General features: G+C 35.6%; 2 protein-coding genes and 1 long non-coding RNA gene across 3 annotated transcripts; 2 read left to right on the plus strand and 1 right to left on the minus strand.

Annotated features, from left to right (window-relative positions):
* The first annotated feature begins 30,303 nt into the window (after positions 1-30,303).
* On the plus strand, positions 30,304-52,367 carry LOC129277542 (uncharacterized). Its single transcript, XM_064110062.1, has 11 exons — positions 30,304-30,375; positions 32,086-32,165; positions 33,584-33,742; positions 35,009-35,072; positions 35,883-35,972; positions 36,568-36,708; positions 37,570-37,665; positions 38,391-38,500; positions 39,460-39,562; positions 48,778-48,830; positions 52,356-52,367. Exons 1-11 carry the CDS (start codon positions 30,312-30,314, stop codon positions 52,365-52,367), a joined length of 972 nt encoding a protein of 323 aa, XP_063966132.1. The 5' UTR covers positions 30,304-30,311.
* An 8,307-nt stretch (positions 52,368-60,674) lies between these two features.
* Positions 60,675-67,343, plus strand: LOC129277544 (uncharacterized). The gene is made up of 2 exons (XR_010295828.1): positions 60,675-60,804; positions 67,272-67,343. It is a non-coding gene; the product is annotated as an uncharacterized LOC129277544 (long non-coding RNA).
* LOC129278042 (ficolin-3-like) lies at positions 65,691-79,546 on the minus strand. The gene is made up of 3 exons (XM_054914245.2): positions 79,190-79,546; positions 72,487-72,758; positions 65,691-69,275 (listed from the first exon to the last, which is right to left on the minus strand). Exons 2-3 carry the CDS (start codon positions 72,752-72,754, stop codon positions 68,605-68,607), a joined length of 939 nt encoding a protein of 312 aa, XP_054770220.2. The 5' UTR covers positions 72,755-72,758; positions 79,190-79,546; the 3' UTR covers positions 65,691-68,604.
* Positions 79,547-132,976: the final 53,430 nt, after the last annotated feature.

Genomic DNA, 132,976 nt, shown 5'->3' on the forward strand with positions numbered 1-132,976 from the left:
AATGGCAAAGGTAAAAATGGCAGAGGTAATAATGGCAAAGGTAAAAATGGCAGAAATGGCAGAGGTTAAAATGGCAGAGGTAAAAAGGGCAGAGGTAAAAAGGGCAGAGGTAATAATGGCAAAGGTAAAAATGGCAGAGGTAATAATGGCAGAGGCAAAAATTACAGAGGTAAAGATCATGACACGCTAGATCAGCAAGGAAAAGATAGAGCCTTTTCCCAGTTAATATCAGTCTTAATTATTATTGACCTTGAATGGACTCCTATGACAAAATGAGTATTATGAACTGATGAAATATTATTTGGATTTTTTTCCATCATTTTAGGTCTATACTTTATCGTTGATATGATTAAACTCAAACATTTTCATGCCAAAATGATTTCAGTTAGTGAGTGATGAAAGGATTTATCTAGGCCAGTTCGTATAGTAGAACAGCACTTCATTACATACATACCAAACGAATTGTAATATAAACACCAATGTGCGCTACCATTAACACACTGAAATAGACGAGTTCATAGGATTTCTTTGAACCACTTGCATAACTTGGATAACAGAAAAATAACAAAACGTTTTGTAATAAAAGTATTTTTTCATATGTCAACATCATAATGGATCCGATTAGATATTGATATGCTACGTTATATAGTTTAATGTAAATAATATAATAATAGCAACTAGTGTTCATTTTTCAGAGTAATACCTCATTGCTAGTCCTAGCTTGTCAGCTAGTCCAAGTGGATATCAGGTTCCTTAACTATATAGTTTCCAGGGGCGGATCCAGCCTCCGTCAATAGGGGGGGGGGCGAAAACTTTTCTCACCCATATTTTCCCCGATCGGCCGCTCAAAGGTGATAACTGTTTGTTTCTTTGAAGGGGTTGTCCCAGTGGCGTAATGAGCCAACAATTTTGAGGGGGCTCGATATGGCATATCGCGTGAAATTAATAAGAAGTTTTGGGAAGTTTGTTACCAGAATCCAAGTTCGTGATAGATTTTGACATAATATTTGGAAAATAATATTATATTTTACCCTTTTCCTCAGTTTCCCTTTTCTCTTTTTTTTTCTTGATCGTGATTTTTTTTTTTTTTTTTTTTTTTTTTTTTTTGGGGGGGGGGGGGCAAAACGCCCATGTCCTAACAGGAATTTCTTAGCTTTATTCTTATAAACAATATATATGTGTAATAATTTCCTAAGCCCTATTTAGATAGTGCGAGCTAAACAATTTTGAAATTTCATGTATTTTGTCCTGAAAATTGAGCAAATACAGAAGAGAGCTTGTAAGATTAGGTCCTGGATATGATTCGTATTTACCTGCTCTTGCCTCTTTACACCTGCATTCTTTGGAAGAAATCAATTATGTTGTGTTTTTGCACTATCCTTAGTAAAAAATATTAATACCAATGATTGGTTCAAGAAAAGAAAACAAAGTAGATACATGCTGAGGAAAGAACTGAAATATGAACAAGTTAGGTGCAAAACAAAGAGATTTCAAAATAGTGCAATACCTTTTATGATTAATCTGTTAAATTCACAATAATGTTTTAATTTCATTCTCAATATGTCTGTGCAATATCTTTTACCAGTCTTTCACCTTTACTCTTACTTTGCCTCATTATTTTAATGTTATCTATGCTTTTTCCTTAAGATATTTTTTTTATGTGTTAAATTTTAAGGATTGGTAATTTTAATAAGTATCATATGCAATTTTGATTAATGAATTAATTTGATTTTTTGAAATTATAACGAAATTTATTTTTCTCATAATGTTTGTATGTATATAATGGTATCATGCTATAATTATTATCTGTATACTGTCTTTTAACTTGAAATGTAATATGTTAGACAATTATTGCATAATTTTATGTAAGCATGCTAAAATTTTAGCCATCTGGCTGCAATTGTTTGCAATTGAACTTGTCAAATAAATACCATGATTATTTATTTATTATTTATTTATTTTTGGTCAATGTTTATGAACCTGAACAAGATGCGTATGTAATTAGATAATTACTGCGAGCGCGAGCAGACATTTTTATAATGCGTTCTGGCCTCGTCGAAAAGAGACCAGGGGAGCGTTTCATGAAAGGACTTGTCAGACGTTTTATCCGACAAGTCCCATTTTATCCGACAGTTACCATAGTAACATTGCTTATCAGCCAATCAAAATCAAGGAAAGATGTCAGATCTGACAACATGTCGGACAAAAATGTTGATGAAACGCTCCCCTGTTAAGGACGTTTTGCAGTTACCCATTAAGACGATACATATTTCAATGATTAAATAATGCGTGCGCGTAGCGAGAGCTGAATTTTTTTTGACGTTCCGGCCTAAAACATTAACGTTCTACGCACTTTTTGGAATCATGAACGGGAAAGTATATAACCAAACAATTGATGCGAGCGCGAAGCGCGAGCGGAAAAAATGAGATTTCAAACGTAAAAACGGGACACTCTCTCTTCATGTTTTGTAAATGATGAAAGCATTTGGGTATAATTTGGTATCTTCCTACATTAATAATGCGAGCGCAAAGCGAGAGCAGAATTTTTTTTATATTCTGATCTGAAACTGGATATATAGGCTCATAATGATTTAAATAGAGAACAAGCTGCATATCTGAATAAACATGCGTGCGCGTGTTTTAGATTTCGACCTAGAATCTGGGCATTCTAAATACGTTTTTCATCATGAAAATCAATTTAGCGCGAAGCGCGAGCTTAAAATATTTGATATTCCGATCTGAAAAAAGGGCCAATTTCAGCTTTGTATTTTAAGCACTTTTTAGGAAAATTGTGAGGTGGATATGAATCACAGTTAAAACAAACGATCTGATATGTTTCATTATTATTACTTTGAGTTTTGACATAGGACAGGGACATTCTAAGAACATTATGTCATGATATGAAAATGATGATTTTCTTCCTATTACTCTTCCTAAGCGGGAGATGAAACTTGTCGATATTCCATTCTGAAAAAGGGACAATTTGATTATTAAATTAATGTCTTATTTATTAATATAATAAGCCTAATGAAAGCGCGAAATATGTTAATTTATTATGGCCTGAAAACTGGATATTTAAAGCACATTTGTAATTATGAATAAGATGCATGAGTTAATATATTTTCAACAATCAATGCGAGCGCAAATCGCGAGCCGAAATGTTTGATAAACTGTCATGAATTAGGGATTTTGAGTAGTTTGTTATAGCATTAATATTGAGATATACATATCAAATCACCAATCAAAATGCAGCGTTAGCTGTTACGTTTTGACAATATCACCTGAATAGGGATATTTAAGAACTTTATGGAATACAGGAAAATAATAGGTACCTGACAAATCATATTTTGCGAGCGCGCAGCGCGAGCAGAAAATGTTAATTTTCAGAAGATAAAACATAAATTTCTACAGAGCACTTTTTAAAAATCAATTTGTAAATCAAACAAAATAATGAAAGTTCGATTTCCGAGCTGAAATATGTTTTGTATATTGACTTCAAAATTTGATATTTTAAGCTCCATATTGAGCAAGATAGATATATAACTCATCTAAAAGGCAATGCGAGCGCGAAGCGCGATAATTTTTTTTATACTGTATAGTGACATGAAATATTTTTATAATTATTTTCCAAGTCTTTCCCCTCATCTTATTTTATTCACTCGTCTTCCTCCTCTTACGTTTCCCCTTCTTTATTTCTCCTCTCTTTTTCCTTCTTTTTCTTCCCCCCCCCCTTTTTTTTGCTCCGCCAATAGGGGGGAGGGGCCGGGCCCCTCGGCCCCCCTGGATCCGCCTATGAGTTTCTATTGTAACGGGTACCGCATGAATTTTGAAATGTGTAGCGAATCAGGGTTCTAAATTTATAGGTGTTTCTTATATAGGTACCATTCTATCGACCTGTTTTGAAGGGGAAATTCACCCTGACAAATGGTTTACTGTAAAAATAGCAGCAAAATATATTGGTGAAGGTTTGCGGAAAACCCATCAAAGATTAAGAAAGTTATTAGAAGTTTAAGTTTTTGATCTGTGACGTCATATACTAGTAACTACCCCGTATTTCTTGCACCAAAATGTTTACTTTCAATTGTTTCAATCAGTGGTTCATGATTGCCCAAAAAAATCTTTCAGGAGCGGATGTGAAATTATTTTTACATTTATACATAAGGTACAATTAATACCATTTTCATTTTTTTTTAGAAAATGACATTTCATTGATATATTTTTTTATTACACCATATATGGGGAAAACTGCTCGCAAATGACGTCCTCATTAACATGTAAAATTTTTGTAGTTTTTTAAATCTTTGATGGATTCCCTAAAACCCTCACCAATATCATTTTAATAAACTTTATGTCAGTGTGAATTTCCTCTGTAATGAATTAAGTGCAATATTTTGGGATCCAAAGTGTTCTTCAAATTTGAATATTAGAAGAGCGATTTGACATGAGAAGGTCGTGCATATAAGTCCAGAAAAATAAGAAATACCAACTCAAGTGTTATCATTGTTACCTCAGCCATTTTTACTACCTCAGCCATTTTTACCTTTGCCATTATTACCTTTGTCATTATTACCGCTGCTATTTATTCCTCTGCCATTTTTACCTTTGCCATTTTTACCTCTGCCATTTTCACCTCTGCCATTTTTACCTCTGCCATTTTTACCTCTGCCATAATGACACCGAGCCGGCAAACATGCCCCCACCCCTATAAACAAAATTCATCCATACAATCATTTATTTATGACTCACTTTAATACTCAACATGGTGCAGCGGATATAACCTTTGATATAAAGCCAAACGTAGGCCTCATAGGAATATGGCACGCCCTAATTCAAAGATAGGCCTACATGAAAAAAACTAAGCGCGGGAGCGAAACGATCGCGCAAGAAAATTGGGGGGGGGGGGTTTATAAAGCGAAGTTGGGAAAAGTTAAGCACTCCAACAGCATTTAAAGATGAATCTTATACCCCTTTCATAAACCCAATAAAACCCAATTATGCGGCTAATAGCAGCATAATTTGGTCGTAAAATCAAAGGAGGACAAGTAGTCTAGGAGATGGGGGGCTTTATTCAGAATTTTTGGTGGGGAAGGTTTGACAGGCTTATCTGGGGTAAAATTGTGTGCTGATTCCAAAAATGTCAGTCTTATTGACCGTACTCACGACATTTTAGCCATTTTGGCCAATTATTGACCAAAAATAACCAATTTGACCACGCTTTGGAAAATGGTCCCTTAACAGAATGCTTATGTGCCCACATCCAATTAAAAGGGTCTATCCTAAGTAAAAATTCACCCAGATTCCAGATAAAGTGGTTTCATTTGCCAAATCACAATAGAAGTGGTCATTTTGGCCATGTTTTGACCAAAATTGACAATTTTCATGAATTTTTTGTCCGAAATGTGTTACAAATATTGATCAGAACTACGATTGGATGTCTTTAGAAATCCACATTTATTTTCAAAATGTGCGCTAGATCATAACAATCAACCTCATGTAATTTATTCCGTCAGTTTTGACCTATGAGGGTCATTTTGGGTACTTTAGACATAACTGACCATTCGCTCAGTTTTGCATAATAAACTGCAAATCGGAAGGAATTTGAGGTCTTCAGCTTGTTTTATATTCTTCCCTTATAAAATGAGAATGCATTTAAAGGTCTATCTTGTGTAGAATTTTATGCTGATTCCAAATATATCAGTCTTAATGACCCTATCCAAGAGCTTATGTCATTTTGGCCACTTATGGCCCTCAAAATGACCAATAACAGTTCAAGTTATCTAAAAATGTTTCAGTATTACCAGGATCGTTACAAAGGTGTGCCGTGACACCAAATATTGGTGTATTAATTCTTTAAATTGAACATCTCAAAAGTATTTTGATCTCATGTAACTAATTCCATCAGTTTTAACATTTGAGGGTCATTTTGGGTACTTTAGACATTACTGACCATTCGTTCAGTTTTGCGTAATAAACTGTTCAAATAGGCAAAGATTTGAAGTCTTCAGCGTGTATTATTTTCTTCCTTTATAAGATGGGAATGCATTTAAGGTCTATCTTGTGTAAAATGTTATGCTGATTCCAAATATGTCAATCCTAATTACCCTATTCAACAGCTTATGGTCATTTTGGCCACTTATGGCCCTCAAAATGACCAATAACATAAGTTCAATTAATCAAAAAATACTTTGAATGTTACCAGAATCGTTACAAGGGTGTGCTGTGACACCAAATATTGGTGTATTAATTCTTTAAATTGAACATCTCAAAAATATTTTGACCTCATGTAAATTATTCCATCAGTTTTGACATATGGGTTCATTTTGGGTACTTTAGACATTACTGACCATTCGCGCAGTTTTGCGTAATAAACTGTTCAAATAGGCAAGAATTTGAGGTCTTCAGCGTGTATTATATTCTTCTCTTATAAGATGGGAATGCATTTAAGGTTCTAACCTTTGTAAAATTTTATGCTGATTCCAAATATGTCAATCCTAATTACCCTATTCAACAGCTTATGGTCATTTTGGCCACTTATTGCCCTCAAAATGACCAATGACATCAGTTCATTTTATCAAAAAATACTTCGGATGTTACCAGAATCGTAACAAGGGTGTGCTGTAGGATCTAACATTTGTGTAAGAAACCTTGAAATTGAACATCCCCAAAGTATTTTGACTACCTTGGTCATTTTGGCCACCTTGACCCCTGGGCTTGACCCCTGTCCAATGTGAATGTTAATTCAGCCTGTAGCGAACATGGTGAGGAGACAATCAGGACTGCGTTAATATTAGCTTCAATTATTGTTAAATGGGGAAAGTTTGAAAGCTTTTAGGTGAAAATCAGTACAATCATTCCACATAATCCAGTGTTATTGGCCTAACTATTGGACCCTGTGGTAATTTTGACCACTTTATCCTCACCAGAGACCATTCATGCTTTGATGATTAAAAAAGGGCTCAAATGTTGGTTAGTATCATTATCAGCAAGAACTACCAATAATCAGTGAAGAGTGTTGATAAATGTGATAAAATCCTTTACATCGAGCATATAAGGTGTTTGACTATGCACTGTGGTCATTTTCATGATTTTAGCCACCTTGACCATATAGTAAATGTAAATAGAAACTTCACATATATGGGACAGCAAATTCAGGAATGAGACATTTTAGCATCATTCAGTGTTAGGACATAACCCTAAACTTTCTGAATTAGATTAATTTAATGATTCCATATATATATATCAGTCTTAATGACCATTTATGAGCTAGTGGTCATTTTGGTCCCGACAATGACCAATGACATCTAAATGTATCAAAAAAGATTCAAATGTTGTTGTTGCTCTGTGTTGTTAATAAGATGTTTTATATCAATTATAATAAGTGACGAATTACTTATTGATTTCAATATAATATTACTAACAGTACGTAATCAAAATGTTGTGACCATTTTGGTCATTTGGGCCACTTTGACCATTTTATATAATGTACACTGCAAAAACTCCGGTGTTGATTTAACACCAGCCCGGAATTTATATATGTCCACACCAGAGAAGTGTTAAACAGCACCAGTTACGTTTTGGTCTAACACCAGAAAGGTGTTTATACAACACCAATTAGTATTAAAACAGCATCGGCTTGATTCAAAACTGGTGTTGTTTCAATACTTATCTGGTGTGGACATATATAAATTCCGGGCTAATGATAAATCAACACCATGCAGAGTTTTTGCAGTGTATAACTTTAGCAGTAAATAAACATGACTGTGGAGCAATTATGCAAATGCGTTCAATCCCTTTCGATTAGAAATATTACAAGCTCACATTGAGTAACTTTTTTTCCAAATACCTATCTACGGTCTATTGTGGCCCAATTGGTCACTGCCTGGTCCTTCAACAGCCAGAACATAATTCCATATGTTCTGGATGAAGGCACTAATCCTCAATTCAAAGGTGCGTCATTACAAAGCAATTGGTCAAAGTGAATTTCATGAATAGATTTAACTATCATGCATTCTACCACCTTTGCCATATGTATAATGTTTCACAAACCTCACATTGGCATGATTGGTGAAGTTGAAAGTGGAAAACTTGCCCTAAATTGTTAGAGTGGCCAAAAATCGGCACAGAGAATAATTTCATATAGAATGTGTTTTATTACCAAGCATTTCTTCAAAAGAATTCAGGGTAAATATGAGGTTTTTGAAGCGTTGTACAAAAAACTCCAAGATGGTCAAAACTCTTAATGAAGTCCACTGTGACCAATATTGCTTTGTAAAGATTCTCAGTATAATTTGACTTTAAAGAAGGTAAATATTGCTGGCTTTTTAGGACCATACAGTGACCAAAGGGGCCACGGTAAACAGTCGCAAGATATTTGGTACAATTCTTACTCAAGGTGAGCCTTTAAATATTTCCAATAAAAGGGATTGAACGCACTTTCATAGACCTACAATTGCTGCTCAATCATGTTTATTTCAAAATTCACACATTGGATAAATGGTCAAAGTAGCCAAAATGACCAAAATTGTCAAATTTTGATTATGTACCATTGATCATACCATATTGAATTAAACGATTTGTCACTGATTCAAAAATACACAACAAAATTTGATTTTTTTTATTCATGCAATTGTAATTGGTAATTGCAGGGACCAAAAGCGACCAAAATGACCACTAGTTTGTAAATAGTCATTAAGACTGATATATTTGGAATCATTGTATTAATCTACTTCAGAAAGTTTGGTTATATGTCCTATCTAGCATTAAATTATGTAAAAATATCTAATTCCTGAATTTGCTACCCGCTATAATTGAAGTTTCCATTAATATTTACGAAGAGGTCAGTGAGCCTAAAATCATGAAAATGACCAAAGTGCATGGTCAAACAACCTTATGTATAGGTACTCGATTTGAAGGTTTTATCATATTTTTCAACACTTTTGATTATTGTTGTCGTAGCTCACGCTGATAATGATATTAAGCAACATTTGAGCCCTTTTCAAACCAAAGAATGTGTGGTTACTAGTCATATTGAGGAAAAAATGATCAAAATGACCACAGGGTCCAATAGTAATAGGCCAATAACACTGGCTTATATGGAATCATTGCATTGATTTACACCCCGTAACTTTCAAACTATTCACATTTAACAATAATTGATGCTAATTTTAACGCAATCCTGAATGTCTCCTCGCCATGTTCGATATAGGCTTAATTAGTATACACATTGGGTAGTGGTCAATGTGGCCAAAATGACCAAGGTGTTCAAAATACTTTTTGGATGCTCAATTTAAAGGATTCATAAACACCAGTGATAGGTGTCACGGCACTTCCTTGTAACGATTGTAGTAACATTCAATTTTTTTGGGGGATAAATTTCAGTATTGAACTGATGGAATTGGTCATTTTGAGGGACAAAAAGTGGCCAAAATGACCATAAGCTATTTAATAGGCTTGTTAAGACTGATATATTTGGAGTCAGCATAACATTCTACACAAGATTGACCTTTAAATGCATTTCCATAGAAGAAAAGATACGCTGAAGGCCTTAAAATCCCCACCTATTTGCACAGTTTATTATGCAAAACTGCGCGAATGGTCAGATACATATATGTCTATAGTATCCAAAATGACCCTAGGTCACTTACATGAGGTCAAAATACTTTTGAGATGTTCAATTCAAAGGATTAATACACCAATGTTAGGTGCCACAGCACACACTTTGTTACGATTCTGGTAACATTTAAAGTATTTTTGGATAAACTGAACTGATGTCATTGGTCATTTTGAGGGCAAGAAGTGGTCAAAATGACCACACGCTGTTGAATAGGGTCATAAGACTGATATATTTGGAATCAGCATAAAATTCTACACAAGAAGGACTTTTTAATGCATTTAATTTTATAAGGGAAGAAGAAAAACATGCTAAAGACCTAAATTTCCTGCCTATTTGAACAGTTTATATTGCAAAACTGAGCGAATGGTCAGTAATGTCTAAAATACCCAAAATGACCCTCACAATTATGTCAAAACTGATGGAATAAGTTACATGAGATCAAAATACTTTTTGAGATGTTCAATTTAAAGAATTAACACATCAATATTTGGTGTCACATCACAGGCTTGTTACGATTCTGGTAACATTGAAAATATTTTTAAATAAATTGAACTGATGTCATTGGTCATTTTGAGGGCCATAAGTGGCCAAAATGACATAAGCTCTTGGATAAGGTCATTAAGACTGATATATTTGGAATCAACATAGAATTCTACACAAGATAGATCTTTAAGTGCATTCCCATTTTACAAGGGAAGAATATAAAACAAGCTGAAGACCTCAAATTCCTTCCGATTTGCACAGTTTATTATGCAAAACTGAGCGAATGGTCAGTTATGTCTAAAGTACCCAAAATGACCCTCATATGTCAAAACTGACGGAATAAATTACATGAGGTTGATTGTTATGATCTAGCGCACATTTTAAAAATAAATGTGGATTTCTAAAGACATCCAATCGTAATTCTGATTAATATGTGTAACACATTTCGGACAAAAAATTCAGGAAAATTGTCATTTTTGGTCAAAACGTGGCCAAAATGACCACTTCTATTGTGATTTGGCAAATGAAACCACTTTATCTCAAATCTGGGTGAATTTTTACTTAGGATAGACCCTTTTAATTGGATGTGGGCACATAAGCATTCTGTTAAGGGACCATTTTCCAAAGCATGGTCAAATTGGTCATTTTTGGTCAATAATTGGCCAAAATGGCTAAAATGTCGTGAGTACGGTCAATAAGACTTACATTTTTGGAATCAGCACACAATTTTACCCCGGATAAGCCTGTCAAACCTTCCCCACCAAAAATTCTGAATAAAGCCCCCCATCTCCTAGACTAAAGAGTTATCCGCATTATTCTGATGCTGCTATTATCCGCATAATAGCGGCATCTGGACAAGATTTTGAGTTTATTAATGCGGATAATTGCCATGGTGCGGTCACAAGGTCACCCTTTTCCAACACAACCGCATCGGAGGGGGCGTGTCCAGTTGTCATGACGATTATCCGCCTTTTTCAGGACGGGCGCTCGTAAAAATAATGCGGATAATTTTCGGAGTTTGTGAACGCAATTTTTATTGAATTATCCGCATTACTCTTAGGCGGCTAATTGGAGGATAGGTTTTATTGGGTTTATGAAAGGGGTATTAATGATTAAAAAAGTATTATTTCTGTCTCGGAATGGGGGGGGGGGGGTGATTGTACAGGCCATATCACCTTCTCCTTTAAGTGGGGAGGGGAAGAGGCCTATATATCCAACCCTCCCCCGGTATTTCCGCCTCATTAAAAGCGTCAATTATCTCTGAAGACCCGGCCCCATTTCATATCAAATCCCAGTTCCCATGTGCAGGGAACCATCTAATTCTTAAGCCCATCGAGCAACTTATAAAATGGTTCCAGGGGCAACACACCCCTACCGTTTCCGAATCCGAGACCCCCCACCGCGGTTCAAGTGTCGCTCGATCCGCCATTCGAACGTGTCTTTGATTCCGGGTTTTGAAATCGTTCCAGTCACACCAACGAACCCATCTCTTAACCCGACCGATGGTATGTTATTGGTTATAATCACTGGCGGATCCGGGGGGGGGGGGGGGCAAAGCCGACCCGTGCCCCCCCCCCCTTGAGAGGCATGCACAATTAAAATGTTTAATGTAAAAATGCTCTCGAAATAGAAGTGTGCCCCCCCCCCCCTTTGAAAGTGAAGACCTTTTTTTCTTCTTTTTTGCTTGTCGAATTTTTTCCTCGGAAAATGTGCCCCCCCCCGCCCTTTTGGAAAATCCTGGATCCGCCCATAGTTATAACATAAAACAGTGGTTGGTCTGTTCGCTTGATTTTACACTGTTAAAAATAATTTAAACAACGCTGTTTACTATGTGAATCGCACAGTAGTTGTTTAAAGTGTTTGAAATCTTAAACAACAAAGTATTAATTCAAATATTTAATTATAAATGATTTAAACATGGTCGTTTAAGATTTTAAACACTTGTTTATTAGATAATTGGAGAAAAAGAAAGCTTACTATTTTTGGAAGAGTAACCATTTTCAAAACTCTAGGTTTAAGTCAGTTAGTACATATTCTCATGGTTGATATTATTCCTGAGAAAATATTAAAAAGACTGAATTCTCTAATATATACTTTTATTTGGCATACAAAGATTGACAAAGTAAAAAGACCTATAATGACCAACAAACTAGACAATGGAGGGGTCAACATGATTGATCTATATACCCAAAATTGAGCTTTCGACTAAGATGGCTAGGGCGCATTCTTGCGTCAAGTAAAGGAATGTGTTGTAAATTCAGCCTTTATTGGTTTAATATTTTAGGTGGTTTGAAACTACTCCTTAATTCAGACTTTGATGCTTGGAATATAAAACATATATGCAAGCACCATCTTCCAGTCTTTTACATTGAAATATTACAGGCCTGGTTAAAAATAAAGAATAATGCTTGTTTAAAATATCACCCTAAAGTACATGGTCTACAATACGAAATTTTGTGGCACAATAAAAATGTAACCTTTCGCAACATCACCCTATTTTTTGAAGGATGGTATAAATCTGGGATAGTATTTTTGAAAGATATTCTCAGGAATGGAAATTTCTTACCTACAATGGAAATTCATTCCCTTCTTAAATCGCAGAAGAGTAAGCAAAGATTGATCTTCGACTACACATTATTACGTCAGGCTATCCCTAAAATCTGGATAAATGATAATATATTACCTTGTACCAACCGCAATAATAAACCTTCATTAGAGTTTCCCAAAATAGATGTAGGAGAAAAAAAATCAAATTAAACATATTCATGATATTTCAAGTAAACAATTCTATAGAATATTATCCTAAGATTCATCGAGCACTAACAGATGCTATTTGTATTGGGAACAGATAATTGGGTCACCATTAGAATGGACAAAAACTTTTAAAAGAAACTTGTGTCACTGTAAAGAAAATAAACTGAAAGAATTCAATTTTAAGGTCATATATAATTTATTGCCAGTAAGAAAGAATTTGTTTAAATGGAATGCTATAACAGATGGGAGATGCCCGCATTGTTACGTGGACGAAGATAATGTACATGCTTCCGTTGAGTGTAAACTAATACCTTGGTCACATTTGCTCTACGGCAGCCGTACGGCGAGTCGAAAATAGCCGTTTTATTGATTTTAAGTCAAACCACCTATATATAGTTGGACAAAAAAATGTTATAACGGCTGTTCTCGACTCGCCGTACGGCCGCCGTAGAACAAATGTGACCAAGGTATAAATAAGAGATTCTTTTCTTATTTGACAACAGTAGCTAAGTTTGAATACAATGTCGACCTTCAAATAACAGAATTGCATTTACTTAAAGCCCACGAAGAAACCGGACTAGATTCATTTCTTATATACAATTGCTTTAAAAAAAAAAACTTGTTTAAACTCTTTTAACATCTACTGTGCGATTCACATGCAGCGTTTATTGTTTCAATTATTTTTAACAGTGTACATGCCCTGTATTCAATGCAATCAATCGTAGAAAAATGTTGTACAATCATTGCTATAAGCTTTGTGTTATGGGCCCATAGAGTCGATTTCGCCAGTGTGACTGCACTACTATTGAGCTTGTGATAGTCAAGCACATCAAGAAAAGAATGGTTAATACCTCAGTCACATTTCCCCCTACGGCGGCCGTACGGCGAGTCGAAAACAGCCGTTTTAACATTTTTGGTACCAGCTACATTTAGGCCCGGCATTTAGGTTGCTTGAATAAAAATGAATAAAACGGCTGTTGATCGACTCGCCGTAGGGGAAATGTGACTGAGGTATAAGCTAACAATAATTTTGAGAGCTTTGTCGATTGGATTTAACCCCTGGGGATTTAACGAGTCCAGTGGTCAAGCTCAATGACAAGGTATCCGATCATTGTTAGAAGGTATTTCATGAAGAATCCGGTAAGTGATTTTCATTAACAACCGTGTTACAAGCTGCGAAAATCCCTGCATCCGATTGGCTGGTACCAATCTTGTCTGTGTAAATCACCGACAATGTTGTTCATGAAAAGTTACATTCAAACCGGGATTTTATTTTGAATTTGGTAGACATGTGTAGCTTCCGTATGCATCATGAATAAGTGAACGTGATCTTCTCTTCTGTCATCTGTGGATCTGCTGGTAATGTAGTCCTACACAATTACATCAAGTTTATTTTTACCTCAGCATTAACTCTCATACATTGCAAGTAGCGCCGCAAGTATTATAAGCGGTTTTTAAAAATCACCTGTTATTGTTAATAATTTTTAGAGAGAGCGAGAGAAAGGAAGAGACAGAGAATCATGCACTATTATACAAATAATGAATGTGTATGCGTGCAATGGGAAGAATATTTTCATGAGATGAAAGATGTAAAGTTCCATTCAACGAGGCGTTAGCCGAGTTGAATGGAACTTTTAATCTTTCATCGAATGTAAATATTCTTTCCATTGCACAAATATTTGCATTCATTATTTGTTTTATATAACTCATATAAGTTACAAAGTTTTTTAAAATGTAAAAAAAAGGAATAACAAGATAAAGATTAGGTTGGCCTATTTCCAGCAACTAATTTTTCTCTGATAATTGCTAGTCGGTGGATAACACCATGTATCGACAGCTCATCAGCCCTTTGCTTTCATGTTTGTGACGCGCATTGCTTCATGGATCTGAGTCGAGTGCGCACAGTCAGTTTGATCTGCGCTAACTTCATGCGCGCGAACACACACACACACACATACACAATAAGTAGACATACAAGGATTATACTGAGCGAGCGCTAGCGCGCGTACCGTGCAATGGAAAAATAAAAAATGCACGGTCACCGTGCAATGGAAAATTACAAAATGCACGCAGTAAAAAATGGACCAAATATTGAACACCTTTCAACCAATCAGATGGCAAGAATCTTCGTTTGAGTTATATAATAAAGAACATTGCATGGTGAATTACCGTTTCTAATTTTCAAAATGTCCGTCGTTATATTGCATTGTTATAGTGTAATGTAATGTACTATGTAAGCATAATATACCTCTTAGACTTTGATGAATGGAAACCATGGCCTAGGGAAGCGGGGGTGCTGATCAAGCACCCCCACAAATTCCCTGGGGGTGCTGCGTGTATTATTCTCCATAGACAGCACCCCAGGTATTCTGGAATATTGGAAGATGTGTAAGAATGGAAAAATGTAACCAAAATGAGTTCATTTTGTAGCTATGAAACCTTTTTTTTTCTTTCCAAATTTACATTAAAAAAAAATCATTCCCAGGGCCCTGATGGAAACTCTCTTTCCCAAAGCTAATCAATCCCTAACCCAGTGCCAATGCACTCATCTCCCATTTGGATGGGAGAAGAGTGGATTGGGAGTCGGCAGTGGCGTGGGAGTGGCGTATGCCTATACACTACAGATGGGAGCTTGGGGGCGCTTGCCCCCTAAATTTCTCATGGCCAAGAAAAAAAGAGAAAAGGATGATATATTATTTTATGAATATAATGTCAAAATGTATTACAAAATTTGATGTTTGCAATAAAACTGTTTTTATTTTTTGCTCGCTCGCTTTTGCCAATAGGGAGCCGGAAAAATATTAAAGTAGAAGCTGATGTCTGTTGCCTTTTATTTGGTAAACTTATAGAATAAAGTTTTAAGTACATCTCAAAACTGCATTCAGGTATCTCATAAAGCCAATAAAATAAATAATGAAAGTGTGAAGCGCGAGCTCAATTTTTCGTTATTTCATGATTTAAAACCTGAAAATTGAACATTCTAAGCAATTTATGTAATGTTAATCAAGATGTGTAGTTAACTTAACGATCAATTCGAGGGTGAAGCGCGAGCTAAGATTTTTAATATACTGACCTGAAAAGTGAAAAGTTACCTGTTTAGGAATGTTGCAGTGACTCAAGAAGAGGATAATATATCACCAATCAAGTTAAAAGCGAAGCGTGAGCTGAAAATTGTTTATATATCGACCTGAAAACTTGACATTCTATGCAGTATAGCCATCTTGTCCATAAACAGGATCGATATCTAACTAGATTATTGATGCGAGCACAAAGCGAGCTGAGAATTTATTAGAACAACCTGAAAACTGGACAGTTTAAACGGGAAGCTCACCATGACGAACAGTTCAGTATATCAACAGACATACTTTCACACCCGCTCCTGAGATGAAAATAAAATAGTAGCCATGAACCATTATGATATTGAAATATATGCAATTTATATCAAATAACCATGGGGCAACATCTCAAATATGACACAACAAGCAAAAAATCTAATATATAACTTTTTTAATCTTTGATGGTTTTTCCTAAAACCTTCAACAATATATATATTTTTGGGGGGTATTCTTACTACGAACTTTTCGTCAGGGTGCTTTACTTTCAGTTATTTTTTTATTAAGAATAAAGTAAACGGGCGAGGAGAACGAGCTGATTTTTGGGGCGACTTGAAGAGGATAGATATCTTAACAAGCAACTGATGCCAGCGCAAAGCGCGAACTGGTTTTTGTAGTTGTTGTTGTTGTTATTGTTATTCCGACCTGAAAAATTGACATTTTAAGCACGACAAAGCACAAGATACCAATAAGCAATTATTGCGAGCGCGAAGCACAAACTGAAATTGATTGAGATTTTAGACCTAAAAACGGTATTTTCTTTTCGCTTTATGAAAATAATGGGTATCTTGGGTAGCTTCCTAATTAATGAAGGGAGCGCGAAGCGCGAGCTAAAAAAATTTGAAGTTCCGATCTGTAAACTGGACATTATAAGCACGTTTTAGATACAAACAAGCCGTGTATCTCAAACTATTAATGCGAGCATGAAGTGCAAGCTGAAATTTTTGATAAAGTGACCCGTAATGAAACATGGTAAGCACTGTTTTATATGGAATATTATAAAGAGGATATTGATATCACTATAATTGATGCGAAGCGCGAGCTGAATTTAAAACGTGACGTTCTAGATACCTTTTTAATCAAGAATATGATGCGTATCTAACTTAACAATTATTGCGAATGCAAAGCAAGGAACATATTTGTTATAGGCCTCCCGACCTTAAGAGGAAACACTAATTTAAGGATTGTTTGTTGGAATCCATGAAAATGGTACGAAAGCCTACCCTCGCTAATCAAACAATGCGAACGCGTAGCGCGGGATGAAAATGTATTGTTATATTCAGCACTTTATCAAAATCATGAACATGATGAGAAGGGCCTACATGTATGTCTATCTCGCTGCAACTAAATAATTAAACGTGATCAGAATAAAATTGTTTGCATTGGAAACAGGATATTTAATGTTCCTCGAATATCTTCTTGAGCAGATTTTTTATGTTAATCAGGATGCAATGCTTTTCATGTACATGGAAAACACCCATTGGGGCATGTGCGTAGACCGGGGGGGGGGGGGTGTCAATATCATACAATTCACTCGCCTTGTGCTTATATACCTTAAATTTACTTTATGTACTTGTTAAAAATGGACATCAAGTACCAATGGTCATCTTGCATTTGTTTCAGGTCACATGATCAAGATCATTTAAGATCAATGAACTGTGACAATTTGGGGTATCAACATTGGACTCTTAAAGGTTAATATGTCGATTGTCATAACTGAATGTTTTTGGACCTATTGCATGATAAGTGGACATTAGGGTAATCATGTATCACTGAACGTCCTGCATGAGTCTTAGGTCACATGATCAAGGTCAAAGGTAATATTTTAGGGTCAATGTACTTTTGCCAGGTTAGGGGTTTCAACATTGAAATCTTTTTTACGTTTTTGAAATGTCATCACAATCTAAAATGTATTGGAAGATATTTTATGAAATTGTAAAGATAATGAAGTATATCACTGATCATATCGCATGAGTTTCAGGTTACATGATTATGATCAATGGTCGTTTAGGATCAATGAACTTAGACCATGCTGTGGTATCAAGAACTTGGTATTTGGAGCCCAGTCATATTTATTCAGGTCTAGGGCATGGTGTCCTTTAAATGATTAGTCTACTGGGATTGCCCCTTAAAGTGTAGGAGAACGGACCGCCCAGACCGATTATTTTGTTTATTCTTAATTATTTGTAAGAATTTATTTAATTTATGTCTGGGAGATGGTGTCCTGTGAATGATGAGCCTTCTGGGCTTGCCCCTTAAAGTGTAGGAGAACGGAACGCCTAGTCAGATTTTTTTTTTCAATTCCCAAGTATTTGTAAGAATGTAGTTAATTTCTGTCTGGGGTATGGTGTTCTGTGAATGATGAGCCTACTGGACTTGTCCCTTAAATTGTAGGAGAACGGAACGCCCAGACCGATTATTTTGTTTATTCTAAATCATTTGTAAGAATTTATTTAATTTCTGTCTGGGAGATGGTGTCCTGTGAATGATGAGCCTACTGGGCTTGCCCCTTAAAGTGTAGGAGAACAGAATGTCAGTCAGATTATTATTATTTTATTTTTTTTTGTATTTGTAAGAATGTAGTTAATTTCTGTCTGGGAGATGGTGTCCTGTGAATGATGAGCCTACTGGGCTTGCCCCTTAAATTGTAGGAGAACGGAACGCCCAGTCAGATTATTTTGTTTATTCTTAATTATTTGTAAGAATTTATTTAATTTCTGTCTAGGAGATGGTGTCCTGTGAATGATGAGCCTACCGGGCTTGCCCCTCAAATTGTAGGAGAACGGAACGCCTAGTCAGATTTTTTTTTTCAATTAAGTAGGGCCTATTTGTAAGAATGTATTTAATTTATGTCTGTGAGATGGCGTCCTGTGAATGATGAGCCTACTGGGCTTGTCCCTTAAACTGTAGGAGAACGGATCGCCCAGACCGATTATTTTGTTTATTCTTAATTATTTGTAAGAATTTATTAAATTTCTGTCTAGGAGATGGTGTCCTGTGAATGATGAGCCTACCGGGCTTGCCCCTCAAATTGTAGGAGAACGGAACGCCTAGTCAGATTTTTTTTTCAATTAAGTATTTGTAAGAATGTAGTTAATTTCTGTCTGGGAGATGGTGTCCTGTGAATGATGAGCCTACTGGGCTTGCCCCTTAAAGTGTAGGAGAACGGACCGCCCAGACCGATTATTTTGTTTATTCTTAATTATTTGTAAGAATTTATTTAATTTCTGTCTGGGAGATGGTGTCCTGTGAATGATGAGCCTTCTGGGCTTGCCCCTTAAAGTGTAGAAGAACGGAACGCCTAGTCAGATTTTTTTTTCAATTCCCAAGTATTTGTAAGAATGTAGTTAATTTCTGTCTGGGGTATGGTGTTCTGTGAATGATGAGCCTACTGGACTTGTCCCTTAAATTGTAGGAGAACGGAACGCCCAGACCGATTATTTTGTTTATTCTTAATCATTTGTAAGAATTTATTTAATTTCTGTCTGGGAGATGGTGTCCTGTGAATGATGAGCCTACTGGGCTTGCCCCTTAAAGTGTAGGAGAACAGAATGTCAGTCAGATTATTATTATTTTTTTTTTTTTGGTATTTGTAAGAATGTAGTTAATTTCTGTCTGGGAGATGGTGTCCTGTGAATGATGTGCCTACTGGGCTTGCCCCTTAAATTGTAGGAGAACGGAACGCCCAGTCGGATTTTTTTTTTCAATTCTCAAGTATTTGTAAGAATGTATTTAATTTATGTCTGGGAGATGGTGTCCTGTGAATGATGAGCCTACTAGGCTTGTCCCTTAAATTGTAGGAGAACGGAACGCCCAGACCGATTATTTTTTTGTTTATTCTTAATTATTTGTAAGAATTTATTTAATTTCTGTCTGGGACATGATGTCCTGTGAATGATGAGCCTACTGGGCTTGCCCCTTAAAGTGTAGGAGAACAGAATGTCAGTCAGATTATTATCATTTTTTTTTTTTTGGTATTTGTAAGAATTTATTAAATTTCTGTCTAGGAGATGGTGTCCTGTGAATGATGAGCCTACCGGGCTTGCCCCTCAAATTGTAGGAGAACGGAACGCCTAGTCAGATTTTTTTTTCAATTAAGTATTTGTAAGAATGTATTTAATTTATGTCTGGGAGATGGTGTCCTGTGAATGATGAGCCTACTAGGCTTGTCCCTTAAATTGTAGGAGAACGGAACGCCCAGACCGATTATTTTTTTGTTTATTCTTAATTATTTGTAAGAATTTATTTAATTTCTGTCTGGGACATGATGTCCTGTGAATGATGAGCCTACTGGGCTTGCCCCTTAAAGTGTAGGAGAACAGAATGTCAGTCAGATTATTATTATTTTTTTTTTGGTATTTGTAAGAATGTAGTTAATTTCTGTCTGGGAGATGGCGTCCTGTGAATGATGAGCCTACTGGGCTTGTCCCTTAAATTGTAGGAGAACAGAACGCCCAGACCGATTATTTTGTTTATTCTTAATCATTTGTAAGAATTTATTTAATTTCTGTCTAGGAGTTGGTGTCCTGTGAATGATGAGCCTACTGGGCTTGCCCTTTAAAGTGTAGGAGAACAGAATGTCAGTCAGATTATTATTATTTTTTTTTTTTGTATTTGTAAGAATGTAGTTAATTTTTGTCTGGGAGATGGTGTCCTGTGAATGATGAGCCTACTGGGCTTGCCCCTTAAATTGCAGGAGAACGGAACGCCCAGTCAGATTTTCTTTCAATTCTTAAGTATTTGTAAAAATGTATTTAATTTATGTCTGGGACATGATGTCCTGTGAATGATGAGCCTACCGGGCTTGCCCCTTAAATTGTAGGAGAACGGAACGCCCAGTCAGATTATTTTGTTTATTCTTAATTATTTGTAAGAATTTATTTAATTTCTGTCTAGGAGATGGTGTCCTGTGAATGATGAGCCTACCGGGCTTGCCCCTTAAATTGTAGGAGAACGGAACGCCTAGTCAGATTTTTTTTCAATTAAGTAGGGCCTATTTGTAAGAATGTAGTTAATTTTTGTCTGGGAGATGGTGGCCTGTGAATGATGAGCCTACTGGGCTTGTCCCTTAAATTGTAGGAGAACGGAACGCCCAGACCGATTATTTTGTTTATTCTTAATTATTTGTAAGAATTTATTTAATTTCTGTCTGGGAGATTCCTGTGAATGATGTGCCTACTGGGCTTGCCCCTTAAATTGTACGAGAACGGAACGCCCAGTCGGATTTTTTTTTTCAATTCTCAAGTATTTGTAAGAATGTATTTAATTTATGTCTGGGAGATGGTGTCCTGTGAATGATGAGCCTACTAGGCTTGTCCCTTAAATTGTAGGAGAACGGAACGCCCAGACCGATTATTTTCAGTTTTGTTTATTCTTAATCATTTGTAAGAATTTATTTAATTTCTGTCTGGGACATGATGTCCTGTGAATGATGAGCCTACTGGGCTTGCCCCTTAAAGTGTAGGAGAACAGAATGTCAGTCAGATTATTATTATTATTTTTTTTTTTTGGTATTTGTAAGAATTTATTAAATTTCTGTCTAGGAGATAGTGTCCTGTGAATGATGAGCCTACCGGGCTTGCCCCTCAAATTGTAGGAGAACGGAACGCCTAGTCAGATTTTTTTTTCAATTAAGTATTTGTAAGAATGTAGTTAATTTCTGTCTGGGAGATGGTGTCCTGTGAATGATGAGCCTACTGGGCTTGCCCCTTAAAGTGTAGGAGAACGGACCGCCCAGACCGATTATTTTGTTTATTCTTAATTATTTGTAAGAATTTATTTAATTTATGTCTGGGAGATGGTGTCCTGTGAATGATGAGCCTTCTGGGCTTGCCCCTTAAAGTGTAGGAGAACGGAACGCCTAGTCAGATTTTTTTTTTCAATTCCCAAGTATTTGTAAGAATGTAGTTAATTTCTGTCTGGGGTATGGTGTTCTGTGAATGATGAGCCTACTGGACTTGTCCCTTAAATTGTAGGAGAACGGAACGCCCAGACCGATTATTTTGTTTATTCTTAATCATTTGTAAGAATTTATTTAATTTCTGTCTGGGAGATGGTGTCCTGTGAATGATGAGCCTACTGGGCTTGCCCCTTAAAGTGTAGGAGAACAGAATGTCAGTCAGATTATTATTATTTTATTTTTTTTGGTATTTGTAAGAATGTAGTTAATTTCTGTCTGGGAGATGGTGTCCTGTGAATGATGAGCCTACTGGGCTTGCCCCTTAAATTGTAGGAGAACGGAACGCCCAGTCAGATTTTCTTTCGATTCTTAAGTATTTGTAAGAATGTATTTAATTTATGTCTGGGACATGACGTCCTGTGAATGATGAGCCTACCGGGCTTGCCCCTTAAATTGTAGGAGAACGGAACGCCCAGTCAGATTATTTTGTTTATTCTTAATTATTTGTAAGAATTTATTTAATTTCTGTCTAGGAGATGGTGTCCTGTGAATGATGAGCCTACCGGGCTTGCCCCTCAAATTGTAGGAGAACGGAACGCCTAGTCAGATTTTTTTTTTCAATTAAGTAGGGCCTATTTGTAAGAATGTAGTTAATTTTTGTCTGGGAGATGGTGTCCTGTGAATGATGAGCCTACTGGGCTTGTCCCTTAAATTGTAGGAGAACGGAACGCCCAGACCGATTATTTTGTTTATTCTTAATTATTTGTAAGAATTTATTTAATTTCTGTCTGGGAGATTCCTGTGAATGATGTGCCTACTGGGCTTGCCCCTTAAATTGTAGGAGAACGGAACGCCCAGTCGGATTTTTTTTTTCAATTCTCAAGTATTTGTAAGAATGTATTTAATTTATGTCTGGGAGATGGTGTCCTGTGAATGATGAGCCTACTAGGCTTGTCCCTTAAATTGTAGGAGAACGGAACGCCCAGACCGATTATTTTTTTGTTTATTCTTAATTATTTGTAAGAATTTATTTAATTTCTGTCTGGGACATGATGTCCTGTGAATGATGAGCCTACTGGGCTTGCCCCTTAAAGTGTAGGAGAACAGAATGTCAGTCAGATTATTATTGTTTTTTTTTTTTTGGTATTTGTAAGAATGTAGTTAATTTCTGTCTGGGAGATGGCGTCCTGTGAATGATGAGCCTACTGGGCTTGTCCCTTAAATTGTAGGAGAACAGAACGCCCAGACCGATTATTTTGTTTATTCTTAATCATTTGTAAGAATTTATTTAATTTCTGTCTAGGAGTTGGTGTCCTGTGAATGATGAGCCTACTGGGCTTGCCCTTTAAAGTGTAGGAGAACAGAATGTCAGTCAGATTATTATTATTTTTTTTTTTTGTATTTGAAAGAATGTAGTTAATTTTTGTCTGGGAGATGGTGTCCTGTGAATGATGAGCCTACTGGGCTTGCCCCTTAAATTGCAGGAGAACGGAACGCCCAGTCAGATTTTCTTTCAATTCCTAAGTATTTGTAAAAATGTATTTAATTTATGTCTGGGACATGATGTCTTGTGAATGATGAGCCTACCGGGCTTGCCCCTTAAATTGTAGGAGAACGGAACGCCCAGTCAGATTATTTTGTTTATTCTTAATTATTTGTAAGAATTTATTTAATTTCTGTCTAGGAGATGGTGTCCTGTGAATGATGAGCCTACCGGGCTTGCCCCTTAAATTGTAGGAGAACGGAACGCCTAGTCAGATTTTTTTTCAATTAAGTAGGGCCTATTTGTAAGAATGTAGTTAATTTTTGTCTGGGAGATGGTGTCCTGTGAATGATGAGCCTACTGGGCTTGTCCCTTAAATTGTAGGAGAACGGAACGCCCAGACCGATTATTTTGTTTATTCTTAATTATTTGTAAGAATTTATTTAATTTCTGTCTGGGAGATTCCTGTGAATGATGAACCTACCAGGATTGCCCCTTAAATTGTAGGAGAACGGAACGCCCAGTCGGATTTTTTTTTCTTCAATTCTCAAGTATTTGTAAGAATGTATTTAATTTATGTCTGGGAGATGGCGTCCTGTGAATGATGAGCCTACTGGGCTTGTCCCTTAAACTGTAGGAGAACGGATCGCCCAGACCGATTATTTTGTTTATTCTTAATTATTTGTAAGAATTTATTAAATTTCTGTCTAGGAGATGGTGTCCTGTGAATGATGAGCCTACCGGGCTTGCCCCTCAAATTGTAGCTAGGAGAACGGAACGCCTAGTCAGATTTTTTTTTCAATTAAGTATTTGTAAGAATGTAGTTAATTTCTTTCTGGGAGATGGTGTCCTGTGAATGATGAGCCTACTGGGCTTGTCCCTTAAATTGTAGGAGAACGGAACGCCCAGACCGATTATTTTGTTTATTCTTAATTATTTGTAAGAATTTATTTAATTTCTGTCTGGGAGATTCCTGTGAATGATGTGCCTACTGGGCTTGCCCCTTAAATTGTAGGAGAACGGAACGCCCAGTCGGATTTTTTTTAAATTCTCAAGTATTTGTAAGAATGTATTTAATTTATGTCTGGGAGATGGTGTCCTGTGAATGATGAGCCTACTAGGCTTGTCCCTTAAATTGTAGGAGACCGGAACGCCCAGACCAATTATTTTTTTGTTTATTCTTAATTATTTGTAAGAATTTATTTAATTTCTGTCTGGGACATGATATGTCCTGTGAATGATGAGCCTACCGGGCTTGCCCCTTAAATTGTACGAGAACGGAACGCCCAGTCGGATTTTTTTCTTCAATTCTTAAGTATTTGTAAGAATGTAGTTAATTTCTGTCTGGGAGATGGCGTCCTGTGAATGATGAGCCTACTGGGCTTGTCCCTTAAATTGTAGGAGAACGGAACGCCCAGACCGATTATTCTTTTTATTCTTAATCATTTGTAATAATTTATTTAATTTCTGTCTAGGAGATGGTGTCCTGTGAATGATGAGCCTACCGGGCTTGCCCCTCAAATTGTAGGAGAACGGAACGCCTAGTCAGATTTTTTTTAAATTAAGTATTTGTATGAATTTATTTAATTTCTGTCTGGGAGATTCCTGTGAATGATGAGCCTACTGGGCTTGCCCCTTAAATTGTAGGAGAACGGAACGCCCAGTCGGATTTTTTTCTTCAATTCTCAAGTATTTGTAAGAATGTATTTAATTTATGTCTGGGAGATGGTGTCCTGTGAATGATGAGCCTACTAAAACGCCCAGACCGATTATTTCGTTTATTCTTAATTATTTGTAAGAATTTATTTAATTTCTGTCTTGGAGATGGTGTCCTGTGAATGATGAGCCTACCGGGCTTGCCCCTTAAATTGTAGGATAACGGAACGCCCAGTCAGATTTTTTTTCAATTCTTAAGTATTTGTAAGAATGTAGTTAATTTCTGTCTGGGAGATGGCGTCCTGTGAATGATGAGCCTACTGGGCTTGTCCCTTAAATTGTAGGAGAACGGAACGCCCAGACCGATTATTTTGTTTATTCTTAATTATTTGTAAGAATTTAGGTAATTTTTGTCTGGGAGATAGTGTCCTGTGAATGATATGAGCCTACTGGGCTTGCCCATTAAATTGTAGGAGAACGGAATGCCCAGTCAGATTATTTTGTTTATTCTTAATTATTTGTAAGAATTTAGTTAATTTCTGTCTGGGAGATGGTGTCCTGTGAATGAGGAGCCTACTGGGCTTGCCCCTTAAATTGTAGGAGAACGGACGCCCAGTTCGATTTTTTTGTTTATTCTTAATTATTTGTAACAATTTAGTTAATTTCTGTCTGGGAGATGGTGTCCTGTGAATGAGGAGCCTACTGGGCTTGCCCCTTAGATTGTAGGAGAACGGACGCCCAGTTCGATTTTTTTTCAATTATAAAGTATTTGGAATAATGAAGTTAATTTATATTTATATCTGGGAGATGGTGTCCTGTGAATGACTAGACTTGCCCATTAATTTGTAGGAAAATGGATTTCAATATTGGAATGTGCATGCGGGCCCCACATAACCAACATGGGTCATACAAATATTACTATTTACATCCTAATCCATTATGAGCCAAGTGGGTTTCACACGGGGTAAACTGGGCATGCCCACATAATCCCTATGTAAATTCCACATATGGTCCACCTTGGACCCACTTCTGCACAATGATACCTGCAAGCGCATAACATTTTATGTACCTACCTGTTTTCTGTGAATAAAACGTGGTATTTAAGCTTAATGTATTACTTTATCAGTAATCTATGAGCACTCCACAGTAATGCAGCATGATTACCCTGGCTTTAGCAGAGCAGCTGTTATGCGTTCATGCCATAAAAGGAATAAATTCCTACCAGGTACCAATTTACCTCACCAGGTGAGTGTTTCATAAAGATGTTCGTAAGTTAAGAACGACTGGTGAACCTTTCTTACACGCTAAACAATCACCAATGAACAATTAATGGTGAATATCCTTTACCACAGATCACCAGTCGTTCTTAAAGTCGGTCTTAACTTACGAACAGCTTAATTAAACGGCCCCCTGGATTGAGTGGAGTTGGAGTGCAGCACAGTGGGTAAATTTCTTGCTGAAAGAAAACACGCCATAGCAGGGATTTGAACCCACGTCCCTCTGATTGAAGGACAAGAGTCGTAACCACTAGACCACGACGCTGCCACATCTGGGTCCCATTTCGTCCATGTTGCTTAATCTCGGTAAACCCACATTGAACCTAGGTAAACTCTACCTGGCCCATCTGGGTCCTATAATTATGAAAACAAAACTGTGTTTATATACATATGGGTCCCATGCGTGCCATCGGTGTTTCGCATGGGTTAAACTGGGTATGCCCACATAAAATCAATATAGACCCCCCCCACTGCCCTTCTTGGAGCCAATATTAAAACACTAATGTGTTTTTATCTGGGTCACATATGGATAATGTGGGTCACATATCAGCTAAATCTGGGCAAACCCACATGAAACCAATTTAAACTCACATGGAAACAATAGGGTCTATTGTGTGTTTATCTGGGTACCATGTGGACCAACCCATATGAGTCCCATATCGTTTTGCTCATACATGGACCATCCCACATGGCCCATCTGGGTTAGACATGGGGCCCATAGCTATGATGAAAGTCTAGCACACGTGAGTCCCGCCTGGTGATATTATAGGCCCAGTTATTACCCACATATGTTAACCCATCTGGTTCCAACTTTTAGCCCTTCTGGGTCCCACTTGAAAATGCCCATATCCAGCCAAGCTTATTTTCATCTGGTACATATGGGCCCATTATTGTAGCCCATCTGCATGGGTCCCACTTCAAAATGCCCATCTTCAGTCCAGATGATATTCATCTGGTACATATGGGCTAAGATGAAACTCAGATTGGTCCCACATAATTATTTTTTCCACATGGGTCCCAATTTGAAATGCCCATCTATTGCCGGGCTATTGCCCAAATGATATTCATCAGGAACATATTAATATTCCCATATAAACCGGATCGGTCCCACATATTTTAACCCATCTGGGTCCCACTTGAAAATGCCCATCTCCAGCCCAGATGATATTCCATCTGGTTCATATGGGCCCACATATTTAATGCCCATCTCCAGCCCAGATGACATTCATCTGGTATACGTATGGGCCGTGATATAACCTAGATGGTTCCCACATAATTTAGCACATCTGGGTCCCACTTGGAAATGCCCATCTTCAGCTCACATGATTTTTATCTGGGCCGAGATATAAACCACGCTGGTTCAACATATTTTAGCCCGTCTGGGTCCTACTTTGAAATGCCCATCTTCAACCCACATGATATTCATCTGGTACATAATGGGCCAAGATTTAACCCAGATTGTTCCCACATTATTTTTACCCATATGGTTCCAAATTTGAAATGCCCATGGCATCTTCAACCCAAATGACTTTTATCTGGAACATAATATGCCCAGATATAGACCAGATCGGCCCCACATGTTATAACACATTTGGGTCCCACTTGAATATGCCCATTTCCAGCCCAGAGTATATTCATCTGGTACATTTGGGCCCATACATTAGCCCGTCTGGGCCCCACTAGAAAATGTCAATTTCTAGCCCAGATAATATTCATCTGGTACATAATGGGGCCAGATATAACCCAGATGGGTCCACATAAGTAACCCATTGGGTCCTACTTGAAATTGCTCGTCTTCAGCCCACAATGATATTCATCTGGTACATAATATAGGCCCTAATTATGGGCCCAGATGTAACCCAGATTGGTCCCACATATGTTTACCCATATGGGCCTTGAAAACGCCCAACTCCATCCCAGATTATATTTATCTGGTACATACATATGGGCCCAGATATAACCCAGATTGGCCCTTAATGGACACCATATAATAGGGCCCCATGATTGTGGAGCTATCAAATACTAGCCCATGTGTGGATGTCATATGGGTCCCAACAAAGACCCATGTTAAACCCATTATGTGACCCAGATATTTTGCTATCTGGGGAACGTCAAGTCAGATTTCTTTTATTTAATTTTTGTCTGGGAAATGCTGTCCCGTGAATGTTCCATTTTCAGTTATGAATATCCACTTGGCGTTTGCATTAGGCCTATATATTTTTTGTCAGTGTTCTCTTCATCATTTCATACATGTTAAACAGTCTTTAAATGTTCCCTAATAATTTCATCAAAATCGGATGTAAAATAAGAAAGTTATGACAGTTTTAAGTTTGGCTTAATTTCACAAAACAGTTATATGCACATCCTGGTCGGTATGCAAATGAGGAGACTGATGACATCATCCACTCACTATTTCTTTTGTATTTTATTGTATGAAATATAAAACATTCTAATTTTCTCATCATTGTCAATTGAAACATCGATTAATTCCTCCCTGAACATGGGAATTAGCTATATGGTTCAGTCAAGTTGGTCCTTATTTGTCATATAATTATGTTAACAAAATGAAATATTGTGTAATTCAAACAATAAAAAAACAAAGAAATAGTGAGTGAAGGAAATTATTGACTGTCTCATTTGCATGTCACTGAATTGTGCATATCTCTGTTTTGTGAAAAATAAATTTACAATGTCATAACTTTCTTATTTTACATATACGATTTTGATGAAATTTCAGCATTATGATAGTTTGATTTTTTTCTATTTATTCAAATCATCATTTGTTCTGGGGTGGACTTGACCTTTAATAACAATTATAATAATTATCAAAAGTTTACAGCTTGCGCCTCGCGCTCTGTTATTTGGTATATGATTCCACTTCATGAATTCCTACAAACAGTCATCTCTTTTCAGGCCAGTATACCTAGCCACCGAGTGCACTTTGCGTGCTAACGACTCACAATCTTTTCGTGCCCCTACGCCACCGTGCCATTGTAATAACTGGTGCTTTATGAAATAATTATAGGCTATCACAAGCCACAAAATCCAAAAAGACATCGAGATGTATAGGCCTTCTAATAATAATATCTCTATGCAAAAAGGGGAAATAGCACAATGATGCAAAATGAAAAGGGAAAGATTGCAAAAAAAGACAGATAATGATCTCTTTAAAATCATATTTAGAGATGGTGTAACATCGAATTTCTGAATAAAATTTATTGATTAGATTTTAATGATAACAATTAAAGTAATGGGAAATATTGCAGTCCTACGTTGTTGGTTTTCCACGGCATTGATTTTTGGGTAGCCGATTTTCATCTCCACAAAGGGCTGTGACGTCCCCCCACCATTGATCTTAAAGGATGTTTTGATTGGTTTTACCATGGTTTTACCGTATTCTAAAGGCATTGGAATCATGCAATTCACAAATGGATTAATTTTTCATTCTCGTGGTGCAGCTTATAACAAGTACATTTGCAACAAAGCCAAAATTTTGTAAAATTTAGCACGGGAGCATGCAGAGCAACCGCGCGAGAAATAGAATGCAAAATTATTCCAAGCACTCCCACAAGCATTTTCACGGCAATGAGATGAATCGACCCATTGACATATTAATAATGTGATGATTTAAAAAAGTATAGTTTCTATCTCTAAAATGCGCCCTCCCCCCCCCCTACCCTAGCTGCCCCTATAGTTCGCCGCCGTTGGAAGGAATATATGACAACAATTAACAACCAAATAAACAACTTGAACATCAGGTTTTTATAACCACTCTTCGTTTGATATAAGATAGAGGGGTCTATACCGGTACATATTTCGGCAGTGACTGATATACCCCTCGATCCAGACCCCCCTCCCCCTTCCCTTGCCCCCGCCCTCGCTCAGGCCGCGCCCTGATGATCCGATTTCCCCGGCCCCGGATGCGGATCGAGCCCGGCGCGCGGCGCGCGGCGCGTGGCGCCCGCGAATTTAGATATCGATCATCAATATTGGTAGAACTAGAAGTTCATGAAGATCCTGAACGAAGTCGAAGATGGGTGGCCGACTTCTGTTTTTTCTCGTTCTCAGCTCCAACTTTGCATTTGATGTTATTTTAGGTGAATATTATAATATTTCATCATGTCGAATAATAAATGCACTTTTCGTAACCTAACATTGATCAGAAACCCTTTTTTTAAATCCAATTGAAAACTTTACAATTTTCGCTGCTTATTCATTATTGCAGCGAGTGGATATGGTACCGGAAGGTTACGGCTACGTTCGTTACCTTTGCTGTCCCCAATTGAATCTTTCCCCGGTTGTTTAACGTTAAACCGCGCGTGTTGAGGTTAATTCAATCAATAATTGTATTTGTAGCCTGGCTGGAGCTGGAGCTCAGTGACGTGACGGTAGCATCTACTGTCACTGAGTATTTAGATCTAACCAGTGAGATGAAAAAGCAAACATTGAAACAAACAAATGCAGCCTTCAGTCTGTTCAGACATCATTCAGACTCTTTGTATAGCCATAGGTGTTGGTTGTATGATGGGGGGACCAAAAGCTACGCACTTTGTTTACAAACAATAAAAACTATGTCAATTTTAATATTTGAACACATTATCTTTCACTAATTTGTGGCAAATATTCTAAAGATCATTAAGCAAGAAAAAAATATCACAAAACTCACTAATACGAAAATCCCGCTGTGTTTTCCGAACACCTTGAATATTCACCGCCCGATGGCGATGTTAGAAGTGATCAAAGCTACGCACTCAATTTATCATGCAGAAAAATAGTATTTCCTGTCCCTCAATTTCTAAAATATGTTCATATTATTATTGGATAATATGAAATTAAAGTGAATATAACTCCAAATTTCCAAACAGTTGTGGGTTTTCTCTGCATTTAGGGATTTACTGCAGCCTCTGTAGAAAAAATTGAATACGAATCGTTCGTCACTGCAGTGACAATTCCACACACAAAGTGCGCATTTGCCATTAAAAACTGCATGCGCGATGAGTGGTGCGTAGCTTTAGGACCCCCTACCATACGTGCATGATTTACACTATCGCCTTTACTTTAAAAGTTTTAGCCGGGGGGGGGGGGGGGGGAGGGACCCAATTCCAGTAGATCTAACTTAGGGCCTTTTTTTTTTTTGGGGGGGTGTATTATTATCGTAATCTCCCCCCCCCCCGACACAATTTTGAAGACGTCTTTTCACTTCTTCTTTGGTATTGCTTCAGCTTTGACCCTTTCTTGTAGATATAGTTGTCAGAAATGTTTGTAAAGAAAAGTACTTCATAAAAATCAGGAAAGGGATATCAAAGTTATTACAATCAAATGTTTTGCATTATTTCTGTGAAATAGTTGAACTATGCATGTTTTCATTGAGCTAGCTGATAATGTCATATCCCTACTTATTTATTTGTATTTTATGAAATTATATTAATTTTTGTCCTCCAAGAATAGGAAAAAGTGGATTGACTTTGATTTAACATACATGTATCATTGCTGCAACTTATTTTGTTACAATGTTTAGTCCAGGGGCCCGTTGCAGAAAGAGTTGCGATCAAACGCAACTCAAAAAATCGTGCGCAACTTGATTTTCAGATGAAGCACCCGTATTCAGGACTTGTGTTTGATATCTTTACTTGCGTTTAAAGCAACTCTTTCTGCAACAGGCCCCAGGGCTGAACAACCTAGGCATAACTTTTTTTTAGGGGAGTCAAGATTAATTTGTACTTTAGGTCTATGTAGAACTAGATCTAAATCTACCTGTGTAAATTAACGTACTAGATTTTAATATTAATTTTTGTACCCATCATCAGGTCTCAGTATAAATGTTGGAAGTCATTGGACTGCCAATAAGACTCTGAGTGGACCCCTTATCATTCAAGATCAGGAATTGGTAAGTTGATTTGCCGTATTGAGACCTGTAACACAAAACTTAGTGATTGATCATATATTTTGCGCTTGATGGCACATGACAATCAATATAATCAAGTGTAAATATCACATACATGAAAACAGAAATTAGACCAATTTTATCAGGATTATAGAAACAGTTCTGTAAAGATTTCAGAAAAAAATTACTCAAGTAACAAAAGCTAATACACGATACCCAGAGAATTTGTTTCAGTGATAATTGTTCATGGATGACTGTCACACTTATAAGACAGTAGATGAATAGAGGAAATCCATACCATGGATTTGGTTTTAGGGAAAAAAGAAGGCAATTGACTTCAAGATATATGATGATTAAATAATTTGCTACCCTGCAAAGCTATTCATTTAAAAAAAATAAATGTACTTGTCAGAAACTAATTATGCATCACTTTTCTCAAAACAAATATTGAGAGTTCAGACTCTGTCAGCATCTGGGGCCCATGTCATGTAACTTGTTAAAGTAACAAATGTGCAAAAACAGTTTAAAGCTACTGAAATCATTCACTTTGATCGGCTGGTTGTAATCTTGTCATAGATATTGTGAGTATTAATATAACAAGTCTTTGTGAAATGGAACCCTACACTGCTATCTAGAGTAGATGGTAACATACTTTAATTCAATTAGTATTTTGTAATAGTACATCTCCTGCATTTTATTCTACATTCTTTTATTGATTAAATACAAGTAACATTATCTTGATTATCATTCTACTGATTTATTTCATTATTGATTTACTTGTAGAAATTAATTTAATTCACCACATGTACAGTGTACTGTTATTGGGTTCAGTTGTCTCTTCTGTCCATTCGTTCCTCTGTTCTACTTCTGTTTTTTCTATGTTTTTTTTGTTGATGAATTGAATTCAAGCTTGGCTCTGATGTATGGGGAATGCAATCTCTTATCAGATTTTGAATCACGGGGTCAAAGGTCACAAGGATGTGTTTGCTCTTTCTATAAGCTGTAAACCATCTTCTAATGTTGCACTCGTGAACATAAAGATATTGTAATGATATAATTTGATTGAGGGATTTTATAACAAGGTCAATAATCAGATCTCTCCAATTCTTTATGAATTAGAAGACTGAAATTAATTGAAAGAGAATTAAGTGTATTATTCTTAAATTAGGTTTGTAATTCTGCCCAGTTCATTTTAGTTTTATTACTTAGCTTCATCAGTTGATATGATAGTTTTATGGGAAGACTTTGCTTTGGCTATTGTTAATCTAAAGTTGTAGAGGCAACAATTTTAAAATCCATTCATGCTTTAAAAATTGTGTATAAATGTCTTTTTGTTCTTATAAATTTATTTTGTATTACATTATAAAATTAAAACTAGGTTAACCAATCATAGTATTGATTATTCTCATCTAAAATTTCAGGTAGTTTACTATGAAATCAGTACAGATATCCCAGATGAGTCTGGATCAGAGACTAATCGAGCATTGGGTCATACGTTTGTGTCGTTAGGATTGATTCCTAGCCTTACAATCATCAATAGTACTTGGTCCAAAACATTCTCCTTTGGAACAGATTCTTGGGTAAGTATATCTGAAAAAATTGTATTAAAGTAGAAGTAATAGTTTTGTCACAAGCAAGTAGTTTTATAATTAGTTTCTTTCACTTCTATTTAATTACTGTATAGTTCAAACTTTATACATTCTCTCTCATTAATGCAAAGTAACAGTTTCTATGTAGAAGCATTTTCCTTGTATATCATTTCAAAGTTTGTATTCGATGACTCGTGTATGGGGGGGGGGCTGTCTTTTTTCAGTTTCAAGGCTACCACTAAATTCAAATATTTGGACCAATTAATATTTTCAACTGATGTACCCACATCCATGTTACATACATTTACTGACTTTAAAGGCAGACAAATGCCATTACACCCTTTTTGTGCACATATTATTATCTAGTAAATAACTAATTGGTCTACACCCACTTTTTCTTTTTCCATTTTGTCTTATCCCACATGGCCTAATCCTAGTTTGTCTACTAACCATTTGGCCTAATTTTTACTTTCTACCATTTATTCAATTTCCTGTGAGGATGAACCCATTTTGTGTAATATTCACTTGGTCTAACACCACTTAATCTTTATGATCAGATGAACCTTTTATTGAACAAAATTTACAAATGATGAAATGTATAACCAGTTAGTAGCTGAAGTGGAAATTAGACCATTCTGTTTCTGTTTCTGTTTATGGTAACTTGTAGGAACTCGGCAGGACAGCATTTTTGCTGGTAAACGCCAAGCTGGTATATAACCAATTACCTAGGAAACATTTTACGTCTAGGTTAATCAGTCATAGTGGCTGACGTTAAAGACGGCAGATATCGCTCTCGGGCCTTTTTATCAAAGTGGAGGCAATGGCAGATTTGGGATTTGAACTCACAACCTTGCGATTATGAGTCCAATGCTCTAACCACTGGACCACACGACCATCTGAGCATTCATTTGATTTTATCTTATTAATTTATATCTGTTTCACAGTTGTAAATAATATGATGAATATGACATTTATAACAAAAATTAGACTAAATGACAGTTAGCCCAAGTGAGTATTAGTTGATTATTGGACCAAGTGGCAATTGAACAAATCATTAATAGATCGAGTTGGTTGATACGATTGATGTTAGATTACCTGAGGATTAGACCATCTGCTAGTAGACCAAATGGATACAAACCTATTTTCATACATTGTATGCTTGGCGATCCCTGAAAACAAAGTAACTCTTTTCTGATTTATGTTGAAAAAAATTCAACATTCATTCATTTTGTGTCCTTTTTCTCTCTTGTATTGTAGAGGCCTGAAGAAGGTTACTGGGTGATGCATCTCCATTGTAGTGTCTTCACTTGTACAGGGTCAGGTAAGAAATCAAATCAACTTCCACTTTGTAGAAAGATGAAAAAAATGTTTTGAAACGTTATTTATACGTGTAATGTATGTTTGTTGCATACAAAGTCAATGGAATTGGAGGGTTGTCAGTTCATGTCACCAGCACTGTTGACAAAATAAATGGCAGTGAATGGACTGGTGACTTATTTCACGATAATTTCCTTTTCATTTTATTTTAGGATTCAAAGAATATCAGAGAAAATAGTTCTCTGCAGTAGATTGTTTTCTGAATATCTTTGTATTATTAGATTATGATAAAGACTGAAACTGAACTGCTGCATTGTCCCATACATTTTGTTCTGTGTGCAGGGAATATGTTAAAGATATCATTTCGGTGTTTTTAAACAATTTGAGCAAACTCCACTTTTTAGGTGCATTATGAGCAGCTTTTCATTTCATTTTGAGGAAGTTTTTTTTACACAATTCAAACACTTTACCACGGAATGTGAGAGGCAGATAATTCAAGCAAGAAAATTGAAATATGTTGCACTCATATTGTCATTCCATGATCAAATTTCCTTCATTTAAGGTTTAAAATCAAATATATCAAAAACATAGGAAAGTTTAATTGGTTTGATATTAAATATCATGTGAAATTTTCAGCACAAATATGGAAGTTTATTAGATATAAGCCAGTTTACATTTTTCATTTATATTGTAAATGGTTCTCCTGTTAATGATTGGAGCAGTTTTTTGGGGGGACCCGGTTTCCAAAAAATGACTGTCGCTTCAATTCCACACTCCTAATCTGTACATATCATGCACTCTGCCTTTTTTCCAGTGAATATCGGAGAATGGTATGGAATTGTTGAAATGGATGTGCATACCGGATTACTCAGGAAAACTGTCAGTATCGTGGACCCACAAACAGGTAATTACAAATATCAGAATAATATTACATTGGATAACTGTCTTACAAAGATTTGTGATTTATGCAATCAACCAAAAGCATGAAAATTCATCATTTTGAACCCTATTTGCATACATTATTAGTAACCATATCTGGCAAGCAACATATAAGTTTACAAGTTTTTAAGAATAAATCTTTAAAAAGTTTGCATAAAATTTTGAATGAATTAACAATACGTCTATTTCATTATTCAAATTAGTTCTACTTGAAATAACGGCACAAAAATAGGTCTATTATACTGAAAGTGATCATTGGAATTTGACCATGCAATGATCAATATTAGCACCTTTCTAGATCTAAAATTCAAGCTCCATTTATACAAACCTTAAATCTGTTACTGTTACTCTTGTTGCGATAAACACACAAGGAATATGAGCTTTGCACAAAATGTCCCTTTAGATTTTTCTGAAGGTATATTTTTATTCTTAAATTTTCATTGATGCTTACCACATAATTGACCTTTTGTTATTTCTAAATTTAATTTTTTTATTTCTCTAACAATTTTAAATTTTCTAAAGAAATTAATTCAAATTTTCATTCTGAACTGAACTTACAGAACCAATCCAGACTCTATGTGATGCTACCTCTAGTATTCCTACCACCAGTATAGCTACAGCTTCTTACAGTAGACTGGTCTCATCTCAAAGTCCTTGTTCTCCTGATGTTGTTGTCATGGCAACCATATCAGATGACTCTAGTAAGTTTGAAATATTGGGTCACTCTAAGTTTGATGGTGAAAATAGGATTTAATGCCAAGATCTGCTAGGATCAGCATTGTGCTTAAATGTTGTAATACTTAGAACAAAGTCTTTGACTACTAGCTGCTTCTATTCCTCCTCCCCTACTCTTCCCCTTCCTAGGCCTATGTGTTTTTGAATGTCCATTTTATTCCCCCCTCTCAATTACGATGGAAGGTCATGCTGGTTACCTCTCATTTAATAGATCCTGCCTGATTCCTGAATATGTAGAGCGCCATCTTTTGACGTTACTTTTTTTCCTCTAAAGAATCAGGATCTTGCCATCTATTACAATTTTAAACAATCCTTTCTGATACCTGAAAATGGTAAGTCCCAGTGAAAAATTAAAGTAGTCTTAATGTCCCATATTGTATTATCCATGGGAAGTATTTTGAAAAGGATACAAATTTTAGCTATTATACATTTAACTATATCATTCTGTAATAAATTCCAGCGTTCCTAGCAATGTTGTGGTATCCCTGTCATATTCAAAAAAAGAAAAGCGGTTTTAATTGTTACTTAAATATGGTTAAACGCATGATCTGTAGTGTTTAAATACCACTCTGGATGGCTGATATTTTTATATTCATGGAAAGTATTTTGAAATATTAAAAGTCTGAGTCACTGTAAAAATGATACCTGGCCATACCTAATGATAAGTTGCTGTGTGTATTCTGTAACATCATGTATCTTATTTGATGAATTCTAGCCATGTACGACATTTACTCATTTGTGTATTTAGAGAGTTTTTCTTCAATTCTTGCATCACTGGAAGCAACAGGATATTGAAATTTTATTTTCTCTTGATTTTATCCTCATAGGTGTACACATGGGACTATCATATAAAGGTCTGCAACCAGACAGTGTGGATTGGTTTGATCTGACTGATATTCTGTGTGGAAATTCTTCATCTCAAGGTACTCATACCAAGACTGCCATAATCGCTCATGGTGGCGGTGTCCTGCATTCCTTTAAATGATCAATCTGTTCAATAAATAAAACATTATTATTGCCGGTATTTATTTATTCATTTTCATTGCTTATATTACAACAATTGTGTTATTGATTTGTTATGTAATATCTGTATATGTATACTCATCTCTGATGTGAATGCATGTATAAAATAGATTAATCAATCAATGAATCAAATATTGTATTAATGGGTCAGGAGGGGTTCATTCATTGAGATTCATAAAATTATCTGAAATAAGGAATATTTCAATTTTTTCTTCATAATCAAAGTATGATTCCCTCCTGGAGATATGGAGTTTACCATTGTAACCTATTCTGATTCAAGTGAAAGTGTCCTTGTATCATATTTGCAAAATACTTGCACACTGTAAGTGCATGCAATCTTTCATCAGATATTATACATATACCTGCACACTGCACTTCACCAGTATGACAATGCACCAGACAGTGGTCTGTACTATAATTACCTGAAAAGGAAGAAAAATAAGACAAAGTAGATAGTGAAACTGTGACACCATCGGCTCTCTCATTTGCATATATCATCCATGTTGTGCATATAACTATTTTGTGAATTTAAAAAAAAAATTAAAGTTTTATATGACGTAAACTTTTATAATTGACCAGATTATGCTGCTGGTTGCTAATTTTTCTGTTTTATATCCACCTGTAGATTGTGATCTAGGAAGTTTGATTGATTTGAAGCTGACTTCAGAGCATCTTATTATACTGACATCGGAAGCCATCTTTACCATTCATCTTAAAGGGCAAGGCTTAAATAAGGTGTGATATAAAATGGACAGATTTGTGCTTAAAGTTAGTGAACCACACCACAAACTTTATTGACTGCAATATTATATCACCTGGCTTTACAATGAAATATATCTTGAATAATCTAAATGTATTCATTTTTCTGGTGGGGTTCACTAACTTTTGAGCACCATCTGAATCAAATGGCTCTGAGCTGGTCATGTAACATGCATTATTTCTGCTGCTGATTTGAATGAAGGGGCATGTCTTTTTATTTCTATTCTTTGTTATTGTACTCTACTATTCATGAGATAAACTGCTAGACATAAAATGAATTTAACTCCTAAAAAGCTACATGTAAACTTGTCAATCAGTAGCATGTACATTTATAGAGAGATGTACAAAGAGTTACGATTGATCCGATCAATCGTAACTCTATGGAAAATCAGTGTCATTATTCTTTCTACAAGAAATTTGCAAAATGTCCTTTGTAATTAAAGGAGAACACCCCAAATTGTCAAGAAATCAATGAATTTATGGATATGCATTCACATCTAGAATTTTTTTGAACAAACATGCATTTCATATGTTGACTTTGCTGGCTTTCCATAGTTGCGATTGATCAGATCAATCGTAACTCTTTGTACAACGGGGCCATGTCTCTAAGTTAAAGGTCAAATGTATTAAGACAAGAAATATCATTTCTCCCTTGATGTTAAGAGCAAATGACGAATACTTAGGAGATTTGGTATACAATATATTAATCAAATTAACAGAAATGTTAATGACTCATTCATGTTTGTTTGTGTGCAGAACTCGGTTAACCTCACCAGCATTGACATTATTACAAAAAGCATTCTGAAAAACAATTGATGGAGTAGAATACTCAAAATGCACAAATATGATTCAAAGTTACATATGTGGTTCTGTTTCATTTATCAGTTGCAGCTTGTTACTATTTTATCTTTTTATTTATCTTTTTGTTTTTGCAGAACTTGGTTAACACTGTCAGCGTTGATATTATTCTAGAAGACATACTGCCGAATAATACTAGACTCTCATACACTACTACATGCAATCCTGAACGTTTGGTTGGTAAGTGATCAGTAAACTTTTTAAATTGTATTGAATGAATCTTGTGAAAATTAGAAAGAGCGCTGATAAGAAAACAGTGTGGTGTTAAAGTATGATTGATTGTTTGATTGATTGACTGATTGATTGATTGATTTTATTTGTCGAGAATATCACAGGTGATTACAATGAATTTGAAAAATACCTTGACAGGATAGCCCATGAAAGCCGAAAGGCTTATTTTCAATGGGGTCCTATAGTTAGTATAAAACATTAATGTATTGTAACAACAAAAACTTCGACAAGTACTGGAATACAGTAAAAAAAAAAAGACATATCCATCAGTCAAATGATTTTCAAACACCTGAAGCAAACAATAATCTACCTAATATATGAAACAAGATTATATTTTTACGTACCCTACATTATCTACAATACAAGAAACCAACTGTACAAAATGTGTGATTTTTACTGGTAATACTGTTCTCGAGTAGATTCCAGTTTAAGGTGCTTCTTTAATGCACTCATAAAGTGAGGAAAATTTTTAACAGCTTTTACTTGATTAGGAAGAGCATCGGATGGAAAGAACACAAGTGAACTTATGGAAAGATTTGGCTTGGAAGAAACTGTTATGAAAGTGGTATAATTAAAGAAAAGTGGTTTGAGATGGATGGGCCATGTATTGAGGGAAGATATTGATTGAACCTGTGAAAAGAGCATGGGTTCTTGAAGTGAATGGGATGAGAGGAAAAAGAAGAACAAAGATTTTATGGAGAAAATAGCCAAGAAGGAAATCTGTAAGGTTGGTCTGAATGAGAAAAATGCTCATGACAGAAAGAAGGGAAAAGAGGGAGTGTAATCATGGTGCAAGAGTCAGTAAGCCTTTGTAAGAGCAGAAAAGAAAATGTCACTAGCAATTGTTGCTTACTAATTTTGTCTGGATCAACTTTTGGGTGGCATAATTAATCATTCAAATTCATTCAAGTTTACCCATAGAAAAAGTGGGTTTGAATAAATAGACAGAAGTCAATCAAGTTATAAACAGACAATTCATGACGAAAGAGCTCCGTTTGATAACACTATACCCCTCTTCTCCAAGTACGAAAACCCTACTGCCCCAGGCATGCAATGTAAGTATCAAAACACCTGTTTCTTGACCTCGGTCCGAAGATAACACAACAGCCCGAGTGCGGTCCGGGAAAACATGACGCCATTTTTTATTCACTTACTTTCCTTATTTCGAGGTTGATTTTCTTTGTTCGAAATTGAAAATGGGCTAGCATTGAATTTCTGAATACAATATGCCTTTGAAAACGTGATTAAATATCGAATACAATAATTTAATTCCGAAGGTCCTTCTACAGGCAGAGAAGACTTACGTAATAGCACAGCTGTTGTTATCATTTCGTCCTTGGCTCAACGCTCATAATCTGGCCTGTGGGGATTACCTGGCCAAGCGGGGTTGATCAGGCGGGTGTTTCATAAAGCTGTTCGTAAGTTAAGAGCGACTGGTGATCATGTCTTGCGGTAAATGGTACAATTGGCGATGATCACCAGTCGTTGTTAAAGTCGCTCTTAACTTACGAACAGCTTTATGAAACAACCCCCAGGGCTTGGAAATGATGTTTTAGATTTTCAAACGCAAAATGGGGTGAAATACCGCAGTTTGCAATCCGAACTGCGGTCCGTTCCCAAACGGGGGTAAGACGTAATGTTCTGGTAAATTGGATGTAAGATATTTTAAAGTTTCGCTTATTGACATAAAATAGTTTTATAGTCCAAATGAGAGAGCAGATCATGACACACACTATCTGTTTGTATTATATATTTTATGTTATAAAGTACGAAGAAAAAGTGGGTGACATCATTAACTCCTTCATTTGTATACTTGCCAGGATGTGCATATAACAGTCCCCTTCTTTTTCTAGTTTTTACACTTTGTCTCTTTCCAAATCTCTTTCTCTTTTTATCTCTGTGTCTTTGTTTAATCCAAGTCTAGATTCATTTTGATTGTGCATTGTATTGATGCAGTCATCCAGAAAATAACTATTTCCTTGACCTACTTGGGTCTGGCCATGTGTGGCAGAAGCAACATAAATCATTTTCAAGTTATCAAAACATATATTCTACTGCATTATGTTAATTTATTCAAGAGGCATTCTAGAAATATAACCTTGTCCTATGCCATCTTTGAACATGATATACCACCAATCTGGGAAACCACACCCACTGGCCTGTCTTCTATCAAACATTTCTAGACATCACCCACTCAATCCCCCTGGGTCTAATTACTACCCTCTCGCGCCCCTTCAGCCCAACCCTTCTTCCAAGCCCTACCCATGAAGTACGTATTGCCATTTTAATCAAACACTTCTTCACCCCTGCTTTATATACCTTACTACACCCATCCAATCTTTGGTCTCATACCAGGGACTCCCTGCTCATACCAAACCCTCACCCCTTTACCCCGTACTTTCACCCCAACCATTCTACCAAGCCACACCCACCATATACCCATGACCATCTATCACACACCTCTTCACCCCTGCACATTTACCTTTATGACACCCACCCACCCAATCTCCTCTGGGTCTCTTTAACTCTCTCTTTCTCTTTCCTACCTGTTCGGAGGGCATCAACCCTTCTTTCAAGGCATACTCTTGTAATTGAACACAGTTTGTTGACATCATAAGATCCACCGGGGTAGTACATACCCACACACACCTGCATTCTATTACACACTGGATTAGACCACAGGGTGTTCCCTAGATCTGCTCAAATTGGACTTGACTATCTCAAGCCTGTAATTCCTTGGGTTGCTTTTAGCATCCATACCCCAAGTGGGTAGTAATTGTGGTCACTTTATTGTTTCAAAATATATGAAAATGAAGAATATAATTCATTTTGCACGTCTTTCCTGGTCTTTCTTTATTCATACTGATTATTTCCCTGTTTGTTTTCATATTAATGTACAGTGTTTATTTCACTAGTTTTGAAATATTTAATTGATATGTAATTGTGTATTTAATTGTACCACTTTCATTTTTGCATTGTCAATAATCCAACTGTCATGGTTGCAATGAGTTAATAAAATAAATAAATAAATTTACATATGTTTTGAGAGATGATTGTAAAGACAGCCAGTGGCATGAATACACAATTAGATTTCAGAAAATATCCATGGAACATCCAAATTATTAACTAGTTTTTAAAAAGTATAAGATTTCATTGTCAGAATCAAAGGTATATTCATTTGTTATACCATTAGTCTTAATATATTATGTAACCACTTTCAAGATCGACTTACTTGTCACTGCCAACTTAAATGCTTCATGAATAATGATAATTCATATGATATACATGTACCTTTTTACCAAACCTTTAGATGGGCTTTATTGAATTCAGTAATTGACAAATTATTTTTCTGTCAAAGTTTTAATGAGCATACATCGGCTACTGGCATTAGTAATGAAAAATTGTTATCTGTAAGAGAAATTTAGTGTTATGGAAATATATTTGAGAAGTAGATTACCATTAGTTTTGTTTGAAATTAAAGAAGCAGGTTGTAAGACAGTAGATTAAAGAATTTTGTTATGAATGAGTTTTAAAAAATTAGGTAGGAGCTAGATTTAAAAAAATGTTTTAACATGATAAATATTTGTTCTTTTGGCATCAGATCTGAGAAGTTTATTATTAATACTTGTTCAAACCTATAAATCTCTGACAACCACACTACCTTCTTACATTTCTTAATTATTTCAGCAACAAAGATCTACATACTCTCTTCATTCTGCAGCTGCTCCTTCCTATGTCATTCCAAAATCCAGAAAACAGGCCGGTTTCAACTCCTTTAGATCTCTTGCCCCCCCCCCCCCCCCCCGTCTTTGGAACAAACTCCCTCCATCTCTTCGAAACCTCTCTACTCTTGACCTCTTCTAAAAACATCTCAAAACACACTTATATAACCATAAACCTTAACTTGTCTTATGCAATCAACAGCGCTTTGTATCCTCTGGAAAAGCGCTAGTATAAATCCAATTATTATCATTAATAAAGTTTGCCCAATAAGAAGCACTCAAGGGATACAGTGATTCACTTCAAATTACATCCACCTGATTGCAACACCTGTATCTTTTTCACCAATGATGTAAAAACATTCTTGGCATTTATAAAGGAGAGCCTGGCTACATGTAGAATGACATATTGGTGTGCACCTAATAAGTGTCACGTCTCCCTAAGGTAATCCTTCTTTCATACCTGTCATATTTTTATGAATCGTGACAAAACGACTTTTGACCTTTGACATCTGAATCACGAGGGACCATCAAGTTAGCTTGTCAACAGAGAAATAGAGACATCTGTAAGCCTTTGTAGTCCCATGTGTGTTATTTGACGTATGTTGTAGAGTGAAAACACAACACACCCACTGTCAGTGTCATATAATAGTGTGGGTTGTACTCCTGCTGATGTGGTATCTAAAGTTCCTTTTCATGAAGGTTTCCAGATGTTTAGAGAAGGAACAAGTAACTATGTACTGGGTTTTTTTTATTGGTTGTCTTTTTTTTGTTGCCAATATCTGAATAGGACCAGGCATCCTCCCACGCATACGTCACCCATAGAATGATTCACAACTTATTTGTTGCCAAGCATTTGACATGAAACCAATGTCTGCAGTGGCAATTCTGCTGTACAGAGCCCAAGTTTTTATTAAAGTTCACAAAAGGAGGTGTTGTGGCTTAGCGGATAAGCCTCCAGACTATGAACCACAAGGTCCGGGTTCAAATCCCACATTGGCACCTGCGTCCTTTGGCATGGCGTTTATCTACATTTGCCACTCTCCACCCAAGTATAGTAAATGGGTACCCGGAAGGAAGCAATTCCTTGAATGCTCGAGTGCCCAATCAGGGTAGACATTGGATTAAGCACTGTATAAATGTTGCATATTATTATTATTCAGTAGCAAGCTACAGTACAAGTACCCCACATTATCCACAGATATTTCAGATTAATTAGCTATTTTGAGTACCACAGAGATGGATGGAGGTGCTTTATATTTTCTTTTTTGTACTGTCTTGTCATCCATGCACACTCATTCACTCAATGTAAATTGTACAGAGACATGTGCCACTTTCTCGACCATCTTTTCAGCTTTTCACTGCAATTTTCAAAGACTTTGCAAATTCTTAAGCACACTGCTTCATGTAGGAGTAGGAATGTCATTCTCAAATAACATGCACTGTTAGTTGTAGACTGTTGCATTTTGCCTCCAAGCTCTAAAGCACTCATTTGTCGCATTTTAGTAATTTTATAGTTAATGATTTCTATTTTGCCTAAAACTATCGGGTACATAAAGAGATAGTATCTCTTTATCTGTAAGAACAGTTTTTTCAACTTTCAACAAAGTTAATTCATCAATGTAGGGAATAGAGGTCATGTCTCCTGCTTTAAAAAAACATCCTCTTCTCACCCAGTGGATTTATAAATGGTTTGTAAAGATAATATTTACAGCGTGGTTTTGATTATATATACATTCCCAAGTCACACTGTTGCATTTCCTTTTGTTTTCCTCTGTTTTATGTAAAAGGCCGAAAGGAATTGTCTGCATTGCCAATTCTCTGTTGGCACCATAACACTTAATCATCACAGCTGCTGCATCTTTCTATGACAAGTTGTGCCTATATTGGCAAGCAAAATACAGTGACGTAACATCTTGATTTTTCAATGGTATCTTGTTATGAATGTGCATTGTAATAATGAATTACTTTGATTACATGCCAAGCATGAACATTAAACCTTTACTGTCAAAATGTTTAATGTTCAATTATGAGTTAGTAATAGTTTAAAGTGATCATCTTTATGTATCTGTATAACTGTGTAGAAGCTGTCCACAAACGACAAAGTGTGCGCCATTACAAAAAAGTTGTGTGTAAATTGGCAAGGAAAATGAAGTGACGTAACATCTTGATTTTTCAATGATATCTTGTTATGAATGTGCATTGTAATAATGAATTGCTTTGATTACATGCCAAGCATGAACATTAAACATTTACTGTCATTAATGTTCAATAATGAGTTAGTTCAATCTGATTATCCTTTGTATCAGTATCACAGTGAGCAAACTATCCTTAGATGCCGTTTTGTTTACAAATTCATATTAAAAAAATTAGTCATTTTTTTTAACTGTTAAAAAAAGGGCTACAAAACGGTTATAAGACAAATGAGAGGGAGACTATTCAGCTACAAAACGGCTAGTCTGTAGTTTAGTTTATTTTCCCAAACTTCTCATAAAAAGAGATAAAAGAGATCGAAAAACAGCTAGTAAGCAGCGAGTTGCAGCTTACTGTGGAAGATATGAAAAGAGCGAAGTGTGGAGCTTAGTACAATTTTGTCAAGCCTTTATATCACTCCTACTCTTGTTTATAGTCTGTATGGTTATGAGCATGAGATCACATAAAACGTGACTTTGTTTGATTTTAGGGTTTCAGACCACATAGGAGGTGACAAATGAGTTCCAAACACTTCAACATAAAAAAAAGGTGCTTTCATACCCACCCGATCAAAAAATATCAGGAATTCTACCTGGATTAGAAAATACTGGTTATTTTGTCAGTGAATAAGCAGAATTCTTGTAATTTTCTCTAAAGAAAACATTGGGAAGATGGTTGGTTTTTTAAAAACTTACTAGAACTTCTACAGGGATTACTTCAAGGTAGTGGGATAATGTTAGTGTGAAAGCACTCACAGGAACTTGTTTGTGCAGAGTAATGTGCATCATTTTCTATTGGAATGCAAAATTTTTTGGAGCTTCATTATTACAAAAAGAGATAATCTGGTTTCGGCAGGTGTGAACATGGAAAATGATGACTGGGTATTTTGACGTTTTTTTATAGATATTTTGATGTTCTTTTTAATGGGTTATTTTGATGTTCTTTTTAATGGGTATTTCTTGTGATCAGACGGGTTTTAAAACCCCTAAAGTCTGCATTCATGTGGAACTCCGAAACGACCCTCAAAAGTCTGCATTTCCGGAAATTGTAGCTTGGTATGGCTGATGGCAAACGTGTCATTCCATGATTGGCCTCCCGTAGGGTACCCGCTACACCCTAACCCCTCCCCACTAGGGGGCCAGGGACCAGGAAATTGACACAAGGGAGACTCTCATCCCCCCTGTATCACTTCCACTCTTAACATTGATGAAGATAATAAGGGTTGGTCTACAGATACCCATTATGTCCCATTGTACTTTGTTTTAAAGGCTGTTTTTCATCATTATCATGATTCATTTGTCTGTGTAATGCCACACCTATTGTTAACCAGGTATCTTTACCTGATGACTTGATTAAGAGTTAGGTTCAATCACAGGACATCTTCTTTCTCTCCTAGTTCTCTCTCCCCTGTCTCTCCTATCTTCCTTTCCATATAATGTGATGATCCTCTGTCTCTATTTATTCTTTGTCTGTGTCTTCTCACTCCCCCATCTACCTTTTTCACCTGTCTCTTCTGTCTATTTTTTGTCTATCCCTCTTTGTTTATTGTCCCTCATTTTGCAGTGTTATAAATTATACTCTGCCCTTTTTTATCACCGTGTGACCCTTCAAGAAGGTGCGTCCTTGCCCTTCTCTTGATACCTTTGGATGTCTTTCTCTCTCTTCTTATGTGCCCTACTCCTATGACCCATGCTAAGGTACATCTTTGCCCTTCTTGTAATATAATCTTACTTGCTCTCAGTCTGCTTACTTTCCTCATTTAATCTTATGCCACCCCTTCTATCACCCATTCTAAGCCACTAAGGTGCGTCCTTGCCCTTCTCTTGATACCTTTGGATGTCTTTCTCTCTCTTCTTATGTGCCCTACTCCTATGACCCATGCTAAGGTACATCTTTGCCCTTCTTGTAATATAATCTTACTTGCTCTCAGTCTGCTTACTTTCCTCATTTAATCTTATGCCACCCCTTCTATCACCCATTCTAAGCCACTAAGGTGCGTCCTTGCCCTTCTCTTGATACCTTTGGATGTCTTTCTCTCTCTTCTTATGTGCCCTACTCCTATGACCCATGCTAAGGTACATCTTTGCCCTTCTTGTAATATAATCTTACCTGCTTTCATTTTGCTTACTTTCTTCATTTAATCTTATGCCACCACTTTCTTGAACCTTGAAAGAGTAATCCCTTTCAGCAGCTTCAAAACTGTCCTGGAAAGAAAATATTCTGTCACCCATTCTGTGTATGTAATATATTGCATTATCATCTATATAGAGCGTTTTAGCCATACTTTAAAGAGTATGCATATTTTGGTCTGTATCAATTGCCTGTGCAGTATCAGAGCGTGTCCCTAAAAAGGACCGAAATCCGACAAATATTCCATAGGCTCCTGTACAAAATTTACCGTTAGTATGAGACCATATTCAACAGTCTAGTAGCGAATGCGTGAAATATACAACGCGTGCAACAATGAAAGCAATGCGATGCGCAGCATAGATCACAATTACGCTCTATGATGTCATAATGAACTACATGTAAGTTGCCTGTCAATTACCAATATTGATCCTAAAGTGATGCCATAATGTGATAGGTGATATGACTTGTTAAATCAAATTTCTCCCTTTTTTTGCGGGGGGGGGGGGGGGGGGGGGTGGGTTGGATAGATGATAATTATAATGGATGGCTTTCTTTCATGAAATACCAGAAATATTCCACTCATTATGGCCAATATTCCACTTATCTGCGATTCGTGGAATATTTTCCCAAACTCTTGGAATATTTCTGGTATTCCATTCTGAGCCATCCAATATAATATAAATATCCTTACCCTTTGGACTGTTCCATTTCTCTTTGTCAATTATACATTGAAGTACAAAAATCTTTATGACAAGTGATTCCTACAATGTTTGCGCTCATGTAGTTTAACAATCATATTATTGTAACTTTAAGTACATGTATGTCTAAACAATGAATGATTCTATGCATAAGTTAAAAACTTAGTTAACTTGTGGTTTCAATTCAACAGTCAATGAAAGGGTCAAGTAAATGAATAAAGAGTAATCGTACAAGGTAGCAAGTTCTGAGTCATTAAAACTCTGATTTTTCAGACAAATTGCAATGTATAATAGAAGGAAAGCCAACCACATAAAACATAAAGGCCTTAACTATAATCTGACAATAAAAAAAATAAAAAAACCATAAGTTTGTAAATTGTGTTTATAAATATTTACTCTGTATTTTTGTTTGTCTTTATTGTAGATGAAGTGGTACTTCTGGTGAAACAGCTACCCTACCCAGATACTCTACCAAGGGTAAGTCAGTTTAGACCCAAAACCCTTGATAGGGAGAGTTGGGCCAACTATTGTAGTCGATCTAGATCAGTAATAATTATGATGATGAAAGTAAACTGGGTTTTTAATCTAATATTATTGGGAGAGATTTGTGCATAATAATCATGATCATGATGATGTTGATGATGATGATGTTGATGTTGATGGTGATGATGATGATGATTGTGGTGATGATGACAATCTTGATTGTGATGGTGGTGGTGATGATATTAATGTTGGTTATGTAAAAAAAAAGATATATGATACATGTACATGTTGAATCTTTCAGCTTCAGTAAGCTTGCATACATTAGTCTGTTGAGGCATTCAACATTTAATGAAGTAATGGGAATAATGCAAAATGGAAAGCATTCATATCCACTCTGCAGAGTGCTCAAAGCAACAATTGTCATTATCATCCCACTAACTTCCAGAAGTTACAGGTGCAAAACTATTTCAAGGAATTTATTCTTGTCAGGTACCGATTTATGATACCTACATGTACATTGAATGCAACACAAAACATTTCTAACCGAAGTTTATAACACCATAATTCGGTTTCAAACTTGCCCTCTGATTGAAATGGGAGAGTCAGAACCCACTACACTCCCACTTCTCTAAATTTCCTCTAGCAGTTGCCCATTTCAAATCTTGGTCCAGAAATATGAAAGAAGATTTTCTTGCCAAGTGACCCTAGTACTTCTGCGCCAGGATTTAAACCTTCAGCATGATCTATTCCAAGTAGTTTGGGTCACATGATTTTGTGGTCGTTGCTAGATGTGTATGATGATGATAATGACGCCATTCCCAGGGGGTTGTAATGGGGGTTGTTTTGGTTACTCATATTGTTAACAGGCAGGTGGATTATGTACTAACAGGTGCTCTTTGTCTACATGTAATGGAACTAGATTTGTATTGTATAAAGCCTATGAGAATTACAGAATGCAGGAGTTGACATGTTAATAAGATAAGTTACTTGATTCAAGGATATTTTGTGCATCTTTTCTTGATTCTTATGTCTGTATTTTGAAAATTTATGAAATGACTTCAAAATTAGGGGTAATATACATAAAATACATGTCAATGAGGGCGTTTATAAGAATCACAAACATGGAATTGCTCCATGAGTCTGACCTTGTCAGATGCTGTTCAGAAAGGTTTGGACCTATTGCACAACTATGTTTTTTTGCTGTTGGAAATTTGAAAGCTGGTTGATTTGACTCTAGGGTCTTGATAAAAGAAAGCTTTCTGTTAAACCCTAATAGAGAACCTAAAAATGTGAAATCATTTTTAAAGGTAACCTGTCCTTTAGAATTTGGTGGTTAATGGGTTATATTGTACCCTGCATTGTCACTCACTGACCTGTATTCTGAAGTCTTGTTTAACTTACACCATAGTCTATAAAGTCAGTATTAAAACTATGAAAAACCAAAAATATTAAGATTTTGTTAAAATTACATGCACATCATTCTTTTTAATATGTATATTGCATTCTTTCCACATGCCTTAATTGTAGATAAAACTATTTTAGTTTTTATTCTCGCTCAGTTGTGAATGATTGGAGTGCAGTATAAGCTGCTAAAATAATCCTATATTCTTAGTGTCATGTTTTGCTATCCATAGCTAAAATACAATTTGAGACCAAAGTTTAACTCAAACCCAAATTTAGGATACGTGTATATATACAGGCCATTATATCCATCTATTATCTGCTTGCACTAGATGGTTTCTATACAGAGTATATGGGAATCCCCGCATTCATTCGTTAATGGTTTTAAACTTTAAAGCCCATTAATCATGCCTGTTTATTCACAGTGTATTTTGCCTTTGTAATCTCGAGTAGATGTTAAAGAACTTTTAACATGTAAACAAACACTTAAGGAAATGAAACTTTGACAAATGTCCCATTTCCTTTCCACCAATGTTGAGTATATTGTCGGTTCCATCTCTGCTTCTATATATTGTGTTTTTTCTCCCCTCTCATTCCATTTTCTTTTTTTTTTATCTTTCCTTTTCTGTTTCCCTTTCTTCCTCTAAATTTGTTTATTTTTGATTATCTTCTCTCCATTTCTCATTCCATTTCCCTAGTTTTCCTTCTTGTTTTTTAAATGTTTTTTTCTTCTTGTTTTCCTCTTCCTCATGTTGTTCTTCTTCATCATCATCATCTTCTTCCTCCTCCTCTTCTTCTTCTACTTCTTCTCCTTCTTCACCTTCCTCCCTTTCCTCTTCTTTCTCTTCCTCCTCTTCTTTCTTAGTTGTTCTTCTTCATCATCATCTTCTACTTCTCCTTTGTCTTCTTCTTCTTTTCTTCTTCTTCTCCTTTGTCTTCTTTTTCTTCTTTTCTTCTTCTTCTTCTTCTTCTCCTTCTTCTCCTTCTCCTTTGTCTTCTTCTTCTTCCCTTTCCTCTTCTTTCTCTTCTTCCTTTTCCTTTTTTTCTTTTTCATCCTCTCCTTATCAGTCTTTGACTTTCTTTCTCTCTCCCTTCCTCTATCCCCTTTTATTCTTTGAAGTAAATATGTACAAATTTGTGCACAAAATTTTAACAAAGAAAATCTGTAATATTTGTTATGTCAACCTCAGTATGAAAAGCAAACTTATACAAGTAATTATGAAACTTTCATGAGATTTTTATCCATTGCAGGATTTTTTTGTGGTGATTTTGGCACTTTTTAAAAATAAATGCAACAGTAATAAGTTTGTTAACTCTTAAAAATACTGAAAAAATGATTACATATAAAGTGTGAAAAGAAACACTTATTAGATAATTTGAGAGGGAAAAAAAATTGTTTCAGAATTGATTCAGAGTGCTTGAGTCCAATTTCGATTTAGATCTAATTCATTCTCCAAAAATTTGTATCATGGCCTTGTAATTGAAAGTTTTTTACATTAAGGTGGAATTACTCTTTCTCTGAAATATCTTTTCATAACAAATTTGTCATTCAATTACTCAGAGAAATTTATTTTGACAATATCCAGATATATGACCACTATCCCGCTGACATTCACAGTAGGATGTAACAGGTTTAAGATTTCTGATCCCATTTGAACATGTTTGAGATGCCACAGGCTTTTCTTGTGTTTTCTTTCTATTTCCTTTCACATTTTCATTTGATTTATATCTTTGTTGTTATTTCCATGTTTAGAATAATATGATATTGACTGGTCTCAGTGTGATAAAGATTGACCTGTGCTTGTATTTTTCATGGAAATGGAAGATACTATAGTTCCTGAATGTGCAATTCAGACTTGATTTTACCACTTAATCAACATGGGGGAGTGTATAAATGCTATGCTTGATTCATTTATCCTCCATTCTTTTCTCTTTCTCCTTTTAGCAGTGTTACTTAAAATTTTGTTTATGGGACACTTTTTGTTAAAAAAACCCTGACTTGGCAGGGGGGGGGGGCAGTTAACATGAAGAGATGCAATCAATATATACAATCAATTGTAACATGGTTTGCCAAAGTTATGCTCAATTGTACAATTGATTGTATTATTATGTCACCAGGCCCAAGGCTGATTGCTTGAAAGTTATGATTATGGAAATTTGGGCAGTTAGTGTTTTAATATTAAGTTTTGGTGCAAACTATTATAATATAATTGATTTTTAATCATGTTACCATAGTAGTTGGCACTAATGGCAGGGTTATTATTGATTCAACATGACCAAGATCCATTGAGAAATTCATTTTTGTCTCGCCTGCATAGCAGAGCGAGACAATAGGCGCCGCTTTTGCGACGGCGGCGTCAACATCAAATCTTAACCTAAGGTTAAGTTTTTGAAATGACATCATAACTTAAAAAGTATATGGACCTAGTTCATGAAACTTGGACATAAGATTAATCAAGTATTACTGAACATTCTGCTTGAGTTTCAGGTCACATGACTAAGGTCAAAGGTCATTTAGGGTCAATGAACTTAGACCATGTTGGGAGAATTATTTTCAAAATCTTAACCAAAGGTTAAGTTTTTGAAATGACATCATAACTTAAAAAGTATATGGACCTAGTTCATGAAACTTGGGCATAAGGTTAATCAAGTATTAGTAAACATCCTGCTTGAGTTTCAGGTCACATGACTAAGGTCAAATGTCATTTATGGTCAATGAACTTTGGTCAAGTTGGGGGTATTTGTTGAATTACTATCATAACTTTGAAAATTAATGGATCTAGTTCGTGAAACTTGGACATAAGGTTAATCAAGTATTAGTGAACATCCTTCCTGAGTTTCAGGTCACATGACCAAGGTCAAAGGTCATTTAGGGTCAATGAACTTTGGCCAAGTTGGGGGTATTTGTTGAATTACCTTCATAAATTTGAAAATTTATGGATCTAGTTCATGAAACTTGGACATTAGGTTAATCAAGTACCACTGAATATCCTGTGCGAGTTTCAGGTCACATGACCATGGTCAATGGTCATTTAAGGTCAATGAACTTTTGCTGTGTTGGGGGTCTTTGTTAAATTACCATTCTAACTCTGAAGGTTTATGAATCTAGTTCATAAAACTTGGACATAAGAGTAATCGAGTATTACTGAACATCCTGTACGAGTTTCAGGTCACATGACCATGGTCAAAGGTCATTTAAGGTCAATGAACTTTGGCCGTGTTGGGGGTATTTGTTGAATTACCATCCTAACTCTGAAGTTTATGGATCTATTTTAAAAAACTTGGGATATAAGAGTAATCAAGTATCACTGAACATCTCCTGTGAGTTTCAGGTCACAAAACCAAGGTCAAAGGTCAGTTAAGGTCAATAAACTTAGGCCATGTTGGGGTAATTGTTGAATTGCCATCATAACTTTGAAAGTTTATGGATAGAGTGAATGAAATGTGGACATGGGTGTAGTTCTGTTGACAAGTCTTAAGTCACCGTTCAAATGTCATCTATGGTCAATTAACGTGGTATTATGTCATTATATGAATGGTGTTTTTGTGAATGATTATCTTATAGTAGTTTTCAAAGTTAGCACTGCTGCTATATTAAATCGCGTAATGCAGGCGAGACTGCCAGAGGCGTTCCACTTGTTATTTCATTAAATAAGGAACTTTAGATAAAGGCAGAAAAAAATTAAAGAAACATATTCACACTTTATATCAAGAGTATTTGAATTAAAGGACCATATCTATTTTGTTGACACAAGTCAAAGTTTGCACAGAGAATCAGAGATGGACCATGTTTGATGTCACTCTTTTAGTTAATTTAGGATATGAGTCAGTTAATATGGCCCCCACTACTCATCCACCACCCTCCCAGCCGGCTGGTTGGACAGAGGTAAAAAGTTCAGATATGGTTTTTAGGATACTCAAGTAGGTCGACTCTTAAGACCACCATCCATACATCATATTGCAACATAAAAAGTACTGGTTAACCTGTGCCCAATGGTACTTTGTGTTTGCTGTACAAAGTCTATGGAAATTTTGATAATATGGAGCAGTGAAAAAGCATCACATTGTTGTATCCGAGTCACTTTTAAACAAACGTAGTATTTCTTCTTTTTCAACATGTAGGCCTACATATATTTCCCCAAAACACCAAGTTTTAACAAAAGGGTGAATTTCCCTATTTTTATATTCCAAGTCGCATCCCATCATTGGGAATAATAGTCAAAAGAATGAAGGATTAGAGAGAGAATAAGAAAAGTAGAACATTATTCTTATTCTTTGAGGGGTATTTTGATGGAAACAGATGGATTGGGAGAGTGATCTGAAAGAAAAAAAAAGATATATAAAGAGGGGAGAAGAAAAAAAAGGAAGTGCAACAGATAAAAAAAGGAAAAGAGGGAAACGCCGGGGAAGTGTCGTGATGAGGGTTGTTTGCGTGGCCTTTGGCAATGAAGGCTTCTATCTTCATTTTACCATCCTCCACTCTGGTGTTACATGGGTACCTGGTAGGATGCGAAAGTCAAAGTAGTATGCATATTAATACAGTTTGGAAACTCTTGTTAGAATACTCCCCAGGGTGTGGAGACTGCATACAATGTGTATTGGCAATCCCTAATCCGATGACCAGTGTAATATAACTCATCTGTTGCTTAGAGAGATATATTAAAGCACTCTTTGAACAGTAGCATTATGATAAGTAGCAAAAGTTCTTGAGCTGAAGCAGATGAAAGGTCTTGTCTGAACTTTCAATTGATGCCCATAATCAAAGAGATGATAAATATAGTAGAGGTTGCATGTTGAGTATGCAATCTCAGAGAATTGTAAGACCTTATATTCTCTCGACTATCTCAAGGTGTTTTACATCTCTTTTCTCCTTTGTGATGATGAATAATGAATCAGTGACGGGATTGTCTATCACGAGGATTGGTTATGTCATAACTTCCTTCCAGTAGACCCATAGGCTATATCATTACTGTACTGAGAAATTATCGTTAGCTCAGATGATAGGAGGATGGCTACAGGCAGAGGACTGGAGACGGGAAGGGGGGGGGGGGACGGACGGGGTAGTCATGATAATCTTGATCAGTGCTTAGAGAGGAAAGCATATGGTACAAAACCCTCTTTTTTCCTTTCAAATAAAGACCATCACATACTTATTCTGTATATGAGTTTAGAAATTGGTATACATATTTTGCTTGTGAAATTAAGTTTTTGAGATATATTTTTTTTGCATTACTTTAGACCCAATCGTGGGACAGAATTTCGTGAAAAATTGAAGTTTGGTAACTCCCTCCCCCCCCCCCCCCCCCCATTTCCCCTCCCCCCAAAAAGTAGAAATATTAAATCTTTTAGGCACAATGTGAATTATACATGTGTAAGAAGTTTGGGCAAAATTTTTGCAAACATTAGATTTTCAGACAGATACTGGAAACAAGTTTATGAAGCACATACTGTATACAGTTCATCTGAAATAGAAGTTTTTGGCAGAGAGCAGAGAGTTGGACAGATTCAATTGAATTTGCTGTCTTTCCCTCCGGATTTCTGGCGGATAAAAAAATTTGATGAAGCAGGATAGTTCCGCTAGCATCCACATCAACTTCAAAGAAATTCAAAGGCATGAACGCTTGACAACAGATGCTCTTCTCCATGTTGGCTCGATCTCTAGTCTGGGGTATAAAAAAGATGAGCCTGTTTTCATTATATGTGAGCATGAGACGAACAAGTGTATTGTTAGATTTGTAGTTCATATGCGCCAATACCACCACAATATTCTGGAAAATATATCTTAAAACATGTCATCTTGATTGGCTAAACTTTCACTCTTGGTTCTTCTATTTCTTTGGGTTCATCAATTCTCTTTACTAATCCAAAAGTTGAACCCCAACAAGAGAAAACTTTAAAAGAAAGGAGGCTGAACTTTTTTTTAAATATAATTTACAAATGATAGGTCTGTCTTAATTCATTGTTATTGTAACACTCCTTGAGGTGGTTCTTGATATTAATAAGAACTAAACAATAAGAGCATGTAGAGTGGAAATGTAATATAATGAAAAGTGATTGTAATGGGACAGGAATCATTTCTGAGGGGAAAATGGAATGAGAGAGTAGAATGCAATTGTTGCTATGGCAGATATGCACTTGTAGAGATGGAATGAAGGATGAGATCATCACCTAGAGTTTAAACAAACAAGTAAAATGAAAACAGTAAAGTACAAAAGCAAAATGTGAAGGTTCATCTGCACTATGCTTGCAATTTTGAAGTTTATATAATTGAAATACTTTTCACTCATTTGCAAGCAAAAATTTATGTTTTTTCACACTTTTTTGCATTTGCATGAGACATGAATGTTGGTGCAAGTGTTGTATAGAAATAACATGCTCTCTTTGATCCATGATTATTATCAACAAGCCTCAGCTGGATCAGGTTTATTCCTGATCCTGAAATAACACATAATTCAGATGCCTGCTGGGATATTAATATTCCATAGAGTCATATGAGAAATGTCATGATTTCCTCCTCCAACAGCTTGGTGTTGTCTTTCTTGTAATTAGATCATTGTCATAGAGACAAGGATCATGAATCCGGGTGTGGAGGAGGGCTGATCTTCTATAAGATAAATTATTTGGTAAGGACAAGAGTAATGATCGAGTATAAAGTTCCTTTGGCTGTTAGCACTACCTTACACCTTCAATTGAAATTGCAGCAAGGGAGGGGTACTGATGTAAAGTTTTTGATGCTTTATTGCCTACATGTACAGCCCTTCTATGAATAGCACGATGGGGGGGGGGGGTGGGTAGGGGTGTTGATTTTACTCTCACTACACCCTTCCATCAATAGCATGTACAGGTGCAAAGTTTTCTCCACATCACTCCCATGAGTAGCATGGCATCAAGGGAGGGGTATGGGTGTTCAGTTCCATATGCTCATGCTTTCCATCAGTAGCGTGGCAAGTGGAGGAGGGGGGGGGGCACAGGTGCAAAGTTTTCTCCATATTCCTCACATCAGCAGAGCTGCCAAGTAGTGCGGATTTTCTATATTAAGTGCTGAAAAATGAGAAGAATACTGATGGTTCCATGCAAAATACTGTTTTCTAAAGTTTCAGTTTTATGTGTTGTCCTATGGTATTTCTTTGAAATATTGGATTTCCTCACCAAAATACTGATTTTCAGCTTTTATGATACTGTAACGTTCCTATTCAGGTTGGCAGCTCTGCATCAGTAGCATGGCAAGGGAGGGGTATGGGTGTTCAGTGATTCTATACATGCTTTCCGTAAAGGGGGAGGGGCAGATATTGGTGTAAGTTTTGATCCTCCCTACACCCCTTCCACCCACCCACCACATACTCTATCCATTGATAGACAGTGAATCTGTCTCATCACCGGGAAAAAAATCCTGGTTGCCATGACAAAGCTTCCTGTTTATTCATCGCTAACTTCCTGTACCACTGTGTATGGGGGGACACTAGGGGGCAGAATCACGTAACTTCCTCTGACCTAAGGGTCTGTCCTGTCAAGGCTAACAATCACCTCTGTGTTCACACCACAGTGTTATCCTACTTATATCTCACTTATTTATCACTTATATTGCTTTTATACCTCACATATATTTCATTTTATCACTTGTATTTCACTAACATCTCATATTCAACTTATATCTCACTTATATTCATTCCAACAAAGTTAGAGTACATTCACATTAGAAAGCTCAATGTCTAATTCCAACATTCACTTGCTCATTGTATTTCACAGTTAAAAATATCGTTGTTAAAAAATTCATCAATAAAAAAGTAAGTCCAGTCTTAATTCATTTTTATCATCAATGGCCAGTTTTCCAAATCATAGACCTCTTTGAAAACAGATTCAAATGTGAGAGCTGTTTCAAAGCAGCTGTTTGGAGTAAGAAAACTTCCTTGGAGTTTTGTGTTAACTGTTTCCTGCCGAATGAAAGTCATCCCTTGCTAGAATGTGAGAACCATGTATACATTGTTGTTTCACCGTGAGATGCATATTATGGTGAACTTCATTTATATGTTAACTGCCAATCCATGAATGTGAGCATTGATCGGATGTTTGTCTTTTAGTCTAGGCTGCACCTGGATTTGATACCTGTTTGGCAAAAATTATGACTTGATGATTTGCAAAGGAGGCTCCTACATCACACCCAAATTCAGCACCTGCTCCTGGGGGGGGGGGGTTGCTTTGAAATTGTGCTCCTTCCAATTTGTGATTCTGGTTTAAGTTCAGAGATCAAACCATCAGGTTTTTCCCCCTTCTTTATTCTACCCTTTTACCATTTTTTCTTCCTTTTCTCTCCCCTCACTTTTTGGTATTGGTGGCACTCAGAGCAAGTGTCCACTGGCCCATCTCTCTTACAGAATACTCCATCAGGTTCAGGGTAGCATTTCTTGAGATTATTCTTTATTACTGGCCCAATCTATTTATGTGAGTTTTAATTTTGTTTAAAACGTGTTTCATAACCAAGCAACATAAACTTAATTTTTTTAATAAGATTTGATAGATGCTCTAAAAGCATCTGTCTCTTTTCCAGTTTATCACCACATTAATTTTCCCAGTGAAAACAAAAATATCTGCACATTATTTGTGACCAATCACCCCAAAAACTAGCAATAAGTCGACGGGGAAGGTTCTCTGTTTAATATCCAAAATAGTGAATTGGTCTTCAAAAAGCCAAAGTTCACAACTCAGCTTGTTTGAAGCAGTATTTCTTCATCTTTATACTGTAAAAATTTTGAGTTGTAAAGTTGAATAGAAAACAAGATACAAGAGTTTCTTTGACACAAGTTTTTGCAGACTGCTTGGAAGTTTCAATTAAATTGCAGTGTGCACATCTCATGCTTGAGTGAACCCGAACTTCAAATGTTGTTTTACCCTTATTTATCTGAATCTCTCACTTTGCTTTTCTGCATTTAATCAAGTATTATCAAGTTTGACAAATCAAATATCATTTGAAAGCTTAGGATGTGCTTGTTCAAACTCAATAAAAAATCTCACAATTCATTTTGGCGACTGATTGTTGATGTTTGGGGTGGCTGGTCACATTTTCCTTGTAATATAAAACCACCTCTGAAGTATGGATTGGGCTGAAAATAGCAAGATGTATATTGTATGTAGCTTTCTAATATCTTAACACTAGATTTTTAAGATTCGGGGGTGCCACTTTTCAGGCTCTGAATCTGAATTCAGACTTATAAACACAAAGTGGTTCATTCTAGGTGATTTTCAGGCTATTGTTGAAAAGTTATAAAGACTCTAGATAAACAAAATACCAAATTCAAATTTTACAAATATTCAACAGAGGAAAATAAGACTCAATGTGAAAGAATTTTTAAAGATTGGAATGTTAGGTGAAACTCTTGTTTGATGCACATCATTGACCCTTTACCAAAGCTTTAGACAGGCTTTTATTTACTCTTTCTTCAAATTGATCTCACTAGTCTCAGACTTGAATCCTACAAGCACAAGCTTTCATTTTTTTGGTGCATCAGTCCAAAGTTAATCTAGGTCATGCCTCATCGTCCTGGTCAGCGCTATGCCAAATCAAATCTTATCAGCTTTACAAGCCAGCTAACCAATAAATCTAACAACAAGTTATGAAATTACTCCTGACAATATTTGGCAGAAATTTGTCGAATCTCTGCCATCTAAATGATAGATCGTTTGCAGCTCGGCCTACCCAAAAGACAGTCAACAACCAGACTGATCTCTACCATGGCTAAAGCTTTGGCAAGTGGTCAAGCAATGTCCAGTGTGGTCAGCTAGAAGTGTCATCCACCTGTTGATTTAAGGAATAAACTGGAAAATATGAAATTAGATTACAATGGCAACAGATAGTGTTGCCTAAACCATTCTCCATGGACAAGCAGTGTCCACTGTGGTCAGGGAATTGTCTGACCCCAATTTGTTTTAGGAATATTTCAACCATGGGAATAGAATGTGTAGACATAGTTGATTAATTACTCTCACAGTTATGCAATTTTGTTGGCAGCTTTTCAACTTTTTGACCATTTTTTCAAACAGATTGACTGTATTAGCCATTTGCTATATATATCAAACAATGTACATGTATCTAAATATACGTGCAGGAACATGCGAAACAAATTAGGATGAGACGGTTGAAGTTAAAATTAATAAATAAAGGGAAAGTCAGAAAAGAAAAAGAGTGGAAAAGAATGAGCAGAATTGTGGATATGGAGCAGAACTGCTAAGGTTTTAAATTTCAACTTACATTGTTCCATGAATGATTCTTTTTCTATTAATTGATAGATATGTAGGATGGGAAGAGCTAGAATGAAATACACATTATTCAGTTCAAAATCAGAATCTAGAATTATACCACTCAACCACTACAAGTAAAAACTTGTGACTGCAACCATTGAATCCACTGCCAATCTCGTATTTACTTTTTTTTTCTGTTGTGTAGATCCTTGGCGTGAGCCGATACCCTTTTACCTCCTGGCTCCCGCTTAACATCACTGATGCTGTTCCTCTTCTTGGACTCCATCTCCCACAGTCTTCAAGGTTTCTCATCCTAGCTCATCCTAGTCATCAGGTAAGTCTTTAAGTTTTGGTTGATATCCTCACCTCCTGGCTACTTGTTAATACCCTAACCAATGCCAGTTGCCTCCTAGAACTTCGCAATTAACATGGTTTTTAATTGTTTCTAATTATCAGGTACATGTTAGTGTGAACCAACTAACAGTGTTGGCTGAAATCCTTTTAGCTCCTTGCTAGAGATAACCTAACCTATACTGGTCCTCTCCTAGGACTCTATCTCCCACAATCTTCAAGGTTTCTCATCCTAGTTAGTCATCAGGTAAGTCTGTAAGTTTTGGTTGATATCCTTACCTCCGAGCTACTTGTTACCCTTACTGGTTGTCTCCTTACTAGGACTCAACAGTCCACAGGGTTTTCATCCTAGCTAATCATCTAGCTAAATCTATCACTCGTGGTTGATGTCCTTGTAGCTCCTTGGGGTGTTCCATGAAAGTCGTCAGCATTGACAATTTTGTTGAAATCCTTGGTTTTAGTTGGCTGAGAGGCACTGGCCTCTGACTGTTACTATTGTAACTGTCGGATAAACTCAACTTTTCAATGCCAACAACTTTCGGGAAATGGTGCCCTGGCAACTTGTTAACCTAATGGATGCTGGACTAGAACTCCATCTCCTGCTGTCTTCAAGCTTTCTCCAAGCTTATCATTTGGTAAGTCTTGTATTGTTGTTGGTAGATTTTTTAAAACCACCTGGCTTCCTGTTAACCACCGATACTGTTCCTCTCCTACGACACTATTTTCCTGCCTACAGTCTTCCAGGTTTCTATAATATGGATAGCTATAACCATCAGGTAAGATTAAACAACTTTCACTTTTGGCTGATATCCCTAAAGCTTCTGGCTGCTGGTTAACCTAACTGATGCAGTTTGTCTCTTAGGACTCCACAATCTTTATGGTTTCTTATCCTAGCTGCTAATCTAACTGATTCTATCCTTCTCCTAGAAATACATTACTGCGAACCTCCTGGTTTCTCCTAGCTTAGCCATCAGGTATTGGACTAACCACTGTTCATTTATTGAATAAAACATGTACAAAATCTTTTAAGCTTTTTCATTAAAAAATAAAGGATTGTGTCCAAAGGGCGATCTTCTTCAGTCCTCCATGTATCTTATCCTAACCAAGTGATTTGGAATATCCAAACCAATTACTTGGCCTTAACATTTACCAAGATTTCTGTGCAAGAATTCCGTATAAAATACAATAATTTTGATCTTCCTGCCCCCCTCCTTCACACATTACCCCCTTTCCTCACATTATGTTCCTATATCCAACCAGCCTTTCATATTTCGTAGGCCCCCCTCCCAGCTCTCACCCCATCACTTACATGTCACTGCTAGTTCCGGTGATAGACTCGTTAAAAAGGATGTGGTTTTGCGAAGGAACTGTTCTATTTTCACACAAAGTCCCAGATTATCGCTTCATCTGAAAATGTCACGCTGACGATATGAGACAGTAGGCAAAGGGGAAGAAAGAATGGGCGATCATTACCCCTGTTTTAGAAGGAAGATCCTTGTTTATATTGGAGCATTCATGTATTTCTTGTTGTGCTAGCATAGCTAGCGCCTCCAGCTATTTCTTCTATAGCTTCCATGAGTGATGTCTCTCTTTGAAACTTTTTCATATTCCTGTAGTTGATTGCATTGACTTCTCACAAGTTTTTTTTATAGGAATTAAAAGCTGTCTATCTGTGTTAAAGAAATACAAATAACTTGCTCAAAATCAGTCCTGTTTCCAAAGAATAGGTTTTATTTTTTAAATAAATATATTTGTAATTAAGTTATCAAGCAAAAGCTTTCAGCTCAAATTCACGAAACGTTTTGACTCCTTTATTTTTTTTATTCATTGTATTGTAATTATTTTCTGTCAATGAATAACAATAATAATGATATATATTTACAGTTACATGTACAAAGAAAAGATCATTAAAAAGATGGAGGGATCGTCCTACTCAGCATTCAAAACATAACAGTGCTGTTTTAGAGAGGGTTCTCTAGTTTAGAAATAAATACATGTAAACATATAAAGTAAGAAAGGAAAACTCATTATTATTGACTTAGGGGCATTTTCACGGTTACTGACGTTACACGGCACAATTTTACACACTTTTCATTGTGTGTATGATTATCTCTAAAACAACAAATGATGGGAGTTTGCTTTTAAGCAAACTCCCATCATTTGTTGTTTTAGAGATAAATTTCTTGGGGTATGAGTAATAAATGTTAGACATGATGTTTACCTTGTCACATGATTTAATGGCTTTTAAGCAAACTCCCATCATTTGTTGTTTTAGAGATAATCATACACACAATGAAAAGTGTGTAAACTTGTGCCGTGTTACGTCAGTTACCGTGAAAATGCCCTTAGGTTTACCTAGAATGCGATTCAATTCTTGAGTGCTTGCAAGTTTATTTATATTTATGCTTTATATACTACCAGGCCAATTTTAAAAGTTACAAATGGTTTAAACATCTATTCAACATTCATATCTTCTTGCTTGAGTAAGAATTCAAATATAGTACAAACGTAAGCGGATGAAGCTTGTGATAAATTTCTTGGGGTATGAGTAATAAATGTTAGACATGATGTTTACCTTGTCACATGATTTAATGGCTTTCACATACCTTTGTAGCTGGTAAGAATTAATGAATTCAAAACATCCTGGTAGGATGTATATTATTTAAGGGAGAATTTTTTTTTTTTTTACAACAGAATTCAATCTGCCATGTAAATGAGTTTATTTATATATGCTCTTGCTTAAACATGGAAATGCGGACATAAGGGGATACCAGTATGTTGGCTCAGTTGGTAGAGTGTCTGTCTCACAACCAGAAGGTCGGTGGTTCAAGCCCGAGACCGAATGACATAAAAAGATGGGAGTTGCTGCTACTCTTTTTGGCGTTAAACAATCTAAGGGATAGAGCAAACACTGGCGCTGCACAGTGGTTGCCGAGGCCCACAATCAATTGGGCAAAATATATTTTCGGAGTATTTCTATAATTTCAAATTTTCTAATTCAATGTAATATGGATTTTAATTTTTAATTTTCATATTTTCCCCTTTGTATACAGTGTACATATTTTTCCATTATATGTATTTCTCTCTTCCTCACTTGTCTCTCGATCCCCCTTTCTCTCTTTTTTCTGTATCTCTGTCTCACTACTCATCTTTGCCTCTCTCTCTCTTTCCCTCTATGTCTCTTTCCCTATATATACAGTGCGTATAAAAAAAAGGGGACAGTTTTGAAAAGTCTATAAAAAGTTTGTTCCATATCATTATATCTATATTTTGATGTTAATAGATGCTCTGAGATCTCATCTTTGAAATACCATTTTAAGAAATAAATTATGTTCATGCTTGAGCGAACATGGGACGTTTTTGTCGGGGGTTCAAAAAGAGGCTAATGCGCCAAAATGGCAGAAATGAGAAATTTGATGATTAGACTTTTGGCAAATCAGCAGACTTCCTCTTCATCTTTATATTATCTTTGCCATAATTTTCGAATTATTCTGTCAAATTTCAGTTACAAATTTATTTATCTGAATTATTTTGTTTTTCATTTTAACTTCTTTTACCTTGGAATTTCCTTTATAAGTAAGAAAAGAAGATTTCTTGTCAACCCAAGTACAAAGATTTGCATTATTAATTGGGAGAATTTGTAATTATGCAAATCCCTTTTATTAAGTGAAACAAATTATGTTATGGTACCTATAAAAGACATGAATCCTATTTTTAAGGTGTTATTGAATCCTTCACCAAGTTTAATTATGTGCTTGACAGGACAAACAGGAAAGGATTCATGTCTTTCAATGGCAATGGTGTATTGAGTCAATTTTGAAGGAGCAAGATATGGCAGATCTGGTAAAATGTATTAAAAAGTTGTGAAGCGAGCAAGCAAAAATTTCTACGTTTTTGAATTAAAATATCCATTTGTTTTTTTATTCAGAAAATGATATCATATTTCACTGTCTATGTTTTCTGTTATTTTCCTTTCCACTTTTTTTTTCTTGGTCATGATTTTTTTTTTTTTTTTTTTTTTGGGGGGGGGCACCCCGAGCCCCCACCCATCAGTATGCCACTGTTCAAAGGCACCATAACCTTTGTAGCACACGATGAAAGGATTTGAAGAAAAAAAAAAACACGCTCTCCCATACTTCGGTTTAAAAAAATTGTTCTTGCCTAAAGAAGGAATATTCAAAGCTAAAAGAGAACACATTAAAAAGGAACAACAAAATAACAATTCAAGCAAATAAGTAGATTTGGAAATGAATTTTAACTGCATAATTTGAAAATTATGGCAAAGATAATGAAAAGGTTAAGAGGAAGTCTGCCGATTAGCAAGAAGTCCGACCATCATATTTATCATTTTATGCCATTTTTGGCGCAAGCCTACTTTTTAACCCCAGACAAAAACATTCCATGTTCGCTCAAGCATGAACGAAACTGAATTATTTTAATGGCATTTGAAGGATAAGATTTCAGAGCACCTATTGAAACCAAAATATAGAGATCATAATTCGAAACAAAAATTTTATATACTTTTAAAATCTGTCCCGTTTTTTTTATATGCACTGTATATATCTTCTCCCTTTTTATTTCTCTTTAACTTTTGTCTCTCTCAAATCATAAAGTATTATCATGATTCTGTTTGTCCTGCTGAACAGAGTTTTACGAATTGTGTCTTCACAAAAAAGTTACCCTTTTATATATATTTTTTTGGGGGGGTCAGTTGTGTGCACACCCATACAGTTGAGTGCCCCCCCCCCCCCACCAACCTGGATCATAATCTTATTTATCTTTATTTATTAACTTCAAGTTTACTTCACACTCCTCACTGCCTTGTGCAGTCTAGTCTAACAATATGTAAAAAAAAAATGAAAACGTTAATTTTTGTCATATTTTAGCTTTATTTTTGAAACGTCACATTATAATAGATATCATACATCATTCATCACACATTATTCTCAGACAAACTTGATTTAGCTTAACAAAATGCAGTGAGTGCTCAGACACAACAGCTCCTTAAAACAATTCAAAAAAATAAATCTTTCAAGATTCAAGTATTAAAGGAGCTAATGACATTCATTGCTCCCTATTTAGATCAAAATAAAGTTAGAAAAGTCACAAGTTAAAATTTACTGTTACTTTATATATTCTTTTAATTTGATCTTATTTGATCATATTCATATTTTTAAATTAAAGCAAAATATGTCTCTCACTCATTAAATAATGATGCCATCACAATCTACCATTTACTTATTCTAGGTTTTAAGAAGTAAGGAAAAACGTTCATTTATAGAATTTAGAAAAAAATTGTTCTTGATACATAATGCATAAGGTATCACCAAAAATGGGAAATCTTTACATACACATGTACGAAAAAACCTCCCCAATATCTGGTAACCATTTACATTTATAATTAATTGACAGGATAATCCATATATATAAATTTTTTAATAATAAAGCTCCAAATTCAGTTCATTATAAAACAAAAACAGTTGAATGATGTACATACAAAAAATTGTCATCATTTTAATGTGGCATTACATAATGTATGCAACCATATTTACAGTCAAATATATAAGACAGTATACAATAAGGCCAATAGATGTGTCAAAATGGAATACTGATTATGTGGAAAGGAATACATGTTAGTATTAAATAATTACACATTTGGATTATATACATCCTAATTGAAAACAATAATTTTGAATCACCAAAACTGTTTAAAAAACTTTAATATATGATATTGTATAGGAGAAATAAAGTAGATAGCTTGGTCTTTGTGGAATTAAAATATCCATTCATTTGAATACATTTTGACATATATAGTTATGCAATGAATATAATTATATATATTTTTTTTTATTATCAACTGCTGGAAATTAAACTTAATCTAAGTATTCTTCAAGAACACATTTGAGTGTGAAATAAGAATATAATCAGGAGGATGTAATAAACTTAAAGATGCATTTTTGTAATGGTTTGCTGTAGACTTAGTTATAATCCTTGTTTCTTCATTTTTTGTGCTTCTTATTTTGTCATCATTATCATCATCCTTTTTCTTCTTCTGCTGCTGCTTCTTCTCAAAATTATGAGTGAAAAGTGTATATCATTCCCCTTTCATATTTTTCTTTTCATTTGCACTAGAACATTCAAATGTTGTACGATATATCCCAGAGCAGAGCAATGAAATGATTTTAAAAAGGCAATTTATTCATCCTAAAAACAGAGACCTACTGTGCTCTGTAAATCTTCCATACGTGTAATACTATTAATTGCAATGTTCCGCATTTATATAGATCTTGATAAATTTGAACAATTGATTAAGAGTAATAAACTAATATAATTTTAACATCTAACTTTTTATCTGTAAAACAAAATGCTTAGCCAGTTGAACCTGGGAATAAACACTTAGATGCATAAAAAATCAAATATCATTTTGTTTTCAATATCCTTTCTCTGTAGGATGAATACAGAGTAAGCCTGTACCCCATCAATCACATGTTTGCACCCCCGAGGGGTGGTATGAAGCCCATCTACACCCCTAAAGCACTCCCATCTTCCTTTACACCCTACGGGGCATGCTTAGAAACCACCGGCTACAACAGCTTCTTCTATGGAAACCAGGTAAGTTTTATATTAAATTATTTGCTGATTGACCCATTTTTGTTAGCAGATTGCCAACTGGAAGTGGGTGGTTCCTAAGCAAAGCCTTTGGATAGTACAGAATTCTGGGTCCCATCTTACAAAGAGTTGCGATTGATCCGATCAACCACAACTATGGATGGCCAGCAACATCTAAAATGCAAATTTATATGATGTATATTCATACATTCATTATTCTAATAGTGTGATTCTCTTTGTTTAGATTGTGCAAATTATGGTATGGATGGATTTCCTAACAGTTTATATTGATTGAATCAATTCTAACTCTTTTTAAGACGGGGCCCAGTAATAAAAAACAAGTTAACCCATTACCTATAGAAAGCAGGTGATAAGTGTGTCAATGAGTGTAAACACAGATTTCAATGGGCCAAGCTGTATAAAATCCTCAAGAGAGTCAAGACAACTATGTTTCACTTTTCTCCAAATTAGTGGATCTTTTCTTCCATACTTCACCGTACTTCACCAATAGTACCTCCCATCAAGGAGCCGACCTACTTCCTTTGACCCTGTGATTCCGAAAGTTGTAAAAACTTTTTTTTTCTTTTTAGGAAGTGTTTCAATAAACTATGATTTTGTGGTGTTCAGATTATGTGTATGGTGTGTTTGAGCAATATCAGGAGTTGAGTAAATGCATTCTGTAAAGTAAGGGATGTATTTCCAGAATGCCTCTTGAATATATCCTTAGAAATGTGACGATTGTTTTCTAGTAATTTTGTGTGTAATTTCATAAATATTGATGAATGAATGGAGGGAAAAGGGATGAATTGAATTTTTTCATTTCCCTCGATGTATGCACGTGAAATGATTCATTCCTATTTAGTAATAAATTTACTGAAATGATCATGATTCATTCATCTTTGTGAAGATGTGTAAACTCACAAATAGTCTCTTTCAACAAGAGTTTAGCACCAACATTACATTTATTTACAAAGTAAAACATTAAACAAATTTGTCACGTAATATAACAAGTGCTTCTGTAACGGAGCAGCTTGTTTGAAATACAGGTTATTTTGGCTAATAGCAAAGTTGAAGGTAGACAAAAATACTGTATTTACAGAATACACTCAGCATGAAATGGGAATGAAAACTTTTTGAAATAGTTTTTTTTTTAAATTGTTCCGAAATGTCCTGATTATTCCCATGGTCTTAGCATCATTTTAGTTTCCTTGTAAGAGTAAAACGGCGGTCCGTCCGTTTCTTTCCACTCTATGCCGTCGTCCCATTCACCACCATAAGTACCATCGTGATAATACAATCCATTGAGATTAGATCGATCACAAGCTTGAAACCACCATCCCCCGTGGTGTACGATAGCGCAATTTACACCATCACTATCATCATTATCTTTGTCCGTCGTCGTAAATTTGCTCCCGCTGTGGTAGGTCAGTGCGTCGGTCGCGTTGCCTCCAAGGAATTCCTCAACGGTCATTCTGAAGTCGTTTCTCTTGCTGTCCACTTCAAAACCAGCGTAATCCGCGATGTATTTCCTATTGAACCAGTCGGTGACCTCTACGCGCAGGATGTACTGATACTGCATCGTCAGGTGGTGGAGGAATTCATTGCCAAGCCAAAATTCAGCGCTCACATTGCCGAACCCTCGCGAGTAGTCGCGCCAGTTGCGGTTGAAGTCTTCGGATCCGTCCTTCCGTCTTTGGAAGACTGTCCATCCAAATCCTTCTTTGTCCATCTCACAGTAGATGGGTAATGCATCAAACTGACCTCTTGGTTTGATCATGTAGACACCGCTCTCAGCCCTTGGTTCTCTCCGTCTTACTTCATGGCAGTCTAGGGGTGGTGGACCAACTACAGAAAACAACAAAAGAAAGAATTCCACCTTATATAAAACATCAGTAGCTTGAAGATGAAGGAAGTACAAAGGAATCTACCCAAGTCCATTCTGTGGGATCACAGAAATCTGTTACATTTGAGTGAATTCTGACTCAAAAGCTTAAGCTTTGCGAAATCTGGTAGGAAAATTGCTTTAACTTTACGATTACAGAACTTAGAGGAGGTCGACTGAAATAAACCTTGTGAAAACACAGGAGGGTCAAGTCCGGGGAAAATAAAATATTTCTTTAATCTTCCTAAAAAGCAGCTTTAAGCCCTTTGACAGTGTTTGATATTGTTTACATCTGTTAATTGTCATCATGGCACATGACTCACATCCAGCATAGACACTGTCGTCAAACTTTTGCCAACAGATTTGTTTATTTCTGGGACTGAGACCTGTTACCCCCTATGGAGGAAGCTCCATTATGGTCAATCTCCTAGTTTGATTTCTTGCCCCTTATGATTACTCATAGCATGAAATATTTTAAAATGATCATCAATGTCTTGAAATTTTCTTTCATTTACATTTATGAGTATTAATTGTTTCAAATTGCCATAATATCCTGCTATCATTGCACAGATGGTAGTGGGAGGTGAATAAAGTTTGCAATAAAAAATTTAGTTCCTGTTATCAAAGAAAATGTCAGTATTAAGTACTACACTGTATGTTCTGATGAGAGAGAAATGTTCTGTGTGATACTGTCAGTCAATTATGTTATCATTACTATTATTATTATTATTGTTATTATCATTATTATCATTAGTAGTAGTAGTAGTAGTAGTATCATTATTTCTTTTCTAGAACATAATTATGACCAGAATACTTTCTTCAATTATTTTGTTAATAATATATTTCAAACTATAGGGACCTATTCTACCAAAACACATATAAGGAATAATTCCTTTCTTATACCTGCCAATAGTGATGTTAACTTCTTAGGGGCCCATTGCACAAAGATTTGCAATTAAACATATATCAAAATGATCAAACACATTTTAATCTTTTAATCAATCAGAAGTACAAATTGGTATTTGATTTTGTTGTTTGGTTTGAATGAAAGCCTTTCTGTAACGGGGCCCCAAGTTGTGTTTATAGAAAGTAGCTGTAATATGACCTAGGCTGAGCCAGACAATAGTGAGATCATCTCCCCACTGCCCCTCAACTTTTTCAGCTTAAATCTATAAAAATGTTGGCGACTCGGATGTGTTTTAATTACCAGTTTCCCGTTGATCCAGGATTGTCATTGAACTGGGAAATATTGTTCACTATCGTACTGGGAAATATTATTCACTATTGAACTCAGAAATAGTGATCATTAATCTATTGCATTCACTATGCTATGATCAAGAATGCTTATAAAATTAATACAGCATTGCATGTCTGCATGTCTGTAATACAGAGTGCAATTGTTGTATGAATTATTACTTTGTTATACTGTCCTTTGACTTCATCCCTTTATTCCTCATGAAATTGACCCCCCCCCCTAAAAAAAATGGTTTCCAGGGGCGGTATTCTGAGGTCATTTTATCTTTAAAATATTTTATTTTATCTCTTAAAATGAAATTGGTATTCTGAGATGACATTTTATCTTTCAGATAAAATTTAAAATTTCATCTTGCGTATAAATTTTATCTTGCGTATTTATGATGATACGCAACAGAGCAGTGGCTGCGTAGACATACCCATCGCGTATCTGGCCATTGCAACGCGGGTGATGTGCTTGCGCCCAAGTTACTTTGAAGAAAAAATGAAATAAACTTAAAAGAGGGTAGGGGCTATTTTATCTCCGCGACGTTCATTTCGTCAATATTTCTAAGTGAATTAACTCCAAATGTTGGCATGAAAATTAAGAAAAATGATCTTCATTGAGAACAACACCTTAAAGTTATTCCTGTACAATCAGGAAGCATTTCATAAGACTTTTCTTGACTAATATTGTCTTTGAAATGATGCTTGAAAAGATGCGATATAGACTTCGAAAAAAAGATGAGAGTATTGCCATTTTTGTTAAAAAGAAATCTCTGTAAAGACGCACAAGCGTATAGTGCAAGCGTATTGAAGTCAATAAATTGACGCAATCTCACTCCTTCGCCACACCTCCTAGCGGAATGGATTTCCATTGGTTGAGTGATATGAGAGAGCTATAAAAGCGCGTTTCTAATTGGATATTGATTAAAAAATAGGTGTGTCTTACAGAGATAAAATGACGATAAAATTGTTCTCAGAATACCAATTCGGAGAGATTTTAAGGGTATTTTATCTCACTGATTTTAACGAAGATAAAATATTTTATTTTATCTGAGATAAAATTGATCTCAGAATACCACCCCTGGTAGCTGATATTTGTTTTAATTCTGCTTTTTGAGAGAGGTTCTTCTGAAAAAGTACATCAAAATTTAAGTGAGAAAGCTGGGAACTTTTCAAGAAAAAAACTGTCGGCTTTGACATTGCAGAAACAAGTGTTTCCAATATATGTGATATATCGGACTGCTATTTTTATACACAGTTCAGAAATGTTGATGTTGAAGCACACATGTACCTCCTTTGGGTAACTCCAATATTTAACCTGGTTTTCGGAGAGGTTATGTAGGCCTAATAATCCTATTTATGCCCACAAGTCATATTTGTTATGACAATACTATCATCCTAGAAACAATAAGTGATTTGTCAATGTCTGGATTAGTAGCTGCTATAACGCAGCACTTTTGTCCCGTTACTGAGCGGATTCCTTTCAAGTTTCAACCCGGCACTCCTGGGGTTGTTGATGATTGAAAGACTGGGTAACCCAACAAAACAGTTTACTTGTTTATTACTATAGTGTGTGTCTGCTTCCCCTATTTATTTCCATTTCCAAATATTAAATGTATGATGTATTTGATGAAACTTTCACCTTGCCCTTATTAATACTGAGAGCGAAAAAATGGCCTTACAAATATCATCCAAAACAAATAAAAGTAATAAATCAAATCCTTAACGACATCACAATTCAAAATTTTCACTCTTTTTTGTTTTTTTTTATGTTTTTAATTTTATAATGTTTTACTTCTATATCTAATGTATGTTTCTTAATTTTTTTTAATTGAGAATTTAAATAAATTGAATTGAATTATTGAATAAAATTGGATTTAATTAATTATCATTTAACCTATTATTAAAAAAGAAATAGTTTTACAGTATACCTACCTATTCTTTGAATTACTGAAGAATCTGAATATGTTCCCTCTCTTGTTTCAAGCGTTATGATTTGTTGTTGTTTAAGTTGATCCATCTCTTCTTGTAATCTGTTGAGTTTGTCGACGACCAGGTCAAGAATTGTGTGATCACCTACTTGATAGACTGAGTTTGATATTGTATTGGGTGTTCTGTTGGCTGGCCTAGCTTTGCAGATAGCTGATAGTAACACCAGGAATGCTACTGATAGAATGTGTGTGTTCTTCATGATTGATGTCATCCACCTGTAGAGTTACCAAAAAATAAAATAAATAATAAGCAATTAATTTTCAAAAGGATACATATTTTGAGTCAGTAATGTGACTTGAATGATATGAAGAGCATTTATCACTTTCATTCAGGGCAGATCCAGGACTTGAAAATGGGTGGGGGCACTTTGCCTTATACAGGCAAAAATTTTATTTAAAAAAAACGGGGGAGTATTTTCTGTGAAATCCCCTACCAAAAATAGAGAAGTCCTACAGACATTTTTTGTTAACTTTTTCAAAAATGTATGCTTATGAGAGAAAAAAATAAAAAATAAATCTAGGTTGGGGCAGGAGAGGTGGAGGTCTGTACCTTTCAGTAATTTATAATTCTCAATTGCATGGTTAATGGATTGATTTTATTTATTCATGGACTCAAACCATTAAAAATACTACTTTTCAACTAGTCCATGTTACAAACATACAGTTAATTGACAGATAAATATTGTGATGGGGGAAAAGTTTGAAGTTGGACATTGGAAACTCTTTTAGTTAAGAATATCATCACTTTATAGATTGTAGATAGGAAAAGTAATAAATGAGATCAGATAAAATGATTATGGATAAGATGAAAAAAAGAAAATCAAATATAGATAAACTGTTCATGACTGAAAATTTATTATGGTTTGTATTTATTCTACATGGGTGAAAGTAAATTTGAAAAGTTAGTAAAGGTAAATTATATCATGAAGAAACATCTAGAAAGAAAAAAAAAATTTTGATAGTATTTACAATTTGCTGGATCAGTATTCTGAAAATTGGATTTGAGTGTTTGAATTGAATGAGTGGCATTGAATTAGTCTTGCATTGATTCATACTTCAATTAATTTGTTATTTGTGTTCAGTAGCTGCCAATAAATTACACACAATTCATATCTTCATAACTTATTTAAATAAAAAATTGACCAACATTATTTCAATATATAAGTTAAGATTGATAGCTTCTGTATCTTTTGGGTTCTGTGCATACCCATAATACTGCAAATTTTCACAAGATCTCTCTTTTTGTTTTGAATAAACTGCAATATTTGTAATTTTTTTTTTGGGGGGGGTGGGAATTTAGATAAATGGAGGCAAACAAACGAACATGAATAAGATTTCAATTGAATTATCTGAGGAAATCAGATTGAGGGAAAGACTTTGAAGCAAACAAAGCTGTGAGAAATTGAAAAAAATCTAAGATATCACAAAATAAAATGTCAAATGTGTTTAGTCTCCTATGTAGACAATGATGTAAATATAGTTGTAGGTGAATACAAGAAGCTAAAGATAAGACACTGTGAATAGAGAATCAGCATGGCACTTGAGAACCTCATAAGCATTGAAATAAAATTTGATGACGCTTTCAAGGAAACTGAACTTTGCGTGGTGCAACCACTAGCACACAGAGTAGCATCTTCAGCAAGAAATTGACAAAGTGATATATCTCCCTCTGAGTTTATCTTTTCATATAAAAAATAGAAATGACAACAACAACAGCAGAAAGGTTGTCTCTGTGGGTTATTACAGGTGTAAGATATATCATTGTGCATCAACAGAGATTACGGATGATTAGTAGTGTCGGGTCGGGTGATGAAAATCACAGTGCATGCTGGGATGCATATGCTGACTGTGGTTTCACCCATGTGGCTACAGCGAGGGAGCCGCACATAATTATAAAAGGAAATAATTGATAACATCCCTAGTGTATTTTAGCATACATGGAAACAATTGACGTGTTGCACCCGTGCATGTAGGTATTTATGTTCAGCTAAAATACATTGACCCGTATTCTGAACTCTTGTCTAAAGTTGTGGTCAACTATGGATATCCAAACGTGAAATAAATCTGTTATTATACAGGTTCAATTTTTCTGCTCATTTGACACTGGAATAATAACCATCTGTAAATAGTAGTTAGAACAGTTTTCTTCATCATTAAAGCATGATTAAAGAGCACAGTTATCCTTAGAAATATACATTGTAAACAAGTTTTGGACATTAATGGTTTCCCATGATTTTAGCTTAGAGTTACACTCTTAAACTAATCAGTCAAATTGACTAGACCAGTAGTCAGCTGGGTGCAACTGATATGACAATCACTGAGAGTCACATTTCTGACATATATTCTAGTCAGAAAAACTCTGTACTAGTAAAATATGACTAGAAAATAGTCAAATATGACTAGAATAACAGTTGCACCCAGCTGACCCTATTAACTAGTCATTTTTGACTGATTTGTTTTTTAGAGTGTAGACCATGGCTTACGTTAAACCAGACTTCAGAATAAGGGCCATTAAATTATTTTTTTAGTACTCATGAAAAGTATTGTACAAAACAGCCTTGCATTTAATATTAGAAAACAAATAAAAGCAACATGTATTTTAAAAAGAGGGCTTTGTATTGATATTGTGAATCAAACTTTAATGAGAAATAATGAGTTAACAAGGAAACTTTCAGTGGGAGAAAAAAACCCAGATATTGCTATGGAAAGTGAAACAAAAAATGTTCGATATCATCACATTCATAGCAAATAAATGTTTGAAAAATAATAAGAGTTTTAAGAGTAAGCATCAGTGATGACTAGCTAACAGCTGTATACCCTACCAATAAGTGGGAGGGGTATGTGCATGCTTGAAAAAATATTGAAATATCATGAGAACTCATGTTTTGGCATGATAGTATTATTCATGCTTTAGAAAACATTGCTTTCTGAACAATATGAAAAATTCAATTAATGATGACATGAAATATATGATAATTTCTCAGAAGAAATGAATTTCAATATTTTGTTGGTAAATTCTTATTTCTTTTAATTCCTATTTCTTTATGTTTTTTGCAATTGCTTTCTTGTCCAACACAACTGATGCAGTTCAAATTATTCAGAAATACTGTATTACTTTATACAGAGTTTAAGGTGAAGTTTAGAAATTTACTGAAGTTCTCAATGGAAATAATTCTGGTCACAGTACTTTATTAGATGGAGACAGCTTCATTAAATATTTGTTTACTTTGTAATTAAAACATAGGATGTCTCATACAAAAATATGGTACAAAAATATAAAATAATGTTTTTAAATATATGTGACAAAGGTTAAACATATAGTCAAAAATGATTTTTCTTTTAGAAATTTATATATTTCAGGGTTTGACATTAGCAGTGGCCCGGGACAGCCAAAAATGAGAGTCAGGCCACCAAAAAATTTAAAGCCCACACCTGGTTGCCCTGTCGGGCTACCAAATTTTTTATAAATTTTAATGTTTTCTATTGTTTAAAGGCCACCAAATTTGTTTTGAGGGCCACTAAAAATATGAAATTGATGATTTCGGTGGACTGTTCGGGCCCAACATATATGTAGTTTATGACGATTTACTGCTCTTGCAGAGTATCAATACAAATATCCTACTGAAATCTTAATGATTATATTTGGAAGTTATTCATTTGTGTCTTTGCCTTTTAACAATTTGACAGACAATGCTAGAGATTGCAACTGTAGATTGGATATCGTTTGCATTGATCAATTTAAACAGGTAATTATCAGCATGCATTACACACCAGTCTATATCCTGTTCACAGGAAGGGATAATTCCAGATCATGCAAGGAAATAATCATTAAAACAATTATTCATTATCAGAGATGGGATCAATTCATTGTGTCAGTGTAGCCCAAGGTTTATATGGAAAGAGCTGGAAGAGGAAGGGGAAATTATTGGAAAATGCTCTTTCAAACGGTGGATTGTTTCATACAGTAAAAGCTGACTCACTTTATCTGATGAAATATCAACCAATTGCCATTATTTTGTTACAATAACTAGATGAATCCAAATTCAGATCATTGTAACTTATGGTGGCCATTGTGCCAGGGGTGCCTGACATGGCACCCCTGGCACAATGGCCACCATAAGTTACAATGATCTGAATATGTCAGTAAATTGATCATAGGCACTCCATTTGTTCATAACAATCAACAACATATTTGTGTTCTATAAAAGAACAAATTATACCTACATGTACATGTATGACATTGTAGAATAAATTATAAATGAATATCTCTGTAAAATGCATATCCTTTGTTTCCTGATCATTGTTCTACTGTAAACACGCTTTGATCACTGAGATGAAAATGTTAAACTTTTCTTCTCACTTTTTCTTTGTAGATTTATTTTCTTTATGAAATGTTAAAATGACTGAATGTTTTATTTATTTGAGAGCACAGGGAGATGTTATACACTCATAAAATGTCTGCTTATTATTATCATTCAAAAAAAAGTTGTACAACTTTATAAATATTTTATGTTTGGTTGTGAATCAGTTTTGTTTTCATTCAAAACACTTGGTGCAGGGTTGCCATATTGGCAGTGATAATTGAAATATTCTGATACTAACTATTCATTGCTTTTAACCCATTGAATATGATTTGATTTCACTAAATATTCCACAGAGCCTAGCCATAGAAATCTTGGGCACTGGCTCAGTTGATCCATTTGTTATTATTGGATGCCAGCTACAGTTATTATGCTAGTTTATTCTTGCTGTTAAAAGATTATTGTGCTTTCAGTTTTTATTTGAGTTTCAGATTGATTTGATTTATTTGTCAAGTTTATGTATACAAATACATTAAGGTAGTAAATCACGAAAGCTTGTTTGATAACCCATGAAACCTCAGAGTTTATTTACAGTAGAAACAGAATTAAAGGGTGTAGTGTATGTTCACATTATCAATAATGTTTAGCATCATGATATATTTTTTGCTGTATTACACAGTAGAACATGCAAAAGGGAAATCAAATTAACATAAAGGAAGTGTTATTTTTAACTATAAACCTAATCCTATCTTCCCCTGGCCTTGTTGTCTAAAGATAGAAGAAATGGATCCACTCTTTGTCTGTTCGTTCAAAATAAGGGAACTAAGTCCGAGTACATATAAACTATATGAAGTGGGGTCATGTATGACTTTACAAAAAAATTATATTACATTAATGCTTATAAGCTTAATACAAAGTTATAAAGAAATCAATAAAATGTTTTGTTGTCCAAAATTTGTTAGCCTGTATTTTGTCACATATATACAATTGATGTGGAATAGGGACCTTTTGTTGATAAATTAGAGAAACTGTATAGCAACGCCATTTGCTTTCATATATTGCTTTTGCATTTTTTGTTGCATCTTTTGCATATTTTACCATTTGTGTATCATATGCCTTTATAACTAGTTATCCTATATGTAGATTGTCATGTAAACACCATGAAAAATGAAGTGATTTCAGCATGAAGTCTGTCAATATTTCATGTCTCAATTTGTGTTATGTCTAATAGGGCAGTATATAGATATTCATCATAAAAGTTTGATATTGACAATGTTTGCTCTGTACATGAATGATAAATGAATAGTGTAGATAGATGAATAACAAAAAACATATTGGTAGATAAAAAGTTTCATAGATAGATAAATAGACAACATACGATAGATAAGATTAAAGATATGAAGATAGATGTATGTATGTGACATACAGAGAGAACAATAAATAATTTAGGTAGATCTCAAGGTAGCAAGCTAGCTACCTAGCTAGATTGAGAGATTCATACAACATTTTTTTTATCATAATGAACACATCTTTCTGAGGATGCTCTGATTGATTTGATACCACTTTTCTTCTGCTGTTTTATTATTGTGTTGAGCCAGTGGTGAAGGCAAAGTTATAAGATGCTCATGACATTTCAATAAATTGAATACGCAACCATTCAGACACAACAGTCCATTATGCAATAATTGTATGGGAGCATTCAGACACACCAAACTGTTGATGTAAGTCCTATATTGAATTTGAAACAATGTATCAATTAGAGCTTTCAGACTAAAAGAAATAAGTAGTTTTTACTCCATACACTAATTTTAGAAATCTCTCGTCTGAAAGAGGGGTAAAATAAATAAATGAATATTAAAGTACATGAAAGCACCTAAAAAGCGGTTACAGAAGGGGAGGGTTGGCTTCAGCCTCCCACTATTTTCACTAACCATGTAGAAATTCCTTAAAATGACCATATTGTGATGTCATATATGTTCACCCCCCCCCTCCCATGCATTACAACCGAGGTTAAATTATAAATGTCAAATTGATAGATGGAAATCATATATTATTACATCATTGACAATCACACTCCAGATAAATAGCTGTTGGTTAATTGTATCAGATCCTCTATTATACATATGACACATATCACTTTTGTCAACTGACTAAAAAAGAACACATTAAATTGAAAATCATCTAAAAATTATCAAAAGAGAATTAAACACAGGCTTGATCAATCCAGAACACAAGATACTTCAAATGCTAAAAAGATGTACTACTTTTTTAGATGAGAAGTTTGAAATATCCTTAAATAATTCCAGTAATGGTAGGCTGCTAATAGCAAATGCTCTAACCACTTGCCTGTATTATCCAGGGGAGAAAGCTTTCAAATTCAACTGAAAAATCTCAAATAATCCTCAGATATTTCTCCAAAAATCCAAGCACTAAGACATGAAAGTCAGTCTGAATATCCAAGCAAAGTACAAAGATTTGAATATATTCCTGCCTTGCCCAGGAAGGCAGTAGTGGTAGTTGAAATGATTAAAAATAATACAAAGTGCCCAGATTAGCACAAACTATGTAAGAATCCAAGGGGATGAGAGAGCAAGCTGAAGATCTATTGGTAGTCACCAGTGAGCATTTTAATAACTCATCCTAACCAGGCACATCCAAAATTATACATGAACCATTTCTGAATTGACAATTCAAGTCACTTCCATGGAGAGAGTGGGTGTAAGTGACTTTGGAAAGTTTATGTCCCACCCACTTTTAGCTCACCATTCAAAACCCCCACTTCCTCCACTAGAGCTCCGCCTCTTTACCTACTCTCACTAAGCCTTGCCCCTTCTGGGACAGCATACTTGCGGTTGATTGGTCAATACTTTATACTAAGGGAACATGCATATTCATGAATGCCAAACTATTTTACTTCTGCACAGTAGTGGGCTGTGCTGGCTCTGTGTGTGTTGCACTGCGGTGTTAGTGGGTGTTTATGTGTATTAGTGAGATGGATCCAGCCAATGGTCAATTGGTTTGAGGATATGAGCTTTGGTGATTCACTAGTTGGTTTTTCTAGGAGTACATCCATGGATATTTTATGGTGGCATTTCAGTAGATGTTGAATTTACCAGGAAGTGATCATCCAAATTCTTTCATATATAATTCATAGATGCTCCTGTACATGTATATTCATGAGTGAAAGTTTTTGTATTGGTCCTAGTGAATTTAAATAATTTTGGGTGTAACAGAAAAACTGCAGTATTACATCATTAGTTTACATATGGGTACATCTCTTGGCTTTTTCTCAAATTTAGTGTAAATATAACCCCTCATTGTCTTTACATGCAGAAGACAGGAATACTGTTTGACTTAAGTTAGGCAGATTGTTATGTTTCTCAAAATCAGAATTACATTGCAGAAAGAATCTTCCAGAATCCTCTAAAAGATGGCTACTTGCATTTTCCACAACTGTGGATAGTGATAGAGGAGAGGGGGGAGAAGTTGATACAATTGTATGTATTAATCATCTTGGCCCCCTGCTGGTGATAATTAGAGAGAAGGTCAGTCACAGGAAACACAACGTCCTGTGATGTCATCCCAATTGTCATTCTCGTTTTACCCAGTGCAACTTCTCACCCGGGGCCCCCTCTCGTTGATCTGGACAACCAATGATCCGAGGGCGTGTTCAGGCAATTCTCCTAAGCTGGAATCGCAAACTTGAATCTTATTTCAAGCCCATCCACTGCATAGTGGAATCTCAAACGTTAATCCCAAATCAAAATGCAAACACAGAAGATGGTCACTGCAGGCCAGTGTGCAAACAATTTGTCAGCAAAGCTAGTTATAGCTTATTTTAAGCCCATCCACTACACAGTTTGACCTCATATTGAAAGGTTAACTTATAATTTGGAATAAAAAAAACATGAATCCCAGTTTGAGATGCAAACACACAAAATAGTCACTGCAGGACAGTGGTTCATTCTATCTTGCTTCAAAGCAAGTTCCAGCTTATTTAAAGCCCACCTACTACACAATTTAACCTAGTAGATAAAGGTCAACTTGGATTGTGCCCAATTTGCACATATGAACCTGAAAAAGTTGCATTTTAACTTCTCTTTCTGACAGGAAATCGTTTGAATGGACTAAACTCCTTTTGAAAATCATGTTTCTAGGATTCTAAAAGCATCGCTTGAATGCAGTGCGAGGAGCGTGCCTTGGTACCCAGGTTCAGGGAACGTGAAGACTTAGCATGTTATCGGTGGTGAATTAACAGTCATTAGAGTTCTTTTCCTTTGGGGAATCGGGTTAAAAACAGTCCATGTTAGAGTCCTCAGTGGGATTATGATGAAATCTACATTAGAGGTCAAAGGGGTCACTAAAAATGAAGACACTCAATAAGATGATGAAGTGACAGCTACTGTAACAGAACAAAGTATAATTTGGAGTACCTGGAGTTATAAACATTATGTTACTGGTAACTTTGACATCCAATGGTAACTTCCAAGACATCCTTGATTTTGATTGACAGCTGAGCATGGTTACCATAGTAGTTACCATTGGATAGCAAACTTACTTTTATAATTTTATGCAACAGTGCTCTGATTCCTAGGGCAGAATGGTAGATATAGTTTAGTCTTGGTGTTTGTAGATTTTTAAAAAGATTTTTATACTTAATCATCAAATTATAAATTGCTATAACTTTCTAGATTGTATAAGTAGAGTAATTGAAATGAAATTGAAATTTATTTTAGAAAATGTGCATACAAATAGAAATACAAGGTATAGCTAGACAAAAGAATGAATTTGAGACTTACGACATGTTTATTGTAGATTTAAAGAAATTTAATTTGATACAGGTCTATTGCTTAGGTGGGCAAATACATATACACTATAGATAAAAACAAATAATAAAAAATATGTTACAGCTGATATCCCATAGAACTCAGAATAATAAATGTTTAAAATATCACCATTCCAAAGAATGCTGAGCCTCATGAGACTACTTTAAAAGATTATGGAGCTCTCAGGGAATATTTATGTCTAAACATCATTTGACATTAACTCACCTTTACCTTTGCCAAAGGAGGTAAGTTCACATTCCTCAAGATTTAAGATGAAGTAGGAGTTGGAGTCATTTCAGACAAGTCTTTGAAGTGTCAAACTGATGGTATGGTTTAAACATTTTGGTTTGTGAGAAGGAATATTAGTAAAGTTGTTGTGTACATGTAGTTCATGTGAGAGACTGAATGCATTTGTCAATAATGTCACTTTTAGAAACTTTGTATAAATGATTGATTAGGGTTACTATTATTTTCTTATTTGAATTATAGCCCATTTTTCATTATTTTGGAAGAGAGGTTGTATATTGCCAACAGACCACTTTCACCATAGATGTATACTCCTCTATCCTATTTGAACTTGTTTGTGTGGCTTACTGAATTAACTAGGCCTATATTTTCATTGATCAGACAGTTGTTACCATAAGGGTAACTTGTATGCAACAGGGCTTCCCTTTCAATTTCATGATATTTATGAGCATTGATAAATAGTCATTTTCTGATAGTTACCATAGTTACAGTCAGATTAATGCTTCTCAGCCAAATTCAAAACCAATTAGGACTTCACTGAATTCTTAGTGATCCTTTTCTCTAGGCTTTTTGCGGACACCTTTTTCTTTCATTTCTTTGTAGTCACTTTATATCATTATGGATGATTGTAATAAATTATGCATTTGTATATAATAATATAGGGTATTTATATTGCGTACATATCCACCTTGTTAGGTGCTCAAGGCGCTCCTATATCACCCGGCTAAGCTAGGCGTTCATAGCGCACACAGCTTTTTAAGGAATTACTTCCTAACGGTACCCATTTACCTCACCTGGGTTGAGTGCAGCACACTGTGGATAAGTTTCTTGCTGAAGGAAATTACGCCATGGCTGGGATTCGAACCCACGACCCTCTGTTTCAAAGTCTGAAGACTAATCCACTGGGCCACAACGCTCCACTGACTATATTCATGATATATGTGCAAATGTATGTTTTTTTCCTGTTTACACTCTCTCTCAATCCCCCAGCAAAGTTCCCATAGCTAACAACTTTCATGAGGTCCCCTGATGTTCCATCTTTTTCATCCATCTATGTTGGTTCATGTTCTGTCCATGTGAAAGAGCTCATGAAAAGGTAACCTGAGCTGTATGTAACATCAAGGGCAGATTCTATGTCACATACAGGTACCTGATGGGACCATTGACGGTACTTGATAAGGGATATTTTGGTAAGGACGCTTGCCTCAAGATCTTGCGGTTTGTGTATGTGCGTGGGCAGGGTCTGTATTGATCTCCAGGGATCACCAATGCTCCTCGGTCTCGCAAGAAATGCTTGCTCCAAGTTCGTGAATAGGCTGACTCATTTCTTGAATTTAGAGTACACCGGTAGTTGTATCGTTCCACACCGATAGGCTCTTGAGACATCTTGATGTAAACAGTCTACTGGGGCCCTGTTTCATAAAGGACTTACAACTGGGCAATTCCACAAAATAATCAGCCTTTTTGTACATTCAAACCCCTCTTTTTATCAAGTTTTACTTCACTTCATGAACTGACTAAGTCATGATCATTTGAGAGCATTAAAGATTGTCAATAGAACCAGAAATCGGAGACAGAAAATTTCATGAAGGTCTCACATACATGGGGTCGGACGTAAATATTATATGGAATTGCCCAACTGTTGTTACTTTGCCATTATGGCAACTACCATGGAAACCTCGATTCTGATTGGCTGCTGAGCCCTGTTACCATAGTAGTTGTCATATATGGCAAAGTTGTAAGTCCTTTATGAAATGGGCCCCTGGTCCATGCAGGTTGCTCAGGGGTGTGAGAGTTCAGATTTTTATCTGATTTCAGATTTTTTTGTTTTGATTTTCAACTTAATTTCAGCTTATTTTTGGCCTTCCTCTGTACAAAAAGTATGGAAGCTCTTTCTATTTCAGACTTTTTCAACACTCTTCAGCTTTTTTCAGATCTGTTTATTTGTGACCACTCACACCCTTGGTTGCTGTTTCATAAGCTTTTCATAATTTTATTGTTACACACAACATTTGTGTGACTTTGCATTCAAACTGCTGACCCTTGTGCAAAACCAGTTTCATCAGAGTTGAAATCTCATCTTTTAGCATGAAATTATCATAGATTTTAAAACTAGCATCAAACGCAAAGTCAGTTGAACTTTTTAATCTTTCTTTGCTTCTTCAATTCTTTAATGGCATAAATATCCCTAATTCCTTTCTTACATTTACCCCCAGTTTTAGCCACTCTTTCTTATTATTTTATTTATTTATTATTATTTTATTTTATTTTATTTTATTTTTTTTTTTTTGGGGGGGGTACTTTTCCACCCCCTATTAGTGCCAACTTGGACTCTGCGTCCATTCACCCATGCTTATTTTTCTGTTCTTTGGTATTTATATCATTTTTCAATCTCTCAATTTTCATGCATTTTTTCCCCTTGAACCTTTCACATCGTTCTTTGTGATAATAGTCCTGGTTCGTATTTTGGAGAGTGTAAATCGTAAATCTAATCATTCTCTTTTTTAATGATTATATGGAACATGTTTTTAACTGTAAACAGACATTCAGAGATGCTTCTTTTAACTGACTGATATATGGTGATGAGATTGATTTGGAAGAAAGTAAAAAAAGTCTGTGTGGCCTACAGCGGGTTCCATAAATCAAAATTTATTATGAGTTGAATAAAAACATGACCTGTATAATGGCAGAGTGAAGGCCTGCTTCATATTCCATAAAAAATGGAATGAAAATAAGAAAAACAAGATAAAATACTTGCACTCTTTCACAGAATCTTCCAATATCCAAATGAAAGCTGTAGTTCTTACAGAGATGATCCCAGATTTTCACAAACTTTTGCATGGGGTTAACTCCAAAATTGTTTGACATTTGATTACCCCCCCCCCCCCCCCAAAAAAAAGGGTTGGACTTGGAGGTTTATCATATTCTGATATGGAGATGTAATTTTAAAAATAAAATAATAAAGCATTTTCACGAATATTCAATGAGCAAACTGATGATGTCATATCGATCCCCACTTGTCTTTTGTATTTCATTATATGAAATTAAAATATTTTCAACCTAGAACTGAAAAAAATGTGATCGACAACTGAATAGTGCATAAGATATTCATTGCTGCAACTTATTTCATTATAAGAGATTCATATCATCCACACATGTATGAAAAATGGAAATAATTATGATATCATGTAATAACATAAGAAAAAGGAAAGTGGGGATGTGACATCATCAGCCTGCCTGATGAATATTCATGACAAATTTCATATGACTGTTTTCACAAAATATTGATTAACTTTGAAATTCAGTAACTTCTTTATTCATTATCCGATTTTGATGAATGAAATTTTCAGCATTTTACTCTATTTATTCAGAAAATATAAATATTTTCAGCCCGGAGTACCCCTCTAAAGCATAAAAAAGTTGCCGAGAAGGGGTGATAAAAAACAATGTCAAATTTGAATTCTAATGTTTCAAAACTTGCCCCTGAAAGCTAGAATCACATTTAGAATAGACTATTATATAACTATACAATGACTAGTTCAGAGCTACATCCGTACCCTATGACGGAAGTACACCTGTTTGTAGCGTGATTGCTTTTAATGAATTTGAACATTGTCACCATGAGCATGGGTAGGGGTTTAGTGTTATATGGTATTCCTAAATATGGTCATAGGCTATTATTCAATTTACTCTATCCAAATAATTAGATCAAATCAAATTAATTTAACTTCAAAATTATGTATAATTTAATATCTATTAGAATTCTCTCTAATTCATTGATGTTGTAGGGGAGACCGGGGTTACCCGGGTAAGTTGAAACATTGTAATTTTCTTTAACGTCTTTAAATAAATTTCTGCAATACTGCCCTCAATTTATTGTCATTATCAACAGCCATCCACCTTATTACAGACAACACATGTGCAACAAGCCTGGTGAAGTTAGAAAGGAATTTTTGATTTTTGACCTTCTGAGTAATTTTTTTCTCTTTCAGAAATGTTTTATTATCTCAGAGAAGTTTATAGATCAAGTTGGCCAGTTTGGGGGTATAATAGACACTTGTACCAAGCTACAAAATGTGGTTATTAATATGCCATGGTGAAGTCCCTTTTTTGTGCTGTAAGCTTTAATATAAAAGTCAAATGGGCCTCCGGGATTCGTTGGAACAAAATTGAAGGGGCTAGTTGGAACATGTTCCAACTTACCCCAAACATAATTATGAATAAAAACATTGGATATGAGAAAAAAATATATAAAGTATTTCACACTCTTCTGAACATGTATTGTATACCATGCTTGTTTTGTTTATCAGTTAGGTCTGAGTGTGCATTTAAGGCCTATTGTAGGCCCCTAATGCAATATTAACTCTTATCAAACTGGGGGGGGGGTCAATTTGAGCACCCCCCTCGAGGAATTAGGTCACTACGCCATTGCGCGAAATTTTTTGACTACACTGCTCGCTGACTTTTTACTTTCAAGTCTTGCGCATCATTTGAGACCAAATTTGCGATGCCTGTGTGCGCGGTTTCAAAATTACGCAACATTTTGTACGTGCATGTAGGACCAAAAATTGCTCAAAAATGTGATTCCATGTACAAGGTCAATGCAAATTGTGTTTTTCAACCAAAAGTCATAAATGTACATGTATGATTATTTTTTACTTTTGTTGGTTCAAATAGATTTATTTTATGCTATTTATGATCGCAAAAGAGTCCCGACAAAGTTCATCGGAAAAAACAAAAAATACATAAGAAATTATATTTTTTGCAATTTTTGGTGGATATTTATTATAAATGTGAAAATTGATACTCTCACCAAAAATTAGCATTCTAATAGCTTAATAAATAGAGTTAAAGGCAAAAACATCAAAAAAAAAACAAATTTAGGGCAAATTTCATATGCTTATTTGCATAATTAATTAATGAAAAAATCATAAACAATTAATTTTTGTCTTGTAAATTTGATGTAGAAGTACATGAAATTGCTGATAGTACACTTAATTGCATGTAAAATCGAATGCACCCAAATATGTGGAATTTTACTACACGGTCTGCTTGCGTGAGTGGCTGTATAATAGAAAACATAAAGTTCAACAACTTTAAATATTTTGAACTTGAAAAAAATAAAGCATATAGGCTAAAACCATGTAATATTACAGTTTTAAGTAGTTTTAGTATAAGTCTCAATTGACCATGCAGTGTTCCAACTTACCCCATACCATGTTCCAACTTACCCCGTATTGGGGGTAAGTTGGAACATTTGCGATGGTCAAAAATGTTCCAACTAACCCCGGTCTCCCCTATAAGCCTATAGTATAGACATATATAGAGTTTAGTTTTCTTTAACAGTTAAGTTGAAATTAACTATAAGTTTAAAGGTATTAACTGTTGAATATGCAAATCATCTGATTATTGTATGGTACTTTAAAATATAATAATCTTTGTTATATGTTATATTTCAGGTCTGACCTTGAAAATTTGGCTAGTATCTTCAAGAATTATTTGAACTTTTGTGCTTATTCAAAAGCATCTTTTACTTGGGCTTTAGTGCAATTCAGTGGGTTTTGGGTTTTCATTCTCACATACATCAGGTCTGAAAGCTGTCCAACACAATTTTGGTTCAAATGAATGGAACCTTTAACTTTTTAGTTTGAAATGCCATTGCAGTAAGGATGTTATCTATTAAGAGAGGAAGGGAGGTTTGAACTTTGTCCAGAAATTTCTATTTCTCCTGTCCCTTCCTACAACACAGTAAAGCCATGTAGGATTCAACAGATGACAACATTGTATATTGTTTATAAAACTATATTACTCACATTTATGTATTTTCCTTTTTTAAAGTAACTAGGAACTATTGCATTTTTGTAGGTAATGTATTTTCACTTCTTTGTGAAGTGCGATAAATCATTAAAAAAATTTTTTTTATTGAAAGTGAGTGTTGTGATATCAAGCCTCACACTGACAAGCATGTTTGGCCTTTGAAGTTTTCCAATGGCTTTTAAAGATAAACCAGAGAGATTTGAGTTTCACAAAATTCCTGCATTTTTTTCTTTGTTCTTGTTTAGTGTTACCTTTTATTTTCTGTTAAAAAAGAGCTTCATGAGTCCTGAATTTGCTTTTATCATTTTATTTTGAAAGTTATATCCCTCATATTATAAAATAATGCCTGAGCATCCAGAGCACTTTTAGCTTTATATGGGTAACAATATCATAGTGTATAGTGTATAACATAGCTATGATGTTAAACTATTAAAATAAACAATATTTTACAAAAAAAAATTACTTGAGATCATGCGTGGAATGTCATTGAATGGGAGTGGCGTAAGGCGCAAGACTAGACACACAAAATTCCAGCATTTATGCCTCTGAACAAGGCATAATTAATCTTTTTTTAATCACAAATTAAAATATATGTAAATGCAAGAAGCATATTGATATCAATGAGTGCAAATGTTTTAAAAATCATATAAATCTTGTGCATGCATTTTTTGGAAGGCAAACAATGGAGGCTCTAGTTGATGTATTTAGAATCATTTTTTTTTTCTTCATCGTAACTCCCTGCAAAGCTGGAGGCTTCTAGTTTCTCGTTTTAGATAATGAATTACTGTATAAGCTGTTATTTTCGCGAACATAATTTTTCGCGAATCGCGGGGGTCCCAACATTTCGCAGGTTGTTGAATTCATGATCAGAAGATGTACCAAACACTTCCACAGCATTTCAGAGAAGCAAACTTAGTGCAAAACATGTGGAAAACTATGTTCCTCAAAGCCCCCATACCGACGTGTCTTGTTCATAAATATGTCCCTGTTAAAACAGTTACAAAGTGTGAAAAAGTGGCTTAAATTTCACTTTTTTGTACCTTTAGATCTGAAAATTCATCATGTAACAGTTTGATAAAAGCAATCTTTGGAAGTTGTGTTTTGTTTAGATTCATATTTTTTTTAAGTTGGTTTAAGTGCAGAAATGTTGAATTTTGTGAACAGAATCTTACACCTGTAAAACCTCTTGTCATGTTAATTAAGAATATTAATGAGTATGCAAATAGCTGTCAATGTGCCTGAGTATAGAGTCAATCTGATGACAATAAAATCCAATTATTTCATGGAAACTACATTGTAATTTTACAATGAGTGAATAAATATTGCTAAAAATATGTTAGGAATAATTTAGGCTCTGTTTTTGTTTGAGAAAAAAAAAATTTGTACACATATAGATGCATATCTCAATTTTTTTCACCACACAAGATGTTTGCAATAGCAAAGCTTTGCTGGTGAAGACATTGGCATGGATAAGTAAAAGTTTCAATATTTTCGCGCGTTGTTAGATTCTCGGCCAATCAACAATTCGCGAAAACCGAGAAAATAACAGCTTATACAGTATTGAAATTTACAATAAATAGCAGTAGATTCAAATTTATTCAAATAAATGTATAAAAGAATGATGGAAGAAGTTTGCATTATGAAATAGATTAGAGAAAGCAGAAGCGAGAGAGAGAAGAGGGTTAGTGGCGGTTGATGTGATTCACACTCATTATATTAAGAGGATGTGACAAATCTTCTGTACTTAGATGAAGTACTTTCAGCACTGATGATGATTACATAACGGGGGAAGTTATAAGTAATTATATTCAATTCTTTACACAACTAGTTGTGAGCAAATATGTCTGGCCTATAACATAATGGCCCGAATTTACAAAGGTGGTTTTGAAGACCCACGGCTGAATCCATGGTTTATGCAGATTTCCTGAATAAAATAGCATAAATAACCACGCCAACAGGCGTCAATTTTGCGCACTATGACAAAAGCGCGCATCAGCATTGGACATTTTTTAATATACGCAGTAATATAAGCGTAATTTATACAAGAAATCTCCATAAACCATGGACTCAACCGTGGGTTTTCAAAACCACCTTTGTGAATTCGGGCTAATAAGTTTTTAAGTATACCTTGTTCAATACAAGGCAAGTAATGAACAAGTTGTGTCGGCGCAAAAATGCCCTTAGCAAAACATTTTTGCGCACCCCATCAGTGCAGAAATGCCCTTATGGCAGGGGCCGAGGAACGGTTTTCAAAGTGAGGGGGGCTGAGCCAAAAGTGGGGGTGGGGGCTGACCATGCAAAAAATCACAATCATATAGTCATTTTACGGTTTTGTACACGGTTTTGGAAAAAAGTGGGGGGGGGGGGCCGAAGCCCCCCCCCCCCCCCCCCCCCCCGCTTTTGCGGCCCCTGTGTGGTATGCACTTACGGGTGCTAATAAGGGCGTTTTTGCATGGGTACAATACGCAAAATGTGTGGTTTTAAGTGCGTTTTTACACCGACACAAAAAAATATGACCAAATATGTACTTTATTATGAAAAGATTTTAAGTTCACTATTTGCAATTTAAAATAATTTACAAAAAGATATACGAGTCACTATAACACAATTTATAAGGAAATTTTGAAGAAATATATGAACATGGAAGTTTATGAGGACATGGAAGAAGCAAGTGGTGGAGGAGAATAGGAGGGTTGGGTTGAGGGAGGAGGATGCACCAAATGGAGTAAAGTGGAGAGAAGGGGTGAGTGTGATCTCTGTGAGTGGGAGGTAAAGCCAGACAATCATTTACTGATCATAATCAATGCAAATGTATCAGGATCCAGAGTCCAATTTGATACACCATGATATGAATCCTGCCACCAGTATTTTAAGATTATTTTCAAGCTGATATAACTGTTCCATGATTATAGTGGTGTTCACACACACACAGCAAAAAGGGAAATATAAAAATCAATTTTGTGATCGTAAAAACTTCAAGAACTCTCATGATTCTGATCGTGATTCAAACTGCAGTCCTTCCTTGCTTTGCGATAATTTGCTAAGTGTTTGTATGTGAATCCTCTTGCAATTTCAAAATGATTTTTTTTAACACCCCATGCCTGCAGTGCATAATCCTAACACCATGCCTCTGTACTTGCATACCGATGTTAATCTCCAGTCATTTCAGTTTTGAGCATTTTCTCATTGCAATTCAAATTGTTAAGCTAAGCTTAGTGTTAACAAGGCCCTGATCTTCAAGGTGAGTTCTTACTTTGTATCTTGAGAAGATATGAACAGATTTCATAGCTTGTCCAGGACTTTTTCTAAAATTATTACTTAAAAGTTTAAAATATTTTGAACTTTTAGCGGCAATTTCCATTATAAGTATTTGTTATTCAAACAAAGGTTATGCTGTTTAAATTCTAAAAGTTTGTGAGAAACCATGCTTAATATTATGTATTATATAAACTAGGTTGAATGAAATATATTTGGTTGCTTAATTTTGTTTTACTGTGCCATCCATGTTATAGGAACCAGAGGCAAATGTAGTCAATGTACTTCTAGGGTTCAGGGGGAGGGGGAGGGGAGTTGTGATGAGTGAGAGAGTCAAGAGAGAGGGAACGATGGAAGAGATGGGTGGAAATATGATATGATATGGAAAGCTTAGGATAGTGATAGAGGGAAAAGTGAATACTTCCAGGGATTATTAATTGAATGAGTGAGTAATTGGACTCGCAGACTGTGAGTAAGACACACTGGCAATTAGATCAAAGGGATTCTATAAATAAGCCTGTGGTAGGCCTGTGTCTTTGCTGTTTAAACCTAACATGATGACAAGGAATCCAGGTTGGTTCTAAAGTTTTCATGAAAAATCCGTGGCAGCAATAGTTGAGCCTCACTATACAGTACATGCAGAAGGGGTCAAGTTACACATAATGATATTTTGGGGCTACTCGTTGAGATCACAAGCCCAATTTGCTACGCTGTATTAGAGTTTATATTGGATTTGTGATAACTTCAAGGGCTCTTTTAGTTTTAATGCGTTGTGCTTTATGAAACTTTTTGAGCTGAAATACAACTCTAGACACAACAGGAATATTTTCTTTAGTGTTAACAGCTACATAAGGATACCATTTGATACATGAATGGAATACATATTCATAAAGACTTACATCTATGGTAATCATGTCCATGGACCTTTCTTGTTTGGTCCATGATATCAAAGATCTGCTTTATTTTTTTCTCCAACGTTTCTTAATGTGATAAGTTGATGTTGATGAGGATGGTGGTTGTGATGATGGTGATATGATGATGATGATGAAGATGATGATGATGGTGATGATGATGATAATGGTGGTGGTGGTTCTGGTTCTGGTGATGATGATTATGGTGGTTGTGATGATGGTGATATGATGATGATGATGATGGTAATGATGATGATGATGATGATGATGATTGATGATGATGAAGATGATGATGATGATTGATGATGATGATGATGATGATTGATGATGATTGATGATGATGATGATGATGATGATGATGGTGTTGATGATATGTTAGTGATGATGGCAAACTGTTACCATTCATATCATGTCAGAGCTAGAGGGGAAATAACTTCTTGTCAAAGAAGAAGCCCTTTTACATCCAACAATTTATAGCTGGTTAAAGCAGGTTGATTTGGTAAACGTTATTCCCAAAGATGGATAAGAATTACATCCTGATGACTAATTCTAGACATGGGTTTCCTTTTAACAGGTATACAACCCTGGCAAAGGAAATAACAGTAATGTTCACACAATGTCGCTAAACTTAAAGATAAATTGTATTATTAGTGCAGGCACAGTTGAAATTTAGCAATCTTTAAGTTTAATTGAAGATTAAAATTACAAATAATCATATGGTTTGTGCATTATCTATGAATTTCTTGCATTCCTCTCTCATAATCTCAAGTTGTGTGAACATGATAATCAACAAACTGATTTAGCTCTCCTTGATGATTGGCCACCATGTGAACGTAACTAATGTTTCAATCATCCCAGTGTCCCCGATTCTCATCACCTCTTCATAGTCCTGCAACACAAAATTTAGTGATTGATCATGTGCTTGATTTCAACAATTGATTGTGTATTTTGTTCAGTGCAGTCAGTCATAACATTTGTTCTATGATCATTGCGACGCTTTTTGTGTAATGTGACCAAGTTTTGCTCTTTAGGAGAATGCATGCTGGTTTATCTGTGTTCATTTCTCAATTGAATAAAAATGTTGTTTGAACTGATGCTCCTTTCGTCCCTGTTGAACTTAGTGGGGGGGGGGCGAGGAGAAAGATTAGAGAGAGGGAGAGAGAGAGAAGGGGAGAAAGAGAGGGGTGAAGAGAGTGAGAGACTGAAAGGATGAATTGGAGAAGATCCAGGGATAGGGATGAATGGAGAGACTAGTAAGGAGGGTGGGGGAGCATTTCATGAAGCAGATAGTAGGTGACTTTCTCTGACAACTGTTACAAGCTACTAAAATACTTGAATCTCATTGGATTCGAACAAAATTGGAAATGAAAACCATTGACAATATGTTTTATGAAACACAGATAAGGACATGATTCATGCATAATAAAAAATCTACCCCCTAACAATCAAGCATGATACTACACTAATGAAAGCAGGATATGAACAATGTATGAATAAAGGAAGAGAAAACTTAGTAGATAACACTGGAACAAGGTTCCTGTTTTCTTAATATGACAAAAGGAAAGAATTCTTTGTAGGCCTCAGTTGTAAATCTGATTCATGGATGACTATTTGCAAGGCAAATTGCTTGACATTGGTCCAAATGTAACACTCATTCTTCCTTTTCTATCTCTTCATTCTGTTTTTCATTTCCCTTATTTCCTCTTCTTTGTCTGTTTCATTTGACTTTCCTCCTTGTTAACCTTCTCATTTTTCTCCTTTCAAGTTTCTGATCCAGAAAGCATTTCAGTTCATTTAAATGTTGACATTGGATGCATCAAATTTAGAGATAGGCCCTGTTATACTCATGAACATAACCATGCCTAAACTAAACTTGAAAGTATACCAAGAAGGGCCATCATGAGAAGAGGTCTGATGCATATCTGGTCCTGTAACTTTACCTGGTTGTGGCCCTAGTCCAGATTATATGGACCGATTTATTTTATACTCTGTTCAACGATACTGTTCTTAGGTCTCCATTTAGCCCCAATACAGTATAGTCCTGTGAACAGTACCTTGCCTAAGCTTTCCTAGTCCAAGGAGGGCCAGTGTGAAAAGAAGTTTGATGCACATCAGTTCCTATAACTATACCTAGCTGTAACCATAGTTCATTACTAGCTGCCCAGAAATGTTACTGCTATTAGCAGTAGGCCCAGTCATATCTTTTGGATTGTGATGTCACACATTTGTCCAAGATGTAAATAACACGTTGTGACATTAGGCATTGCTGCATCATTACCGGTTCTAGGGCCTCTGTTAGTGCATTGTTAGCGTTAACAATGTTTCTGTGTGGCCAACCCAGATTGTGGACTATTTTTATTTTCACACTCTTCTATCAGTATGCCAGTATCTTCTCAACTTGCTGTGAATGTTGATGATGTGGTTTGGACCACCTTGTGCTCCTTACAGCAAGGCACATGATGGCCTGAACTCCCGGGGGGGGGGGGGGGCACTCAGTATATAATGCATAGTGGGTATGTGCCGCGGAGGGGACCCCCATTTTTACACTCAAATTTCCGTTCCAAGGCATAGCATTTTCTTCTTATCGAGAAAAAAGAAGAAAGAAATCCGCTCCAAAGCTTCGCACATGTTTCGTTACGCCGTTCCGGTCGCATTGATCTGCTACAATGAGCTGCAATTTTGGTGAAAAGCAGAGCGCTGTCCGACCATCGCCTCTGCGCGAGCGCACCCGGCGGAGGCCGCGCTAGCTGCATCATGCACGCATGCCCGTTCCATAGGGATGCATACGCACTCACCCGCTGGCAATCCGTTCCAAGGACCCCCGTTTTCACAAACATTTGTAGTTCCAAAGCCCGTTCCGAGGACCCTCCTTTTTACAATAAGCCCGCTCCAAGGCCCCTGTTTTTTGTCTCGCCCGCGGCACACCCCTACCACTTTTTTGGTCGAGTGCCCCCCCCCCCCCCCCGGGCCTGAACTATATTGGCCCAAGCCGTTGGGGGGATATTGCGGACCATTTATTTTTTTTTAGAAGGATATCATACTTCAAGACTGAGTGCTCTGTTCTTCTTGATTGATATTGGTGTATTTTATCCAAAAGGACACAAATAAAACCTTAGTCCTTTGAATGATAGTGCCAAAAATGGATAAACAAAATCATATAATAAACCACTTTTAAACTGTATGACACGCTTCTGTGATATGTCAACCAAATATAGTCTACCCTGGGCACGGAGAGCAATGGGTAGAGTAAGGAAGGTGGAGATAGGGGAGGGATGGTCTGGGAGCTAGGGGGGCTGTGCTACTGGGAGGAGGACTCACTTGCTGTCTAGTCTAAGACATTGTCATTTTTTTAAAGGAGATAAACGGTAGTAAGTAATGATTTCCAGCTTGAACACCGCAAATTCATTACCTGTCTTCCTGCCAAAGACAAGTCATATAAGGCTCATAGAAAGGATCTCAACATGTGTTAGCTGTATGCATGGAGAGAAGACAGAAGGGCCATCCCAGACCTGCCTCCGTCTTGACTATAGAGGGAGTGCGGGAGGGAGAGAGGGGGTGGATGGGGGGCAGAAGGAGAGGGATGGAAAGGGAGAAGAGATACACAAAGGTAAAGAAAGACAAATGACATGCAGCCAGAGACAGAAAGACATAGAGGGGTTTGGCGGAAAGGTGGGATAGGGGTGGCCAGGATATCGAAGTTTTGGGAGTCCGGTTTTGGTGAAGATGAAGATGAGAATGAGATACAAATAGCATGAATAAAAAGCAAAAAAGGGGGGCTATCCTAATTGCTGCTTCTTAAATTGAGAGCACTTATTCATTTAAGACAATATATGAAGAGAGTTGGGGTTTGAGTGAAAGGTAGGGGAAGGATGGTTATTTTCTATGTTAACAATAATTGATGCAGAAATGTACAGAGATATCAAAGGAAGAAGTTCTGGCAAAAAGGAGGAAGGGGCTGTCTAAGATGCAAAAGATGTCACACTCTCTTGATGTGAAGACGGGCACTTGGTTTTCATTTACTTTGTTAGGGGAAATGAGAGAGGGGGGAGGGGGATAGTGGGGGAGAGGAAGAGGAGGGGGGTGAAGTACACACTCATTTCCCAAGATTGGGTTGCTTGAATTTAGGGGCATTTTTCTCACGTAGATATCATTGATCAAGGAAGGAGGAATATTTCTAACCATCCTCCCCTCCCATCTCATCCCAAATGTCAATGACCATGAATTGGAACACATCATGAAATGTATCAGCCAAGTAGAATGCTTAACCACATTTTCAAGTTCAATTTCCCTCTGTGTAATAAGTTTAAAGAATGAGTCTTGTGTTTTACTTCATCAACGTTCCATTGTCATTATCAGTGTGTACATGTATGTCATGCCCATCTACATAATAAGTTAAAATCTTATTTTGACATGTTTTATTAGTAAATTTATATTTTCTATGGTGTCTTCTACTTCTTTTTTGTCTTGTTAGAGTGATTTTTTTTTACTACCATTATTCAGTCTTTTCCCAATTTTATAGCCACACCCTTCCAGTTCAGAATACATTTTAATTAACCCTGTGACTGTAATTGTGCGCTGATAATTTTCAAATTTCAACAATCATACTGTCTGTATTTTCCTTTTTTTTCAATCGTACTATTGGAAATCTCTTTTTTAAAATCTTGAAGGTTCTTTTAGAGCCCTCTTTTCCAGGGAGGAAATTGTTCAATCACGTCCCGTCAACATTTGCAGGTGATTCCCTGTGTTTAATAATTCTTGAACCTTCCTGGCCAGACTGTCCATGAATGGCTTGAGTGTGATCATTGTCTGATGATCTCTGATCCAGGTCTCTATGGGCCTGTTGCACAAAACCTAGCAATTGATCATGCTACTGGTTTGCACTATTAATTACACATAATGATCAGTGTAACCAAGCATTAAAATCAGTGCCAAGATCAAACACTGAGCTTTGTGATACGAGGCCGTGCACACCTGTCTTCCATCCCTTCCTGTGATTCAACTCCTCAGTCTTCCTCATATTATCATGTGTAACAACAAAAAAGCACACATATTGCATGTTCCAAAATCAGATTGATTGCAGCGTGATGCAGTCACATTGATTCACTGCATTCACACTGACCAAACTGTGGTACATCCCTACTGGAAAGAATTTAGTGTGACACAGTATGACACAGTGTGAACACATATTCACTGTGTGATGAAACTGATAATGCTACGACTTAGCACTGTTAATGTATTAATTGGACCATTATCACATAGTGAATGTGTTCACACTGTGTCACAATGTGTTGTTACCCGTAGGGATATATTACTGTGGTAGATAAAATTATGAGTCAAAATCTGGTAAATACAGTCCCTTAACATCTCACGGTTGGTTTAATAAAGCAGTCTGTGATTACAGCAGTGTATATTATGCAATTGCTGTACTGTATGCATTCCGTGATAGCACCATGGTGAATTTATTTAGTGCCAACACTGGTCTATGTACTCTCTGATTACTGGTGCATAGTATGCAGTCACTGTGTTACTCTCTGTTACCACCATGTCAATGTCAGTTTGTGCTGACACTGATTGTACATGCAGTCTGTGATAAAAGCTTGTGAATTCAATGGTGGCAACACTGTGGTACATGCAATCTGATCACTAGTGCATAGTAGATGCATCCACTGTGGTGCAGGCATTCGATCTGTGATAGCACTGAGGTGAATACAGTTTGTGCTGACACTGTAATACAACCAGTCTTTGATTATCACACCAGTGTATACAGTTTATGAATTCACTGTTGTACCAGGGAAGTGGGAGTTTAAAAACTCTCACTTCTCTTGTTGTAGTAGTACGTGATCTCAGTTTGGCACATACAGCCTTTGATCACACTATGGGGCATATAATATGTTATTTCACTGGTGCGTGCAGATTGTGATTACACTGTGTTCAATGCAGTTTGTGATCACACTTTACAGAATGTATTCACACCAATATTCATATATTCTGTAACTTCACTGTGATGTTACCAGTCTGTGAGCAGACTCATTTCATAGCTCAGGAGGGTTCGATTCCCACTTGGTGCACTAGTGCCCTTTGGTGAGTCATTTATCCTTGTTACCAAGTCCCTTGGAGAGGACCTTAAGGTTTTGGTCCTCTGGTTGCTTGCTTACAAGCATTCATGCTTTTTTAGCAATCAAATAAAAAATCACCACCATAAACCAGTTTAATATAGCAATTTCTAAATAAATCTATACACTTATTTTTTACTGTTTAAAAACTGCAAGTAGATCTACATCCCTTTAATCTGGCCAATGAAACTTTGTTTCCTATACTTTGTTTCCTATTATACTTTGGAATTCCTTAAGAGATATCTTATTATTCTATTAACGTGGTTAAGTTGGAACAAACTTGTCCTTTAATAGAAAGTAGTGATTCATTTTGACTTCCAGTTAAAATCTGATCAACTATAATCCTTCAAACAAGAGAACTAATTTGGGGTCTTAATTTTTGATTGACTGCTTTCAAAACCAATCTTGAACAGATTTGGCTCAAGACATGCATTGCCCGGGGCTGAAATAATGACAGCTGTGTAAAAGGGGAATTCCATTTTCTAAAACTGACCTTGAAAGCTTCCTTTAGTTTCGTACACTAATTGTTCAATTGTAAATGGTTCATACATGTCGTGACCCAATTGTCATTGAGTTTCATATTTTTTAATAATAATTGTATCACATCACATATACTCAAGTATGAAGAATTACACATTTACTGACATTTAAAAAAATGCATATTTCTACAAAGTTTTGCCTTAATAGTCATTTGAAAATAAATGGAACAGAAGGATTATATGTAATCTCTTATATCGTGTAAATGATAATCAAAAGGTTAGCAGGGATAGAATAGAATCTAATGTTTGTGTGTGGGCAGACTGAAAAAAAAAAACATAGTACATTGCAATTCCTGATCAAATTAAATTTCATCATATTCATATTTAATCTTTGGCATAAATTGGCAGTAAGTAATGAAGTTGTAAGTATATAAAACCTCAAGGTTGAATTCACATTTTGAAATTTCATTCTTGATTTTTAAAAATGTATTTCATTTTTCCACAAGTTCCTTATTTTTCCTTACAACATTATGAAGCTGCAATGACAATCAATTTAAACATCACAAATTTGCACCCATTGATCAGCAGTACACATACATGTCCAGAATATGTTCAACGTGGTATTCCTTATTCTATTCCCTATTGTTTGCTTGTCATAATAATATTTTATTCTGTCTATTACCAAGCTCGGGCTCTGTAAAATTAAAGATACAATTGTTGTTGTAACAGTTAGTCTATAGTAATGCATGTAAAATAAGTTACATTGATCACTCATCCTTCTATGTCACACCTCGGCTAGTTATTTCATTTTTTAAATAGTTTGAAATTATTTAGCATATTTCATTAATTTTATCAGTCATATGGCCATGCGTATGCAATATAATGCATTTACATGTAGGTAGCTGGCTCTCGTATTATCCCCCCACTATATCGGAGTTGCATTTTTGTAGGGTTAACACCCTACCAAGTAGACCTGGGGAATGTTTCATAAAGCATCTTGGCAGTGATTTTCACTGCCAAATTTGTTCTCAGCCAATCAGATGCAAGGTTTTCAGCAGCTTATATCAATATTGAAACTCATTTGTTTCATGAAATGCTCCCATGATGAAATTGCTATAGGAAGGAAGTTGTTGTAAATGCTAATCCTAATAACAGCTTGGTCATTAGTGATTTCATCTAATCCATAACTTCCATATTCAATCATCCTACGATCGGTCTCATGCAGGATAAGAATGATTTTAACACAGCGGGGGTGTTATAGAAATGAGTTGAGTCACACTGACATTCTATTATAACTGGCCACACCCCAGTCAGTGGTGGAAACTGAACCTTGGCAAGATTTCACAATCCCAGTCTGATTTCACAAAACTATGTATGATTTATTTAAGTTCAGTGACATCACTTGAAATCATTGCTTTATTATGAGCCATTTTAAATTCAGTTGGAATTAAATTATATTCAGCTTGTGAAATAATACCTATATATTAGTTTGAACAGTATTAAGAATGTGACATTAATATGATTACATTGCCTAATAGTACAAAGTATCTTCCCATATTGGCAAAGTGGAATGAGCTTCCCACTGACTTTGCCCTTTAGATAGTTACACTGTCTTTTGAAAAGCAGTTAACTTGTTAGACACTTGCTGAATCATTTTCCATAGACCCAAGCTAGCATATATGCAAGCTCAGTATCCAAAGGATTAAGAGAAAGAGGGAATGTGGACAGGGAAAGAGAGAATGACCAAAAAAGAGGGGGAAAAAAGCAGGATATGATGCAATGAAAGTTAAGAGAATAACATTTATAGGTCAATATCAGAGTATGAATGTTTGATTTCTTTGGAAAATAGGCTACTGCAATGGGCTTTCACTATTTCTTTATGCTTTTTGCTTTGTAGATCCTTTCCATATAGACCGATACACGTCATTATCATGTTGGGTACTGTTCCTTCTATTCACCTTAACTTTGCCAATTAACTAAAGAAGGATACCATCACCACTGCATATATTTTTTTCATGATTGCCATTAATGTGTAATCAAAATTATGCACAATTCACAAAATTTGTTAAATATCATGAAGTTCAGAGTGCTATATATGTGAAAGCACGTCGTCCGATTCAAAACAGTTTGATATAGAATTGAAGTTGGAGTGTTGATTGGTTGGGATAATGCCAGATGCGGACAGCATTCTCATCCACACGATATGAAAACTGTCCATCACTTGGTGGGAGTGGATGACATCAGAATTCAAGGAAACCTTACTCATCAAGACAGTTAATAGTTAGGATATCAATACAATAAACCACAAATAGAAATCATTACCTAAAACAAGGTACTGTTGAATGTACGCATCAATGACATAACAAGCAGAATTTGACATGGTCATTAGCTAACGTAATAGTTTTTGTCATATTCGACACCCAGGTGTAATATGTCTAATGAGCCTTGATTTTAGAGGATGGGGAAAAGAGAAGTACAAGATGGGATTGTGGTTTGTTAGTCATACCCATTGTCATTCGGGCAACTAATGTTTCTTGATGTAAGGTCATTGACCTATCACAGACCCTAAACAGTGCTCTTCCATTTGCCTGCTTGGTATTAGTGCTGGAAATTAATCCAGTCCCAGGTTCTTTTAACTTCCAGTTTTGGCCCTTGGTTCAGTTCTGGACCAGTTTCAGTCAAAGACACCATTCTCATTACAATCCTAAAAACTAGTTTACTGAAAACAGGTTCAGGAAAGCAGCTTGGAAGTTCGCTTTGCCAGCGTTCCCATTTGATCACCTGAATGTGGTTTGAAACCGCAGCATTGGCATCCTATACTCAACATATGCAAAAAATCACTTCCTGAAGAACGGTTGTGTCCTAAATTACGCTAAAATCAGTCTTGAAAACTACATCGCAAGATGGTTTTCTGAATTGACTTGGAATATTGCTTCCATGCAAGACCGCTTTGACCGTTCTTATTACACGTTAAACTAGCTTTCAGTATTTAGTTTTAGGACGGTTATTAGAAGGGGGTCTATATGAGCCCGGTCAAGATGACTCTTGACAAATTACCTGGATTTAGTTCCATTTTAGCACCAAATTATTTTACGGTAATTCAAACTTAGACCCAAACTAGACATCTTAAAGATCTGTTTTCTTGTCTCCGTTGCTTGGTCTTTATTTATAGACTATTGAAAGTTTTCGCTTAACTACGTGAAATGACTCTTACAATGCAGAAAATGCAAGTTGAATCACAATTAATTCTTTGTCAAGGGTTGGTAGATTGGAACAGCAGTTTTCTCAGCTGACGAAAAATCGCAGATATGTTTTTTGCCCCCAAAACTGAAGAAATTGCTGTTTTGGTTCACCAACCCTCGATAAAGATTCTCTATGTTACAGAAAGCATTTGGTCAGTTGTGCAAACTTCACTGCACTTTAAACAAAACAGATCAAGGAGATATTCCATCATCTCCTTCATGTATATTGTCCTTTCTGTGAAAGCTACCACCCTAAATTTCCCCCTGCTAATTATTGCATGGAAATCCCTCTATTATCAATTGGGAGGTATTTAGTCCAGGATAGAAGGGGTCGAACCTTGTTTTTTTATATATACAATGTTTTTTTATGGTTTCTTGTCAATTCGAGGGTGCTGATTCCGAATCTGAATGATGCCACTCGTGTAACCTTGAGCATTTTCTGCAAATTGGCAAAATCCAATATGGCCGCCAAAATATTCAAATAACCCATGAAAATCATAAAATTGTCCACACATTGGCTTTAAAGTACATGCAATTGTGCTGCCGGAGTGAAATAATATCTGAAAAAATGATTTTTGTCAAAATATTTATTTTCTTGATATCAAAATGGCCGCCATCATAGACCCCTGTACAATATGAATGGGGAAAATTAATTTTTACAAAATTGAGCACTGAAATGCAAGTGATTATGATCTATGAGTGAAGCAATGTCTGTAAACATGATTGCTAACGATATATATCATTTGTTATGTCAGTTATGTGATAAATCCTGTATTTTGATATTCAAAATGGCCTTCAAAAGCCCTAACACTATTATGTACAATGTGAATGGTGACACAAAAAAATCACAAGAGTGAGCACTAAAATGCATTTTGTTGAGATAAACGAGTGGAATACTGACTAAAAACATTATTGTTAACGAAATTTATTATTTAACATGCCATGTATGTGATAAACCCTGTATTTTGATATTTAATATGACCGCCAAAGGCCCTAAAATTATGATCTACGATGTGAGAGAGGACAAAAACAATCACAAGGTGAGCACTAAAACGTATTTGTTTGTGGTAAATTAGTGGAATACTGTCTTCAAATATAATTTGCAACGAAATATATTATTCGGGTTTCATATTTGTGTTAAATATTGTATTTTGACTTTCAAAATGGCCGCCAAAAGACATTGACTGTATTATGTACAATCGATCTGGGAAACCAATTTTCACATGAGTCAGCACCATAACATGCATATAATTGTGATTTAAGAGTAAAATATTGTCTGAAAACATAATTCCTAACAAGATATACCATTCATTCTGCCAGGTAGGTGATAAATAATGTATTTTGAAAGTCAAACTGGCCGCTACAGGCCCTAACGGTAGGCCTATTATGTACTTTGTGAATGGGAACATATAATTTTAACAGAATTTGGCTTTGCTTGACTAAATGGTGTTGCATGTATGAGTGAAATATCGTCTGAAAATATGATTTTGTAACCAAATAGATAATTTCTTATGTTATTTAGGTGATAAATGCTATATTTAAATTTCAAAATGGCTGCAATATGTTTCTTTGTGGAAATTATCTTTCCCCATTCAAATTTTACATATTAAGATAAGGGACTATGGCGGCCATTTTTCATTTTTAAAAGGCAGCATTCATCACCTTTATGACACAAGCTATGATATATTTCGTTAGAAATCATTGGGTTTAGACAATACTTAACACTTACATCAAAATTAAGCCATTTTCATAGTAAAAATTTTGTCAAAATTATCTGTCCCCAGTTACAATGTACATACTACTTTGGGCTATGGCAGCAATTTTGAATTTCAAAGTAAGGCCTTTATTACCTTCTCAACCATTATGTGATGTATTTAGTCAGAAATCATGTTCAAGACCAAATTTTACCTAAACATCACATAGTTACGTGCGTTTTTGGTTCTCATTCTGGTGATGATTAGTTTCCCTATACGCATATTACAGAATTTGTAGGGGCTTGTGCGGCCGTTTTGAAAGTCAAAATACAGTATTTATCACCTATGGGAGAGGAAATGTTATATTTCATTAAAAAAATCACGTTTTCAAACAATATTTTCCTTATACAACAGAATTATATGGATTTCATAGTCAGGCAAATCCTAATTCTTTCAAAAGTATTTGTCCCCATTTACATTGTAGATAATACTGTAAGGGCCCATAGGGGCCATTTTGAATTTTACAATACAGCATTTATCTCATGCATGAAAAATGAAATGATATGTTTCGCCAGAAATCATGTGTTTGGACAATATTTCACTCGTATAGATTACAATTACATTCATTTTCTTGTTTTTACTCTTGTGAAAATTAGTTTCTCCATTCGCTTTGTTCATAATACAGATAGGGCCTATGGCAGCCATTTTGAATGTCAACATGCAGCATAATTACCGAAATTGCAAGGGAAATGATATGTTTCGTTAGAAATCCTTGTTGTCAGACAGTGTTACACCAATATTTCGCAGTTATTGGCATTTTAAAGTCAAACAAATTGAAAGGTTGTGAAAATTATTTGTCCCCTTTTATATATTGTACACAGTATAAGGGGTCTATGACAGCCATTTTGAATATCATAATACAGCATTTATCACATTAGATAGTATACAAATGACATAGTTTTGTTAATAGTCATGTTTTCAGACAGTATAGTCCACTCGCAGGTCACAATCACATGCAATAATAGTGCTCTTGTTTGAAAAAAATATTTTCCCCATTCATATTCTACATAATAAAGTATACAGGGGTTATGGCGGCCATTTTGAATATCAATAAAATAAATATTTTGTCAAATATCGCTTTTCCAATTGGTATTTCACTTCTGCACAACAACTACATGCATTTTATAGCTAATATGTTGGCAATTTTATGATTTTCATGGGTAATTTGCATATTTTGGCGGCCATATTGGATTTTGCCAATTTGCGGAAAATGCTCAAGGTTACAAGAGTGGCATCATTCAGATTCGGAATCAGCACCCTCGAATTGACAAGAAACCATAAAAAAACATTGTATATCTAAAAAAACAAGGTTCGACCCCTTGTCTATGGGGCCTATCCTGGACTAATTCTTCTAACCCTTCATATTATTTAGCACTTATAGAAAGGTAATTAGGGGGAAACATTACACCCCCTAAATATAGTTTGAGAGTGGAGAGACTAAGCCTTTTCAGACGAGTGACTTTTATTGTGGATTTAATCGTTATATTTTATTGTTTTTACTTTATGAGAATGATGTATAATGAGTTACAAAGGTTTTTGAAGGGCATTTTACTAATAGATACAGTCAAGAGGTCATGTTTTACATTGATTCTGACTTCTAAGATGTAAGTTTTTAAATAAAATCAACAGATGTAATACAAGTAGAATGAAGAGTAAATAAACTTTTGTAAGATTAAAAATAATGTGAGATAATACTCCAATATATGATGCACATTATTAAACCTTCAACAGCACTTCAGAAAACTTTTAAGCTGTTAAAGATACCATGTGAAAACATTCAGTTTGGCCTGATTAGTCCTATTAGCAGTACTGAAGGTGTATATCCATATAGGATAGCAATAATTAATGCCAAGGAGCTCCAATCAATCACTTAAATATTTTGAGGAATAAGGAGAGGCTTCCCTGATGGGGGAAGGCAACCAGGATTATAAGAGCCAACTATACACTGGGTATGGCAAACTTGGTTGCTTCATTGGACAAGCACTTATCAAACAAAATCTGCCCAAGTGAAGCTGGTTTTACTGCAAAAGCTTTGTTCAAGCGATTATGTGGAAGATCAACATACATGCATGCTGTATATCAAATTTCATTCATAGCGTGTTTATTGAACCCTTGGTTATCGTGAATTTATCAATGCATTTCCATCCTTTTTTAATTGGGCCCATATTGAAAAGTTTTGCTCATCCATTAAGTATTTTCACTTTGCATTGACAATAACAATAATGATATCAATAATAATTACAATAACAATAATAATGATAATAATTATAAAAATACTAGTAATAATAATGATAATACAAATAATAATAATGATAACAATAACAATAATGAATTTATTAAAAAAAAGGAAATATGAAAATATTTTCATCAGGCATATTTGACCAATGAAAAATTGAGGTGTGAATTTGAAAACTTGTAGTCTCGGATGTGTGTACAATAGTGTATAGGTGAGTAGTGGTTCCGCCACCCCCCCCCCCCCCATGCTAAGAATGTATGGTCAGACTAGTATGCAACAATCAAGAGGTATCCATGTTATGATTGATATATCCTTTATAGATACAATATTTTCCAAATAAAATGATTCCACTGAACAAGGAACCCGTCAATCACTGTGGGTGTGGGGGTGGAAAATTGACTGTCATCTTTGAACATGACATCCATCAATGGTTCAGAAAATAAATGTTATTTTGAGCATCAGAAATCAAGTTCTGCTAAAGAGAGAAGAGAGAGTAGGGTTGAAAGAGAAGGAAGGATATGGTTTCATATAATGTGAATCAGGATTACTTTTTAAGAGCAGCTCGAGATCTCTCTCTCTCTCTCTGCTCCTTCATTCCTACTCTCTTCCCCCTATACCCTCTTTCTATCTATCTCCTCTTCTACCCCTCTCCCTTCTATCTCCCTCTTATCTCTCTCCTCTCTCCCTCTCTGTATATTTATGTCAGATGAAATTGTTGATGTTATTTGTAACCATAGGTGTCATAGTGAAGGTCAATGGAATGCTTCGATACAGCTCTGGAGGATGAGCTTCTAACTGAAGGTCAAGTTCAAAGTCAGATTTGGCAGCTTGCCACTTGTAATGATCCGTCAGTAAAGTGAATGGTGATTAACTAAACATAATATCTGAAAAATGTTATCATTGCCGAATAATCTTGTCCCATTTTCCATGAAAGATGTTCTATTTTGTCATGGTGTAGTCTTAAAGATTTTTTTTTGGCCTGTAGTGCTGATGGCTCAATGTACTCACACTTTGGCTGTGCATGAACAGGGACCACCCTTAAATTTGATTTATTTTTAAGTCACTCAGGAATAAGATTAAAATCTTTTAGCTATAAATTCAAATTTACAAGGTTTAAATCTAACTCTAAAGTTTGGCCGATCTGGTTTTTTTTTTGCATTTGGAAGACTGGAGAGCAAGAGCCTTAGTTGTTCCACACACAAAAGCTACCCATCATCAGCTGTCCAGGGTGGAAGTACTGGTGATAGTGTGTGTGCATATGATGTTCAACATTTTTAATTGACCATTACTCCACTTGTTAATATTCTAGAGGACTGTTGCTGGGCATCTTCTGACGGTGCGTGCTCTTTAGAAATCCACACTATTATTATATTATAATTCTTTATCATTATCACTACTATAAAAAAATGGATATGGAAATTTGTCAAATTTTGGAGAATAAAATTTAAATTTTAAATTAACTAAGACTTTTATTTTCCTGCAGTGCAGTCACGTTTGTGCATTGAAAAGTCTTTCAAAATGTGATCATACATGGCACTGCTGGTAATGTCAGCTGTCAGCAGTGTCTCTAAAGGTTATACAACACATTGAAATGTTTTAAAAATTGCATGTATCTCAATTTAGAGAGCAATACTTGCAACCTAAATATGCTACATTACTCACAATCACCATAAGACTCAAGGTAATAGAGATAATATTCGCTGAGTGAGGGATGTATATGGGTGTGTCATTTTGCTAGCAAGCAATCATCCTATATTTCAATGATACAGAGCTTAAGGGGTGTCATCTTATCTAGTCCTGCTACTTTCTTGGACAGTTGTCAAGATATCTGAGCTCCAGTCAAATAAAAATTGTTTTACATTAACCCTTAAATGCCAGAGAACTCTGAAATTTGTTAGCATGATGTGAACTATATGATTTAAATTGGTTGCTTTAGTTTGGTGAAAGTTTAGCAAGATGATGTTATTGTGGTTTTCTAAATTTTTTCCAAGAGTTTCAGCAAGTAGAAAAAAATTTGGAAAAACACAATGTTTAAAGGTCTCATCCCAATTTAAGTCAAAGAGCACTTCACATCCTCTGGAAAAGTTGCTAAAAATCAAAATGTTATAAAGTTTACTTGTCATCTTCAGTTGCATAGTCAGGATTTCATCTCTAAGAATAAAAAAAATAAAACCTTCATTTGTTGCTAACAATTTTGTATTATTCATACACTATAATGGAGGGAAGCTAAGCCACTCCTGTCTTCTGAGTTTTTCATTTCAAATTCACATTCCCTCTTAATTGAATAATATTCCATATCATATTACATAATTTCTGTTCCTTTGAATATTCTTATACTGCAATGTGTATCCAGCAAAAGTACTTGTCAATCTATATACCTCACTCCAAAAATGAAAATTATTGCTTTTCACTGACTGTACTATTGATAAAAAGTCTTTAAACTAGTTTGATTTAAGATCATTAAAGATAATTTATCTTTCCTCCTAAAGGAAAAAGGGTATTCTTTATATAAATCTTACTTGATGTCATGCGTCTCAACTCAACCTGCACTATGATGAATTACTGTTCCAAGGGTTCTTCAGAATTCCTTGTCATTTCACCTGTTTGTCAGGCTAACCATTCCATTACACAGTGGGTGCGTTCAGACCTATTTTATCAAAATATCTGAATTTACAAGAACATGTTCAGGCAGATAATTATTTCCCGCACTCACATCCATCTAAGCTAGACATGCGCATTACAATGTGACTAGCAGATGAGGCGCGCACTTGAAAAATCGCTTGCTCTGCTATATGTAGCAATCCAATCACCCATGTACTTGCACCAAACGTTCTTCCTGCGATGTGATAAAAGTTCTTGTGATTTTCTGTGAAAACCCCAAAACCTTTGAAATATCTGTGCAAAAGCTGTCCTAACTGTTGAAAAAGATCCTACTATTCCGCAGGTACTGCCTTTTAGGACTATTAAAAGGGTGATTCCATACGTGTCGTACGGGACATTTGGAGAACATTTGACAGTTTTTTGACAAGAGAAACCAAAAATATTCCAGTAACTAAATGTGATCATCAAGTACTACCAGAGTGTTAGGAAAACAAAGACTTAACATGACTTGAATTCACATCCTGTATAGTACAGATTTAAAATAGTAATGTGTCGTACGGACGCAGAAAAGTGGCTTTTTTAGAAACCTCAAGTTTGTACTCTAAAGTCTGTGAGGTGAACAGATAATTTTCATAGAAACCGAACTTAAATCGATATTCAATTACCCAAGAACAAACGCATCTATGAAAGAAAGCAAAATAAACATTCATGAATAAATAAAGCAAATTACAATTTCGAGAACATTGTGGCGTACGGGACACTCAAAATGTGTCGTACGGGACATCTCTAAATTGAAGCCAATTTTTCCTACTTTATGTCTCTTTGACTTCTTCAATCACTTCATTTGGCTGATGATAATGATAATCCTATCAAACTAAAGACATTCATTATGTTAGAAACCGCTTTTGGCTGAATATTTCTGTCAATATATCATAAATAAAATAATGTGTCGTACGGGACACTTGCGTGTCGTACGGGACACCTGTGTGTCGTACGGGACACTTGTGTGTTGAACAGGCACTTGCGTGTTGTATTGGACAGCCTGAATAAAACAATGAACTTTTTATCAATCAGAAGGGGAGCATTGCCCCTAAATTCTTCCTTTTTTATGAAAATCCTTTTAATAAGTAGTCATTCAGGACAATATAATTAAGTAACCTCAATATATACAATCGGGCACAATATATTATCATTTTTCTCATGATGGGAAATGTACAATGGTTAACAGCATTTTTACGAGCTGAAAAACTTGAGGTTTTGTGTGAAGTTATATTTTAGTGAATCAATTGATGATTTCCAATACACTATTCAAACAATGAATGAATGAAACTGTTTGTGTAAATTATGGGGCAAAAATGTTATGATTTTTCATATAAAATGTATATATACATGATATGTCACAACTGTCACTTGAATTTCCACAAAATAATTTTTTTCTAAAGAAATGCAATTCTACTTTTTCAAACCTTTCTGCATTTCATGAAACCATATGATTTGTCTTATTTTCCTGATTTTTTTTCACAACTTAAAAAAGTAAGGAGTTTCAATACTGTATATAAAAAAAATTAGTGATCATCAAGGAAATTCCACATAGATGATTGATATGTAAATATTATTTTTTTTTACATCTTATGATAATTTCACATTAGCATGCAAGAGGAAGTCATCTTCCAGGCTAGGGTGAATGAATTATAAATGTTTTCTTTTCATGCTCAATGACAAAGAAATTAACCTGCTCTGACCAGTGAAAATCACCAGTTTAGCTGAAGGGATTCACAAAAGAATTCAATACGCCTACATGAAGTCAATTAAAATGGTTAGAATCACCTATTTCATGTTCTATGTCGATAAATAAAGTACTTTTTCAGTTCACTTTATGTCAAATCAATTACTTAAATTAAAATAGGCCTACTATTTATAGTTTCTGAATCCAAATCCTGCAATTAAATGCAGTATATATTGTGTGTCGTACGGGACATGTCCCGTACGACACACACTGTGTCGTACGGGACAACTTTTAATAGGACAATTATTGACAAATGAAGGGCAGTAATTAGATCCTTATGGGATAAATCGATCACCCATGGGTCAAAGATAGAGAAACTGATATCGTGAAATTGCATCATCAAAAATAAAATTGTAGGAAAAACTTTTGCATTTTCATGTGTCGTACGGGACATTGTCAAAAGTAGGTTCGGAAAAATCAGGGCTGCCCCTATTATGGATCATGAAAATGTTGTAGATATTATTCGGAACCATTAATGATACATTATTCCATTGACCCGCAATATATTCAATCTTCTCGTGCTTTACCAATAATCGTTTCGGGCAGTGTTTGTACTAAACTATTTATTTAGCAAAATTATTGAAAATTGAAAATGCCATTGTTTCCCCCCCAAAAAAATATATCTGACTTCACTTTTGGTTAAAACCCATAATTTTTATTAAATTTTGGTATCATAGTAAAATATTACCCTACTTATGACACATTGAAAGCATGTTGAAATTTATGATATTTTTGAAGTTCTAGTGTGGAATCGCCCACAAGTAATTTGCTTTCTCACTGGCAAAAATACCTGGTACCGGTACTTTTCTGATCTGGGTAGATTTCCTGATATGAAAATACCAGTAATTTTCTGTTTCTAGTGGGTCTGAAAACATATAGTTGCAAACATCAAAGGCTTTTTTTTAATGAAAAGTGGATCAAAGTTCTTACTGCTGTACCCAATACTAGAAATTCCCAGCATGCATTCCTTCCGTTTTCAGGTTGGTAGACAGTATTTTGACGTCATAGCACACACCGTTCAGGATATGTGGCAGTATGTATATAATTGAGCAATCACTACACGATGCCACTCTTTTGAAGGAAACAGGTCCAAATTTACTGAAAACTTGTTCTAATATCCTAGGGATATATTACCTGATTCAATTAGGCAAACAAATCAATCTCGTTGAATATTGTCATATCAAAGATCAATTCTTTTCTCCTTCCTAAGCGAATAAAAGACAAGTCCATCTCATGTATACCTAATTGAATCTGAGATAAAGACTTCATTTTGATTGTATTTAACATGGCAGCTTTAATATCAGCCGATCTTTGTGCATTACAAATATTTCCTTAAGAAATAATTCATTAACCTCCAAACATGAGCCATTTAATCCACAGATTACATGCGACCTATTTTCAGTGGTGTAGGGGCTGGGGTGGGGTGGGGAAAGGGGCATATACTCAATGTATCCTGGGTCGATCATTCTGTCATTCTTTACTCTGCAAACAATTTACTCACATTTGAATAAATACCATATCAAAGAGTCACTTGATGGTATTGACTTTTTTTTTTAATGAATGGTTTTGACAAGAATCTAATCATTTCTATAGAATTTTTATCAAAATTTTATTAAGTGCTCTCTGACAAGGTATATCTTTAACTTTGAGTAATGTTGTGTTCAGAGTCTGCTGGTTCTGCAACCTAATTTCAAAGCCAATCTCAGCAATGAAGTAGGCAAAAGTATTAAGCAAGGTAGGAAAAACCTGAGGGTGACGGGCAAATTGCTTTCATGACTCCCCAAAATCCCTCATTAAATTTACAAAATGGAATGCTTTGGGGCGACCATCTTTTCTAAAGGTGCCCCAAGATCTACCACAAACAATATTCAAGAACATTTAAAAACTCAATACTCTACATGTAGGAGTATGCTTTGACAGCACAATTGCTTCTTGAATGAAAGCCCTTGGAATGGAAGAAGTAGCACCTTAAAATTGAAATTTTTTCCTACCCTAGTCTTAGAGATAAATTTAACTATTTTTTAACTGGACAGAAGAAAGGTTTATATCCTATTATCCAACCAAATCAGTGTATACCTCCTGGAAAACCTCCAGTGATTCGTTTCAGGAAGGCACAAAATTTATAATTTAACCATGAAGGGATGGCAGTGTACTTTGAACATGAAATGATAAGAGTTAGCATTGACAAAAATTGTGTGTTAAAAAATGTGCATCAATGGATAATATACATTAGGCACTTCATCTTTTGTTCATCCGGAGTGTCGAGCCTCTGTCATTTGTAGCTGGGAAAAGCTTAACCAGGTTCTTGTTTTGTGATACCATTGCATTGCTTTCTCATTAAGGGAAAAATGTAATCATTTTTAATCCTTATAAATGTTACATCAGATTTAATCCTGAAATATGATTAAATAAAAAAAGTAGTTCTTTGAAATTTTCTTTGTTTTCTTTCGAGACAGCTTACAATTTTTCTTGAATATGCTAAGACTGTCTTACTTGAAACCGGTTAAAGTTACAGATATTTTGCTTCTTCATGTACCTTGACTGACAAAAATAGATTTCAGAGAGTTGAGGAAGGAAAATGATATATATTTATCTCCTAATTCAGCTGAATTTATTATATTTCTTGAAGAAGCTGTAAGCATGAATTGTCTTTTAAGAATGTGCAAGGAAGACAGAAGAGAGAAAGATATTTGCTGAAGTCACGTCGATCCCCTTCGATGCTTTAATCTATCCATCTGAAATACAATACATATAATCCTGGCCATTGTTGCTATGACAGGATGTCAGAAAACGAGGCTTTTCACACAAGAGAAAACTGCTCAAGTAATGCAGCTATTGTAATTAGAATTATTAGTGAGAGACTTGACAGAATTTTTCTCCTGTGCCTGCATATTACTTTTGAGAAGTCTAATCGTGCATTCACATTCTGTATGTTAATTGGTCTGGAAATGTTCCCAGTGATGCTTTTTTCAAATAATGTGAATGGGGCTTAACCCCTGAATGGATATCAGGGTGGTGCTACAATGACCTGCTTAAAATGTCCACATACTGATCCATGATTGGCTAACCTGGCTACCCAGGGTTTCTATACTCGAGTACAGTAATTCCTTGTGCTCTGTAACATAAAAGTTTTCAATACATCACCAAATGTCAGTGACGAATCCAGATCATTGTTCCATGCACACTTTGTTCAAAACACAGAATAGGAACCAATCAGAATGATTCTTTCATATTTGCAATTACTACAAACTTTCACGTTACTAGGGACCTTGGGCGGTATTCAATTCTCACTACCCCAAATAGCGATTTCGCCGAGATCCGGGAAAATCCCTGTTACGCGCATTGCATTATGGGATAGCTTTTCGGTATTACAACTTCCTGTTCGGAAGTCCAATGCACTGTTTTGCCATTCAGATCAACAGTGCCGTCATGCACAACAACACAACGTCGCCGCTCGGAAAGTTCGTAATCACAACCCTCTCTTTCACGATACAGTTAAGCAGCCTTTTCTGCTAAAGTCACTAATTCTGCTCGACGCTTTCCATTGCACGGTATTCCTCTGTCAGTTAAGATTTTTTTAAGTTCCGAAACTGATTTTTTATCCATTTTGTGGTCGACGAAATGAATGAATGCTGTATATATTTAGTGTCTATTCGAATACGATCGTGATGTCAGGCCGGGCGCTAATGCAAAATTTTAAGATATTCATTTTTTGTTTACTTTTTTATAACCAAATAAAAACATGAATAAAAATCATTTATACATGAAATATATTTTTTATTTTTATTTATGATTCAAATGGAATCAAAACTGACCAAATTAAATAAAAAGTATTATAATCTGTACATATTTAGCTGATTGGCATCGATTTCAGCGTGGTGGAAAACTCAGTATCGCGAACCTCGCGCGAGCATGACTCTGAACCGGAAGTGGTGATGACGACCCGACGGAGTGAAAATTATCTCGTCTCGCGCATTTATATGAGATTTTTGTTCCTATTTGGGGTAGCGAGAATTGGAAGTATATATTTTAAGTATTTTACTTGGCTTAGCAAAATGTTTAAACTCATATTTAGATCACATCTAAGTATTTTACTTTATGAAGCCAAATTGAAGCAAAATATTTGCTAATAACCATTGTGATGTCATAAAGTTTGAGCCAAATAATGCACAATGTATGCATTCCTCTGCACAGAATGACGGTGCCTATCACGTTTGTAAACTGTAAACTGCACACAACCAGACTTAAGCCTGGTAGATGGCTAATTTATTTTAAGCAAAATACTTCGCTGAAAAATGCAGTTGAATACCAAGGATGGTTCAGTATTTTACTTAGGCAAAATACTGAGTAAAATACTTAAAATTTCTGGTTTAAGTATCAAATTGAATACCGACCTCGGACACTAAACCAAGAGTATATTGATAGGTTATGAGATGAGTGATTAATAATTTGCATGAAGTTTATCAATACAGTTAATGATACTAACAAGGACGGTGATAGTTTTCACCCGAGTGCTAAGATTCTCCCAGAGAAAGCATGGATGCTCGTAAGCAATCCACCATAGGTCCTCTCTGAGGTATACCTCCTTACGCTCGTCTTAGGATTCTACTCTCGTGTGAAAACCCTCCTAATTTTCTCCAGTAGAAGGGTGAGAATCGTATTTATAGGAAGAATTGATTAGACATTTCCCATGCATTATCCTCTGTATCTAATTCTTATGTTTATTGTGGCTGCAGAGCGAGAGAGGACGGGATGAAAACAAGATGATATCTTTGACGGAATACAGTAGTTTTATCCCCTCTGACTCATTCCTATTGTCAGGGAAAGTTTGCGTTGTGATTAGACATGGAGCCAAAAATATTACAAATCAAGATTGCCAATATGATTATGGTTATGATTAATCATTCTGTTGGGAAAGTTTACCCAGATGTGTCTTCCATGAGAAGTTTTAGTTTCTGTTTTAATCAGAGAAGCATGACAGAGCAAATAAATATAATCAGTTGTAAAATTGATTATTCTGAGCCCAAATCTGTCACAACCTCAACCCTTTGCGCGCTGATGTTGCAATTTTGCACATTCGTACAATTAAATTCAACAATCGTAATAATTAGTTTCCCCCTACCTTCAAATTAGATAGGCTAATAAAAGGCAATAGTTCTTGGACTAATGCTCAATCAGACTTTTCCTTTATCAGACATTCCGTTTGTCAAAAATTCACTTTATCAGACAATTGCTTTATCAGACATTTTGTTATGTCAGACATTTGCTTTGTCAGACATTCACTTTTTGAGACATTTGCTACATTAGACTAGTGCTTAATCAAACTTAGTCAAAATTTGCTTAGTCAGACTTTTGCTTTTTAAGACTGTTGCTATGTCAGACATTTACTTTGTCACAATGTAGCTGTGAATACTTGTTTGTCAAACAATTTGCACTGGTCAGATGTGCTGTTAATAGAGGTTTTTGTAAGATTTGCTTTGCCATAATTTTGCTTTCTATGACTAAACCGCTACAAGACTTGTTTAAATCAAACTTTTACTTTGCCATAATTCTGTTTAAACATTAGACATTTGCTATATTACACATTTGCTTCATCATAATTTCGCTTTATCAATCTTTTGCTTTATCAGAGTTGTGTAATTTTTATGGTATTTTTGTCAGATGTAATCTAGCCTGCTCAAACCCAAATTGCAAGCATGCATGTCGTCGCCTACCCGCACAAAGGCCGTTAGCACGCACTGCACGTCGCGTTCCCCTGGAAGGGCCGTTATCGTGCAGTGAACAGTACGCGCTAAAGGCTTTTTTTGCGGGAAGGCGACGTGCAGTCCGTGCTAACGGCCCTTTCGTGGGAAGGCGACGCGAAGTGCGTGATAATGGCCTTTGTGCGGGAAGGCGACGATGTGGTTCTCTATTGCCATACATCTTCAAAGACACTGTCTCTGATGCATCCTGTCATATAGTTTCCTAGCAGTGAAAATCTTAGATGGCTATGTAGAAGGTTGGTCAAGTATGTTACTCGAAATAATATTTTCCACACTGTCATGATATCGAAATACAATTCTTCAGACAACATGAGGAGTGAGGTACTATGTAACATTCTTTCTCTTTATTCCCTCTCTCTTTATGATCACTTACTTTCAAAATCTGTCACCAGCACACGTCTGGTTTATGTAGAGTTTTTAAGCGGTAAAAGGTGATGGTTTTCCTTCTGAAATTGCCTTTTTGAATCTGTCAGTCATCGAGTCACATGAATAAGTCAGGTGAGATAATTGAATTACTGAGAGTGATTTGCAGACGTCCAGGTATGTGTGAATGATCAGGTGACCTGTATGTTAAGCTTTCTAAAGAATTAAACCTTTGGGGGAAAAGTCAATTTTGATAAATAGGGGGATGTAGAGAAACATAAGTTATGAACACTTTCCTGAGTCTTTTTTTTTTTTGGGGGGGGGGGGGTCAGAAAGCCACAGCTAATATAATTTGTAATATACAGGTTGTTTTAGTAGATTCTATTCTAGTCTGAAATGACTGTTCTAACAAAATGTAATTTGTAAATTGTTATGTGATTAACATGGTTTGTGCATGGAATTTCTTATTAAACCCAATTATTCTTAATATGCAGCAGATCTGTCAAACAATTTTCTGATGAAACGTTAAGGACAAGTCCACCCCAACAAAAAGTTGATTTGAATTAAAAGAGAAACAATTTTTTGTTAGGCCACCAATCCAAAAAGATATGTATACCAAAGAAATATAACTCTGTATGGTAGGGCGAGAATGATGTGCAGGCAGTGGAGAGTGAAAGTATAAGAACATGAACAGTGATCATGAATATTGTGAGTTTTTTTTTATTAAACTCTCAATATTCCATGTAAGATACAGTGAGCTGTTAAAACCTTGTATCTTAAACTTTGAAGAAGAAAATAAATACTATAATTCTAAAATACAACCTTTTATGAACTGTTTCTAAAAGTTTGAACAGCTCACTGACGATATGCAGTGTAAATGTATCATGGATTGTGAAAATGTGAATAGTGGAATTTCTTCCTTTTAAAATTGATTGAATGGTTTTGTGGAGAGAGAAAGTTTGTGATTTTGTTTGTTGACTCAGGTGGGGTTTATGTAGGCTAGGAAAATGTAAAATAACAATCTCAACCAATCTAGAAGGAAAAAAATGAATGATGAGCTTTTTAAAGAAAGAAATGAAATTTCAAAAGGGGAATAAACCATCTCAACTACACCAAGAGTGTAATTGTATTCACCCTTTTTTGGGGGGTGGGGGTAGCATTTTTTTTTAATGAAACGATTGACCTTTCCTATTTTCTGTTTATGTATTTCATTTCATTTTTATTTTATTGTATGTTTCGAAGGAAAAGACTCGGTGATGTGATTCAGAGATTGATAGAGAATATTGGCTGAGTTTAGAAGATCTACACAGTCACTCCGCCGCGCGAGCTAATTCGCACGTATTTATTCAGCTCGTATTCGTGACCGCTCGGTTCATGAATACGTAATGAGGAACGCAAGGGTCTAGTTTCTCTGCGTTTTACCGGGTTAATTTACTGTTTTAAACCATAAACATTATATCGATAGAAAGGGGAAGAATCAAGGATTCGATATATACCATAATTATCGACATATTTCATTAACTTAGTAAGGTAAACTGCCCTAGAACTTTGCCCCCGGAAAAATTCAAATCATTCAGCTTTAACGACGTATAATACCATTTCATAATTCTTGCGTCCTTCAAATTTAATAACAGTTGTAAAGCTGAATTATCACTCTTTAAAATGAGACATAATTCATGGTTTTTCATTAATGAGGAGAGTCAGGAACCAGGGAAACATACCGCCAAGTCATTATGAGGGCCTGTCCAAAACGAGCTTCAAACGAGTTACGTAAATAGAGCAATCTGATTGGTCAACGCATTCCATGGATTCAACGCGTGATCGCAGGTCATGACCTTTCTACACATCGACTTTCGAAGCGAAACCCCGAACAACAACGTCGTCTACTTTCATAGAGTATTTGTTCTTTTATACAAAGTTTATAGACGTAAAATTGTTTTTGATAGATTTTTCAATATAGAAGACTGACAAGAATGCAAGAAATCTTATGGGATATTTCCTTATATCTCTGCATTCATTATTATAGCCATTCTAAGTGAGTAGAGTCGTATTTGTGTTTTAACTTTAAACTCAGTCCCATGTATGCAATTCTGCGTTTTCTGAATTACCTGTACCGGTATGTACTTAGTTAACTTATTGATGCTGGCCCCCCCCCCGGCCGGTTTTGTTGCCAAGATTTGTTTAAAAGAATTACATACATGCACACATCCCGTTTTCAGAAACAAACAAGAATGGATAGAACAACAAATAAATGTCAACATGCTTGGAAGTTTAGAAAAGCATAAATACAAAAATGCAAAGACACCCTCCATAATTCATGTGTTTTGTTTTACTGTTCTAAATCATTATCAATCCATTTTATCAATTTTCTTTTTCCCATTAGTTGATTTTGTTTTATTCACTAGTATTTCTGTTTATTTATTTATTCATTTGGGGGGGGGGTGTGATCAGGGCCAGATCCAGGATTTTCCAAAAGGGGAGGGGGCAAATATTTTGTAGGAAATATTGACAAGCAAAAGTTTTCCCTCCAAAAATGACTGACATTTTGCCACATTTGAAATTAACACCCCCCCCCCCCAAAAAAAAAAAGGGGGGGGGGCTCACTTGTAAAGGAACCACATAATGATAATCCCATTAAAAATATTTGCTGCCACTCTAAGGGGGGGACACTTGTATATTTACGGTATGTTTACATTTATCTCAATACTCTCAAGGGGGGGGGGCACGTGTCCCCCCCCCCCGGTTCCACACCTGGGTGCGATGTATATTTCTATTTATCACGATTCATTATCCACCCTTTTCTCTGAACAATTACATTCCATCGTGCAGTGGGATACTTGGATATCATTTGTTCAACAGATCTCGTCTTCCTCCTCAATTTTCATTTCCTCATATTCACAAATCTTGTCCCACTACTGTGTTTTTTTATTCATTTTCAAACACCTTTCTCCGTGGGAAACACCCATCTCTCTCCCTCTCTATTAGTGTTGCTCTGTCTGTCTCTCTCTCTCTTGATATTACATGTAATATTTTCCTCACACATCCAGCCGACTTTCTAATCGAACACATCTTTTCTTTTTGTCATGCACAGAAACGTGTTTAAACAGTTGTGTAACTGTAACTTAAGTTCATACACATATTCTCTTCTTTTTCTTTAAATCTTGATTTTTTTCTATTTCTTTCTTCATTTATTCTTCTATATTCTCATAATCAGATCTCCAGTGCAATACAATGCATGAATTCAAAATCTAGCTCATAGTAAATGGATATTCCTAAAGAAAAAAAATTGAAAGCATGTTCAATATCTGATCAATTTTAACAAGAAAAAAAGAGTTTATTTCCAACATCAAACTCTTGAAACTCATGTTTACAAAACATATAAATACAAGCAAAAAACTTTGGCACCTAATATCATTCAAGGCAAGTACATGAAGAGAGTATAAGTGAATACTGTTTTTGTTTTACAATCAAACATGTTAATAAAGATAAAGGCAGTTTTACATCTAATGCTCCCTGAATGTCTTTGGCAAGCAGACAGTAGTTGAGGTAAATATGAGTTAAAACAATTTTATAAACAAGGAATGTATTGTTTAGGAAAGCCCGTCATCAGTGAAATTACTTTGGTAGTCATGACAGGAAACAAGTGAAATAATCTTTGTATACAGAAGTCAGTGCCATCAAAACTGCCTCATAAAAGAAATAATTCAGCCATACGTTTACATACATGTATATCTAGGTAATACATATTACAATATATGGAATTACTGGGGTCAATATACGTATCACCAACTGTAATAATGTCCCCATTGTTAACATGTGTATGAGATGTTAAAACTGCCACTATGCACTCTCTAAATGGCAAGGAAAAAACAATTTATAAAAAGGTGATCATGAAAATATACATAATGTACATGTAAAAGTAGGAACAAGGGTAGTTCAATGCTCACCATCATGACAACTTGTACAAGTGCTTCAACATATAAACAAAAAATTTACACATTTACATAAACAAAAAATTTACACATTTACATAATCATAAGTAGGAACAGCAACAGCAGGGTAAAATAATATACACAACTGTTTTATAGGATATTGTAAATCACAAACATATTGAAAAAGCTGCGTCAAAGTTCAAGAGGAAATACATGTACTGCACCTCTATATATTGCTAATGAAATAATTAGCCAATCTAACAAAATACATGTAACCATCATGTATTTAGCTTAAGCCTCACAATTGCTGTAAGAAACTTATTTGTTTCATATACATGTAACTACAAAAACTATTATCTGAGTTGCCAAAATGATTGACCTGCAAGAAACTGCCACAATGCACTATCTAAATGACAAGGAAAAACAATTTATAAAGAGGTGATCATGAAAATATATATAATGTACATGTAAAAGTAGGAACAAGGGTAGTTCAATGCTCACCATCATGACAACTTGTACAAAAGGTTCAATACATGTATGTAAGCAAAAAAAGTTACACATTTACATAATCATAAGTAGCAAAAGCAAAGCAACAACAGGGCAAAATAATAATAATATACACAACTGTTTTATAGGATATTGTAAATCACACACATATTGAAAAAAGCTGCGTCAAAGTTCAAGAGGAAATACATGTACTGCACCTCTATATATTGCTAATGAAATAATTAGCCAATCTAACAAAATACATGTAACTATCATGTATTCTGCTTAAGCCTCACAATTGTCGTAAGAAACTTCACATTTGTTTCATACAACTACGACAACTATTATTTCAGCTACCAAAATGATTGACCTGCAAGACCTCAATGGAACTGGCAAGAAACGTATACATACACTGACTCATATGTATTGCAGTAAAAAGCAAGAATAAACATAACATGGCAAGGTACGTTAAATATATGAAAAATGTGCATACTTGTGAAAAAAAAAATAGTTCAACTTCTTCTGTTATGCATAATGTGGAAATAGTGTAATGTTGCAGACACTTAATGATATACAAATAAAAAGGTATCACATGCATAAAAAACATGTGTAAATGCTCACCAATATTTCCACATTGCCTGTCATGCCTTCTTATAAATGTTCTTTAAACAAAAATTATAACCATTAAAAAAAACATGTACATAATATAAAAGTAATAGCTATCATGAATTGATTCAATGTAACAAACTTCACCCTCACAGCAGCCAATGAATACTGGCATATAATAGACTGATTAAATGACTGATGAATGATTTTAAAGGGCTACAAGAACATGACACAGAGAATGCCTACTCATAATCTGAACAGTCTTCCTGCAAATCTTCAAACAGAGATAAATCACCATCAATGTCGATTTCAATGGTACCTTCGATATTTGTTTTATCACAAGGAACTTCATCAAAATCAGAATCATAATCAAAATGATCAATATCAGAATCTTCTTCACTGGAGTCGCTATCACTTGCCAGTTTCTCTACAGCAGTAAGATTTTGGCACTGTCTACAGCGGCAACCTGGCCCACAAAATCTACCCTCTTTTCTACATTTACATAAACGGTTATGACATTTGCTCTTGGCACAAGAACAACCCCTTGTGAGATATAAAACATTTGATTTAATCTTTTCAATACTTTCATCTGTGTCCCACTGGCATGCTACATGTACTTCCCCATCATCCCTGGATACAACAAAGCCATATAATTCAATGTCTGGATAATAGTATATGGGAATCTGTACTTTATCCCAAACAGTTAATAATCTTTGCACACCGAAATTGCTCTCTAACACTAATATACAAATTATGAAATGCTTTGGAATCCTTTTCCCAAACACTATGTTCTAAATTGTTTGTTCCTATATGGATGAAAACAGCCTTTGTAGAAAAGTCGAAGTAATTCTGAAAGATTTGACGAATGATGATCTTAACGATGTAACATTAGCCCCTGGAAAGCACAAAGTTTCAGAAGAAAAGGGTCCATTAAAAACAGCGTGTCGCACAATTGAGTCTCCTATCAAAAGAACTTGGCATCCAGCCAGATGTGAAGGTGATCTGTAAAGAAAAAAAAAGAAAAGATTGCTTTTACAACAAAATAAATTCCAAACTAGGAAAGCAATAAAACAAAAGGACAGAGAGTTAAATGTCATTACAAAGAAAATAATTGCAATATGTAATAACATAACATTTAACTTCCTATCATTTATTTACTCAGAGCAAAATTACAATGTTCACATATAAAAATTTGTCAGCACTTAATGAAGAAGGACACGGTGGAAAAAATAGCAAACAAATCTATTGAAATAGCAATAGAAGCACCCATCCAAGTAATATTTTTGCCCAAAGCAAAAAGAATTTGCAGGCTCAGTAATTTACAATAAATAAAATGCATAGATTCATATTTTAGTTTATCAAAATATTGCTCATATTTCCTAACTATATTAAAAACAAATACATGTTCATGTATGTTTCCCTCTTGAACTCCCATTTCAGGGTTTGAGGGACACATCTCCATCAAAAAATAATTTTGCTGCTCCCCCAGAAAATAAAATCAGCAGTGTGACAATTCAATTATCAAAGCGTTGCTGTATCAGTATGGCACTTCTTAAAAATATCTGTACAATGACATTGTCTGTGTGGATACCCAAAGGCCGCAGAATGTTTCTTCTTTTTTTTTTTGGAGTGGGAAGGGGGAGGACTGAGCAGAACATAGCCTGGGATCATGCAAAAAATCATAATTGGATGGTAAGTTTTAGCTGTTTGTAATAAAATTTATAGCAAAAAGTGCAGTTATGATAATGAAAGCCCCCCCCCCCCCACCATATCAGGGCCCCTCAGGCCTCACCCATCTGCACAATTAATCATGTAATGATACATGTTTTTAAAAATGCAATAAAATTCAAATCTGAGTCTATGTCAGATTGTCACCTGAAAAATGCAAACTTTCTTGAATAAATCTTGGGCTAAAATGTCTTTTTGTCTCATCAAAATTCAAAGTCCACAAAATATGAGTAAATGAATGAGTTCCCATGGACGTTAACTTCTTGATTAGTATATTGCCCGAGTCTTGAATTTAAATTTTCAAAGAAAGTAGATCAAGCTTAGATCTAACATTAGATTCTACGATTAAATTGAATTCTAAAAAAAATCTATAATGACACCTTTGTTAACCAAGGTTTATTATTGAGGTTTCCATAATTCATTTTCAATTTACTTAATAACTTTAATTCAATAATCAATTACAATAGAGATCTATTAGTACTGACAACTAGAGAGAATACCTGTAGCCAGGAGGCTCCTGACCCAGAGAGTAAAATGCATACTCTCCCCAAGATTTCTACTTTCCTTCTAAAAGATCTATACCTAAATCATGTAAATGGGATACAACTTCATTTCCTCAATAGGCGTTTTTTAGCCTTGGCAAAAAAAAAAAAAAAAAACATGATGGTGACATGAACATCGTTGAAAGTTTTCTGTCTTTTTAATGAATTCTTGTTTAAATGTAAAAATGTCAGAGATGAAGTTGTATATCCCATTCACATGATTTAGGACTAGATCTACCTCTCTTATATGGAAAGTAGAAATCTCTTTTTTTCGCGGTACACGCAAATGTATGGGATGCAATCCCTGGCTCCAAGGAGGGTAAGCACACGTTAATGAATGATATTTACTCTCAAGGAGCCTCATGGCTAGTCAAGAAGTCAGTCAATCTCAATCTGTCAATTCCCTTTTTTTTTAGACAACTGTTGACAGTGTCATGTCACTGACACTAGTGTCACAGCTCTCGAGCTCTATCTCAGTCTCAAATAATAGTCTGATTTGGATGAAATGCATCAGAATATAAGGCACAAAATGCGATTGCAACCTCATGGAATAATTACAAAATAATTTCAAACTAGATCTAATCTTTATTTCAAGTTCGCATGGCAATGATTTGGCCCTCGCACAATCAATGTGAGAATTGGGCACCAAGCTTTTTTTTAAACAAGACACAAAAATACACTAATGGGACTGACCCACCAGTTGGTTACTCCGCGCGAGACCATGGCTGACGTCATCACTCAATAAAATAAACAAGTACAAAAGAAGAATCAGCGTCAGTGCAGTTGACAAAATGGAAAATTTGAGGTAGTTTCATCGTAAAATACGAGTACGAAGGAGATTTTGCGTCCCAGAGATATTTACACATTGTTCATCACTGAAATATATTCTACAACATTGGAGGCTTCACGAAAGCCAAAAATTCTGAGGAGGGTCAGGACGTAAAAAACAACATTCTAATTAAAAATTCGATCTCCGATCCGGCTAAAATATTGCCTAGATCTAAAGCATTATTTCAGGTTCAATTTTTTTCTGGATTACCACATATTTCATATCAAAATAAAGCTAAAGATTTCAAGATTTACTTACGGTTGCATTCTTCCATCTTGGCTTTTCCAGTGAAGAGTATGACGTCATTAGAACGAGACCTGCATGACTCTCGTGATATCTCGCGATCTACGAGAGTCCCGCTAGATGATTTTCGGGCGGATGGGATTCTGAATAAATTTCAGCGATCGTGCTCATTAGCATACGCGTGGCGCTCTGACTGTACATGTATGTTGGGATTACCTGTTGGTTTAGTTCATTTTCACTTTATTATGTATGCAAGAAGGAGGCTTTCCAATTTGACTCAGAATGATAGGAGAATTGTCTGATATTTAGATATTTTTGTTCACAATTTTGACATCCATTCTCAATTTTCTCTTATACTATTCTGTTTATACTGGCATTACCTCTTTGGAAGTGAAACAAATCATAAAACTGAACATTTCTTTATTCACACAGCACCACTTTCAAATATGAATAGTTTTTCTTTCAGTTGTTTTGAAAAGATGCACCAAAATCTTTTTTCATCACATCTGTGCATATCAAAGGGGAATGTTTGGTTATAAAATTTATTTGAAATCTCCATTTGTTGTGAATTGAGTGAATGTCTCTTTAATGTTAGATTGAAAATGTCACATTCCATAGTGTCTGGATGAGATATCAATACCCACCGATGACTCTAGTACCTGGAAATCTGCTTCAACGATTCTAGGGCAAAGTTAGTCTGCTGGGCAAACCCTTCACTTGAGTTAAGGGTCTGAATGTGTAGCCTACTCATGCCTTGTGTACTAAAGGCTCTCTCCAGCAAGTTTGTATGTGCTAGTCTTTGCGTGGAGGCACACTTGTTGATCAAAGTTCCAATCAGGGTCTGTGCCTGCAGACTGGGGCAAAGTATGGATTTGGGGTGTCTTGAGAATTTTTCATGTATAAATTTTTCTTCCAATTCTCTTTTCTTTTCACTGCGTTTATTTTGAGCAAGTAAATGGAAAACAAAGATGGTGTAATTTCTTTAATGGGACAGTGGGGATGATGTTGTCTAATGATAATAATCAAATGTATTTATAAAGTCTGCCATGAAGTATACTATACTGTGCTCTATAGAAGTGGATTAATTATTTGATTGAAAATGTATGTTTGATTCCGATCTACAGAAATATTCACAGATGATATCTTGACTGTTCTAACATGCAGTTATATAAGATTGCTTTTCAAGAGAGTCTTTTCAAGAGAGTGTTGGTCCATTGCAAATTGGTAAAAATATTTTTTAATCCAATCTTTTTCTTTAGATTTCTAAGTAATATCAAGATAGCTTAAAAAGCGACAGCACTTCAAGGAGGCAAGATAATTTTGTATAAGTAATATACACTGTAAAATGCAAAGGATGGAAAGGCGGGAAATGTGCAGAGTAACAGCATTTCCACTTCTTAAAAACAACCACTGTCACTCCTCAGCCATTTGTAGGGGTGATTTTCCATCTTCTGCTCTTTCATTGATCCAGTTATCTAAATTTAAAACCTTATCCTCATGCCATATATGAGTGTATATTTCTTCATATTATTTCTTCAACAAAAGTAAACAAACAAACAAAAACTGTTGTAGAATTAGTACACTCGGATCCTTTAAATCAAATTTGATATTCATTTGAGTTACAGCAGTACGGGTGATTGCTTGCAGTGAGTAATATATATATAAGTCCCCTGTCCAAATTCCCTCCCCCAGGAAAAAGAGTGCAAAAAATGTTTGGATATTAAGTTTGATAGCTTTACACATCCATAGGTACATTGAGTGCACTGTACTTTTAATCTTAGGATGCTGCCAATATTTTACAAGCCAAAAAATAGAATGAAACCTTTCTATTGCCCAGTTTCACAAAACTTATCATTAATGGCAAGATACAAGCTATTATCACAAGCTATCCCAATTGTGCAATTTGATTGGTTAAGAGCAAATAATTGTATTATTCTAGCATTTGTTAATATTACAATTGATAAAACAGAATGCTGCTACCTCAGTTTGTCAAACTGTCTCAGTGAAAACTTGCCCTTGATGTATTTCATCAGTTTTTTTTTTTTTTTGGCTCTTGTGAAAACCCTCTCATTTCCTCTTTTGCCTGATGTAAGCTCTTAACACATCAGTTGTTATGCAGTTGAAATGTTATTTGTAATTTAACTTTTGGACATGGTATATTTCATTAGTTCGAATAAGCAACAGATAATGCAGACAGATTGTTTATATTCTAGACTTAAAGGGGAATCCAGCCTTGGCCATAGAATGTTGTGTTGGGAAGGAGAAAAATAAATTAAACAGAATGGTGAAAGTTTGAAAGAAATCGGACAAGCAATAAGAAAGTTATAGCTGCTTTAAAATTGAGATCACTAATACTATGTAGATTTCAAATTGGCAACTGGGTAAGTAAATTATGACAAGGGGCAAGGACAACTTTCCCATAGGCCATGTACTTTATTATCAGGGATTTGTGGTTTTCTCCTAAGTACCCATTCCCCTGGGGCAGTAATCTAAATATAACCCAGGTAGTATATTGTTTTATGTCCTCATGAAAGAAAATTATAATTTGAAATAAAACTTTTGGGAAAATGACATTTTAGCCATAATATGTATTGGAGTACATGGAAGAGTAGTCCTTGCCTTACATCACTATGACATCCCATATGCGGCCAATTTGAAGTGTCCATGGGTATAGTGATTACCAATATTTACAACTTTTGAAAATTCATAACTTTCTTGTTGTTTGTCTAATATTGTTCAAACTTTCACCTATCAACTTGTCTGATTTTTCTTTTCCTTATAAAAACACGTTTTCATTTGGGTTGGATTCCCCTTTAATAACTAATATTATTATTGGGGATTCTTTAGTAATAGTAATCATCATTTCTTTTTTTGCTAGTGTGAAAACCCTCTTCCATGGCTTGGTGTAAGCTCACAACACAACTGTTGGACAGATCAGAATCTTATTAATGGGCATAGAATGAGACACGCTCTTCTCCTTAATCTCAAGAAAGAACGTACAAAAATAACTCCTTTCTCCTTGATTGTGAAAAGGAATAGGAAGTTTTTAGCTTTGAGGGAATTATGAGTTCATACCCCAAACAGGACATGCATCATAAATAGCAAATACTTGCATCCTTCTTTAAACTTTTGGATGCCTGACTTAACACTGATTTTAAAATGATCTGAAGAATATGCTGCTATTTATGCCTGTATTATTTTGGTATTCCTCATATATGCTCATCTTTCACTTTCAAATTTGACACAATATGAAATACCATGGTTAAGTGGTCCTGGTATACAAGAATTTGAACAAAGTGGGAAATAAAAATGATGATGATGATGGTGATAGTGGTGGTGATGATGATGATGATGGTGATGATGATTTTAATGACTCTTATTTTCTTATTTATCCATGGTAGACACTTCAGCCATGGAGCTATTAAAGATAGCTCCATGCTTCAGCAGTAAGCTGTTCTTTCAGTGGGCTTTGCATTTACATAATGAACTATATTTCTCCATTCTAATTACACATCAAGCATCTTGCAAAAAGCTTGAGATTCATGGTCTACATGGGTAATTAACCCACAGTATTTCTTCTATCCTGCATACTAGCAATAACATACGGAATATGATTTTTTTTTAAAGGTGATACCTTCCTGTGCAATATGTATGTTTCTGTTATGTTTCTGAATATAAAAAAATTGAAACAGAGTTAAAAACTGTTGCCAATTTAAGGAGCCAAAGCAGATCAATCTTAAACCCATGAAAGCTGTGAAAGTTCCATGGGTTAAGCAGGATAAAAACAATATTTTCACTGGGCTATGCTTGACGACGTAAGGACGGGACATGGGCGGATATTGACCGAAGACCAGTGGTGAATGGCTGATTGAATTATACCAATTACAGACTGGAAATGAGACTAATAAAGAGAGGACATCATTGGTAAATTAATGATGGCAGGAGATTTGTGACAGTGGATCATACATGTATGTGAATGTCAAAAACACAAGAAACTGGACTGGTTTTTAGGCCTTGTTTATTGTTTTTGTTTTTTGTGTGATTAAGCCTATCATGCTTTAGATTGAATATATGAACACAAGGGATCACAAAACTGATCAAATTTTCAATTCAGATATTGCATTCAAGAAATTTTTGCATAGAATTTTAAGTGGATTCTGCGATAGCAATATGCCAGTTCCTTTTTAGCAAAACCTCCTCACTTTGAATAACCACAAATATATTTTTTTAAATGCCTTGTAATTTGCAAAAACCACTTTCTAATGACACCCAAATTAGATATGTCCATGCAGGCCAAGGAAAAGTGCAAAATGAGCATGTTTGTTTCATTAAAAGAAACATCCTCCTCAAAACATGTGGTCTACTATTACTGTCTCCATTTCACACATAAAATCATTCTTCTCTCCCTCCATACTTACATCGCGCCCCTCAAATTCATCTAAAATTAGTCGATAACTGAATCTTTCCTGTGTTTTGAATAAACTACTGCAAAATAGTGGTTTTTCCTCCCCGTTTTCTCTCCTTTTGTGCCCAAAAGTGCATCAATTTCCCCCCTCCCGCTTGGCAGGAGTGAAAACGGTTAATTAGAATAAAGACGCAAGAGCAATGTTGCATGTCTCTGTGACTGCAGGCAATTAGAGCCTCAAGGTTAACTGTCATATAGCAAGTACAACAGGTGATGAGCGCTGACCTCTTACTATCTATCCATCGCTCTTCCTCTCGCTCCTCTCTCTCTTCCTCTCTTCATTCGATCTATTTTCTCAGTCTTTCAATTTGCACATGAACTCTGATGAGTTTATTACCATAGTTCGTGCTTGGCAGGAGGAGTGACAATTTCATGTTATGAATGGGGGAATTGAGCAGCAAACTTCACTGTCCACATGCAATGCGAGTGAGCGATGTGAGAAATTAGGCCTAAAAAATGATTGAAGACTAATTTTGCCTTCAAAGTATTTCTCAATCGGTCCATTAATTTTTTTATATGATTAGTCAGTTGGGGAATTATGGCTTAAGTTAGTTATAAAAGCTGAAGGGGGTGAAATAATCAAAAGGGGGACACCCCACTCCCCCCCCCCCTCCCTGGTCACCACCTAAGCTTTGCAGGGATCTTCATCAGAGCTCTGATGATTTTTTTGAAATTATATGATCCCTCCCTTTGGGATTCCATGTCCTCTCTTCCCACCCCCCCCCTTCAATTTTCTTGCTATTCCACATTTTGAATCATAAAATAGTTGACTTTCAGCTTAAGATTGAATTTCCTTCTCATTTCTGTTAAAATTCAGTCCAAAAGTTGGAATTCTGGCAGTTGTCTTCCGTGAATGTTTTTGTGTCATAATATTACCTCGGCTATAGCTGGGCTGCTTATGTGCTCAAGCATTTAAGGAATTTCTTCCTATATACCTGGTATCCATTTACTGCACCTGGATGGAGAGTGGCAAATATAGATAAATGCCTTGCCAACGGGTGTGAGTACTGTGGTAGAATTTTAATCCCGGACCTCATGGTCCATAGTCCAGAGACTTATCCACTGGGAGAGTATTGATTGGTTTATTACACATCTTTACATTGCTTCCTAGTTAGTCTCTGCACTCAGTCCATGTGCAGCATGGAATATATCATAATCCATTCACAGGGCCTTATCCCCTGGGGGGGGGGGGGGGCCAGTTACATTTACGAGTGGATACCATGCGCGACCAAAAAAAAAACATAAAAAGGATGTCTTTTTCAAGATAGGGCACGTTACGTACGTAACGTAATAAGGGTGTCAAAACACTAAAATAATGAAAAAAGGTTATCTATTTTTGCTATGTGTTTAGGGTCAAATTTGTGAGGGTATAAAAGATTAAGACTATTTTGTTTTATAAAGGATGTACTTTTTGCCCCAAGAGTCAACACTACATGTTTAGAGTACGATTTGCAGGAGGTGTGGGAGGTGGGGCTGTACTAAACCCAATGATCATGTACGTAAAGGTAAAACCGACGACCGACATCCATGACTTAACAATTGAAATATCGCTGTACTTGTTTAGGGGTTCAATTCAGGGAATACTTGCCAATAGAATCGTTTTGTTTCCAATACTTGTTAAGGGTAGGGTTCCACACACCAATACTTGTTAAGGGGTGCATTTTCAGAATATGGAAAGTACGTGTTTAGGGCGATTTTCGAGACCCCATGGTCGCGCATGGTATCCACTCGTCAATGGAAGTGGCCTGATCTTTATCCAAAGGCTACTCTCTCTCTCTCTTACCGAATAATGGCAAGGTAAAAATAGCATACTGTCAAAGAAAGAAACCTTTTTCCTGTTTTAGTATGCAAGCTAAATGCGCAATTGACAATCACATCCTTCTGGGTGACATCATAGAAATCCCTGATGACATGTTAATAATGAGAAGAGTAATGGCCAGTCTTCGTGGCTAACTTCTTTTTGACCAGCCTGGCCCAGGAGCAGTTATTTGGTCATCAGTAGTGTCTTGGCAGATGGATGAGGTTTGACTTTTATTGAAGATCTCCATGAATCAGAATCGGTTTAAGGGCTGATGATTAAGCAGCAAGACTCCCATGTGCATTGAAAAGGAATTTTTATCTTAAGTAAAGAAACCACTTAAGAGCCCAGTATTTGAATGGTCATTGAAATGTATTTCTGGGTATATCTTGGTTCTGGACACAAAACAAATTATACAACATATGAAAAACTTGGGAATTCTGAGTCTCGATTCAAATTTGTACTAATGAAACAATAATGGAAGAACCATTAATTTCTTGGCTGATGGAAAATGTGGGTCGGATAATGGATAGACTACTAGATGTCAGCTTCTCCTCTATACCTCTCCTTCCATTCGCTAAATCCACACGCTTCTGCTATTCCCTTTGCCTGTTCGTGTGTCTATACTTTCCTACCTCCACCCCCTACTTTCCCTACCCTCCTTTCTCCCTTCCCCTCCTCCCCCCCCCCCCCATTTCTGCTCCTTTCTCCCTTCCCTCGCCTCCTTCTCCCCTCTAACCCCCCCCCCCTTCTCCCCTCCTATCCCATCCTTATACTCTCCCCTAAACCCCTTCCTCTAATTTCTCCTCCCCTTCTTTTCCCCTCCTACTCCTAGCCTCTCCTTCACACCCTTTCCTGTCAGTACCCTCCTATCCCTTCCTACTAACTCCTCCCCCTCCTCTTATTTGTCTAAAGAATAATCATGACATTAATCAATTCTCCTCATTTAGGTGCAATGATGGTGTATATTTACATTTTTCTCTGATGAGAACAATATAGCTTGAGGAAGAATGAAGGACTTGTTCCTATTAAAATAGTCCAGCAGTTAGTTCCAATAAAATGACCTCTTGATGTATACTATTTCTGTTCCTTTATGAATAGTGTTGAAAGCATGGATCTTTGTTCCCCCAGCCAACAGCTCCCTGGCTCCCTGCTTGTATTATCAAGAGATATGTGGTTAAAGACATTCTCAGAACCATTAGAGTTCATGAACAGTGTTCCATCCTCACTTCACGAGTGATAGCTATATCAATGCAATATTTAAAAAGAAATTTCTTAAGCATTACTTGGCATTGTCGCATGTAGGAGAAACAAACCACACTTAGAGCAAGCACTGATATTGGGGTCGCTCCAGCATCTGATGATGGGGGCATCTACTACACACATGCCCCTCCCAACTTCTAATGCTGGTGGCTCATTATCATCATATTACTAAACTTTCAGTTTTTCCCCACATTCACCAATTCCCACTTCCCCTGAAAGTTTTACCTGTTCCACCAATCTCCTACTTATGGTCCCTATATTAGGCCATTTTCACTTTCATGTGCTGTCCATTTTGATACTCCAAACTTTGTCTCTATTTTTGTGATATAACAGATAAAATCAATCAATAGACATGCCATTTTGGGTACAGAGATTCTGCTTTCAAAGCATCATATTTTGTTTGGTTTCTGATGTTGCAGCTATTTGTTTAATTATCCTGCTGAAAATTAGCCTGTTATGCATTTGTAAAGTAAAGAAAGGAAGGAGAAGGTTTCATAGGATAATGGATTCTAAACCAAGCCTTGCGTTAGATTGCTAGATAGAGCAACCCTTCTTCTTATAGAACTTGCTCGAGAAGATGACCGGTCTGCTTATAATTAGGCCATTATATGATTGTATATTTGTCATAGGCAGTGAGATGAAAAGAGATAAAAACAGACTGAAAGTGGATCAAGAAGAGGAGGAAATGGTATACTATGAAAACCATGTGAAGTGAGATATGACTTGGTGTTTAACATGACCGTTATCAAGTCCGTTGACACGGGATGACATTCAGGGCTCTCTTTAAAACAGATGTATATTCTTCATTTCTTCCCTGTACTTCCTACTTCAAATAAATTTCATTCACCTG

This window comes from Lytechinus pictus, chromosome 15 (assembly GCF_037042905.1).
Source record: "Lytechinus pictus isolate F3 Inbred chromosome 15, Lp3.0, whole genome shotgun sequence".
Lineage (NCBI taxonomy): Eukaryota > Metazoa > Echinodermata > Echinoidea > Temnopleuroida > Toxopneustidae > Lytechinus > Lytechinus pictus.

Excerpts from the sequence above, each read along its gene's own strand:
- LOC129278042 (XM_054914245.2), bottom strand. The coding sequence starts at position 72,754 with ATGACATCAATCATGAAGAACACACACATTCTATCAGTAGCATTCCTG. Across the intron at positions 69,276-72,486 it reads TTCAGTAATTCAAAGAATAG|TTGGTCCACCACCCCTAGAC; the intron begins GTAGGTATACTG and ends TGTTTTCTGTAG.
- LOC129277542 (XM_064110062.1), top strand. The coding sequence starts at position 30,312 with ATGGGTGGCCGACTTCTGTTTTTTCTCGTTCTCAGCTCCAACTTTGCA. Across the intron at positions 30,376-32,085 it reads TGCATTTGATGTTATTTTAG|GTCTCAGTATAAATGTTGGA; the intron begins GTGAATATTATA and ends ACCCATCATCAG. Across the intron at positions 32,166-33,583 it reads TCATTCAAGATCAGGAATTG|GTAGTTTACTATGAAATCAG; the intron begins GTAAGTTGATTT and ends CTAAAATTTCAG.